At 42.5% G+C, this 132077-nt stretch overlaps 2 protein-coding genes across 6 annotated transcripts; one reads left to right on the forward strand and one right to left on the reverse strand.

Moving 5' to 3' along the window:
• Window positions 1–532: 532 nt before the first annotated feature.
• APOO (apolipoprotein O) lies at window positions 533–74397 on the reverse strand. 4 transcript variants are annotated; one of them, XM_055106808.2, is made up of 9 exons: window positions 74130–74397; window positions 47272–47379; window positions 45359–45478; window positions 40819–40873; window positions 35033–35128; window positions 25096–25187; window positions 22758–22838; window positions 6759–6823; window positions 533–689 (listed from the first exon to the last, which is right to left on the reverse strand). In XM_055106808.2, the coding sequence occupies exons 1-8, from the start codon at window positions 74136–74138 to the stop codon at window positions 6788–6790; spliced, it is 597 nt and encodes a 198-aa protein (XP_054962783.1). In that variant the 5' UTR covers window positions 74139–74397; the 3' UTR covers window positions 533–689; window positions 6759–6787. The 4 variants fall into 4 exon arrangements, with proteins under 4 accessions (XP_054962783.1, XP_003819624.1, XP_054962784.1 ...); XM_003819576.5 differs by having other exon boundaries at window positions 533–791; XM_055106809.2 differs by lacking the exon at window positions 74130–74397 and adding an exon at window positions 49773–49997.
• Window positions 74398–74422: 25 nt separating this feature from the next.
• CXHXorf58 (chromosome X CXorf58 homolog) lies at window positions 74423–106239 on the forward strand. 2 transcript variants are annotated; one of them, XM_055106807.1, is made up of 9 exons: window positions 74423–74764; window positions 76698–76833; window positions 78168–78267; window positions 82122–82216; window positions 82639–82750; window positions 93670–93801; window positions 101671–101900; window positions 105007–105154; window positions 105704–106239. In XM_055106807.1, the coding sequence occupies exons 2-9, from the start codon at window positions 76718–76720 to the stop codon at window positions 105761–105763; spliced, it is 993 nt and encodes a 330-aa protein (XP_054962782.1). In that variant the 5' UTR covers window positions 74423–74764; window positions 76698–76717; the 3' UTR covers window positions 105764–106239. The 2 variants fall into 2 exon arrangements, with proteins under 2 accessions (XP_054962782.1, XP_003819625.1); XM_003819577.5 differs by having other exon boundaries at window positions 105007–105160; window positions 105704–105969.
• Window positions 106240–132077: the final 25838 nt, after the last annotated feature.

Raw genomic sequence — 132077 nt, forward strand, 5'->3', positions numbered from 1 at the left:
CAAGTCAAAAGAGGCTCCTGCAGTGGGAATACAGAGTTCAATGAGCTGTGCATTCAGGGCCACAGAGGAGGAGAATACAAGCCATACACATACAGAGAACCCAAACACACACCACATCCCCATTCATCCACTGGCAGAGGACAGAGACTTCTTCATTCTGAATCTCCCACTGGCATTCAAGAATTGCAAGTTCTGTACAAACTAGGAGGTGACAGCCACAACAAGGGGTCACTGTTACTGTTTCCTTTTATATGTCTTCTAATCATCGTCAGGGAAACTGTATTACTTACAAGTTTTGTTCCTTGTGCTAGTTATTGAAGCATCTCTCGGACTCCAGAGCTACTCTTCTATACTATGTGTTGTGGGGCCCAGACTCAGCAGGCTGTGAGCTGATACTTCCCTAAGAGTTACCTGTTGTCTTTAACTCACATACACCATCCATACCACACACACACACAAACATGCACCACACACACAAACCATGCATACACACACACCATACACACTTAGACCATCACTCAATGATATCGGATTTTTTTTTTAACTTGGGTTTTAATTAGGTACATAAATAGCAACATGAGAATGAGGAGTTCTAAGGCTTGTACATTATCTCTAGGTGAAGGGATTCCAGGTTAGTTTGCTTGTAGGATGATTTCACAGAAGATAACAGAGGTCTGGTCTAGTTTTTCCTGAAGAAGAAAGCCAATTTAATACATTCAATACTGACTTCTATGCCATTTTTCTGTAGAAATACTGATTTATTCTATGGAGTTTCCAATGTTTACCTATAACTAAAAGAAAGAAAAGAAAAACATAAGTAACTGTGCCAGAAAAAATTTTGCATTATGAAAATTCTTCAGATTTAAATAGAGAAACCAGGCCGGGCGCGGTGGCCCATGCCTGTAATCCCAGCACTTTGGGAAGCCGAGGCGGGTGGATCACCTGAGGTCAGAAGTTCGAGACCAGCCTGCCCAACATGGTGAAATCCCGTCTCTACTAAAAATACAAAAAGATTGGCTGGGCATGGTGGCAAGTGCCTGTAATCCCAGCTACGCAGGAGGCTGAGGCAGGAGAATCACTTGAACCTAGGAGACAGAAGCTACAGTGAGCTGAGATCATGCCGTTGCACTCCAGCCTGGGCGACAAGAATGAAACTCCATCTCAAAATAAATAAATAAATAGAGAAACCATAGAAAATATTTACATCACCATTATATGACCATAAGAAACATGAGCCAGAGAAAACTGTAATTATTCCCATTTTAAAGACAGTTAAACTAAGAATCAGAAAGGTCGAGTGTGGTGGCTCATGCCTGTAATCCCAGCACTTTAGGAGGCCGAGGCAGGTGGATCATCTGTGGTCAGGAGTTCGAGACCAGCCTGGCTAACATGGTGAAATCCCATCTCTACTAAAAATACAAAAAATTAGCCGGGCATGGTGGCGGGCGCCTGTAATCCCAGCTAATCGGGAGGCTGAGGCAGGAGAATTGCTTGAACCCGGGAGGCAGAGGACGCAGCGAACCAAGACTGAGCCACTGCACTCCAGCCTGGGCAACAGAGCAAAACTCTGTCTCAAAAAAAAAAAAAAAAAAAAAGATTTTGTGTTCCATCAACATTACATATACACTACATTCAGATCCTCAATTGGCTGTGTATCTGAGTGTAATTAACCAACTAGATGGATGAATAAATAAAAAACAAATGTCTAAATGGCACAGTACACATCACATCTGAAGATTAAACAACTACATTTCCATCTATCTGCTGGAAAGCATGATTACATCACCCTCAGTTTGATGTGTAATTTTCCTCGCATCACCCCCATCATACTTTCCTGGAATAAAATACACATATAGTCAAAGACATGTCAAAGACAAACTGAGTCTTCTCCAGATTGCTTTTTTCATAATTTTTTTTTTTTTTGAGATGGAGTCTTGCTCTGTCACCCAAGCTGGAGTGCAGTGGCGTGGTCTCGGCTCACTGTAACCTCTGCCTCCCAGGTTCAAGCAATTCTCCTGCCTCAGCCTCCCAAGTAGCTGGGATTACAGGTGCCCGCCACCACACCCAGCTAATTTTTTATATTTTTGGTAGAGACAGGGTTTCACCATGTTGGCCAGGCTGGTCTCGAACTCCTGACCTCAAGTGATCTGCTTGCCTCAGCTTCCCAAAGTGCTGGGATTACAGCCGTGAGCCACCACGCCTGGCTTTTTTTCATAATTTGTAATGAATATACTCAGCAATTAGAGATTTTTTTTTTTTTTTTTTTGAGACGGAGTTTCACTCTTGTTGCCCAGCCTGGAGTACAGTGGCGCCCTCTCGGTTCACCGCAACCTCCATCTCCCGGGTTCAAGCAATTCTCCTGTCTCAGCCTCCTGAGTAGCTGGGATTACAGGCAGGCGCCACCACGTCCGGCTAATTTTTTGTATTTTTAGTAGAGATGTGGTTTCACCATGTTGGGCAGGCTGGTCTCGAACTCCTGACCTGAGGTGATTCACCCGCCTCAGCCTCCCAAAGTGCTGGGATTACAGGTATGAGCCACCGTGCCCGGCACAATTGGAGATTTCTAAATATTTCAGAGGCCAGTGACTATTCACTTGATCTTTTAATATACAACCAAAAATTCTTAAACATGTAAACTACTAGCTTATTTTTTCTATCTCAGTTTATTAATCTGCTTTTGTCTTCCCCAGGAATTTGATAGATTTATTGCATTGTTAAAAACTAAAAACTGGAAACAACCTATGTTGGTAAGGATTAAGTAGATCATGGTAGTCCATACTAGGAAATCATTAAGCAACTAGAGAAGGAATGCGTAGCTCTATTAAGTACTGACAGGGAAATACTTACACAATATGTTATGTAAAACAAGTTCATTCATTCATCAGCATAGATTAATATAGTACTGTCTATGGCATTCTTAGCAAAAAAAAAAAATGAACCTAAGTCTAATTAAGCCTTCGGATCCAACTATAAGTTTATGGGAAATATAGAGAAGAAAGAAACCAAGAGATAAACAGAATGATACTAAATGGATACATTCGGCCACAGCCAGAACATGAGAAATTCTTTTTTTCCCCTCCCAGCTCAATCCTTGTAGAAAACAGGAATTCTAAAGGACAAATAAGCCAGGTTTTTCAACAGATAAATAGCAAGGGACAATGAGGGAGCGGAAACTATTACAGTTCTAAGAGACCTATCAGTCAAACACAACAGGCAGATCTTGTTTGGATCCTGGTTCAAACGAACCAACTGTAAAAAGTTATTCATGAAACAACCAGGAAAATGTGTACATTGAACTGGATATTAGATGATGTTAAGGAATTAGTGCAATTTCTTTCTTTCTTTGAGACGGAGTCTCTCTCTGTTGCCCAGGCTGGGAGTGTGCAGTGGCACGATCTTGGCTCACTGCAACCTCTACCTCCCGGGTTCAAGCAATTCTCCTGCCTCAGCCTCCTGAGTAGTTTGAACTACAGGCATGGGCCACCGTGCCCGGCCTTAATTTCCTTTTTTTCTTTTTTCTTTTTTTTTTGAGACAGAGTCTCACTCTGTCACCCAGGCTGGAATGCAGTGGCATGATCTCGGCTCACTGCAACCTCCGCCTTCCGGGTTCAAGCGATTCCCCTGCCTCGGCCTCCCGAGTAGCTGGGACTACAGGCGCATGCCACCATGTCTGGCTAATTTTTGTATTTTTAGTAGAGACAGGGTTTCACCATATTGGCCAGGCTAGTCTCAAACTCCTAACCTCATGATCCGCCCACCTCAGCTTCCCAAAGTGCTAGGACCACAGGCGTGAGCCACCACGCCCAGCCCCAGCCTAATTTCTTTATGTATGATAATATAATTACAATTATATGCCTTCAGTAAGTTTTCTGTGCAGCTACTCAGAAGGGTGAAGTGGGAGGATCACCTAAACCCAGGAGTTGAAGTCCAGCCTGGGTAACACAGCAAGATCCCATCCCCCCAGATAAATAACAGTAAAAAGAAAGTTTTCTGTGAACTTGTAAAACAATATGTGGAATATGATCCCATTTTGTCAAAAAACCAAAAACATGCATGTATGCATGAATATATTATAAATGTATAAATAAATTTATTTAATTTATAAATAAATTTTAAATATAAATAAATATATATATTTGTTTTTGAGACAGGGTATTACTCTGTTGCCCAGGCTGGAGTGCAGTGGAGTGATCATGGCTCACTGCAACCTCTTTCTCCCAGGCTCAGGAGATCCTCCCACCTCAGCCTCCAAGTAACTGGGACTACAGGTGTTCGTCATCACACTCAGCTAATTTTTTTAATTTTTTGTAGAGACAGGTTTTCGCCATATTGCCCAGGCTGTTCTCGAACTGCCAGACTCATATAATCCACCTACCTCAGCCTCCCAAAGTGCTAGGAGTACAGGTGTGAGCCACTGCACCCGGCCTATCTATCTATCTATCTATCTATATTTAAAAGTCTGGAATGATATACCAAACTATTAACAAAAATTACCTCTGGAAAAAAGAATAAAGGGGCCAGATGTGGTGGCTCACACCTGTAATCCCAGTACTTTGGGAGGCTGAGGCAGGTGGATCACCTGAGGTCAGGAGTTCGAGACCAGCCTGACCAATATGGTAAAACCCTGTCTCTACTAAAAAATACAAAATTAGCTGGGCATGGTGGTGCATGCCTGTAATACCAGCTACTTGGGAGGCTGAGGCAGGAGAATGACTTGAACCCGGGAGGCCTCAGAGGCTGCAGTGAGCAAGATTGCTCCACTGCACTCCAGCCTGGGCAACAAGAGTGAAACTCTATCTCAAAAAAAAAAAAAAAAAAAACAAGAAAGAAAGAAAAAGAAAAGAATAAAGGATAAGACAAGCTTTTTTGTTTTTGTTTTTGAGACAGAGTTTCACTCTTTTTGCCCAGGCTGGAGTGCAATGGCATGATCTCGGCTCACTGCAACCTCCGCCTCCCGGGTTCAAGCGATTCTCCTGCCTCAGCCTCCCAAGTAGCTGGGATTACAGGCAACTACCACCATGCCCGGCTTTTTTTTTTGTATTTTTAGTAGAGACGGGGTTTCACCATGTTGGCCAGGGTGGTCTCGATCTCTCGACCTCGTGATCTGCCCACCTTGGCCTCCCAAAGTGCTGGGATTACAGGCGTGAGCCACCACACCCGGCCAAGACAAGCTTTTAAAACAGTTAGCTAAAAACATTTTTTACAACCAACACGAATCACTTTTATAATTAAAAGCTACACCTCCTCCAATAAAGATCTAAAAACAATAAAGAATGAAATCAAGGTTGTGTATTTCAGCAAGCTGAACTCTGGTGCAGAGTATCTTTGAAAATTGAAATGGATATTTACCTAATTTCCCTTTATTCTATGTCTTTTTCATTGTCCCTGTACAGAAATATAACCATTCTGGCTGACAGGGATTTAAAAAAAGAGAGAAATATAACCATATTAAAAGTCAAGTCTCTAGAGGACATGTGTCACTCTGTGGCTGCTCACCCTCCAGTCATCCTTCTAATGGCACATCCCATGCATATCTGGCCCCATTCACCAGAGATACTGATTCTGGGGTGCCCTTTGCCTTTTACCAAGCTCCCCGGGTAATAGTTTGTATCTGAGAACATACTGATGTTGGGTTACTGTATGAACGGCTATGCTGTGAAAGAGGAACTGGATTTGTTTTCTGTGACCACTAAGGAGACATATTTTTGCTTAGCAGAGGAAACAGCTTCCAAAAACTCAGAATTGTCCCAGGATGGCTGCCCCATAGGGTGAGTTTCCCATCAGTGCTGGTGTAAAAGAAGGAACATACAGGGTTTCAGGGGAGTCTGCTTGAGGCTAGGGGTTGGGCCAGATAACCACTCTCAAATTCTCAGTTTATGTGACTCTTTGGGTCTCCAAAAATATAAAGAAAGCTTGAGGAAAAAAGACCCTTCAAACTCAGGGTTTTCATAAATTTTAAGTAGGGGCCATGATTTACAATAAATGTAACACCAATTTTCAAAAAATTTTCTGATTATAAAATGCATATTCATTGCAGAAAATTTTTAAAATACAGAAAGTCATAAAGAAGAAAAAAATATAAAAATCATCATGCCACTGAAAGATACACACTTTCTGTCGTATCTCCTGGCTTCATCCCCTCTATAAACATATCACACTACCTTTTTTTCATTTAACAATAATTGTGCACACGTTCCCAGGCAATTAAATACTGTAGAAACAGAATAATAATATTCTTCTTTATAGATATACCATAATTAAGCCATTTTCCTGTAGTTGAATATCTAGGTTGCTTCCAAATTCAATTACAGTCTTCTAATTACCAGGAAATCACAAGTGCTATTATACAATTTTTCATATATACACAAACAATATAACTAGTGTTTTGAGCCTCTCTGTAACAGTCATGCATTCCAGTGTTCACTGAGTATTAGATAAATACAAGTGTACTTACTATAATAAAGTGTTGTTTGAAAAAAACCTAAGGAATAATGACACTTTTCAATTGTTTGAAATACATTTGTAGACAAATCCCAACTGTCTGGTTCTAGCTTGTCTAAAAAACCCAGGTAACATTAGTGGAACAAACACAAATAAATAAGCCACAGCATTTAAGCCCAGAAACTAAAAGATGGAATAAAATATTTTCACATCAAATTGAAACTGTTATAATTAATTAAATTAAATTAATTAAAAACAAGTCATTTCAGCTGGCACTACAATGCTGAAAATAATCACAGAAATTTCTTGTTCTTTACCTGATTAAGATGGCAGAGCATGGAGTTTTCTACTTAGTTCCAGGTGAATTCTTCACATTTCCTGGCTTTTAAAACAAAAGAAAGAGCTTGAATGCAGTTTGAAAAGAAATAGTGCAACTCCTTAGTGTCCTGAGTATTTGGCTGAACGTGAACATTAAAAATTATTATGGGGGACAGGGTCAAACCATTTTATTGAGGACTTGGGGGGTTGTTGAAGAAAGGCTGAGGAGGACAATGAGATCCCACATTCTCGCAGTTGCCGACCATTAAATATTATTTTACTGCAAAGTGATCCATCTGTCAGTAAATTGAAGAAGTTACTAGGGCTCGCTCTCTGAGGGCCCTACTGTAGAGTGACTTGGGCAGAGAGAGCAGGAAATAAAGCTCCATTAATCCTCATTATGCAGATTCAGCCAAACAGTTGATTCTATTTAAAAAATCAATATATCTTCCTCTTTTATTTCCTGAAATAAAGGTTTTACACCTATGGGAAGGCTTCCTGTAGGTATTTACTCCATGCATTATTCACCATTATCCACCATAGGGGCCAATCCACAAAACATGTTTACTCTGAAAGAAGTTAGACCACACCCATTCTGCCCAGTGGCCCTCCGGGAACATATAATTAGGTCATGTAATCCATAAGAAGCAGTGTAGGAAAAGCTTCTAGTGGGAAAAGTTCACGTGCTAAACTTTTAAGGCCTTACTTTCTTTTCTATACGTTTTTTAGACTTTAATTCTGAAAACACATTAATAGTCAGAGATCAGATGGCAGTCTGAAAAACAGGAGGCTGCAGCTGGGCGGGCCATGGGGGCTAAGATTCTGTTGTATAGACTTGGAGCAGTTTCTCCTGGTGCCCCTCTTTCAGAGTTATTCATGGGTGAAGGAAGAGGCAAAGGTGAGAAAGCAGGAGCACGTGACTAACCCTGTCATTTCAGAGCATGGTTTCTAGGCAACTTTGGGGCTCCCTGGAGTGGCTGAGAACTGGTCTATAAGTACTGTTTTATACCCGTTGTCCCAACATAATTAATAGTGTCCCCTTTCACTCTCAAGAGTATCCTGGTTTGCCGGGCATGTTGGCTCACGCCTGTAATCCCAGCACTTTGGGAGGCCGAGGCGGGAGGATCCATTGAGCCTAGGAATTCAAGACCAGCTTGGGCAACATAGAAAAAGAAGTTAAAAAAAAAAAAAAGAGTATCCTGGTTTTGATGATAAAGTATATGGTCACCACATCCACTTGATGATGGAGTTCTGGGAAACAAGGCCATACGAACTGCTTGGCGGACCAATGATCAACATACAATTCTCAGGTCTACTTGATGCTCTGAACAAGAGTGCTACAGGACTGAGAATCTGTGCCCTTTTCCTCCTCCAGAGCCACTCCCCACCCCGCCTCCTCACATGCATGCACACAAGCGAACACACATACCCATATGTGAACACACACCCACCTACAACCCAGAGGCCTTTTTGCTGTTGCTCGAAATTGACAAACTCCCTACTGGGACAAGACCTTTGCAAAATATACCCCACTGACCGGGACCAGACAATCCCAATTTTTGCCTAGCTAAATGTTATTCATCCTTTACATCAAGGCTTTCTTTGTACCCTGTCCTTCAATTTAGCAGAACCTTCTATTCCCTTTCATACCACTCATGTACTTCCTGATTGTGTAATTATTTCTTTCATGTTTGAGTCTTTCATTAACCTGTAAGCTTCATGAGGGCACAATATCCCTAGGGCCTCCTAGCACACACTATTCATATATTTGTTGCATAAACAAATGGAAAGCCAGGGGCAGTGGCTCACACCTGTAATCCCAGCACTTCAGGAGGCCAAGGCAGGTGGATCACTTGAGCCCAGGAGTTCAAGATCAGCCTGGGCAACATGCTGAAATCCTGTCTCTAAAAAAAATACAAAAATTAGCCAGGTGGGATGACACATGCCTGTGGTCCCACCTACTCAGGAGGCTGAGGTGGGAGGATCACTTAAGCCAGGGAGGTTGAGGCTGCAGTAAGCTGTGACTGCACAACTGCACTACAGTTTGGGCAACAGAGTGAGACCCTGTCTCAAAACAAACAAACAAATGGAATGGGGTAGAACTTAGAGATCTGATGAATGTAAAAAAGCTTGGGTTTCTATTTTCTTAACACATCCATGAACACGAATAACAATTTCTGTTAGCAAAATTAAAACTTAAAAAAAAATCAAAACATTGATTTCTAATTAGTATGACTGCCATGTGAAGGCTGATTGCCAGCCAAACCTTTGAGGTATAGCAGCCTACTGAAATGTCTGGGTCCCTCACCAGACTAATGAAGAACAAGAAGAGAGAAAAAAAGGCTTATAAGGGCCAGTGAGATAATCATGTCCAACAATCGGGTCTGGCATAAAAACAAGGTGGTTCTCGGCAGGGTGTGGTGGCTCACGCCTGTAATCCCAGCACTTTGGGAGGCCAAGGTGGGTGGATCACCTGAGGTCAGGAGTTCGAGACCAGCCTGAACAACAGGGAGAAACCCCGTCTCTACTAAAAATACAAAATTAGCAGGGCATGGTGGCGCATGCCTGTAATCCCAGCTGCTCGGGAGGCTGAAGCAGGAGAATCGCTTGAACCCAGGAGGCGGAGGTTGCAGTGAGCCAAGATCGCGCCATTGCACTCCAGCCTGGGCAACAAGAGTGAAACTCCATCTCAAAAACAAACAAAAACAAACAAACAAAAAAAAAGTTAGTTCTCTACTTAAATACAGTTTAGGTCTGAATTAACATACTGCTTGCCAAATACTTCCAATGATATTCTTATATATTCTACTATCTATACTCGCCAGTACCTCAATCTCAAAAAAATAAGATGCTAAATTCACAAGCTTTTTTATCTTTTGGACAATAAGAAAATGAGCACACAAAAGCATTCTTCTGATTCAGGAAAACAACTTTGTTGCTAGGAAAATTTTCTTGTTTGGTTACATATCACTTATAGTATAACAAAACAGCACAGTCCAATATCTCATTAAAAAAATATTGAGCCCATCCACCACCCTGTCACAAATCAGATCTCTCTTGGCAGAGAACTCCAGGATCTCAGACAAAACAACATTCTGACTTCAAAAAACAGTTCGTGATTTAGCACAAGCCAGAAGTCTTTTTTTTTTTGCATTTTCAGACAGAGAAAGTTTTATCTAGAATATTTTGTAACTCAATCATTTTAATACATATCTGATTTCAGTTTTTATTTTCTTACCACGTCCATGAACACAAATGACAACTTCTTTTTTTTTTTTTTTTTTTTTTGAGACGGAGTTTCCCTCTGTCACCCAGGCTGGAGTGCAGTGGCGCAATCTCAGCTCACGTAACCTCTGCCTCCCGGGTTCAAACAATTCTCCTGCCTCAGCCTCCTGAGTAGCTGGGATTACAGGCGCCCACTACTACACCCAGCTAATTATTGTATTTTTAGTGAAGACAGGGTTTCACCATGTTGGCCAGGCTGGTCTCAAGCTCCCGACCACAGGTGATTTGCCTGCCTCGGCCTACAAAGTGCTGGGATTACAAGCATGAGCCACCGTGCCTGGGCACAAATGACAATTTCTGCTAGCAAAACCAAAACTTTTTAAGAAAATCAAGACACTGATTTCTAATTAGTATGCCTGCCATGTGAAGGCTGACTGCCAGCCAGCCAAACCTTTGAGGTACAGCAGCCTACTGAAATGTGTGACTCCCTCACCAGCTGAATTATTTTCAACAATTACTTAACTTCTCCAAAATGCAGTTTCCTCACTTATAAATGGGGATAATAATAGAACCCACCTCAAAGACTCTTCCTGAGCAAAGAGCTTAGCGCCAAGGGCCAAGCTCACAGCAAGTAAGTGCTCAATAAACATTATCTATCCTATATGGCAGGCCACTTTATTTTTTGGACGAAGAAAATAAAAGGTAAGGATAAATGACCTGTTAAAGACCCCAACACAATTCTAGTTCACTTGATGAGGTAGGCAGAATAATGGCCCCTCAAAGATGTCTTCTATTTCTGGAACCTGTGACTGTTACCTCACACGGCAAAGGGAAATTAAGGTTGCATTGGAATTAAGTTTACTAATCAGTTGCCCTTAAAATAGGGAGATGCTCTTGGATTATCTGGGTGGGCTTGATTCAAGCATAAGAGTGCCTGCAGTCTAAGAGGGAGGCAGAAGAAGAGGTCAGAAGGGGGATCTGCAAACGACTTGCTGCAGGCTTCGACAATAGAGGAAGGAAGCTGGAAACAGCCCTCAGCCAGCAAAACAGACCTTGGTCCTACAGCCTCGAGGAACTGAGTTCTGTCAACAATCTAAATGAGCAGGAAAGAAATTCTCCCCTAGGGCCTCTAGAAAGGAACGCAACCCTGCTGACACCTTGATTTAGAATTGGACTTCTGACCCACAGAACTAAGATAATCATTTGCACTACTTTCAACCTGTAAATTTGCAGTCATTTATTTTGGCAGCAATGGAAAACTAAAACAATGACATAAGGATTCCTGACTACAGGGTATGGTTCCATTTTCTATCAGTGGACATTATCTTCTCAGGCAGAAGTGAAAATGTGCAGTATCACATGAGTGGTGGTTGATGACTATCATGTGGCTAGAGTCCAGCCATTTCATATGTTCCTCACATGAGATAACCTTATTTAATCCTCAAAACAGCTCCAGGAGGTACTATGCCAGTTCCCACAGTGCTGGAGTAACTTCCCAAGGTTTCAGGGCTAGTAAGAGGCAGAGGTGGGGTAGGAGTCTGGTGCTCCCGCTCCTCTTAGTCCACTGGACAACGCTGTATCCTGCCCACTGATACCAAGAGTGTATTCCTTTCTAAAGAGGAGATGACATTATTCAGGATTTCTAACTTTTCATTTTGGTAAATAATGGTGTTTTTAAAAAGAAAGAAAAAATCATTTCAAAATCATTTCCTAATACCTGTAGTTCTTAGAATTTTAGACAGCAAAAAATTACAAAGCACAAATTCATAACTTTATGGAAAACCCATCAAGCTGTCATTTAAAAAAAATACAGTGGTAAGAATACTTAACATGACATCTGCCCTCTTGGCAGATTTTTAAGCGTACAATACGGTACTGTTATCTATAGGCACAGTGTTGTGCAAGGGGTCTCTAGAACTTATTCTCTTTGCTTGACTAAAACTTTGTTGATTACCAACTCCCTATCTCTCACTCCCCCAATCCCTGGCAATCGCCATTCTATTCTCTGCCTCTATGAGTTTGACTATTTTAAATACCTCATACAAGTAGAATCATGCAGTAATTGTCCTTCTGTGATTAGCTTACTTCAAAGATGAACATTTTAAAACTACATGACTTACTTTCAGCCAAACTTTGCCATGTTTAGAGAGCCGAGGAATTTCTAATGGAGGAAGAAAAAGCAGGGCATGTTTACTCAGGGTGGTGGCTGCTGCTTCCCTTTCATTTTCCTGCTGAGCCAGCAAGGGCCTGAATAAAACTATTAACAGCTCAGCTTTAGAAGTTCTGCTCAGTTTTCACGTTGGTAACAGGTTTATGCTTCTTTATTAATTTCCTGCCTTTTAAATAATTAGTGTTGGCCTTCAGCAGTCATTGTACAATTCTGTGATAGTAATTTGTTGCATTAAAAAAAAGCTAGTGAAAAACTAAAATATGATATTTACTGAGACATACTGCTGTGTTTAGCTAATTATAAGACAACTCTAAGCTGGGTGCGGTGGCTCACGCCTGTAATCCCAGCACTTTGGGAGGCCGAGGCAGGGGGATCACCTGAGGCCAGGAGTTCGAGACCAGCCTGGCCAACATGGCGAAACCCCGTCTCTACTAAAAATACAAAAAAAAAATTAGCCAGGCATAGTAGTGAAAGACTGTAATCCCAGCTACTTGGGAGGCTGAGGCGGAAGAATCGCTTGAACCCAGAAGGCGGAGGTTGTAGTGAACCAAGATGGCACCATTACACTCCAGCCTGGGCGACAGAGCAAGACTCCATCTCAAAAAAAAAAAAAAAAAAGACAACTCTAGTCGGGTGCAGTGGCTCACGCCTGTAGTCCCAGCACTTTGGGAGGCTGAGGCAGGTGGGTCACTTGAGGTCAGGAGTTCAGGACCAGCCTGGCCAAGATGGTGAAACCCTGTCTCTACTAAAAATACAAAAATTAGCCAGGCGTGGTGGCGCACGCCTGTAATCCCAGCTACTCAGGAGCCTGAGGTAGGAGAATTGCTTGAACCCAGGAGGTGGAGGTTGCAGTGAACGCGATCGCACCACTGCACCACTGCACTCCAGCCTGGGCTACAGAGCAAGACTCCATCTCAAAAAAAAAAAAAAAAGACAACTCTAAAAGAGCCATCTGTGACCCTGAGGACTGACACCCACAACTGACCTCCTGACACCCACAACTGGCCTTCATCTCTGATACTGAGACCTTGGGTTAGGACTATTCTGAAAGGGTTTCGGATTAGCAATGGACAATCAATAAATATTTCATGCTTTTATTAAGCTCCTAGAGTCAAAGAGTGAAAACCATAATGGAAAAGGTCAATAAATCAACTACATGAAGAACTTCTTCTGATCATCAAGACACCAAAACTGAAAAGACAAGCCATATTGAGAAAAGACATCTGCAAACATCTGGCCAAAACTATTAATATCTAGGAAAAAAATAAAGAACCCTTATAAATCAATAAGGGACAAATGACCCATATAAAAAGTGGCCAAAAGACATGAACAGGCATTTCAAGAAGAAGCCAATAAACCTGTGAAAAGATGCTCAATCAGGGCAATGTAAATGAAAACCACGATGGGAAATTCTGGGAACATCTTCACATGCTAGATAGTGAGGTAACTATCACAGACTACTTGGGTCATGTCAAGAGGACTCAGAGCCAACTTCCACTAGCAAAATGGGACAGTTTGAACTTTAATAAGACCAAGAATTACAAAGCATTCAAAACTATCAAATATGTTTAAATCTATAAACCCGTAATGATTTTTAATTTATTTATTATTTTAAGAAACAGGGTCTCGGCCAGGCGCAGCGGCTCACACCTGTAATCCCAGCACTTTGGGAGGCCGAGGCGGGCGGATCACGAGGTCAGGAGATCGAGATCATCCTGGCTAACACGGTGAAACCCCGTCTCTACTAAAAATACAAAAAATTAGCTGGGCGTGGTGACGCGTGCCTGTAGTCCCAGCTACTCGGGAGGCTGAGGCAGGAGAATGGTGTGAACCCGGGAGGCAGAGCTAGCAGTGAGCCGAGATCATGCCACTGCACTCCAGCCTGGGTGACAGTGCGAGACTCCATCTCAAAAAAAAAAAAAAAAAAAGAAAAGAAAAGAAACAGGGTCTCGCTCTGTCACCCAGGCTGGAGTGGAGTGGTACGAACACAGCGCTCACTGCAGCCTCAAACTCCTAGACTCAAGTGATCCTCCTGTCTCAGCCTCCCAAAGTGCTGGGATTACAGGTGTGAGCCATTGTGCCCAGCCTATAATTATATATATATATATATATATACACACACACACACACACACACACATATCCATCTCTATATAAATATATATATATATTTATTTATTTATATTATTTTTTTGAGATGGAGTTTCACTCTTGTTGCCCAGGCTGGAGTACAACGGCGGGATCTTGGCTCACTGCAACCTCCGCCTCCTGGGTTCAAGCGATTCTCCTGCCTCAGCTTCCCGAGTAGCTGGAACTACAGGCATGTGCCACCACGCCCAATTTTTTTGTATTTTTAGTAGAGACGGGGTTTCACCGTGTTAGCTAGGATGGTCTCGATCTCCTGACCTCGTGATCCGCCCACCTCAGCCCCCCAAAGTGCTGAGATTACAGGCATGAGCCACCGCGTCTGGCCCTATTTTTTTGAGACAAAATCTCACTCTGTTGCCCAGGCTGGAGTGCAGTGACGCGATCATGGCTCACTGCAACCTCTACCTCCCAGGTTCAGGTGATTCTCCAGTCTCAGCCTCCTGAGTAGCTGGGACTACAGGCGCGTGCCACCACACCTGGCTAATTTTTTATTTTTAGTAGAGATGGGGTTTCACCCTGTTGGCCAGGCTGGTCTCGAACTCCTGACCTCAGGTGATCCACCTGCCTCGGCCTGCCAAAGTGCTGGGATTACAGGCGTGAGCCACCGTGCCTGGCCGTTATTTTTAAAGAAAAACTAACAGGTGATCTTCTGAGGAAAGGGAATGAATTCATTATTTTGAAACTGGATAAATAAGAGAAAAAAATCAAGTAATTATCTTGTTTTTCCTATATAAACTATAACTGGGTAACTAGTAGATAAGAGAAGGGGTTCTTTATCAAAATATTTCAGCTAATTTGAGAAAATGAAACAACAAGTAAAATATCACCATTTTCTTTTCTTTTTTTTTTTTTTGAGACGGAGTCTTGTTCTGTCAACCAGGCTGGAGTGAGGTGGCATGATCTTGGCTCACTGCAACCTCTGCCTTGCAGCTTCAAGCAATTCTCCTGACTGAGTCTCCTGAGTAGCTGGGACTACAGGCACGTGCCACCATGCGCGGCTGATTTTTTTTTTTTTTTGAGATGGAGTCTCACTCTGTCGCCCAGGCTGGAGTGCAGTGGTAGGATCTCAGCTCACTGCAAGTTCCGCCTCCTGGGTTCACGCCATTCTCCTGCCTCAGCCTCCTGAGTAGCTGGGACTACAGGCGCCTGCCACCACGCCTGGCTAATTTTTTTGTATTTTTAGTAGAGACAGGGTTTCACCGTCTTAGCCAGGATGGTCTCGATCTCCTGACCATGTGCGGCTAATTTTTTTGTATTTTTAGTAGAGCTGGGGTTTCACCATGTTGGCCAGGCAGGTCTCGAACTCCTGATCTCAAGTGATCTACCCTCCTCGGCCTCCCAAAGTGTTGGGATTACAGGTGTGAGCCACTGCGCCCGGCCAATATCACCATTTCTATCCCCCAAAGATTCAACGGGTCTAGGCACTGAGCATCTACAGCTGCTAAAACCAATAAAAACAAAGCAAAAACCAGACTTATGTGCCTACGTGGATCTAGAGCATTGCCAAAAGGATCAAACAGGATCTGGTTCAAGTAGCCTGTGCATCCAGCTGCCAATGTGCAGGGAGTACAGAGAACACATTAAACTATAGCATAAATGTGTAATCAGCAAAACCCAAACCGTTGGAAACTCTATAGGTGAAATGTGCCAGACTGTTTTAACAGATAAACTGTAAGGAAGTCAACTCCAAAAGATGGAAGGGGAGCCTGTAGATTAAGAGAGACTTAAAAAAAAAAAAAAAAAAAAGGTCGGGCATGGTGGCTCACACCTGTAATCTCAGCACTTTGGGAGGCCGAGGCGGGTGGATTGCCTGAGGTCAGGAGTTTGAGACCAGCTTGTCCAATATGGTGAAACCCCATCTCTACTAAAAATACAAAAATTAGGCGGGGGCGGTGGCGTGCGCCTGCAGTCCCAGCTACTCGCGAGGCTGAGGCAGGAAAATTGCTTGAACCCAGGAGGCAGAGGTTGCAGTGAACCAACATCACGCCACTGCACTCCAGCCTGGGCGACAGAGTGACACTCCATCTCGAAAAAAAAAAAAAAAAAAAATCAAAAGTTGTTTAAGGCAAGTACATTATTGGGGCAACTAGGGAAATTTGAACATGGGCTATATATTAGATAACATTTGTGTAAATAATGAAATGCCAACTTTCCTGAGTACAATAACGGTATTGTGATTATATAAATGAATGTCCACGTTCTTTGGAAATACATGCTGAATTAGATACAGATGGAAAATGCAATGATATCTACAATTAACTCTCAAACGGTTCAGGAAAATAAAATATACTCATGTGTATGAACACCATGCATAGGTGAAAAGATAGATTATGCAAATGCAGCATATGTTAGTGAATCTAAGTGAAGGGTATATTCATTGTACTAGTCCTGCACCTGATCTGTAGTTTTGAAATTTTCTCAAAATGAAAATTGGGAAATAAAGTAAAGCCACATACACATATACTCCACAATGAAAAACTCTTTTAAAGCCATCACACTGGCAAAAATGGAAACAATTACTTGGCATCATCTAGTAAAACTGAAGATATGCAGACCCTATGAATCAGGAACCCTGGTCTAGAAAAATTCTTCACAAATTATGAAGCCATGCTGTGTTGTAATAGTAATATACTGAAACCCACCCAAGGAGCCACCAACATGGGTATTTTCCCATAAAGAAAATATGACCAGGCGCAGTGGCTCATGCCTGTAATCCCAACACTTTGGGAGGCTGAGGAGGGCGGATCACCTGAGGTCAGGAGTTTGAGACCAGCCTGACCAACATGGTGAAACCCTGTCTCTACTAAAAATACAAAAATTAGCCAGGGATGGTGGCGCATGCCTGTAGTCCTAGCTACTCCGGAGGCTGAGGCAGGAGAATTGCTTGAACCCAGCAGGCGGAAGTTGCAGTGAGTCATGATTGCACCACTACACTCCAGCCTGAGCAACAGAGTGAGACTCCATCTATTAAAACAACAACAACAACACAAAGAAAATAGTCTACAGCAGTGAAGATGAGTGCACTACTGCCATACATAACCCATAAACAAAATGTTAAGGGAACAAAACAAGTTGCAAAATAATATGTAGTAAGACTCATCTAGATAAACTTATATATATATAATATGTATATTTAGACTTAAATTTGGTATATTTTTATAAAGGCAAAAACAGGCAGGCTCAACTATAGTATTTCAGAATACATACATATATGGTTAAACTGGAAGAAAAGTTGAAAGAAAAACAAGGGAATGAAATAAAATTCCAGATAATGGTTCCCTCTGGGGAGACTTGGGGGTGAGGGGACCCATGGAAGACTTGAAAGGCATCGGTAATTTCCTTTTTTTTTTTTGAGATGGAGTCTTGTTCTGTCGCGCAGGCTGGAGTGCAGTGGCGCGATCTTGGCTCACTGTAACCTCCACCTCCCAAGTTCAAGCAATTCTCTGCCTCAGCCTCCCGAGTAGCTGGGATTACAGGCACCTGCCACCATGCCTGGCTAATTTTTTGGTATTTTTAGTAGAGACGGGTTTTCACCATCTTGGCCAGGCTGGTCTTGAACTCCTGACCTCGTCATCCACCTGCCTCGGCCTCCCACAGTGCTGGGATTACAGGCGTGAGCCACCGCGCCCGGCGGTAATTTCCTAGTTTTAAAGGTAGATAATTGGTTGGTATGTACATGGTCATTATAGTGTTGGATTTTAAACTATACATATGTTATATATTCTTGTAACTTAAAAGAAAGCCCTAGACTGTACCAAGATGACAATATTTCTGGATACACCTATCTTTGCTTCACAATTCTGACAAAAAGTTCATTTTAACTGAAGCAGATAAATTCCTCTTAAGTAACCAATGATGACAGACTGAAACACTACTTTATTGGTAGAAGACTCAGCACAAACATTTAGAATCATTTCGTAAGAGGGAAAAGGGATGTGGCAGAGCAGCAAAATGCCACAGACCTGTTTGGGATATTTCAGAGTAATATACCCCCATGGGAAATAATACCGTTAAGGATTGTGCCATCGTTCCTAATTTAAAAATTTTCAGTGCCCTGTTTTATGTATGTATGTATGTATTTAGAGACCGAGTCTCGCTGTTTCGCCCAGGCTGGAGTGCAGTGGCACGATCTCGGCTCACTGTAACCTCCGCCTCCCAGGTTCAAGTGATTCTTGTGCCTCCGCCTCCCAAGTAGGTGGGATTACAGGTGTGTGCCACCATGCCTGGCTAATTTTTGTGTTTTCAGTAGAGACGGGGTTGCGCCATGTTGTCCAGGCTGGTCTCAAACTTCTGGGCTCAAGTGATCCACCCATCTCCACATCCCAAAGTGCTGGGATTACAGGCGTGAGCCACCACACCTGGCCAGCACCCTGTTTTAAACATAGTGTCCACAGTTTCTCTGACTATGTACAACCAAAAGCCAGTACATCTGTTACATGATTAGAATACAAACAATTGGCCGGGCACGGTGGCTCACGCCTGTAATCCCAGCACTTTGGGAGGCCGAGGCGGGCAGATCACGAGGTCAGGAGATCAAGACCACCCTGCACAACATGGTGAAACCCCATCTCTACTGAAAATACTAAACCCCGTCTCTATTAAAAATTAGCCAGGCGTGGTGCTATGTACCTGTAATCCCAGCTACTCGTGAGGCTGAGGCAGGAGAATCGCTTGAACCCGGGAGGCGGAGGTTGCAGTGAGCCGAGATCGTGCCACTGCACTCCAGCCTGGGCCACAGAGCGAGACTCTGTCTCAAAAAAAAAAAAAATGAATTAGATGATACTTAATTGAGACTGGTAATTAAAGCTGGACTTGAAAACCAACTTCCTAACAAGCTAAGAAACAAAAAAGTCCCCTTCATGAAGTGTCCCTTAATTCCCTTCAATGAAGACAAGATATCTTCATCCAAAAATCATACATTTTTGTGTGTGCCTTTCTTCTGGCATTTATCACATTTTATCTTGTATTTTGGTCATATGCTTTCCTTATCTCCTTTACTAGATTTTGAATTATTTGATAGTCTATGAAGAGAATATACTCAGCTCCAGGGCCCCAGAAAGATTCATTTTCCAGGGTAGCTTAAATCTTAGCTCTCATTAAAAAAACAAAAACAAGGCCGGGCGTGGTGGCTCACGCCTGTAATCCCAGCACTTTGGGAGGCCGAGATGGGTGGAGCACCTGAGTTCAGGAGTTCGAGGCCAGCCTGACCAACATGGTGAAAACCCGTCTCTACTAAAAATACAAAAATTAGCTGGGTGTTGTGGTGTGCGCCTGTAGTCCCAGCTACTCAGGAGGTTGAGACAGGAGAATGGCTTGAACCCGGGAGGTGGAGGTTGCAGTAAGCCGAGATCGTGCCACTGCACTCCAGCCTGGGCAACAGAGCAAGATTCCATCTCAAAAATAAATAAATAAACAAAAAAATAAAAAACAAAAATCCCCCTGAAGCCCATGAAATCTAAAGTGGGGGGGTGAAGCAAGATCAACAAAAAACAATGCCACTTCATTATATCAAGTAATTCCTGAAATCTAAGAATATTGAATTTTGAATTAATAGGGCCTTCTGCTATTTTTCCTTTAAAACTTGTAATAAATATTTAATGCAGTCAACATTAATTTTTTGTATTTTTAGTAGAGATGAGGTTTCACCGTGTTAGCCAGGATGGTCTTGATCTCCTGACCTCGTGATCTGCCCACCTCGGCCTCCCAAAATTCTAGGATTACAGGCATGAGCCACCGAGCCCGACCGTTTTGTTTGTTTGTTTGTTTGTTTGTTTTTGATACAGGGTTTCACTCCCATTCACCAGGCTGGAGTGCAGTGGGGTGAACATGGCTCGCCACAAACTCTACCTCCTGGGCTCATGAGATTCTCCTGCCTCAGCCTCCCAAGTAGATGGGACTACAGGTGCATGCCACCACACCTGGTTATTATTATTATTTTTTTTTTGGTAGTTTTTGTAGAGACAGGGTTTTGCCACATTGCCCAAGCTGGTCTCGAACACCTAGGCTCAAAGCGATTTGCCTGCCTCAGCCTCCCAAAGTGCTGGGATTTCAGGCATGAGCCACTGTGCCTGGCCCTGATTTTATTACCTTCTATTGAGAACAGACAGCTGTCAATAAAATTATCCTTGGAGAGTAACAAACAGGAGAAAGCCTTAAGTTCTCAATGACTCTGAAGAAGGCAAGGGTATAAAGACAGAGAGAAATGCAAACCAGTCATGAGCCAATTAAAAATCTTTACCACCTCACTCTAAAAAGATCTGCATATAAATTTGGGTAGCTTTAATATCTAATGTTTTCAAATGACCAGAAAATGTTGGCCTGCTTAACTGGTATCCTAACCACAGTCCAGCTGCTTCTGCACTGGGCTGAATTCTTAGCGCAGTCAGAGAATGCTGTTTCCAAGCCAGAGGCTCCCGCAGCCCTCACTTTAGCTTTGGTGTGCGTGTGTGTCTGCACAGACACCACAGTGAGCACTCCGGGGAGGCTGGGGGACTCCCTCTGGCTTTGGTGTGCTTCAGTCTGCAGTCACACCACAATGAAGGCTCACAGTTGAGGCTTTTAGTCTCACTTTCCACATTTCTGTCTAGGGCTGTTTAGAGATTTCTTGATATTTTACTTCCTTTCCCATATAAAATTTAGTGTGCATTTGTTTTTTTGCTTGTTTGTTTTTGTTTTTTTGAGATGAAGTCTCGCTCTGTTGCCCAGGCTAGAGTGCAGTGGCGCAATCTTGGCTGACTGCAACCCCTGCCTCCTGGGTTCAAGCAATTCTCCTGCCTCAGCCTCCTGAGTAGCCGGGATTACAGACGTGCATCACCATGCCCAGCTAATTTTTGTATTTTTTTAGTAGAGACAGGGTTTCATCATGTTGGCCAGGCTGGTCTGGAACTCCCGACCTCAGGTGCTCCACCCGCCTTGGCCTCCCAAAGTGCTGGGATTACAGGCATGAGCCACCGCACCTGGCCGCATTTGTTAAGGAATTTTTTAAAAAGGAAAGGAAGCTTCCATAGAAAATATCAGAGAAATAAAACAAAAAACAATCAAAAAAACACCCATGAATGTTTCCTCTTTAAAAGGGATTGCCAAAAGACTCTTGATATTGGTATAGAATTTCCTATTCAAGAGCTAGTTTAAATAGGCTCGAGAAGGACTAATTCCTTTAGAAACCACCAGTATAAAAATTAGTGGGTTTTTTTCTTTTTCTTTTTTTTTGAGACAGGGCCTCACTGTGTTGCTCAAGCTGGAGTGCAGTGGCGCAATCATGGCTCACTCTATTTAGCCCTTACCTTCTGGGCTCAAGCAATCCTCCCACCTCAGCCTCCCAAAGTATGCCACCATGCCCAGCTAATTTTTTTATTTTTTGGAGAGATAGGGTCTCACTATGTTGCCTAGGCTGGTCTCAAACTCCTGAGCTCAAGTGATCCTCCCACCTTGGACTCCCAATGTGCTGGGCGTGAGTCACTGCACCTGGCCAAAAAATGAGTCTTAAGATTTCACTAGAAGATTATTTATGTAAATAATAAAGAGGGCTTATAATTTATTCTGTTACTTCCAAATCCCAGTTCAAAATTCTGGATTTTAATTCTGAGATAGTTATTTATATGTATTTTTTTTTAACTTGTCAATGATTTGAAGCTCAGTTATTTATTTTTTTTAAAAAGTATTTTCATTGAAAAATGAACTTCCTTCAATCTGTGATGTAGAAGGTATATTAATATAAGAAGTCTAATTCTTCCTTAGCTGGCTGTGCCTCTGAGTGCTTAGTAGAGACATGATACCTTATTCTCTACTCATTCTTCCTTATCAGTGGGAGGAAGGGAATGTTCCAAGCGAACATAGGCAACATTTAATCGGCTATGTGGCCACTAAAAGAGATGAAAGGTGACAAGTTCTTACAATTACACAACTTCTTCCCTCTGTTGCTCATGTACTAGACAGCACAGAGAACGTGGCCTTTAGCTGGTAGCTAGTCCCCAACATACGATGGCTCACACCCTCAGCTGAGCTGAGAAGCCTGGGGGATAAACAGAAACGGCAGTGCTAAGGAAAGAACAGAACTTATGATAAGTGAAAAACCAAGAGGAAGAGGCTCTCAATTATGTCTTTTTCCTGGGAGCATAGTACATTCCCTTTGAATTCAGTTTCAATAAGACTTTTAAATAATACGCTACACTTAGAGGAAACTAGGAATACAATATAATGGAAAATATGGTCTAAGACTACGGTGGAATGCATTGCATTTTATGGTCACCACTTATTTGGCCCTGCTGATAATAACCAAATACTCAGAAGTTCTACTGCTCTACCAAGAAGGGTCACCTGAAAAATCTGAGCTGGAGACAGAACTAGAAGCAAACAGAAAAAACAATAAATCAACAGGGTTATCAAATATTTTACAAAACCCTAGAGAAACCACATATTTAAACCAAAAGGAAGATAATGAAAAAGATGCTCCTCACCTTTTGAAAGTTCTCCTTCCACAAATCTTCTATGACTATATATCCTCGTAAACCCCAGTCATATAATCTCTCCCCACTGACCTTAAAACAAAATAGAAAAGATCTTACCATCTGACCCAGCAATCCCTATTATTGGGAATAATAATGGAATATAAATCATTTTACTATAAAGATATATGCATGCATATGTTCATCATAGCACTATGCATAATAGCAAAACATGGAATCAACCTAAATGCCCATCAATGGTAGATTTTTTTTTTTTTTTGAGATGGAGTTTTCGCTCTTGTTGCCCAGGCTGGAGTGGAATGGCGCAATCTTGGCTCACTGCAACCTCCGCCTCCTGGGTTCAAGCAATTTTCTTGCCTCAGCCTCCCAAGTAGCTGGGATTACAGGCATGTGCCACCACACCCAGCTAATTTTTTGTATTTAATAGAGACAGGGTTTCACCACGTTGGTCAGGCTGGTCTCGAACTCCTGGCCTCAGGTGATCCACCTACCTCGGCCTTCCAAAGTGCTGGGATTACAGGCGTGGGCCAACACGCCCAGCCAATGGTAGACTTGATAAAGAAAATGTGGTACTTATACACCACAGAATACTATGCAGCCAAAAAGAATGAGCTCATGTCCTTTGCAGGGACAGGGATGGAGCTGGGGGCCATTATCTTAAGTGAACTAACATAGGAACAGAAAACCAAATACCACATGTTCTTACTTGTAATTGGGAACTAAACCTTGACAACACATGGACACAAAGAAGGGAACAGAGACCGACGCCTACTTGAGGGTGGAGGGTGAGAAGAGGGCGAGGATCAAAAAACTACCCATCAGGTACTAGGCTTATTACCCGGGTAACAAAATAATCTGTACACCAAACCCTCATGACACACGATTTACAATAACAAACCTGCACATGTACCCCTAAAGCTAAAAGTTAAAAAAGAAAGAAATTAAAAAAAAAAAAAAAAAGACTCCTACTCTGGGGACAGCCACATATGCTTCTCAACGAGCAACCAAGTTCACCCTCTCCACTCTAGCTATTTACTGCTTAAACCATAACAGGCTGAAATAATGTTTAATTATTTTTATATCTAGGGCTGGAAGATGTTACTCACTGTTCCTGACCTGGGGCTGGAGCAGGGACAGAAGCATTAACTATCTGCCTCCAGGACTGTTACAAACAATGTTGAGCAAATGCTGGAAAGTACTGGTATTTGTCATCAAAGCCATCAAGCTCCCCAAGCTGGGGCCACTGGACTCTCACATACAACTGTAGCCCAATCGAGGAATCTGGATTCAATACTGTCATGAACAACCAAGGAAGCTCAGTCTCAGGTCAGTCTGGCTCAGAGTCCAATTTGGGTGACTGCACTGCTGTCTGCTCCTGGAACTGAGTTTCCATGTGATGTGGTAGTTCCAGCAGCTAAAGTCCCTGTGTCCACAATCTGCCCAGGACCTCAAAACCTAGAGCCTGTCTTGTTCTTGCCAGTTCCTGAGGGACACCATCTCTAGAGTCCCACTCACTCCAGATATCACCCTTTTCAGGCTACCTACTGGTCTCCATCAGTGGTTCTCAAACACCATAGGCATTAATAACAAACCACCGGAGGGCTTGCTAAAACACAGACTGCTGGCCCTTACTCCCAGAGCTTCTGATTCAGTCAGTCTGGGGTGGGGCCTGAGAGTTTGCATTTCTAACAAGTTCTCAGGTGATGCTGCTGCTTCTGGTCTGGAACACATTTTAAGAATCGGTGGTACAGCTTTATCCATGTTGCCTGCCACCGTGATAGATCTGCTTGCCAGGGTACCATAAGACTGAGGCTTCAAGGATAAGAAAGGAGCAGCCAACTGAAAGCCCCGAAAAGGGCACTCCAAGCAGAGGGGATTACAGTCCCCAAAGTCCCCAGCAAGGAAAGCAAGGGCACCAGTAATAGGGAGGAGTGGAAGTCAGAGTAGTCTGGGTCTACAATACCAACGAGAGCAGGTTGTGACCGGACATGCATAAACTGAGTGACCCATAATTATCAGCTTTGGAATTTGAGTCTCTAGACTTCCATGTAAGTATACAAAAAATGTATATTAAATTTTTGCTGATGAATATTCAAACAATCATGCAAATTCGTGTTCAAATTCTGTGAACACTGGCATTACTGGAAGAAGGGCCAGAACTGAGGCATATAGTGGAGAAAATCATTTAAATTTGCTGTATTCATCTATATGTACAAACAAATTTTAGTCTGGTGTTATAAGAACTGCAAAATAAAATAAAATTAAGCATCAGATTCATACACACACAAACAAGAATGAGGGACATCATGGATTACAGAGTTTCTCTTACCTGGGCAAACACGATGGCTTGTTGTGGATAATAGAGGGAGGCAGCTAATCCCATGAAACCAGGCGGATACACTAGCTTCTTTATTTTTGAACCTAATAAATAAAAGGTTGTACACGCCATCAGATGATTCATTATCCTCACCATCACAATTTACCTTATCCATTTAATACAGAACAAGGCCAGGCACAGTGGCTCACGCCTGTAATCCAAAAGCTCTGGGAGGCCGAGGCAGGAGGATCACTTGAGGCCAGGAGTTTGACACCAGCCTGGGCAACATAGTCAGATCCTGTCTCTACAAAGATTAAAATAAAAAAATTAGCCAGGCGTGGTAGTGTGTGCCTATAGTCCTAGCTACTTGGGAGGCTGAGGTGGGAGGATTCCTTGATCCCAGGAGTTCGAGGTTACAATGAGCTATGATCACACCTCTAAACTCCAGCCTGGGTGACAGAGCAAGACCGTGTCTCTTAAGAAACCCAAACAACAAAACCAAAATAACCCCACCACTGAATAAGATTTCTTTGGTCCTAAACTGAAAGAATGTGCCAAATAAAGTCATGTGCACCAAAACGCTTTTGCACTGCTTTATTGAGATAAAATTCATATTCACCCATTTAAAGTACAGTTCAATGGCTTTTAGTATATTGACAGAGGTGTGTAACCATCATTACAATTAACTTTAGAGCTTTTTCATAATCACTAAAAGAAACCCATTAGCAGTCATTCCTCAACCCCCCCGTACCGTCCAGCCCTAGGCAACCATTGATCTACTTTCTATCTCTATGTGTTTGCCTACTCTGGATATTTCTTTTTTTTTTTTTGAGACAGAGTTTTGCTCTTGTCACCCAGGCTGGAGTGCAATGGCGCAATCTTGGCTCACTGCAACCTCTGCCTCTCGGGTTCAGGCAATTCTCCTGCCTCAGCCTCTCGAGTAGCTGGGGTTACAGGCACACGCCACCATGCCCGGCTAATTTTGTATTTTTAGTAGGCATGGGGTTTCGCCATGCTGGCCAGGCTGGTCTCGAACTCCTGACCTCAGGTGATCCACCCGCCACGGCCTCCCAAAGTGCTGGGATTACAGGTGTAAGCCGCTGCGCCCGGCCCTCTGGATATTTCATATAAATGGAATCATGCAGTAAATATATGGTCCTTTGTGACTGGCTTCTTTCACTCAGGACCAAGTGTTTTCAAGAGAACACCTTTTTTTCCCTAAGAGAGCAGAAAAAAAGATTATTTTAAAAATAAACAAATGAGTATTTTGGTTTCTAGGGTTTATGTTCTTTTATAGCAATCTGGCTTCCTATATAAATACTAAACACAAGCGTTCTTCTTCTCCCCTTTCTGCAACCCCGTTAAAAAAACAGTAAGAAAAAACATTAATAAACCCACAATGAAGAGAAAATGTGTGGAAGGGCCACTGGCAGACAGGAAGTGTCAATCAATTTTCAGAAAATGGAGAGTGAACGGAAATAAGAGGACACACTGCCTTGAAATCTTGAAATCTTGAGGAGGAGTGCAGCCTCAGAGGGAGCAGATCTGTCCCACGCAGCCCCAGGGAGATTCCAGATCCAGAGATGGCAGGTACCGTGGGGAGTGGAGATGGCAACCAGGGAGCAAGACAAGGGCACAGGACAAATGCAAGTCCGATGCATGGACCAGCATGGCCTTTCCTTCCCCTATGCCATCCCAGTACAAAACTACCCCTGGCCAGGAAGTCACACCAGTTCAAAATGTTAAAAAACCCAGTAAACCAGGGTTACTGGGTGTGGTGGCTCACACCTGTAATCCTAGCACTTGGGGAGGTCGAGGCATAAGGATTGCTTGAGGCCAGGAATTGAGACCAGCTGAAGTAACATAGCGAGACTCCATCTCCATTTCTTTTTTTTCTGTTGAGAGAGGGCCTCACTCGGTCTCCCAGGCTGGAGTGCAGTGGCACAATCATGGCTCACTGCAGCCTCGACCTCCCAGGTTCAAACTATCTTCCTGCCTCAGCCCCTCAAGTAGGTGGGACAAGAGGTGCAAGCCATCATGCCTGGCTAATTTTTTTTTTTTTTTTGTAGTTTTTGTAGACACGGGGTTTCCTCATGTTGCCCAGATTGGTCTTGAACTCCTGAGCTCAAGCAATCCACCTGCCTCAGCCTCCCAAAGTGCTGGGATTACAGGCATGAGCCAGTACGCCCAGCCCCCCATCTCAATTCCTTTAAAAAAACAACAACAAAAAAAGTGAGCCTGATGCAGTGGCTCACACCTGTAATCCCAGCACTTTGGGAGGCTGAGGTGGGAGGACTGATTGAGCCTAGGAGTTTGAGACCAGCCTGGGCAACTTAGGGAGACCACATCTCTACAAAAAATTAAAAAATTAGTAAGGTGTGGTGGCGTGTGCCTGTGGTCCTAGCTACTCAGGAGGCTGAGGCTGGAGGATTGCTTGAGCCCAGGAGTTCAACGCTACTGTGAGCTGTGTCTATGCCACTGCACTCCAGCCTGGGTGATAATTTGGATGTTGTTCTCTCTGAATCTCATGTTAAATTGTAATCCCCAATGTTGGAGGTGGGGCCTGGTGGGACGTGACCGGATCATGAAGGTGGATTTCTCACAGATGGTTTAACACCATTCCCTTGGTGCTGTCCTTGTGCAACAGTGAGTTCTCTTGAGATCTGGCTGTTTAAAAATGTGTGACACCTCCCCCACCTCTTTCTCTTGCTCGCACTCTTGCCATGTGAGACATCAGCTCCCCCTTTGCCTTCCACCATGATTGCAAGCAGCCCAAGGCCTCACCAGAAGCCGAGGAGATGCTGGTGCCATGCTTCCTGTACAGCCTGCAGAACTGTGAGCCAACTAAACCTCTTTTCTTTATAAATTACCCAGTGTTAGGTTATAGCAATGCAAGAATGGCCTAACACACTGGGTGATAAAGCAAGATCCTGTCTCAAAAAAAAAAAAAAAAAAAAAAAAGAGTTAAAACAGTGGGGGCAGGGTATCACTAAAGAAACACCATGGATTTCCTGCTGAGAACCAAGAGAGCTGGAAGGGGTGAGTATGTCAGTGCCTGAGAGAAAAGCCCTCCTCACACTGGCCCTGGGTGCACCCTTGTATATGGTCACTTCCTGCCCAGCTCCCCTGAGGTAGAAACTGCCCGTCAGTGGGCCCCACGTACAGACAGGGAGTTCTTTTTTTTTTTTTCCGAGACGGAGTCTTGCTCTGTTGCTCAGGTTGGAGTGCAGTGGCGTGATCTCAGCTCACTGCAACCTCTGCCTCCTGGGTTCAAGTGATTCTCTAGCCTCAGCCTCCTGAGTAGCTGGGATTACAGACACCCTCCACCACACCCGGCTATTTTTTGTATTTTTAGTAGAGATGGGGTTTTCCCATGTTGGCCAGGCTGGTCTTGAACTCCTGACCTCAGGTGATCCGCCTGCCTCAGCCTCCCAAAGTGCTGGGATTACAGGTGAAAGAGTTCTTATTAGCATTTCAGCTGCCTCACTTTGAAACATGACTGGATAACCAAGAATCACCAGTCATTTGTGGAAAGCCTGAAACATAAAGGAGAAAAACCAAGACAAGCACAAAGAAAAAAAAAGACCAAGACAAGCACAAAGGAAACAGAAGAACTTCAAAACAAAACTAAACCTATTACTAAGTATCATCAAATAAATTTTAAAAGCCACTACATTAAAAGAAAAAAATAATTCTATGAAAAAAAGAACATTCAAAGAACAGGAAGGAGCTCTTGGAAATGACCAAAGCAAAAAAAATTCAAAAGGAACAAAATAAAATAATCAAGAAAATATAAGAGACACATAGGGTCCTTTTAAATAACTCAATTGCTAATTAATGAGTTGAGGAAGGAAAAAGAATGAGAGTAAATTTTCAAAGATACACAAGATAGGCTGGGCACAGTGGCTCATGCCTGTAATCCTAGCGCTTTGGGAGGCTGAAGAAGGAAGACTGCTTGAGCTCGGGAGTTTGAGACCAGCCTGGGCAACATGGTGACACCCGGTCTCCACAAAAAAAACAAAAATTAGTCAGGTGTGGTGGTGCATGCCTATAGTCGCAGCTACTCAGGAGGCTGAGATGGGAGGATTGCTTGAGCCTGAGGAGGTCAAGACTGCAGTGAGCCTTGATCATGCCACTGCACTACAACCTGGGTGACAGAGTGAGATCATCTCTCAGAAAGAAAAGAGAAGAGAAGAGAAGAGAAAGGGATGGGACGAGAAGGGAAGGAAGAAGGAGGGAAGGGAAGGGAGAAGGAGGGAGGGGAGGGAGGGAGGCAGGGGAGGGAAGGGGAGGGAGAAGGAGGGAAGGGGAGGGAGGGAGGGGAGGGCAGGGAAGGGAGAAGGAGGGAGGGAGGGAGGGAGGGAGGAAAAGAAGATATTTTCCTTCAGCTGGATGCTGCAAGCTGCCATATTGTTTGGGCAAGAATGAAAACACTATATCCAAGGCCAGGCATGGTGGCTCATGCCTGTAATCCCAGCACTTTGGGAGGCTGAGGCAGGTGGATCACTGGAGGTCAGGAGTTCAAGACCAGCCTGGCCAACATGGTGAAACCCCATCTCTACTAAAACCACAAAAATTAGCCAGGCGTGGTGGTGCACGCCTGTAATCCCAGCTAACCGGGAGGCTGAGGCGTGAGAATCACTTGAACCCAGAGGTGGAGGAGGTTGCAGTGAGCGGAGATTGTGACACTGCACTCCAGCCTGGGTGACAGAGTGAGACTCCGTCTCAAAAAAAAGAAAAGACCTCTATCTAGTCACAGCACCAAAGAAATTCAGAACACTAAAGATTCACAGAAGATCTTCAAAGCTTCCAGGAAGAAAAAAAAAAATGTATCACCTGTTCAGAAGCAGCAAATATCCAGAATGGCTACTGACTCTCACATCTACAACGCCAGATGCTAGAATACATGGCTTTGAAAGTTTTGATGGCAAACAAATTCAGTGCCCAACCAAACTGTCACATGGTATGAGGGCAGAAAGTGATTTTCAGACATGGAAGGTCTTGGGAAGTTTACCTCCAACATACGCTTTTTTGAAAGTGACTTAAGCATGTAGTTCAACAGCACGGCAGAGTAAACCAAGGAGAAGATGACATGGAACCCAGGAAAAGGGGGCTTAAACCCAAGAAAGTGTGAAGAAGACCAGTCCCAAAACAAGAACTGTGTTGAAGTCTCAGGCCAGATTGTAGGAGGATATAGAGCTGTGGAGCAAGGGAAATGGACAGAAGAGACAGCAGGACACAGAGCTTGGAGAAACCTGAGAATGAGGTTAAAAAAACCAGTAGAGGATGAAACTAGAGAATACACATGGCCTTGACTCCACTGAGAGGCATAGTGTTTTTTGCTGTGGGACCCATATAGATGCTAGCAGAATGTGTGTGTTATTGATTTTTTTTTTTTTTTTTTGAGATGGAGTTTTGCTCTTGCTGCCCAGGCTGGAGTGCAATGGTGCAATCTCGGCTCACTGCAATCTCCACCTCTTGGGTTCAAGTGATTCTCCTGCCTCAGCCTCCCAAGAATCTGGGATTACAGGCATGCGCCACCATGCCCAAATAATTTTGTATTTTTAGTAGAGACAGGATTTCACTATGTTGGTCAGTCTGGTCTCGAACTCCTGACCTCAGGTGATCCACCCACCTCAGCCTCCCAAAGTGCTGGGATTACAGGTGTTAGCCACCATACCCGGCTGATTTGTTTGTTTGTTTTGAGATGGGGTCTCGCTCTGTTGCTCAGGCTGGAGTGCAGTGGTGCGATCTCGGCTTGCTGCGACCTCTGCCTCCCGGGTTCAAGTGATTCTCCTGCTTTCGCCTCCCAAGTAGCTGGGATTACAGGCACCCGCCACCACGCCTGGCTAATGTTTGTATTTTTAGTAGAGACGGGTTTCACCATGTTGGCCAGGCTGGTCTTGAACTCCTGACCTCAGGTGATACATCCGCCTTGAACTTCTGAAGTGCTGGGATTACAGGTGTGAGCCACTGTACCCCGCCAGAATGTGTACATTAATCCTTAAACGGTTCTAATCATGTAAGTACTGTTTATTGGCTTTAAAACTTTAAACGGAGAAATCCCCAACGATGGAACTGGGACTGCTGAAGAGAATACAAATGTTATCAACCTAGACTATTAATGATTTACTGTTTCTCTCCTGATCCTGTTGCATGAATTGAAAGGGTATAATTATCCTAGAAGAGAAAAGCCTGTGATATCCCTGCATATGGCCCCTCCCCTGCCCCCATCCACTTGAAGCAGCTCACCCAAGTGAGGACCAGGGAAAGAGCAGCCAACCTGCCACCCAGTCATTTCTCACTCCTCCAGGGAGAGCCGAGAAGTGGCAGCTCTCGGGCCTCCAGCTCCTGCTGGTTCACACAATGAGCCAGAGACCCGAGAACTTCAGGAAGGAGGTGTAATCATACTCCCCTGCCCCCACCTCCATGCCCTATCTCCCAAGAGGCCAGTGGTACGGGTTGTCACTATCAGCACTGCCAGGGGCGGGGGGAACCACTGGTGGCCAATGCTGGGGAGAGCCACCAGAAGGCAACAATAGTGTCAACAACCACGTGTCATCTTGGAGTGGTCTGGCTGGGCCCACTTCCTCTGAATGGACATCCATTCACCTCTCTGAGAGCCTCTTGTCACCACCACAGTTGTGGCAATCCTCAACAACTGAAGCAGACTACCTTAGCAGATACGCTCAAGAAACCCCACCAGGCCAGGCACAGTGGCTCACAACTATGATCCCAGCACTTTGGGAGGCTGAGGCGGGAGGATCACTTGAGGTCAGGAGTTCGAGACAAGCCTGGTCAACATGGTGAAACCTCGTGTCTACTAAAAATACAAAAATGAGCTGGGCATGGTGGTGCACGCCTGTAGTCCCAGCTACTCGGGAGGCTGAGGCAGGAGAATCACCTGAACCCAGGAGGCAGGGTTGCAGTGAGGCTGAGATGGCACCACTGCACTCCAGTCTCAGCAACAGAGCAAGACTGTCTCAAAAAAAAAAAAAAGAAACTTCTATCAGGAGGGACCTTCTGCACCCACCCACCCTGCTGCTGCCCTCAAAGGGGCCCATTCACCTGGAGGGGTCTGCAAACCATTCTGGCTACCCACAGACATCCCTATCACCCCACTCATCTTGCTTGGTGAACCCCTCTGATGCTGCTCACCTCAGGTCTTTCTATACCCAACGCTCAGGAGAAAAGACCTGCTATTGCACATGTGTGTGTGCGTGCCTGTGTGAATATTTGTGAAAAAGAATTAAGGTGTCAAATTATTTTAATACTACCAAGCTCTCCCCAGGAAAAGGAAGAAAAGAGATAGAACGAACAAACAAAATCAGAGGACTAGGACCCACTGTAGCAGATGTCCTCATGCTGCTGCTCTGGCCAGGAGAGCACCATCTCCAATCCTCCTTAGGATGGTCACCCTAGTGGATGTTCCAGGGACAAGCTCTCGGCACTGTAGGAACGTACCCACAGCACAGAAAAAGTGCTTTCTTTGGACCTGGAAGATTTTCCCACATGCTCTAACCAGGAGAGGGAGGGGGAAGCTCCTCTCACTCACTTCTACATTCCTATCTCCCTAACGATAGCTGAAATCCCAACACCCTGGCCTTGGGATGTTCATCAATCTCAAATGCTATCTAAATAAGACCGAATGCTCTTCTGAACAGCTTTGCAAGAAATGAGGTGAAAGAAGTTTAGGGAAAAACGTTGGTTCATAAGTTGATTACAAAAATAAGCTGGAAATTTAATTCTGACATATTCTGCATGAGATGGGAGGAGGGCACAAAGACTGTGACATGAGTTGCTTCCACAGGTGAGCTGGTAGTGCCACCAGGGCAGTGTCTACCCTCCAGATTCAAAAATAACAGCCATTAGCCGGGTGCGGCAGCTCATGCCTATAATCCCAGCACTTTGGGGGACACCAAGGGAGGTGGATGGCTTGAGTTCAGGAGTTCAAGACCAGCCTGAGCAACATAGCGAAACTCCGTCTCTACTAAAAATACAAAAATTACCTGGGCATGGTGGCAGGCGCCTGTAATCTCAGCTACTTGAAAGGCTAAGGTGAGAGGATCACTTGAGCCCAGGAGGTCCAGGCTGCAGTGAGCTATGATCACACCACTTCACTCCAGCCTGGGTGATAGAGTGAGACCCTGTCTCAAAAAAGAAATCAATTAAAAAAAAAATAAGGCCAGGTGTAGTGGCTCACACCTGTAATCCCAGCACTTTGGGACACCGAGGCAGGCCGATCACTTGAGGTCAGGAGCTGGAGACCAGCCTGGCCAACATGGCGAAACCCCATCTCTACTAAAAATACAAAAATTAGTTGGGCGTGGTGGTGCACATCTATAATCCCAGCTATTTGGGAGGCTGAGGCAGGAGAATCACTTGAACCCAGGAGGCGGAGGGTGCAGTGAGCCGAGATTGTGCCACTGCACTCCAGCCTGGGCGACAGAGTGAGACTCTATCTCAAATTAAGCTAAACGAAACGAAACTAAACTAAACTAAACTAAACTAAACTAAAGTAACAGCTATTGCATGTAGAGGGAAGATTTTTTAAATTGGAGGAATAGGACTGATACAGTTTGAATGATTGTCCCCTTTAAATCTCATGTTGAAATGTGAACCCCCACGCTGGGAGGTGTCTGGGTCATGGGGGTGGATCCCTCATGAATGGCTTGGTGCCTTCCCTGTGGTAATGAGTAATTTCTCACTCTATTAGTTAACATGAGGGCTGGTTGTTTAAAAGAGCCTGGCATCTCTCTAGCTCCCTCTCTCACCATATGATGCGCCTGCTCCCCCTTTGCCTTCCACCACGATTGGAAGCTTTCTGAAACCCTCAACAGAAATAGATGCTGATGCCACGCTTCTTGTACGGCTTGCAGAACCATAAGCCAAATAAACCTCTTTTTTTTTTTCTTTTGAGACGGAGTCTCGCACTGTCGCCCAGGCTGAAGTGCAGTGGCTCGAACTCAGCTCACTGCAAGCCCCGTCTCCCGGGTTCACACCGTTCTCCTGCCTCAGCCTCCCGAGTAGCTGGGACTACAGACACCTGCCACCACGCCCGGCTAATTTTTTGCATTTTTAGTAGAGACGGGGTTTCACCGTGTTAGCCAGGATGGTCTCGATCTCCTGACCTTGTGATCCACCTGCCTCGGCCTCCCAAAGTGCTGGGATTACAGGCGTGAGCCACTGCGCCTGGCATCTCTTTTCTTTATAATTACCCAGCCTCAGATATTCCTTTATAGCAATGCAAAACAAACTAATACAGGGACCAGAGTAGTCTCTATGGTTCTCTTTTACGGGGGTCTGATTACAGGATTCATAAACTTTCTTCATTAGGAATGATGGTAATGTCAGAATTTTATATCATAAACATTTAGTTTCCAACTAGTAAAACTTCAAGTAGTTGATAACAAATTCATCTCATCATAGCAAAGTATTTTATTAGCCTTTATTTCCTATAGATATTTTATAATCTAGCAGTATAGTAATATTTTTAAGTTGGCATTTGTTAGCATTTAAAGCATTTTTAAAGTTTTTGTCATCACTGACTGAAGGCATGACAAATCAAGAAGGTAATAAAATCTCTATTAAATCACTGCTCTATCTACTGTGATTAATATAGCTTGATCTTAATAGTGAAACGTTTAGAAACAGTTGATTTCTCAGGTGTGAAAGACTTTAAAATTTCGCTCTTTCTGTACCAAAGAACAACAGAGATTTGATCAAGTAAATGTGCCTATAAAGGATAACTTCTTTTTTTTACCAAGAGTATACAATTTCTATTTATGTTTAAAATCAAATATGATAACCATATCAATTATACATTAAGAAAGCCGTATTTAGGAACCAACTCATTATTCTGAAACCTGGTAAATGAAGGGAAAGAATGAAACATATATTCTATCTCTGCTTTATGAGCTGACTGTTAAACCCATAAAATTGCACCTACCTCTAGCCAAAAGGAGTCCAATAAGGCCAGCAAAACCAATAACACCAAGTCTCGGAAAAAATCCAGGAGGTGCATTTTGGAGATAGTCATAGCTGTCTACAATAGAATTAGACCAGGAAGCAGTTCCATAAATTTCTCATTAAAAAACAAAACAAAAGTCTTATACAGTATATAATATGTATATATAGTATCAAGTGCTTTTCAAACCACATATTCTCTGCATCCTGCTACTACACTTCTCTTCAACATACTCTTTTTATGTGACATATAAACAAGATTTACTATTCACATAGCAAGTGTCCAATTTTCTTTTCTTTCTTTTTTTTTTTTTTTTGAGATGAAGTTTTGCTCTTGTCGCCCAGGCTGGTGTGCAATGGCGTGATCTCGGCTCACTGCAACCTCTGCCTCCCAGGTTCAAGCAATTCTCCTGCCTCAGCCTCCCAAGTAGCTGGGATTACAAGCGCCCGCCACCACGCCCAGCTAACTTTTTTATTTTTAGTAGAGATGGGGTTTCACCATGTTGGCCAGGCTGGTCTCGAACTCCTGACCTCAGGTGATCTACCCGCCTCAGCCTCCCAAAGTGCTGGGATTACAGGTGTGAGCCACTGCGCCCGGCTGCAAGTGTCCAATTTTCAAGTACCTTTGGTCCAACAACCTACTGACAATGAAGTAAATGTTAAATTACTTTCATATTCCTGAAAGCAACAGATCTGAATCAGCAATTTGCACAGGGAGGAATACAAATACAGGGATCCTTTGCTATTCAAACTCTTGTTATGGAAACACAAAAACAGAATAGATTTGGATAAATCTTTGGATAGATCTATTGCTATCTGAAGCTTTGCTGCTTGCTCTCTGAAACTCAGGAATCAAAAACAAGCTGTGAGTGGTGGCTCATTCCTATAAACTCAGCACTTTCCAAGGCTAAGGCAGAAGAATCATTTGAGCCCAGGAGTTCAAGGCTGCGGTGAGCTAGGATTGAGCCACTGCACTCCAGCCTGACAGCCTGAGCCACAGAGCAAGACACAGCCTCTTAAAAAAAAAAAAAAAAAGGAAGGCCAGGTGCGGTGGCTCACTCCTGTAATCCCAGCACTTTGGGAGGCCGAGGAGGGCGGATCACGAGGTCAGGAGTTCAAGACCAGCCTGACCAACATGGTAAAACCCCATCTCTACTAAAAATACAAAAAAATTAGCTGGGCGTGGTGGCACGCTCCTGTAATCCCAGCTACTCAGGAGGCTGAGGCAGGAGAATCATTTGAACCCGAGAGGTGGAGGTTGCAGTGAGCCAAGATCGCGCCACTGCACTCCAGCATGGGCGACAGAGCGAGACTCCTTCTCAAAAAAAAAAAAAGAAAGAAATCAAATACATTAGACTCAGAAAAATAAGCATCCTTTGCCATCTGAACTCATTATTCGAACCGAAGAACAGAATAAATTTGGATAATAAAGGAAACTTGTAATTTCACTCAGAAAATAGCCACTGTTGATCACTGTTGATGGTGATAGAATAAAAATAAATACAACATGTGACCTATTCATCATGCCTGAACATGCCTTCTGACTTCATTCACATAATGCCTTGTCTCCTCTCCACTGAGCCAATCCCACCTCATAAAAGCCAAGTTGAGTCCTACTTCCACACAAAAGCCTTTCCTAAGCTCATCAGTTCATACCTCTCTCCCTCCTCTAAAGTCCCATCATATTTATTCTCTGTACCATCACTTGGTACCTAATCCTATAGTACCCTGTGTTTAATTATTCAGGTGTGTATCTGGTGTCTCCCCAAGGAGAATGTAAGCTCCTTAATGATAGATTGCTTACACTTCTGTGTTATCTTCCCTCAGTGGTAATAATGGATGTTCATTCAATAGATATTTATTAAGAATGATGGCTGGGTGTGGTGGTTCACGCCTGTAATCCCAGCACTTTGGGAGGCCAAGGTGGGAGGATTGCTTGAGTCCAGGAGTTCAAGAACAGCCTGGGCAACATGGCGAAACCCTGTCTCTACAAAAAATTTAAAAAAAAATTAGCCAGGTGTGGTGATGCATGTCTGTGGTCCCAGCTACTTGGGAGGCTGAGGTGGGAGGATTGCTTGAGTCCAGGAAGTCAAGACTGCAATGAGCTATGATCATGCCACTACACTCCAGCCTAGGTGACTGAGTGAGACCCTGTCTCCAAACAAAAACAAAAACAGGCCAGGCGCAGTGGCTCACGCCTGTAATCCCAGCACTTTGGGAGGCCGATGCAGGCAGATCACAAGGTCAGGAGTTCGAGACCAGCTTGACCAACATGGTGAAACCCCGTCTCTACCAAAAATACAAAAATTAGCCAGGCGTGGTGGCGTGTGCCTGTAATCCCAGCTACTCAGGAGGCTGAGGCAGGAGAATCGCTTGAACCTGGGAGGCAGAGGTTGCAGTGAGCCGAGATCACACCATTGCACTCCAGCCTGGGCAACAGAGCGAGACTCTGTCTCAAAAAACAAAAAAACAAAAATCACACTGCCAGGAGTTGATAAATACTGGATGTATTCCATCCTGGCTAACATGGTGAAACCCCATCTCTACTAAAAATACCAAAAAAAAAAAAAAAAAATTAGCCAGGTGTGGTGGCAGGCGCCTGTAGTCCCAGCTACTCGGGAGGCTGAGGCAGGAGAATGGCGTAAACACAGGAGGCGGAGCTTGCAGTGAGCCGAGACCGCGCCACTGCACTCCAGCCTGTGCGACAGAGTAAGACTCCGTCTCAAAAAAAAAAAAAAAAATACTGGATGAATTAACAAATGAATTTTAGCTAGGTCATGACTTACACAAAGCCCTCATGTCTCCTTCTCAATCTCATCTTCAGCACTCCCTATCTACTTAGGGTTCCTCAAACATCCAATACCAAGTCACACCTCTAAGCCTGATCATGCTGGGCCCAGTGTGCAATGCCTGCTTCCAGCAGTCCCACCCCCACATTTTGGAGTGGCTAACACTGCTCCTTCAAGATTCACTTCAGAAGTCCTTCCCTGACTGCTCCCACCTCCTCGATTTCAATTAAACTAATCTCCTTCCTCTGTACCTTCAATAATGGTCTGTGATTACCTCTGTATTTGCATTAGTACTGAATAATATATTACATGCATCTCAGTGGTTGTGACCACTGTCTTAACCAATCTCAATTTTCGAGGCCTGGCAGAATGGTGACTTAAAAAATATATACAGAACTGAACTAATAAACTGGAAAACTCAGCAATTCTGTCCCCTAAGTAATACTAGATACATGCCAGTTTTCCTTTTCCTGGGTTCTTTGGGAAATGTGATCATTTTAAATACTACTATAGGACTTGTATTATGTTTGCATTAATTACTGTCTGGCCTGTTACTTATTTTGCCTTTAGCCTAGTTTTTACTTTCCATCCTCTAGTCTGGGTCATTTGAGGCAATTTTTTACTTCCCTTTATTTTTGCCTACTAGCCCAGTGTTGCTCAATTCTAGATGTGTACACAGAGCAGTTGACAGAGGGACACCCAGATGGCTCTGGTGAGCTGGGCCAAAGTGGGTAAATCACAAAGAAAGGGGAAAGAAGATATGTTTTAAGACTGTACGGAGTCTGGGCAAAAAAGTGAGACCCTGCCTCTACAAAAAGTGGAAAAAATGTGATGGCACATGCCTGTAATCCTAGCTACTCGGGAGGCTGAGCTGGAAGGATTGCTTGAGCCCAGGAGGTCGAGGCTGCAGTGAGCTATGATCACGCCACTGGATTCCAGCCTGGATGACAGAGAAAGATCCTGTCTCAGAAAAATTTAAACAAGAGACCTCTCAGCCACACATGGACACATAAAAGACTATATCAGGAGTTCTCTAGTTTCCTCGGATAAAAATGAAGATAATAAGGTATCTGTCAGCTTGTTATGAGAATTTATATATATATATATATATATATACCAAATTTTTGTGGGTACATAGTAGGTGTATATATTTACGGGGTAAATGAGGTATTTTGGTTCAGGCATACAATGCATAATAATCACATCAGGGTAAATGAAGTATCCTTTACCTCAAGCATTTATCATTTTTCTTTGTGTTACAAGCATCCCAATTATACTCTTTCAGTTTATTTACAATACCTAAAAGAGTATAGCTTTTTTAGTTATTTAAAATGTACAATAAGCTAGGCGCGGCGGCTCACACCTGTAATCCCAGCACTTTGGGGGGCTGAGGTGGGTGGATCGCCTGAGGTCAGGAGTTCGACACCAGCCTGACCAATATGGTGAAACCCGTCTCTACTAAAAATACAAAAAATAGGCTGGGTGTGGTGGCGTGTGCCTGCAGTCCCAGCTACTCGGGAGGCTGAGACAGGAGAATTGCTTGAACCTGGGAGGCGGAGGTTGCAGTGAGCCAAGATAGCACCACTGCACTCCAGCCTGGGCAACAGAGTGAGAATCTGTCTCAAAAAAATAAAAAATAAATAAAATAATAAAAAATAAAATGTACAATAAAGTATTATTGACTGCAGTCACCCTACTGTGCTATCAAATACTAGGTCTTATTCATTGTAACTATATTTTTGTACTCATTAACCATCCTCACTCCACCCCCAATAAATTGGTATTTGTAAAGCACTTAGAATAGTACCTGACATATAAGTCTTAAATAAGTGTTAATGAAATTAATAAAATTAAGATGTTACTTATTAACATGCCTTAATAATTTAAAGAACCAGTAGGGGGCCAGGTACGGTGGCTCACGCCTGTAATCCCAATATTTTGGGCCGAGGCGGGCAGATCACTTGAGGTCAGGAGTTTGAGACCAGCCCGGCTAACAAGGTGAAACCCTGTCTCTACTAAAAATACAAAAACTAGCTGGATGTGGTGGCACGCGCTTGTAATCCTAGCTACTCGGGAAGCTAAGGTGGGAGAATCGCTTGAACCTGAGAGACAAAGGTATCAGTGAGCTGAGACTATGCCACTGCACTCTAGCCTGGGTGACAGAGTGATATTTTGTCTCAAAAAAAAAAAAAAACAAAAAACCAGTAGGCAGCTATTGTTAATGTTTGTCTTCAAACGATAAATTTATCTGACAGTCTCAGAAATATCAGGACATCAATACACCATGATGATCTTAGCAAAGAAACTGTACTCATGTTTATTTTGTTCTATCATGGAAACAAACCCTTGTAAAAACAAGATTTTGTTTCCGAGATGTCCAATAAGGGGAATGAAATATGATCGGTATCTTTATTAATTTACCAGTTTCTGATTAAGATTAGTCAGAACATGGACTGTGAATCCAGTTTGTGAGTGTATGTGATAAGTGGCCCACAACTGAAAAATAATCAAGGAAAATAAAACCAAATGAAAAAAAATGTAAGAACACTATCAATTATGCAGTAAGACCTTTTATAGGAGTACCAACTCAGCTCCTTCCTGCTTCAAAACTTCTAGAGCATCTATTAATTGCAATGCAAATGAGCTATTCCGATTCAGAAAATCTATTGATGAATTAGTATGGTGTATTACGCTGCACCTAGAAATGAGTTTTTTTTTTTTTTAAAGCAGTATATCTGTACTTGCTAGCCCAAGAATCCTAACAATCTTGAAGAGACTTACCTGACTATTTGGGGACACTAGTTGCCTGAAATCTGATGAAAACAACAGCTCCTCTTCCCAGAAAAATCCACATAGCTCTAAAATTCTGCATATAATTTTAAGGAATACACAGATTTCTTGGAGCTCATTCATGGAACTCCGATTAAAGAGTTCAATGTTAATGAAGTAGCTGATTATGCCTAATTTAAAATCAACTTACCTAACCCCCATTGAACCAAACTTTGCATCTTGGGCTTAGTTTGGGAGTACGTTTCCTAAAAAGGTAAAAAGAAACTGAATGAAACTATTCACAGGATCTGCTGATCAGAAAGTTAACAGAATAAATATACTTGTTTTTACTGAATAAATTATCATGTTATTAACGCTTTTTGAACAAAGGGATACACTGTCTGTCTGGGTCTTTTTGTTTGTTTTTCCTATTATAATCTTCCCTTCCCTGCAAATTACTCAGCAGAATGGCTTACTACTGCCACAGGAAGCAGATTCCAAACAGAGTGGTTTCAACAATCCAGCCATTTCACTCTTCCATTAAAATGGAAAAAATAGACTAAAAATCAATCCCCTTGATATTTAAGTGGCAAGCTTTTCTCCATGAGATTAAATCTGTCTTTCATATTAACTACTTCCTGATCTGCCATTAATTAGAGCCTACATCTGGGAACTGCCCATTTGAAGCAAGAATGACCAGCTTTAATGAGACAAAGGCTATAGCCCAAAGCAAATGAGGTGTCAACATTCTCTTAAAAACAATAAAAAGGCTTTGTGGCCAGGCATGATGGCTCACTCCTGTAATCCCAGCACTTTGGGAGGCCGAGTGGGGCAGATCACCTGAGGTCAGGAGTTGGAGACCAGCCTGACCAACATGGTGAAACCCTGTCTCTACTAAAAATACAAAAATTAGCCGGGCGTGGTGGCACGCGCCTGTAGTCCCAGCTACTCGGGAGGCTGAGGCAGGAGAATCATTTCAATCCAGGAGGCGGAGGTTGCAGTGAGCCGAGATGGCGCCACTGCACTCCAGCCTGGGTGTGTCTCAAAAAAAAAAAAAAAGGCTTTGTACATGAATATCACATGATCCTAAAGGAAACGAGGGACCCGCTAGAAGGTACCCACCTTCAAGAAGTCTACAGTGAAGACAAGAAGAGATACATGGGTATCAGAAGGTATCAAAACTAGTTGCCATTTGGGAAAGGATTTGTTTTTTTATTTTTATTTTAATTAATTAATTTTTTTTTTTTTGAGATAGAGTTTCGCTTTTGTCGCCCAGGCTGGAGTGCAGTGGCGCGACCTCGGCTCACTGCAACCTCCGCCTCCTGGATTCAAGTGATTACTCCTGCCTCAGCCTCCCGAGTAGCTGGGATTACAGGTGCCCACCACCATGCCCAACTAATTTTTGTATTTTTGGTAGGGACAGGGTTTCGCTATGTTGGCCAGGCTGGTCTCAAACTCCTGACCTCAGGTGATCCACCTGCCTTGGCCTCCCAAACTGCTGGGATTACAGGCGTGAGCTACTGCGCCCGGCCTGGAAAAGGATTTGTTTTGTGTAATTCAGTTCAAGTCAGAACAAGCTATCCTCATTCTTTTAAATGACCTGAAATAATAAATGCCAAATTAGCCAGAAGATCTAAAGAACTGAGTATCACTTCATTAAAATCCATTATTTCACGCCTGTAATCCCAACACTTTGGAAGGCTAAGACAGGAGTATCTCGTGAGGTCAGGAATTTGAGAACCAGCTTGGGCAACACAGCAGAGACCCCATCTCTACAAAAAAATAAAAATATTAGGCTGGGCACGGTGGCTCACGGCTGTAATCCCAGCACTTTGGGAGGCCAAGGCAGGTGGATCACGAAGTCAGGAGATCGAGACCATCCTGGCTAACACAGTGAAACCTGGTCTCTACTAGAAATACAAAAAAATTAGCCGGGCGTGGTGGCAGGCACCTGTAGTCCCAGCTACTCGGGAGGCTGAGGCAGGAGAATGGCGTGAACCCAAGAGGCGGTGCTTGCGGTGAGCCGAGATCGCGCCACTGTACTCCAGCCTGGGGGACAGAGCGAGACCCTGTCTCAAAAAAATAAAAAAAAATAAAAATAAAAATAAAAATATTAGTTGGGCATGGTGGTATGTGTATGATGTCCGAGCTACTTGGGAGGCTGAGGTGGGCAGAGATCTTGAGCCCAGGAGTTTGAGATCAGCCTGGGCAACATGGTGAAACCTTGTCTCTACCAAAAAAAAAAAAAAAAAAGAAAAGAAAAGAAAAGAAAACTTCAGATCAATATCTAGAATGATTGCCCACTTCTTTTGCTAGCTTAATATTTTTACTATTAAAAAAAATTAAGGCCGGGCACAGTGGGTCATGCCTGTAATCCCAGCACCTTGGGAGGCCGAGGTGGACGGATCACAAGGTGAAGAGATCAAGACCATCCTGGCCAACATGGTGAAACCCCGTCTCTACTAAAAATACAAAAATTATCTGGGCTTGGTAGCACACGCCTGTAGTCCCAGCCACTCAGGAAGCTGAGGCAGGAGAATCACTTGAACCCGGGAGGCGGAGGTTGCAGTGAGCTGAGACTGCACCACTGCACTCCAGCCTGGCAACAGAGCGAGACTCCGTCTCAAAAAAAGAAAAACAAAAAACAAAAAAACAAAATTAAATTGGTTCTTCAAGAAAAGGGCTAGAAATTGCTGGTCTGAAAAAGGAACCAGGAATTAGAAATATTTCTACTCATAAAGGCTTTGTTCTACCCAGGAAAACAAAACCATTATAATTACAAAAACTATTATAATTACAAGCAAGCTTTTATATTTAGAAGTAGTGGAAATAAACATATAGATAACTAATCCATCATCCAGAGAGGTATTTTGCTGCACTGAGTATCACGCATGGAAGAAAAGGTAAAAAACAAAAAGCAACCTTAGGCTAAAAGGTACAAAGTACTTTTATTGCCAAAAAAACAAAACAAAACAAAACAAAAAACAGACAGACTACAAGTAACCGTAGTCATGCCTACATGATACAAAAATATCCACACAAATTTGCTGACTTTATCTTAACTACCAGAAGTTTAAAAATCTTCTACAACAAGAGAATAAAGTCTAATCATTTTACAACATGTTATGTTTAAAGTCTTTAGGTATTACTTAACTCAATAATATGGTTATGATACTTAAATATAATGGCCTAATTCTTATTGTTGATAGAGTCCATGCTTTACTATTTTCTTTCTAAATTGGTGAACAAAAGTTCAACAGCAGCATAGCCAATGGAAATTAAAAATTTTTAAACAAGCTCTGGATCAAAATTGAATTTAGGCCAGGCATGGTGGCTCACGCCTGTAATCCCAGCACTTTGGGAGGCCAAGGCGGACAGATCACTTGAGGTCAGGAGTTCGACATCAGCCTGGCCAACATGGCGAAACTCTGCCTCTACGATAAATACAAAAATGAGCCAGGCATGGTAGCTTGTGCCTGTAATCCCAGCTACTTGGGAGGCTGAGGCGGGAGAACTGCTTGAACCCGGGAGGTGGAGGTTGCAGTGAGCTGAGAGCACGCTACTGCACTCCAGCCTGGGCGACAGAGCAAGACTCCCTCTCAAAAAAAAAAAAACCAAAAAGACTAAATTTATAAATCTCAAGCAAGGTAAATCTAGACAATTTCCCACATATCTACATCTATTAGTTTTTATTAATTTCAATTTTCAAAATCAAGATCAAGTACAGCAAACATATGTATCAAAGCCTACAAAAGCATTCTATAGATTGTAAACGTTGGTTACTGATGTTAAAAATCACAGAAATACTTTTCATTTACGTAATGACAAATGCCTGACCTAAAACCCAGGCAAGGACAGAAACCAATCTGTATATGTAGTTCTTTGGTCACTAGAACAAATAGTTCAGTAATCCAGTATGGAATTCTACCCTATTTTAGTATCTACCCTATTTTAGTATAGCATTCAAAATGCCATATCCCCTCCTGGTTTAAGTGGCACTGATTTGTATAGTGGGGGGAGAAAAACTTCGCAATTTTTATGTAAGTGTTTACGTTGCATCTTTTTTCTTTGTTTAGAGTTCCAGCCCACAAGCCTCCCCTGGTAGACAACAATGTTTTCATAACTGCAAGCAACAAGGTAGTTCCTAGCCCCTCTGCTCTCTAGTTAAGGCGTTATGCACTGCCCAGGGAGAGGGAAATTCTCTCTGTAGCTGTGGCAACAGCTGTCACCAGGAAGCTAGGGCATCTCTGCAACCCCTCCTCAGATGGCACTGAAGAACATCTGTAAGTCAGGCACTTTTAACCTGGGGCCTTGTATTTAAACATTTTTTGTGGGTACGTAGTAGGTATATACATTTATGGGGCACATGAGATGTGTTGACACAGGCATGCAATGTGAAATAAGCACAATATGGAGAATGCGGAATCTATCCGCTCAAGCATTTATCCTTAGTGTTAAAAACAATCCAATTACACTCTTTAAGTTATTTTAAAATGTACAATTAAATTATTGTTGACTACAGTCATCCTGTTGTGCTATCAAATAGGTTTTATTCATTCTTGCTATTTTTTTTTTTTGCGCCCATTAGCCATCCCCACCTTCCCCCCAGACCCCCACTACCCTTCCCAGCCTCTGTCAACCATCTCGGGGCCCTTTATCATGCCTTTTTCCAAAAACATGCAGCCAATACAGACTTTCCTCTATGGACTCTAAACAGAAATGCGTTCACTCCGTTTTCAGAACAGTTGTACCTGACACCAGGTTGTGTATGGCTCGCAATAGTGTCGGAGCTGTGAGATGCTTTCTTCGAGCTGGCTCCTTGCCTCCTCCACATACTTCGATTGACCCTCAGGAACTGAGTAGAGTGAAAGCTGCGCACATTAAAACAAAACAAAGATTTAAAAGATGTACTGTCTACAGGATACATTTATCAAATTTGTAAGTATTTAATATAATATTTCTAGTAATTCATGAATTACAGTGACTCTGTGGTCGGGTGTGGTGGTTCACGCTTGTAATCCCAGCACTTTGAGAAGCCAGGGCAGGCGGATCACTTAAGGTCAGGAGTTCAAGACCAGCCTAGCCAACGTGGCGAAACCCAGTCTCTACTAAAAATACAAAACTTAGCCAGGTGTCGCGGTGGGCGCCTGTAATCCCAGCTACTTGGGAGGCTGAAGCGGGAGAATCTCTTGAACCTGGGAGGTGGAGGTAGCAGTAAGCCAAGATTGTGCCAGTGCACTCAAGCCTAGGCAAGAGTGAGACTCCATCTCAAAAATAATAATAATAATAATACTTCATGAATTCCAGTGACTCTAAGGGTTACAAGCAACCTGAACTTTATCTCAAACTATCTCTGCACCTTATTTCCATAATCAACGAGGCCAAGGCCAAAAGGGCAGGGCTATGAGGTGTCCTACCTTCTCCCCACCCACTGACTACAAACAAAGCAGCTCCTCTTTATCCATTTTATATACTGGTATTTGGTATTCCACCTTAGATTGAGCTTGGAAAAAAGATTCTATTACTCTAAAGGGTGGGTGAAGGGGTTAAAAAAGCTTGAGAGTAACCAAAGGGCATGTCATTCAGTTCAAATGATTGGTCTGATGTTAATCAAAGCAGGACAGCAGGTTTATTCTCCATCCAGAGAACTTCTTACAGCCACTGCTGGCTGCCTTCTTTACCCTCAAAAATGCCACTGTGCCAAGGCCTGAGAAGAGAGTAAAGGGCAAAAGATAAGCTAATTAGCTTTATGTAAACACCAATCTAGTAACCCTACCCAGGACTGAAGGTAGATCCTTACCTCACTTTATTCAAAGGCAACAGAAACTGAATATCCAAAATAATTAGTGGGAAGTACAGACCAAAAAGGAATGTAAACAGTAGAGAGAAGATTTCTTGTTTTTTTTTTTAATTTAGTATTTATTAAGTATATACTTATGAGCAGCTCCTCTAGCCAAGAAACAGAAAGGATCCAGATCTCTAATTTCTTAGAGAGGAAAAAATGTGAATATATTCTTGGCTCGATAAGAATCAAGATAAGCCAAGAATCAGGCAGACCACTTAGAAAAGTGAGTTGTGCTTATAACCTGTTGGGACACAGTGGATTCCCCAGTAAACATTTATAAAGTATTCCTTAATTGTGCCCTTACCTAAGTATCATTAAAGTTTATCTGTTGAAAAAGCCATAGTTTAATATTTCCCACAAATTAAACAAACTATAAGGAAATATATTTTCTCTGTTTAAATGTCTTCTGGCTGGGCGTGGTGGCTCACGCTTGTAATCCCAGCACTTTGGGAGGCCGAGGCAGGTGGATCACCTGAGGTCGGGAGTTCGAGACTAGCCTGGCCAACATGGTGAAACCTTGTCTCTACTAAAAATACAAAATTAGCCAGGCGTGGTGGCACATGCCTATAATCCCAGCTACTTGGGAGGCTGAGGCAGGAGAATGGCTTGAACCAGGAGGAGGAGGTTGCAATGAGCCGAGATCGCACCATTGCACTCCAGCCTGGGCAACAAGAGCAAAACTCCGTCTCAAAATAAATAAATAAATAAATAAATGTATTTTAAACAGTCACATCTTCCTGATATACAATTTGTAAAAAATTATCCTACAGTAACTAAATCAGACACTCAAAATATATCGCAACATGAACAACATGTTACCTCATCAACCTTCACGGAATTTTTGGGAGGTGAGTCCTTTTTTGGTGCTGCATAGACTTTGAAGGTGAGCAAGCTCAGGCTGGCTGGCCCCATGGATCTCTGAATTACCTGAAATGCAGAAGCAATCTTAAACCTCTCTATGTTACAGACCGAATGTGCAGAACATGAGCATATTCATAACCTCAGCCACTCCCCACCCTGAAAGGCTTACTGTGCTTTCTTTTATTTTTATTTATTTTTATGTTTTCAAGATGGAGTCTTGCTCTGTTACCCAGGCTGCGGTGTAGTGGCGTGATCTCAGCTCACTGCAACCTCCAACGCCCAGGTTCAAGCGATTCTTCTACCTCAGCCTCCCAAGTAGCTGGGATTACAGGCGTCTGCCACCACACCTGGCTAATTTTTGTATTTTTAGTAGAGATGGGGATTTGCCATGTTGGCCAGGCTGGTCTCGAACTCCCGACTTCAGGTAATTCGCCCGCCTCGGCCTCCCAAAGTGCTGGGATTACAGGTGTGAGCCAGTGCGCCTGGCCTACAAAATATATTTTTTAAAAAAATCAGCCAGGCATGGTGGTGTGTGCCTGTAGTCCCAGCTACTCAGGAGACTGAGGTGGGAGAACTCTTGAGTTTGAGGCTTCAGTGAGCCATGATCATGCCACTACACTCCAGCCTGGGCAATAGAGTGAGACTCTGTTTCACACACACAAAATAATCGCTCCACTAAAAAAAAAAAAAAAAAAAAGATGGGCTGAGAGGAGGAGAGTTATGGGTTTATTAATTTAATTGTGAATATAAAAAATGTGCTGGACGCGGTGGCTCACGCCTGTAATCCCAGCACTTTGGAAGGCAGAGGCGGGTGGGTGGATCACCAGGTCAGGCATTCGAGACCAGCCTGGCCAACATAGTGAAATCCCGTCTCTACTAAAAATACAAAAAAAAAAAAAAAAATTAGCTGGGCGTGGTGGCGGGCACCTGTAATCCCAGCTACACAGAAGGCTGAAGCAGGAGAATCACCTGCACCTGGGAGGTGGAGGTTGCAGTGAACCAAGATTGTGCCACCGCACTCCAGCCTGGGTGACAGTGCTAGACTCCACCTCAAAAAAAAAAAAAAAAAAAAAAAAATTCAGACCCCTCCTGCGAAGGCCGTGGCAGTTTTCTAGGAGGGACATTGATCTCCTTAGGTTGTATCCTGGTGCTGCTGGTTCTGCCTAATAATTGTGATGGGCACAAACCACATGAACTAATGTCAGCACTAGCTGGCTAATCTGTATCGTGGAAGCAAAAGAAATCTGTAGCAAAACTGCATTGAAATTAAGACCTCAAGATGCACACTTAATACTTCAAGATGTATCAATTGTTTTTAAACCAGTTAAAGTAACAACCACTCTTTTTTTTCTTAATGGCTTTCAGCTCTTCATTTGGTCTGAAATATGGGAATTTGCAGCCATACGTTTCAACAGACATTTTTGTTATATTTTAGCTGGCATTACGTTTTGTATTACAGAATAGCCTCATCTTTCACATTACAGGCACTGCAAATCTCAGTAATATGATTTCCAAGATGCTAAATCATGCCTAAATAGTTAGAGAGAAATCAATCTCTCATTTATTTTCCACCTCTCCTCCATCCATTTCCTTTTGTCTCATTTGAGCAGGAAATAAACAATTACTGAGCATGCCTTGTGTGTTAGGCACAGCCATAGAAATAGGAATATGGAGTAAGACATATCCTCACCCTGAAAGGGCTTCCATTCTGGTAGGAAGAACTTGATAGATGTAAATAAATGGACAAACTTTTTTTTTTTTTTTTTACACAGGGTCTCACACTGTTGCCTAGGTTGGAGTGCAGCAGCAGGATTTCTGCTGCACTGCAACCTTCCCATCCCAGGTTCAAGCACTCCTCCTGTCTTGTCTCCCAAATAGCTGGGACTACAGGCATGCACCACCATGTCCAGCTCATTTTTGTAATTTTTGTAGAGACAGGGTTTTGCCATGTTGCCCAGGCTGGTCTCAAACTCCTGGATTCAAATGATCCACCCACCTCGGCCTCCCAAAGTGCTGGGATTATAGGCGTGAACCACTGCACTTGGCCTGGGACAGATTAAAAAATAAAATAAGGGAGGCTGAGGCACAAGAATCGCTTGAACCCAGGAGGTGGAGATTGCAGTGAGCCAAGATACTGCCACTGCACTCCAGCCTGGGCAACAGAGCGAGACCCTGTCTCAAAAAGTAAATAAATAAAAGAAAAGTGATATGGGAGAGGCAGGCAGGGAAATGCTGGGTAGAGAAGGGCGTGGTCCCTGGCTAGGGCTCCACCCCTGGGCCTGTGCCCACCAACCTAGGTGAGGACAGGCATTTCTGTTTTTGTGCCCAAATATCGTATTTCCCAAGACCACCCTGGCCCACCACACTCCCATCTTGTGCCTATAAAAACCCCAAGACCCTAGCGGGCAGGCACACAAGTGGCTGGACGTCAAGAGAAGCAGAGGCGAGGAACAACATACCAGCAGAAGAACACAGTGACAGACTCCGGCAGGCCACCAACAGCAGAACGGCAGGACAACGCGGAGTTTGGCTGAGGGCGGTCAGAGGAGAGCCTGGCTGCTAAGCGGCCTGACTCCAGGGGAAAACCACCTTCCCACTCCATACCCCTTCTGGCTCCGTTTCCATCTGCTGAGTGCTACTTCCACCATTCAATAAAACCTTGCACTCATTCTCCAACTCCACGTGTGATCCGGTTTTTCTGGTATACTCAGGCAAGAACCCTAGGATACAGAAAGCCCTCTGTCCTTGCGATAAGGCAGAGGGTCTAACTGAGCTGATGAACACAAGCTGCCTACTGACAGCAAAACTAAAAGAGCACACGTAACACACGCCCACTGGGGCTGCAGAAGCTGTAAACATCCACCCCTAGACGCTGCCATGGGGTTGGAGCCCACACTCCCCACGACCTGCCCATCTGCCTGCTTTCCCTAGGGGTTTTGAGCAGTGGGGCACCTAAGAAGTGGGCCACACCCCCATCATATGCCCTGTAAGAGGGACAAGGGAAATTCCCCTTGTTTCAAAAGCATGAATTCTCCCGGCTCTTAGGCAGTTCTACAGAAAGACAAAACAAGTATAGGACATTAGAGGAATCAGCATGTGTGAAGCCACGAAGCTGGGAAACAGCATGGGAGAAGTGTAGGGAGTTCGAGTTTTGTGGGAGGGAGCAGAGTGACAGAGAGATGAGTCAGAGAAGTTGGTTGTAGCCAGATCATAATGGGACTCGTGTGGCTCACATAAAAGTCCTAGGTAATAAATACCAAAAGATCTCAAATAAGGATGGAATATAGAATCGAGTTTGCCATTTAGAAAGACCATTATTTCTCAGTGTGGCGCTTTAAGTCATTAAAGGGCCAGCTGACCAGTTATGGTGCTGCTAAAACAATGAAGGAAAGAAATAAGGGCCCAAGGAAAGATTGCACAGGAGAGGAGAAAGTAGAATTGAGATAGTTTAATAGGCAGAATTAGCAGGACTTAGTGACCAAAGGGAAAGGAGGAGTGACGATGACCTTGGTTTAATTTTTATTTTCATTTATTTTAATTTTTAAACTGACAAGAATCGTATATATTTATTGTGTACAACATGCTGTTTTGAAATATGTGTACATTGTGGAATGGCTAAATTGAGCTAATTAACATATGCACTACCTCACAAATTAATTTTTGTGGAATCTAAAAAGGTTGAACTAATGGAAGTAGAGAGCACAATGGTGGCTACCAGGGCAAGGGCTGGGGGGAGTTGGGGAGATATTGGTCAAAAGTACAAAGTTTCAGTTAGGAGGAGTAGTTCAAGAGATCTGTTGTACAACATAATGACTAGAGTTAACAACAATGTATTGTATTTTCGAAAATCAGAAAAAGAGTAGATTTTAAGTGACCTTGGGGTTTCCGATGGGTTTTTCTAGTTGGGTGGTGACACAGCATTCCTGAGAGAGGAAGTAGAAAAAGAGGGGCAAGTCTGAGGGAAAAATGATGAGTTGGTTTTGGACATGTTCCAGAGACCGACAGACAGCTAGAGGTCTAGTCATCTATCTACGTATCTTTTATTTTACTTGAAAAGCTAAAGTAGGCAAACTTAGAAACTGTTGTCTTTTGGAAATTAAGAAAAAGTTGACCTGAAATTTTAAGTCCATAAGAACATGTTTTTTGGGTCTGGACTTCCTCAGCACTTCAGGGGTGTATTTATTTCTCATAAAGCACAGTAAGGCCGGGTGCGGTGGCTCACGTCTGTAATCCCAGCACTCTGGGAGGCCGAGGTGGGTGGATCACCTGAGGTCGGGAGTTCGACACCAGCCTGGCCAACATGATGAAATCCAGTCTCTACAAAAAACACAAAAATTAGCCAGGCGTGGTGGCAGACGCCTGTAATCCCAGCTACTCGGGAGGCTGAGGCAGGAGAATGGCTTGAAACTGGGAGGCAGGGGTTGCAGTGAGCCGAGATCGTGCCACTGCACTCCAGCCTGGGCAAATATATATATTATATATATATAAATATATAACTATATCTATACATAACTATATATATATAGCAGAGACAGGGTCTCATCATGTTACTCAAGCTGGTCTCGAACTCCTGAGCTCAAGCAATCCTCCCGCCTTGGCCTCCCAAAGTGCTGGGATTACAGGTGTGAGCCAACACACTCAGCCTATCTTTGATTTTAAATCTCACCTCATTTCCTTTAACATTTTATTGGATTCTTAATTATTAATTTCTACTTTACCTTCCCCTCTTATCTTACTTGTTTTTCTAGTTTTAATATTATTCTAGGCCTGCCTCCCTTTACTGCCTAAACTGTTTTCTTCTTCTTCCTCTTCTCCTATTAGTTTTCCTCCCTAAGCCTACCCTGATACCCATTCCACAGCAAGAACTGTGGCCACAAGGGTGGTAGCACCAAAGAAAGCTGGCTCCTGCAGTGGCCTTTTCAGCTTCCAGCAGGCTCTCAACAGACAAGCAAACAAAACAAAGAAAAAGCAAACCTCACCCCAGGAGACCTGGGAGACCTACAAATGAACACTCCCCAGGACCATAATTCTTAGTTTGCAGAGAACACATGATTTACTCGAGGATTTCTCAAACTCAGCACTACTGACATTTGGGTTGGGTCCTTCTTTGTGGGGCTGTCCTGTGCACTGTAGGAAGTTTGGCAGCATCCCTAGCCTCTACCCACTAGATGCCAGTAGCACCTCCTCCCAGTCACGACAGTCAAAAACATCTCCAGACACTGCCAAATGTCTCCTGGGGAGCAACTCTCCCACTGAGAACCTCTAATCTACTTGAGTAAGTATTACTTTCTGACATCTCTCACCATCCAGACTTGAAGAAAATCTGTATGTTTTAAAACCCATGGCCTCAAACATAGTGAAAGAAACCAGAACAATCACTACTAGGCCGGGGAGGTGGGAGTTGGAAGGAAGTGGACTTACTGAGAAGTGGCACAAGTGAACTTTCTGGGGTGAAACAATCTTGATTGGGGTATGGGTTATTCAAGGTATATACATTTGTCAAAGCTCAAATTGTACAACTAAGACTGTACAACTTAAAAATCTATGTATTTCACTCTATGTAAATTAGACTTTTTAAAAAATCCATCAGCTCTAGCATACCTAATCCATGCCAAGCTCATTCCTAAGGAGCCAGCCACACACCTGACCATGGTAAGGAACTGGTATAGATCTGTGTGATGGAAACCCATGGGAGGAGCCTTGGTAAAAGGTCCCCAGGCAGACATGGCTGAAGCTGATGCACTCAACATCTTGGCTGATTCATCTTCCTTTTTAGCTTCAAAGGGGGCTCCTCCTGGTGTGAGATGACCCTACCCTGCCTCAGCATGCTCACCACCTTTCCCTCTTAACAGTAAAAAGGAAGCTGGCCAGACCAGATGTCATCATAAATGGCCATCTTCGACACTGTGTGCCTGCCAGGTGGTTATCATAATTTGTTAGGGCTCATATTGAGTATTCAGGCCAACCTATTCAAAACCAGGATTTAAGAAGGGAAAGGCTAAGATGGGTAGAATCACCCCAGGACAGTGTAAGGGCACAAAGAGGAGATGAACCTTCTTCAATCTTTTGTCTCCCCAAGGAAGAACAATCCAGTTCTTTGAAGAAACACAATCAACTTTCAGGGTCTGGGACATAATAAAAAAAAATCTCTAGCCTTATCAACTTTCCTCCTGTTCGCACTCTGGATGGGTTGCTTTGTGAGACATGAACACAAAGGTATTCTCTCTCCATGAGGAGTCCTGACCCATTATGATATAATCGGACTGAATATACCTCCCAAGAAGTGAAATCTCCCCCATAGTTTTTCTTTTTCCCTTTTTTTTTTTTTTTTTTTTTTTTTTTTGCGACAGAGTCTCCCTCTGTCGCCAGGCTGGAGTGCAGTGGCATGATCTTGGCTCACTGCAACCTCCGCCTCCTGGGTTCAAGCCATTCTCCTGCCTCAGCCTCCCAAGTAGCTGGGACTACAGGTGTGCGCCACCACATGCGGCTAATTTTTGTATTTTTAGCAGAGACGGGGTTTCACCATGTTGGCCAGGATGGTCTTGATCTCTTCACCTTGTGATCCGTCCGCCTCGGCCTCCTAAAGTGCTGGGATTACAGGCATGAGCCACTGTGCCCGGCCTCCCCCAAACTTTTTCTGATGCAGGGCTGTAATCTCTAGACTGCATGTACCCATGCCCTGAGCACTCCCTTTCCCAAGTGATAGTCCTTGAGAAGCCTTGTTGCCAGGTACACTCCCTGGTCAGGGCAGATGAGTTGGCTCAGAAAATGAGTACATATGCACCTGCCAAGAACTGATTAGATATGGTCTACTTTGCATTATATGAGTTAGGCTTGCTCAATCAAAGTCAAGCAAGCTCTGTTAAGGGCTGAATCTCCAATTAGTGCTAAGTTACAGGCTAGATCAAAGGTGGCATTTCTTTAGATCCAGCCCCTCGGGAGTATACCCTTCAGTTACTAAATGCCTTTCTTGGCATTCAGCTAGTTGGGGGTCTCAAAGTAAGGACTCTAATGTGTTGGCTTCTCTGAGGTTTTGAATACAGCTGTAAGACCCATAGTCACAGAGAAAATGAAAATTTGGCTTAAAGGTAAACTGGTGGCCCTTAGCTTTGCAAACCTCAGAGGGAGTGTCATTGAGTTTTCTCACTCTTGTGGCTAACTCTTCTTTCTTTCTGGTCTGATCCTACTCCCCAGCAAAGTATCAAGGTATACTCTATCTTGGACCTTGGACTCTCTATGTCTCAAAACTTTTGTTTCGCACAGCCCGCAAGGGGCTTGTCAATGGAAACAGAGCAACCAGTATTGGTGTTGGGTTAGATGAGGCCCTAACAAGAAGTGTAAAGGGGTAGGCTGTCATCATCTTAAAGACATTTGGTTCTTACTCTGTCTCCACTGAAGCTTGCGAAGGACTGATGTTGGCAAAACAAATCTGGTCAGGCAAGCAAGGTTATATATAACAATTAGAAGAGGTCAACCAGGGTTTTATTTCAAAAACAAATATTTACTGCACATCCACATCATGTCAGACATGGTACTAAACAGATAAAACACATAAGCAGACATGGTCCCTGCTCTTATAGAGCTTCCAGTGAGCTTATGAATTTAATCAAAGACTCAGGCCACAATTTAAAAAATAAATTAACATTCAAAAAAAGATTCAGGGCCCAGCACAGTGGCTCACGCCTGTAATCCCACCACTTTGGGAGGCCGAGGCAGGTGGATCACAAGGTCAGGAGTTCAAGACCAGCCTGGCCAACACAGTGAAACTCCATCTCTACTAAAATACAAAAATTAGCCAGGCATGGTGGCACGTGCCTGTAGTCCCAGCTACTCGGGAGGCTGAGGCAAGAGAATCGTTTGAACCTGGAAGGTGGAGGTTGCAGTGAGCCAAAATTATACCACTGCACTCCAGCTTGGGCAACAGAGTGAGACTTCATCTCAAAAAAAAAAAAAAAAAGATTCAGGCATAAGATTGAGTTTATTAGGAGGCTGAAGTGGGAGGATCACTTGAGGCCAGAAGTTTAAGACCAGCCTGGGCAACATAACAAGACTCCATCTCTACAAAAAAAAAAAAAAAAAAATTAGTCAGGTGTTTGGGGCATGCCTATGGTCTCAGCTACTTGGGAGGCTGAGGTGGGAGGATTACTTGAGCCCAGGAGGTCAAGGATGCAGTGAGCTATAATCGCGTCACTGCATTCCAGCCTGAGTGACTGAGCAAGACTCTGCCTCAAAAAATAAAATAAAATAAAAAGATTGAGTTTATCAGTCAGCTCCCTCAGCTTTAAAGGTAGATTCTTAGACACAGTTTACCAAGACATGAATCTGGTAAGGTCGTAAACAAACAAATCATAATGGGTGTCCAGAAGGCTAAACTGTTCTTGCTTTGCAAATAAAAGTACACTGACTGCCCAGAATTCCATAGCTCTGGGATCATGTTGTGATTATGTTCCAGTAAAACTGCCTTAAAGACAAATAAAAACCTTAAGCTAAATAAGTCACCCTCAGAATTATTCAGACTCTCATGAATGGTGGGGCTCAAATACCTAACAACTTGCTTTCTTTTTCAACTTTATAGAGAATCTAGTGAATACTCTCTCCCATTTAAAAAAAGGGTGACTCTTTTCTCCCACAATTACAGAACTATTATCTTATTAGACTTCCATTTATAATATATGCCAGCTTCATGATAGAAGGCTTTTGCAGGCCTGTGTACACAAGAGGTTTCAGAATCACCTGGGGAGTTTTTTGTTTTGTTTTGTTTTGTTTTTAAGACGGAGCCTCGCTCTGTCGCCCAGGCTGGAGTGCAGTGGTGCGATCTTGGCTCACTGCAAGCTCCGCCTCCTGGGTTAACGCCATTCTCCTGCCTCAGCCTCCTGGTAGCTGGGACTACAGGCACCGGCCACCACGCCTGGCTAATTTTTTGTATTTTTAGTAGAGACAGGGTTTCACTGTGTTAGCCAGGATGGTCTCAATCTTCTGACCTCGTGATCCGCCCACCTCGGCCTCCCAAAGTGCTGGGATTACAGGCGTCAGCCACCGCGCCTGGCCCACCTGGGGAGTTTTTTTAAAAGCATAGATTCTAACAGCTTCCCCCAGAGTGTCTGACTCTGAATCTAAGAGGGGCCCAAGAATCTATTCCCAAGATAAGCAAAGTTTTGAAAACCACCATTCCACAAACATATGCTTAGAGAACAGTTATTCAACTTAAGTTTGTATAAGCACTCAAACATACTTTTAAAAACATTTGAAAGTATAAAATGAAAACTGTCCTAAACATAAAAAGAAACAGAGTGACTGGCCACCCACTAGAGAAATTATGACATTTATTTACATTCAAGAAAATCTCTCCCATCTTAAACAAAATACAACAAATACCCTCCACCCCTAATTCCCTAACAACTACCTTACCCTTCTACCAACTTCCATTGACAAATTTATTTTAAAAGTCGACTATGGTTAGAAGGCAGAATAGTGGATACCCTTAGCAAGCTGGGTAGTGACTAGAAGGGCCACGAGAAGAGCTTCTAGAGTGCTAGTATGTTTAGTTTGTAAAAATTCACTTATGCCCCGTTTACTTTCCTATATGTATGTTATACAAATGGTCTCAGACTTACAAATGGTTCAACCTTACATGGTGCAGAAGCGATACGCATTCTGTAGAAACCGCACTTTGAGTACCCATATAACCATTCTGCTTTTCACTTTCAGTACGGTATTCAATAATGTACATGAAACATTCAATAGTTTATTATAAAATAGGCTTTGTGTTAGATGATTCTGCCCAACTGTGGGCTACTGGAAGTGTTCTGAGTACATTTAAGGGAGGGTAGGCTAAATTATGATGTTTGGTAGGCTAGGTGTGTTAATTTTTGACTTAATGATATTTTCAACTTATGATAGGTTTATCAGAATGCAACCCCACCACAAGCTGAGGAGCATCCGCATTTAAGCACAAAGTCAAAAAGGCAGATTCTGTTTGCTTTCTCAATTTTATCTCCTCCTCCCTTTACTACTAAATGCACCTAAAACCTTTCTTCCCAAGACCACCAATAGCCTCCCAGTTGCTAAACCCCACTGGACATCTGGCATCTTGGTTGCACCCTGAAACTGGTGACTACTCTACATCTTCAACCCCTTTCTTTGGCTTACAGGATTCTACCCTATCCCCATTCTAGAGGCTTTCTAGGTACTCTCTCCTCCCCTTTTGGGCCTTCTCTTCCTCTGCATAGCTCTTCAAGGTTGATGAGTCATGGAGTAGTCTTTAACTCTCTCCTCTTCTCACTCCAGGGCAATTTCATTAAAATCTAATTCTTTCTTTTTTTTTTCTTTCAGACAGAGTCTCGCTCTGTCACCCAGACTGGAGTCCAGTGGCCTGATCTCGGCTCACTACAATCTCCGCCTCCTGGGTTCAAGGGATTCTCATGCTTTAGCCTCCCAAGTAGCTGGGATTACAGGCGCCCGCCACCACGCTCAGCTAATTTTTGTGTTTTTAGTAGAGACAGGGTTTCGCCATGTTGGCCAGGCTGGTCTCAAACTCCTGGGCTCAAGGGATCCACCTGCCTCAGCCTCCCAAAGTGCTGGGATTATAGGCGTGAGCCACCACACCTGGCCAAAATCTAAGTCTTTAACTCCCACTCATATGCTACTGATGCTCAAATCAGTATCCCTAGCCTGGGCCTCTCCCTAAGCCTCAGGCTTGTGTGTTTCCTGTGTTTCTAACTCCCTGAGGGACATGTTACCAGGCTTTTCAACTGCTACTTCAAACAGGCTATATCCAAAGGTGACCTTTTTTTTGAAGTGATGGAATATATTATTTCTATTTTCCATGTAAATAATTTAAACTCTCTCTATGTAAGTATATATACACTTACAGTATCTTACCCTTCTACCAAGTTTATATATACGTATATAAACTATATGTCTATATATACTTATAGACTTATACATACTATATATACTTAAAAATATAGTTTATATAGTTTAAGTATATATAATACTTTATGTATTTCTATATATAGTTTACATTTATATATTTAAAATGTATGACATTATGCTTTCAACTATCTTTCTCCAAAACCTGTTTTTATGAGATTCTCTACCTTATTTAATGATCCTACAAGCCACACAAAGGACAACATAAAAGCAACTCTTTAATGATAAAGAATGAAAATAAATTTTTTTTTTTTTGAGACAGAGTTTTGCTCTTTCACCCAGGCTGGAGTGAAGTGGCGCAATCTCGGCTCAAGACAACCTCCGTGCCCCTGGGGTTCAAACGATTCTCCTGCCTCAGCCTCTCGAGTAGCTGGGATTACAGGCAGCCACCACCACACCCAGCTAATTATTTTTTTTTTTTTTGAGACGGAGTCTCGCACTGTCGCCCAGCCTGGAGTGCAGTGGCGCGATCTCCACTCACTGCAACCTCCGTCTCTTGGATTCAAGCGATTCTCCTGCCTCAGCCTCCCAAGTAGCTGGCATTACAGGCGCCCGCTACCATGCCCAGCTACTTTTTGGAATTTTAGTAGAGACAGGGTTTCACCATGTTGGCTAGGCTGGTGGTCTCAAACTCCTTACCTCAGGTGATCCACCTGCCTTGGCCTCTCATAGTGCTGGGATTGGCCAAGGTGGGCAGTTCACGAGGTCAGGAAATCGAGACCATCCTAGAAACACAGTGAAACCCCATCTCTACTAAAAATACAAAAAATTAGCAGGGCATGGTGGCGGGCGCCTATAGTCCCAGCTACTCAGGAGGCAGAGGCAGGAGAATGGCGTGAACCTGGGAGATGGAGCTTGCAGTGAGCCGAGATCGCGCCACTGCACTCCAACCTGGGTGACAGAGCGGGACTCCGTCACAAAAAAAAAAAAAAAAAGTGCTGGGATTACAAGCGTGAGCCACCGCGCCTGGCCTCAGTCAACCTTTTCTGCAATAATTTCCATTCTGACAGCATTTTTCACTCGAAACAAAACTATTTTAATCTGATTCTAATTATTTAGGAGGTAAAAATCTGAAATGGGTTTTTTACAAAAAAAAAAAAAAAAACTATGAACACTGACAATACTTTTGAGATTATTCTTATTCTAAGTAACTAACACAAAAAAAAGAACTATGTGAAAGAACTTAGAATACAACAAAATGATGAAGACAATAAAAAAATTTTGTCAAAATCAGGCTACACTGTTGTCCTCAGTGACGTGTTGTAAATTGAATGAAAAATCAAGAGAAAGGCCGGGCGCGGTGGCTCACGCCTGTAATCCCAGCACTTTGGGAGGCCGAGGAGGGCAGATCACGAGGTCAGGAGATCGAGACCATCTTGGCTAACATGGTGAAACCCCATCTCTACTAAAAATACAAAAAAAAAAAAAAAAAAAAAACATTAGCCAGGCATGGTGGCGGGAACCTGTAGTCCCAGCTACTTGGGAGGCTGAGGCAGGAGAAAACCTGGGAGGCGGAGCTTGCAGTGAGCCGACATCACGCCACTGCACTCCAGTCTGGGCGACAGGGCAAGACTCCGTCTGAAAAATAAATAAATAAATAAATAAAAATAAAAATCAAGAGAAATAAAATGAGTCCACAATTCTTGAAACGTCAAAAGAATACAGAATACTCTCCTCCATAAGGAGCATTCAGGACAGTATCTACATTTTATACAGCAATCTTTTATTTTTATATTTTTTATTTTTTGAGACAGAGTTTCACTCTTGCCACTCAGGCTGGAGTGCAGTGCCACAATCTCGGCTCACTGCAATCTCCGTCTCCTGGGTTCAAGTGATTCTCCAGCCTCAGCCTCCTGAGTAGCTGGAATAATAGGTGCCTGCCACCAGGCCCAGCTAATTTTTTTTGTATTTTCAGTAGAGATGGGGTTTCTCCATGTTGGCCAGGCTGGTCTTGAACTCCTGATCTCAGGTGATCTGCCTGCCTCGGCCTTCCAAAGTGCTGGGATTATAGGCATGAGCCACCATGCCTGGCCAGCAATCCTTTCTAACATGTAGGGCCACACACCAAACAGAACAGAGGCTTTCTCTGGGAAGGGGGCTGGGGGGAGGTGGACAATAGCAACCTGACCAACTGTACTATTTTGACTTTTTACAAGGAAAAGTATTTCAGTATTACTTACAACATTTTTTTTTAAATAGATGTTTTCTTTTCAAAGCAGTTACCTTGATAAATCATATATGGAGTCGGAATTTACTACAACTATTTATATAAATTTCATAAGTGAAATTTATTTTTTTAAATTTATTTTATTATTATTATTTTTTGAGACAGAGTCTCGCCCTGTCACCCAGGCTGGAGTGCAGTGGTGTGATCTCGGCTCACTGGAACCTCCGCCTCCCGGGTTTAAGCGATTCTCCTACCTCAGCCTCCCAAGTAGCCGGGATTACAGGCCCACACCACCACGCCTGGCTAATTTTTGTATTTTTAGTAGAGACGGGGTTTTGCCACGTTGGCCAGGCTGGTCTCAAACTCCTGACCTCAGGCCTCCCAAAGTGCTGGGATTACAGACATGAGCCACCGCACCCAACCAAAATTTACTTTTAATATGTAATCATATGGCTTCCATTTCTAAATGCCTTCAGATCACATTTTAAGCCTAAAAGAAAATCAGTCTCGGCCAGGCGCCGTGGCTCACGCCTGTAATCCAGCACTTTGGAAAGCCAAGTTGGTTAGATCACCTGAGGTCAGGAGTTCGAGAGCAGCCTGGCTAACATGGTGAAACTCTGTTTCTACTAAAAATAGAAAAAATTAGCCAGGCATGGTGGCGTGCGCCTGTAATCCCAGCTACTCAGGAAGCTGAGGCAAGAGAATTGCTTGAACCCTGGAGGCGGAGGTTGCAGTGAGCCGAGATCATGCCACTGCACTCCAGCTTAGGCAACAAGAGTGAAACTCCGCTTAAAAAAAAAAAAGTAAAGAAAATCAGTCTCGATATATTTTAAATAAGAGTGGTAAAGAACAGAAAATGGGCCGGATTCGGTGGCTCGAGCCTGTAATCCCAGCACTTTGGGAGGCTGAGGCGGGCAGATCACTTGAGGTCAGGAGTTCGAGACAAGCCTGGCCAACATAGTGTGAAACCCTGTCTCTACTAAAAATACAATAATTAGCTGGTGGGCACCTGTAGCCCCAGCTACTCAGGAGGCTGAGGCAGGAGAATCGCTTGAACCCAGGAGGCAAAAGGCTGCAGTGGGCCGAGATCGCACCACTGCATTCCAGCCTGGGTGACAGAGTGAGACTCCGCCTCAAAAAAAAAAAAAGATTCATTATCTCCACATACACACACACAAAGATGAGAAAATGGCATCTGTACACCTATGTTTATTGCAGCACTATTTACAATAGCAAAGACTTGGAAGCAACCCAAATGCCCATCAGTGATAGACTGGATAAAGAAAATGTGGCACATATACACCATGGAATGCTATGCAGCCATAAAATAGAATGAGTTCTTTACAGGGACATGGATGAAGCTGGAAACTATCATTCTCAGCAAACTAACACAGGAATAGAAAACCAAACATCACATGTTCTCACTCATAAGTGGGATTGAACAATGATAACACATGGAAGGGAACATCACACACTGGGGCCTATCAGGGGATGGAGGGCAAGGGGAGGGAGACCATTAGGACAAACACCTAATGCATGCAGGGCTTAAAACCTAGATGACAGGTTGATAGGTGCAGCAAACCAACATGGCATGTGTACCTATGTAACAAACCTTCATGTTCCGCACATGTATCCCAGGACTTAGAGTAAAATAGAAAAAAAAATTACAATATTAGTCTTCATTAAAACAATCTCTACTGGAACCTTTTCTACATCTCCTAATTAAACGTAGTGTCCAACATAAACTTTTCTTTCTGTTGTGGTGGTGGTGGCGGTAAAGAATCAAGCTTTATGTAAACTTGGTCAATAATAAGATTATCTCATTCTACTAAAAAAAAAAAAAAAAGAAGAAGAAAAGAAAATGGCATTTTTTTTTTTAAAAAAAAGAGGAAGGGGACTTGTAGTATGATTCCACCGAGTTTTTTGAAAATGTCATACCAAGGGTATATTTGAATATGTCCAGAACGGAGTCTAAAAAGATATTAGGGCTGGGCGCAGTGGCTCATGCCTGTAATCCCAGCACTTTGGGAGGCTGAGGTGGGCGGACCACGAGGTCAGTGGTTCGAGACCAGCATGACCAACACGGTGAAACCCTGTCTCTACTAAAAACACAAAAATTAGCCGGACGTGGTGGTGCACACCCGTAATCCCAGCTACTCAGGAGGCTGAGGCAGGAGAATTGCTTGAACCCGGGAGATGGAGGTTGCGGTGAACCAAGATGGCGCCACTGCACTCCAGCCTGGGCAACAGAGTAAGACTCTGTCTCAAAAAAAAAAAAATATGATGTTAAGAGTGGTTGTCTATAGGTGGTGATATTAAAAGTAATTCTTATCTCTATTTCCTGAAGTTTTTACAAAAAAACCATTGATTTGTTTTGTAACATGCAAAGAACAAAAATGGCTAGCTCCTGAGGATATTATAAAGGTTTGCCACAAAGTTTGAAGATAATTCCAAATGAGGAAGAGTAAAAATGTTTTGATCAGTGATAGAATTTTTGGAATAAATATAATGACAGTATAATTAAATCTATCCTCTCAAAACGACTGTTTTGATGCATTCATTTGAATGTAAAATTTGGGAGCACTCATACTTTAACAATAACAATAAAACCCACAATCATTTCGATCTGTTTCACAGCAAAGGAGGATATAAAGCCAAGAATTTATCTCCCTTTGTCACTCAGGCTGGAGTGCAGTGGTACAATCATAGCTCACTGTGGCCTTGAACTCCTGGGCTCACCTAATCCTTCTGCTTCAGCCTCCCAAGCACCTAGGACTATGGGTGTGACGGAGCACACTCAGCTATTTTTTTTTTTTTTTTTTTTGGTAGAGATGGAGTCTCACTATGTTTCCCAGGCTGGTCTCAAACTCCTGGTCTCAAGCAATCCTCCTGCCTTGGCCTCCCAAAGCGCTGGGATTACAGGTGTGAACCACCATGCCCAGTAAAGTTTAGACTTCAAACAACATTAAAAAAACTCTTCCTAATACAACAAACATAGAACTATTTTATGAGAAATTTTTAATTCTTTAGTTCTGTACTACAGTAATTGGTATTTCCTAGCTCTTTCTCATCCACTGTAAACAGACTACAATCTAAAGAGATAAGCAGAGAAAAAAATGAGGCTGTTTTCAAGACTAATATTATCTTTTTCTCACAGAAAACCAAGTTCTGTTTCATCTTTGGAGGGTAGAATTCACCACAAAATTAGGTCAGCAAAGCAAACAAAATGTCTCATCTGCAATTGTTTCATTTTCTACTCTTTAAAAATAGCGATTGGATTTTATAAAATTCATGTAGAAAAATAATAAACTTGTGTGATAAACAGGAAGAAAACCTCAGGGCCAAAGAGTGAGATAATTGTTCATTTAGGCAGGTTTTGAGTCATCCAGTTGGGCTATACTGGTTTTAAAGACTTGGAACACAGATAATATGTAATTTATCAAGTCCAGAATTTATTTTGAACTTCCTCATCCAGACAGAAATTTACTGCTACTTAAGACTCCTATATATATGTGTTTTTTTCTCTATTAGAATGGCATCCTGGGACCCACTCAATCTTTTCTGAATTAAGGAAATATAGGGAGGAAAAAATCGTTGGGGAACATTTACTTCAAGTTTAGCTTTTCAAATGCATCTGTGTTTCCAAGCAACTAATAAAATGTACATCATTTAATAGGAGAGCTAGTCTGTCAAGGTAAAATCTATCTGGGCAGGGCATGCTGGCTCATGCCTGTAATCCCAGCACTTTGGGAGGCCGAGGTGGGCGGATCCTTTGAGCCCAGGAGTTCAAGACCAGCCTGGGCAACAGGCTAAAGGTGAAACCCCCTCTCTACAAAAAATACAAAAAATTATCTGGGAATGGTGGCACGTGCCCATAGTCCCAGCTACCCAGGAGGGTGAGGCAGGAGGATCGCTTGAGCCTGGGAGGTGGAGGTTGCAGTGAGCTAAGATTGTGCCACTACACTGCAGCCTGGGAGACAGAGCATGATTCTGTCTCAAAAAAAAAAAAAAAAAAATCTATCTAGACACAGGTTTCTATCTAGACACATGGCTCTGTCTCAAAAAAAAAAAAAATCTACCTAGACACGGGTTTCATATCTCTTTTTTTGTTGTTGTTGTTTTTGACATAGGGTCTCATTCTGTCACTCAGGCTGGAATGCAGTGGCACAATCACAGCTCAATGCAGCCTCAACCTCCTGGGCTCAAGTGATCCTCCCATCTCAGCCTCTCAAGTAGCTGGGACTACAGGCAGGCGCCACCATACCTGGCTAATTTTTGCATTTTTTGTAGAGACGGGCGGGATTTCGCCATGTTGCCCAGACTGGTCTCAAACTCCTGGACTCAAGGAATTCTCCTGCCTCAGCCTCCCAAAGTGCTGGGATTACAGGTGTGAGCCACCACGTCGGGCCTAGACCCGGGTTTCATATCTTAACAGACCACCATGTGCACAGAGAACTCTAAACTCACTAATGAAAACTGCCTTTGACTTCATCTCAGTTATTCATGTGCGTTTTTCTTCTTTAAGGAAAACTGTAAGCCTTTTTTGAAAAAAAAAATCATGTACAAGACTCAATTCGGTTGATAACCATCTGACCTCATAATGAAAATCTGTGCAAAAATAAGGAACAAAAACAAGGAAAGTAAATGTTTGGACTATACCCAGCAACTTTAACAGGACTCCCAAATGGTGTGACTCCACAAACAGGCTCAGTTCTATCTGCCAAGTGAGGTAAACCATCAACAGACAATGTAGGAAACTTCTTGGAGCCCTCATAATCACTTTTTGCTTACTTACTCACTCACCAGTCTAACCCATGTCACATGAATCAGCATCTCTAATAGGAGAGGAGACTCATTTTCAGCAAGCACAAACAAAAACAGGCTAGTTCACAAGGACTGAAGTTTGTGGAATGGGGGAAAAGAAAAAAAGAACCTTTATTAGTTAGTTTCATATATTCCATTTTAAAAGACTGTTCAGAAGAAGGAATAGACTTCTTTTCAGGAATATCTGAAAAAAGAAACTACTGGGAATTCCTCCACACTAAGGCAATGAACATGCACTTGTGGATCTATCTCTAGCTCCCACAGAGGGGGCTCCTCATCCTCATGGAACCAAACAAAGAAGTCCTTAAGCGGGAGCCAGTGTGGGCTTTGAATAAAACACGCTGCATTGCTTCAAACAGCCAGAAATAGGAAGACAAAGGATAACTGTACTTAAAGTGCCTTTAAAACAATATTCACTTAAAATTCAACTATACTATCCATAATGCATAAAGCTGTATCAGGAAAATACAGCTTAACAATCAAAGTCATAGGCTTTCAGCATACTGAAAACTCTACGACCCTTGCCCTACATTCCTGCTTCTCCAAGTTTTAGTGAACACTGAAAATAAGTTTAAAAACCTACCACATTAAGAAATTGGCACTGATTAAATTTTCTAACAAAACTGGCATGAGGCTATGCAAAAATTAGGAAAAACTCAGCAAAAGTGAAAAATAAATAACTTCCAAATTCTAAAATATAACTTTAGACTAGGATTTTTTTGTCCCTGAAAATATATAAAGTTTCATGCTGTATGAACTAACTGTAAAATTCCACTTAAGCATTATTGGGGAAAATCAACTGATACACTCTTTCAATTCCTTTATTTTAAAGATCTCTTAGTACTTTCTTGTCATATTAAAAATAAGTCAAGTCTAAACTTTTTGAAACAGATATCTTTGCTATTGAGATTTATTACACACCTAATAACATGCATTTATATATCTAATTTTAAATGTACAATACAAACAAATATGCAAGTTCATTTCCTAGCCTCTAAGAAGTTCCAGTCTAGCCTAGAAAGGACATGGGTGTGGAACACATATACATATAGATTATAAATTAAACCTTTACGTCATAAAAGTCTACAAATATCAACAGGCCTCATGGGGTAATCAATTCATTTACCATAAATGTCTGGTACATCATCTACTTTTCTCCTCCACTGTGTCTCTAATCTCTCCATTCTTTTAATGTATCGTTTTACTTCTTCTTTCTCCTCTTCCAGTGTTAGTTACAACTGTGAGGCTATCTGCATTTCAGAAGTAGATAGAAGAATGCTACAGTGTCCTGAGCAGAATTCATTTCCAAATGAGAAGTGAAATAACCCAAGTTAATTCACGTTTTACAGTTGTTAAGTCCAGAGTGCTAACCTGCAAGCATAGATTACTTCAGTGGACAAATGTGATACAAGAGGAACAGAAAACACCTTACATTGATATAGTGCTTTGTAGTTCACGGTTCTTTCCGCATATTATCTCAATTGAATCTCCCAACAATCCTGTGAGATACAGAGGGACATACTACTATCCCCACAGGATCATGATCAGAGGACGCTGAGAGATTAAGAAATCTCAACTGGCCCGGCATGGTGACTCATGCCTGTAATCCCAGCACTTTGGGAGGCCGAGGAGGGCAGATCACTTAAGGTCAGGAGCTCAAGACCAGTCTGGCCAACATGGTGAAACCCCATCTCTAATAAAAATACAAAAACTAGGCCAGGCGTGCTGGTGCATGCCTGTAGTCCCAGCTACTTGGGAGGCTAAGGGAGGAGACCGGCTTGAACCCAGGAGGCGGAGGGTGCGGAGAGCCAAGACTGCGCCAGTGCACTCCAGCCTGGGTGACAGGGCAAGACTCCAGCTCAAAAAAAAAAAAAAAAAAAGAAAGAAATCTCAACAACGTCGCTCAGCCAGAAACACAACTAGAACCTGAGGCTGAAAAGATTGCATCCAGAGCTACAGAGCAGTTTTTTCTTCGTCTCTGTGATCCACTGTCTAACTTCTTTGAAAGGTAAGAAAGGAAAAAGAAACAACCAATTGATTCTGCACATAAAAAATGTATTTATGTGAGTAAAAATGTAGTTACTATAATTCCTCAAGAAGAATTCCCTTGAAGATGCTTAAACTGTTAGGGAAAAAAAACCTTCATTATCTTTCCAAATATGTGGCTTTTAAAATAATGCTCAAGTATAAAAGTTACATTACTCTTCCAATTTACAGATGATTTTCCTTTTCCACTTAGCATTGTAATTCTCCGCGCAGTTCTAGTAACATACTAGTAACATGGTAAGAAAATTAATTTCAGGAAGACAGGCAATGTAAGTATTACACTAAGCCACAAAGAATGTGTGAGGTAATAACACCTCATAGTCATGGACATGTTCACTCAGGCTCCTTGGTGTGGTGAGCTCTGAGTACAGGTCATGTTATTTGCCCTTGAGGAAGGAAGTGACACAGACCAGTTTTCACTAGGCCACCTTCTTGCCCTGGAGGCTTCAGTTAGCAGCTGATGATTTCCCAATTTCCAGCCCACTTCTGTGGCAGGAAAAGTCCATATCCTGGGGTTCTACATCAACTGATTTCCCCCTCCCAATGCCCAGATATTTCAGCAAGCCCAACCTGTTCAAAACCAAACCATCACCTCCCCCTCAAACCAAATTCAACCTTCTTCCACTTTCCCACCTCAATGAATAGTTCCCACCTCAATGAATAGTTCCCACAGTCAAAAGTCAAAAGCCTGGGCAGAATCCTTAATTTATCCTTCTCCCTCATCTACCACATCCAACTGACTACCAAGTTTTGAAATAAAAAATACTTTTGGAGAGCCCCAAGACCGTGCACCACCGTAACACAGGTAGTTACAAGATGCCATCTTACAAGATGCCAACTAAAAGTAACAGCTCACATTTCTTCAGCCCTTACTTTGGGCCAAGCACTGTTCTAAGCTTTGCGTAGGAATGAATTTAATCCACACAATAATTTGAGGTTGGTAAGCATCTCATCCTTGTTTTACAAATGAGGAAGCAGCTACAGAAAACTTTAGTATCTCTCACAAGGAACACAGTGAAGCCCAAGGTCTTAACACTGTTCTGAACACTCTCACACTTCTGTGTCCTTGCATGTGCTTTTCTTCTCTGTTTGGAAGGCCCTTTCAACCTTGTCTGCCTAGCTCCAAAGGTCAGCATAGGCATGTTCTTCTCTACAAAGCCTTCTGATGCCCCCTGCTGTTGCTCTTCCCTCTAAGTCAGTAGATCTCAAGGCTGGCTGCTTGCTCCAAAAACTAGATGCCTAATCCTATCCCTAGAGATTCTTGATGTCATTGGTATAGGTTCTAGACTGGGCATCGGGACTTTTAAAAGCTCCCCAGGTGGCTCTAACATGCAGTCAAGGTTGAGACCCACTGCATCGTTAACGGACCTTTAATGTCTGTGCTGGTAACTGCATTGTGAGCTTCTGAAATGAAAGTTTCATAATCACCTTGGGGGGCTTTTTCAAAACTAGCGGTTCCCGGACGCCAACTAAAAAGTCAGTCAGAACCATGGGCAGGGGCTTGGAAACTGTCTCCTTGAATAATTCTGATTTGTGGCCAGATTTGGGACCTCTCTCCTAGATAAGAACTGGGTCTTTTCACTTGTACCCACCAGGGTCCAGCATGATGCCCAGCCCATAGTTGGACTAGGATAAAATCTGTGTAATGAAGGAAATCTAATAACGTGAATCTGGGTATATGTATCCAATATTCAAACTTCCTGCAGCAGCACAAGGAAAAGCTGCTTCCTACAATGGAATGCAAATACTGGGCAGCTTTTCAAATGTGTTTTTTAATCCACCAATGCCCCCTAGTGACCTGAAGATGAATAACTATATCAAAACATCGCAGTATATATTTTAAGTACAATGTGTACTTAATATGCACATAACTAGTCAGACACACTGCACTTTTACTACCATTGTACTTTTACTACCAACACCTATACTATTAACTCCTTTGCCCTCCAGTTCTAGTTAACCCAAGCTGTTAACTCCCAAACCCCAATCAATCCTACCGTTCACTCCATCCCCACTCTGCACAAACATACAGGAGTTCTCTCAGCAGAGCCCTCAAAGGGTCTGGCCTATCTTTTTGTTCCTTGGTCAGTGCCTCTCCCAAATCCCACCACGTTCATAAGACCATCCATCTCGAAAACACAAGAACCATTCATCCACCGATTGGCTTCGATTCTTGCTAGTCAAAGGGGACCAACGAAAACTATAGAACTAGTTAAAAAATGGAGAATCTGGCCGGGTGCGGCGGCTCACGTCTGTAATCCCAGCACTTTGGGAGGCTGAGGCGGGGGGATCACAAGGTCAGGAGTTTGAGACCAGCCTGGCCAGCATGGTGAAGCCCCATCTCTACTAAAGATACAAAAAATTAGCTGGGCATGGTGGCGCGCACCTGTCAATCCCAGCTACTCAGGAGGCTGAGGCAGGGGAATTGCTTGAACCCGGGAGGCGGAGGTTGCAGTGAGCAGAAACTGCGCCACTGTACTCAAGCCTGCGTGATAGAGCGAGACTCCATCTAGAAAAAAAAAAAAAAAAATGGAGCATACGAGGCCGCATCCCAGACCTACTGAATTGGAATCCATTTTAACAAGAGTCACATGCCCATTAAAGTTTGACAAGCACTGGTTCTCAACTACTAGACCTAACATCACCATTTTATGACAAATATTTTGTGACACTCTTCTGGTATCCTGAAATAAAATTCATCACTAAGTTACACGCATAAGTCCAAAAAGTAAATCAGTATACTCTGATGGTAGCATAAAGGTGAATAAAAAGGAAAGATTTATGTGAATTATATTTCAGTATGTAAATGTTCAACACAACTAAAGACATAAAGAACAACCCCATTTTCAGTTATAATTTTTGCAAAGTTAAAAAAGAAAAAAGAAAAAAAGAACAACCCCACAAGTTTCCAAAACATACCATTCTGTCGAGTCGTACCATTCTATGGAGAACCACTGGTCTACAATCTCTCGCACCTTTCTTTTCCTTCCATCTCTCGGGTGGGAATATCTCTCCCTTGCACAGCTGAGGTATTCTCTCTAGAATCTTGACTGAACATATCCTTCTAGTTACCAAATTCTCTCTCCTTCCCTTGATAGTCAAGCTTATCAACCATCATAGTGTCCATTTACTTGGCCCTCAGTCACCAACCCAGGTTAATCTACCCTTCACTTCCATCAGTAAACCTAAAGTATAAGGATCATGAAAGCTTTCCAAAGTGCCCAAATCAGTGAACACGACTCATGATATGTAACTAACTCATTTCTCATCTAGCTTATATCTCCGTCATGGACATTGTTGGTTGCATATCCAGTCTCTATTCTCCCTCTTCCTTCCTAAAAGAACTCCATTGTGTTCATGAATGCATTCCTCTCCCCTGTGATTAAGTGACGCCACCCTGGGTTGATCCTGTTTAGTCTAAGCCAATCAGATCATGGCATTCCTCTGACGACTGTTACAGGGTCAGACAACTGACCTAAGTTGGTCCAATCAGACTGAAGGACCAAGTGTGGGAGTTTTTTCTCTCTCCTCCTCCTCTTGCTCTAGAGAATGAGAAAGTGTGTATGTTACTAGTAGTCATCTTGCAACCCTAAAGGAAACCAACCTGACTGTGGAAACCCAAGAAGAGATGGGTCCTTGATGACACTGGTTTTTTTTTTTTTTTTGGGACGAAGTCTCGCTGTCTCCCAGGCTGGAGTTCAGTGGTGTGATCTCAGCTCACTGCAACCTCCGCCTCCCGGGTTCTTGCCATTCTCCTGCCTCAGCCTCCCGAGTAGCTGAGACTACAGGCGCCCGCCACCACACCCGGCTAATTTTTTGTATTTTTAGTAGAGACAGGGTTTCACCATGTTAGCCAGGATGGTCTCGATCTCCTGACCTCGTGATCCGCCCGCCTCGGCCTCCCGAAGTGCTGGGATTACAGGCGTGAGCCACCGTGCCTGGCCTGACACTGTTGACCAACTGAATCAGAGCCTGGAATCCATTCTTCCTCTGGACTTTGTGAGAGAATTTTCCTTACTATTTAAGCAATTGGGTTTTCCCAGCTGAAAGCATCCTAACATAGCCATTTCTCCTTGAAACTTTTCTCCCTCGATTTTCTAAACATCACTCTTTTCTGCTCCTACTTCTGCTTCTCAAGTCTGGCCTCCCCCTTTCCTCTGCCTACTCCTACATTTTGGTGTCCTCCAAGGTTTGTTGTGATCTTTTCTACCCAAAGTACATGTTCACCTGAAATAATCTCAGTTCAGTCGGGCGCGGTGGGTCACACCTGTAATCCCAGCACTTTGGGAGGCCAAGGCGGGCGAATCACGAGGTCAGGAGTTCGAGACCAGCCTGGCCAACACATGGTGAAACTCCGTCTCTATTAAAAATACAAAAAAATTAGCCAGGTGTGGTGGCGGGCGCCTGTAATCCTAGCTACTCAGAGGCTGAGGCAGGAGAATCACTTGAACCCAGGAGGCGGAGGCTGCAGTGAGCCAAGATCGCACCACTGCACTCCAGCCCGGGCAACAGGGCCAGACTCTGCCTGAAAAAAATAATAATGATAACAAGAATAATAATAATAATAATAATAATAATAATAATCTCAGCTCACTATGTCTTTCCCTTGACACATCAAAACTGAGCTTCCAGCACTTCCCCCAATGGAATACCACTGATGTTCCCCACCCCTTTTACCTGAAGAACTCCTACCTGTCTCAAAACTAAATTTAAGTGTCCCGTCTGTGAAGCCTTCTCTGAAGTCCCCAGGGGTTCTTTACCTTTTTTTCTGCCGTGGACCTCTTTGGCCGTCAGTGAGTCCTATAGACTCCTTCTCAAAATAATGCTTCTAATTGCGTACAAAAAAGTCCCAACTATATTGAAATAATCTTATTTTTTAAACTCAAATATCTGATATAAGCAGTATGTGCTTCTTTACTAGCCCACTAAACAAAAAGATCTAGCAGTGAGTCTTATAACTACCATAGTTCTGAAGTAGTAATGAGCATAAGTGATATTTTGACATCTGCAACAACTGTAATGTAATATGAAAATGTCTGTGACTTGTGCTGGTACTGTGACTTCTACTGGTAACAGGTACTGCTAATACTACTGTGATTTGTTACAGTAGGAACTTGTAAAATGAATGGCCCCCAGCGAAGTGCACCAACTCATATCTATGACCTTGTGTGGTTCCCCACCGTATCAACTCTGGACTTGGCTACGTGACTTGTTTTGACATCAGCAAACATGATGCTGTGTTTGTGCCTTGGGACTTGCCCTCTTGGAAGTCAGTAACCAAGTGAGGAAGTCCAACCTAGGCACATGGAGGGGCACCAAGCCCCCAGACATGGGAGTGAAGCCAACTTTCAGTCAAGTCACCAGCAGAACTGCCCAGCCAACCCAGATTTTGAGAAACAATTCTTGTTTTAAGGCACTGGTTTGCAGTGATTTGTTACCCAACAATAGATAACTGAGACATTACCCATATGCGTAACTAAAGGAAGTGCTCAATTCCAATTGGAGATTGCTAAAAATAGTTATGTTTTTTCCCCATCAAAGTTTAGGGATCCTCTGAAATCTATGTGCAGATCCTTTGAGGAGCTGAGGGCCCCAGGTTAGGAACCCCTGGTTAAGCCAAGTGGATCCTGCTCTCCTTTTTACTACTTTACTACACTGTTGGTACACATATAGTTAAACTGGCCACAGCATATCTTTCCTTGTTGTAACCCTGAAATGGAGCTGAGCTCCTAGCACATAACAGGTGTTTAACACACAAATTTATCAAATGAATGTTGATTATAGGATCTGTCTTCCTGACTAAACTGTGAGCTGCCTGAAAACAGAGTAAGAGCAAATACTAGGCCTTTTCCAAGTGCTTTACACATACCAACTTACTCCTTATAACAACCCTATGAGGTAGACGTTATTACCCCAATTTCACCAAAGGAAGATAGGCACAGTGACTTGCCCAAGGTCACACAGCTAGAAAGTGGCAATGCCAGGACTAGAAGGCAGAATGCATGTTCTGATTTTACAGCCTTTATTAACGTACCCAAAGCACATTGCAGAGCTCAATAAAACTTTTAAATGAATAGTACAATTCTGAGATTTCATTAGCACTATTTTATGGGTACTATGCTTCTTGAAGACTCAATTTTGTAGATTAATTTCTGGTAGCCTGTGATTTTTTATGACAAAATACATATAATTTACTTTTTAAAAAGTAGAATAATGGCTTTATGCTAAAGTGCAGATTTTCGAAATTAAGTCTTCACCGTAAAAGTCGATTTTTTTCCAAAGGACACGAGTTCACAAAACGCAGGGAAGGGGGTCCACTGGCCCGTATTAAATAATGTTCCCTGAGGAGTGGAGCAAAGCTCCAGCTTCCCTCGTCACCCAGCCATCCCACCCCAGCCTCCCCCATACCCTGCACAGCTTCTCCTAAAATGACCCTCCCCCATCCACACATCAGGTTCTGAAACCTGACCCTGCCAGGCAACTAAAGCCGCGAACCCCACAGTGCCCTGAGCTGGCCTCACCCTACCCACGATCCCAAGAGGGTACTAGCCGAGGGGATGGGTACTTTGGGGGAAGGCACTTTAAATTTTCAAAGTGTTTAATTCACGAAAGCCCAACCCAAAGGGCCGCCCCCACCCACCCGGGGGTCTCCCGCCTCCACCCGACAGCCGCTCATCCCCGGTAGACCAGTGAATGAACCGCGGGGCCGGGACGCAGCCGGCCCAGTGGCGGGAAAAGCCTCGGGGTGAGCCAGGCCTGGCTGCAGAGAGGCCCCAAGAGAGCGCGGGGAGGGCTCGGGCGGCCGGGAGGGGGCGGTGACAGCTGTGACTCGACTCCACGCTCTCACCTTGAACATGTCGCTGGCAGCGGTGGCTCCGGCAGGGTCACCCCGGCCTCGGCCACACCCACTATAGAGAGGTGACTACGGAGGCCCGGTAGGGCCTTGATTTCTCCAACCGCAAGCAGGCAGCAGTGCGGGTGACGGCCGTACTGCAAACTCGGTGCGGCGAAGGTTTAGTTCAATCACCCGGTTCTAGAAGCCGCGTCGCTGAGCCGCAGCGCGTCGCGCCCGGGCAGCGGGTGAACGCAAACCCCGCCCTCCAGGAGGCTCCGCCCCTGCGCCGGCGGTTGCTAGGCGGCAAGAAAGCGCCGGCTCTGTGTGGACGGTACGCGGAGGCGCGAGGAGGGAGGCGCCTGGCGTTGCGCGGCGCTGGGAAACTGTCTTTGCAGCGGCGACTGGGCGCCCAGCGGCGTGTACTGGGATTTCTGTGAGCAGAGGCTGCCGGGAGGGGGCGCTTGGAGGGCCACCGGCGGCTTCGAAAGCCTCGCAGCCGGAAGCCGCCGGTTGGCGGCCTGGATTTACCTTACGAAAGGTTTTAACCAAGGACTGGAGGTTTCTCCGGTTTTAAATTTAAACTAATATGCTGTGTCCTTTAATCGGAAAAGGCTCTGACCTTATTTTTTCCCGTTAAGAAACAAGCGGTAAGCCTCCTCTTTGGAAATCAAATGTTTGTCCCTTAATACTTGTAGAAGTAACTGATAATGGCAATAATTATCTTATTAACAAGAGTAAACAAGCACTGATACAGCACTTTGATATGCGCAGCCCTGATCTAAGTTCTTTATTCACATTCATCTAATCTTTCCAACAACGGAAGTAGGTGGGCATGATTATTATTCCCAATACATAGATGAAGAAACTGAGGCACGTAGAAGTAATTTGTACAAGACCACACAGGAAGTGGGAAGCTAGGATCCAAACCCATTAGTCTGCCTTTGAAACCCGTGTTCTAGCCAAAACAATTGTTGCACTGTCTCATAATGAGGATGTATTTCCTATTTCATTCTGTATTTCTGCCCTAATCCTATAAAAAGTGTAAGCCCCATCCAGGCGAGCATCTGGAAAAATTTAGAATTTGTACAGTGACGTGCCACTGCCCTCCAGCCAAAGACCACTAGGGGCACACCTGTAGTTGAAGAAATTGGGTTTCTCATTGCTGCAAGGAGAACGCACACGTAGGAACACAGTGACATATTTCAGTAAAAGAGTTAGATTTATTATAGGATTTGGGCTTTGGTTCGGTGATTTTGGGGCGAGTTCAAGGAAGCAGGAGCTTTGCTCTGGATCGGGTGTTGTTAGGAAGCAGTGGTAACACCAAGGCCCAGCTGTGACTGCCAGCCAGCTCCCAGATGTTAAGGGCTGCTTTTCTCTTTCTTAAGAGGATTGTATATTCCAAGGCATCCCCAAGGAGAAATACTGAATAGACTCAGAAGGCTCTCTGCATCAGCAGTGTAACGTCACACATACATAAAAATGTGAAACATATTGATAAATTAGGGCAGAAGTTCTTAATTCAGGGGGTATGTGAACTTGTATGGGGGAAAAAATGACAACTTCATTTTCACTAACCTCTAACTGAACTTTGTTTCTTTCAATTATAGTGTAGATAACAAGCCACAGTAGTATTAACATTGATGACTTTGTCATCAATGGAAAGCACAGATATTTTCATGTTACATTGCAGTCATGTCAGGGATCTTGAAATATTTATGCTCGTTACTACTTCAAAAATACAGTAGTTATTAGAGCTCATTTAATGCATTAAGAAGACACATTAACTATAATTTTGTTTTAAAAAATATTTTGATGATTTCAATATAATTGGAGCACTTTGTAATCCTATGTATTTTATGTTATGCGTTTTAAAACCAATTCTTAGAAGAGATCTGTCCATAGGGGTCCATGGCACCAAAAGAAATGATAAAGAGCCCCTGGTTTAGTAACAGAGACCAAGCAGTGAGTAAGAATTTGGGAGCTGCATCCAAATTGGAGCGTTAGTGCATCCAAATTCGTTGCTTTAAAGAATAGAAAGTTGGAGGTGGAATCAGAAATTTAGTGTATACCCTCTCACTTTACCAAGGAGGGAACTGAACCACTGAGAGGTTAAGTGACTTGCCCAAAGTCTCACTGTTATTTGATGATACAACTGGGACAAAACGTTTTTAGACAAACATGTAAAAACTCTCCACTGTGCTAGGCACTGAGGACTCCGTAGTTAACAAGATGCCTCCTGCCCTCAGTGAGCTTGTTGGTAGACAGCTGGAGAGTGAGGAGATTGAATTATTGAGTTAAAAAGTTAACTCCAGGTGTAGTGTGGAAGATGAATAAGAGGAGAAAAAGACTGGAGACAGACCAGTTAGAAGGCTATGGATAGATTTACTTGTCTTTTCCATATACCATATAATATTTTTAGTACACAAAGAATGTAAACTGTAAGCAACTTTAAGAGATCCACAATGCCTTCCTTTTTAAAGGATTCAGAATTAGTACAACAATCATATGGCACTTGAGTCTTGTCCAAACAGTGTAATAGTATAAATTATGACCTCAAAGGGTTAATTTATGTACTTTCAGATTACTTCATTGGAAGGAAAATGAATCGTTCCTCAAATGTACCACGTAAAGGTATTCTGAAATCAGGTACAAGATCCTTACAAAAAGTTCACGGAGTACATTTCGCAGATGCACGAAATGCAAGATCATTACTATCGTAAGTACCTGTGTTTTGCCTTGTGTTATCTTCCACAACTGTACAGTTTCCAAACAGTACTTATTCAGATAACTTCAAATGCTTCTTGTTTTATAAATCAAAGATTTTGTGTTTTAAAATTACTTTCAAATTGAATAATTATAATTGCATTTTCTAATTTACAAAGCATATTAACACACATCTACTTGATCCTGATACAACCTTGTGAAACAATTTTTACATTTTATAAATGAAGTAGTAGCAACCGGGAGAAGGTAAGTGGCTTGCAGAAAGTTATCAGCTAATAAATGGCATCAGATAGGTTCAAAGGTTTGTTTCCACACTTCAGGCTTTTTCCTTTCTTTTTTTTTTTTTTTTTTTTCCAGACAGAGTCTCACTCTGCCACCCAGGCTGGAGTGCAGTGGTGCGATCTCGGCTCACTGCAACCTCTGTCTCCTGGGTTCAAGCGATTCTCCTGCCTCAGACTTCCGAGTAGCTGGGATTACAGGCATGCACCACCACGCCTGGCTAATTTTTATATTTTCAGTAGAGACGGGGTTTCACCATATTGGCCAGGCTGGTCTCGATCTCCTGGCCTCAGGTGATCCCACCCGCCTCGGCCTCCCAAACTGCTGGAATTACAGGCGTGAGTCACTGTGTCTGGCCTAGCCTTTTCTTCTTTATATCTTGTAGCCTGCATTTTGCCAGCCAATGGGTAGCATTATGCAGGAGTACCTGTCTTTGTACATAGCGCTGTAAGGGGTAATGATGGGGTGAGAAGGTATGAAGGAGGAGACCCCTACAATCTGCCAGTGCTGGGATATGATCAAAAGTAGAATAATTCCGACTTGACCTGGATGAGCCTGGTTCAAGCAAAGATCAGAGAAGGAAGTTTCTTTTTCTAGGGCATAGTCATCCACCCCCAGAAGAGAACTGGGCCTCCTGTAACTTTGACTATTCCCCATTCCATTTTCATAGCACTTGAACTAGTTGGACGTTTCATTTTAGGTCGTGAATGTTTTTGGGAAGTAAGCTTGTCTCCTCGTACTTTTTATTTATAATATACATGCCTCTTAATGATATATTTATATTTTATATGCCTTTTGATGACAAAGTTTTGGCCAGGACTTTTTTTTTAATCTCAAGGGAAATCTCCTCAAGTATTTCATATCCTCATTCTGAGTAGATTCTGCAAATGACCACTTCCAATTACCACATCCAAATGTTCCTCATTAGGTCAGTCTTAGAGTGGGGGATGGGGAGGTACAGGAGGAGGAAGCATAAATTGATAGTTCTCTAAGGTTTTAGGAAAATGAAAACTACTTTATAAATATTAACCTCTTTTTTTCTCTCAGAATGCTTAAAGACATTTCAGCTCAAATAATACAGAGGGCTTGGTTATCTCATACAAACAAAATGATATTTCGACTCCTAAAACACGCAATTTGTGCAGCGGTATGTATTTTGCTTATTTTTTTCTCTGAGGGATTTAATTATCAAGCTAAAAGATCTATTAATTAAAGATCGAATAGATAACCTTCTTTATCTCCTCTTTTTTTTTTTTTTTTTTTTTGAGAGGGAGTCTGGCTCTTTCATCCAGGCTGGAGTGCAGTGGCACAATCTCGGCTCACTGCAACCTCTGCCTCCCAGGTTCAAGCGATTCTTCTGCTTCAGCCTCCCAAGTAGCTGGGACTACAGGCACCTGTCACCATGCCTGGCTAATGTTTTGTATTTTTAGTAGCGATGGGGTTTCACCATGTTAGCCAGGATGATCTCGATCTCCTGACCTCGTGATCTGCCTGCCTTGGCCTCCCAAAGTGCTGGGATTACAGGCGTGAGCCACCACGCCCGGCCCTTTCTTTATCTCTTCTATTTGGATCTAATAATATCACGTGGAGTTCTGGAATTGTTTCTTCTGTTAGCCCTAGATGAGTATTTCTGGATTTTTTAAAATGTGGATGACTATTACTTTTTTCTGAAATTAATATACTGCTTGTTTTGTTTTGTTTTTAAATTTGATTCCTTATTTGAAAATGTGAGACAGTTCTCTTCCAACAATAAAAAGCTCCGAATCTGCAAGGTGCAGCATCTCACGCCTGTAATCCCAGCACTTTGGGAGGCCAAGGCAAGGAGGGCCAGGAGTTCGAGACCAGTTTGGCCAACATTGAGAAACCCTGTCTCTACTAAAATACAAAAAAATAGCCAGGCGTGGTGGCATGCGCCTGTAGTCACAGCTACTTGGGAGGCTGAGGCAGGAGAATTGCTTGAACCCAGGAGGTGGAGGTTATGGTGAGCGGAGATTGCGCCACTACATTCCAGCCTGGGCGACAGAGTGAGACTCTGTCCCCCTTCAAAAAGCTCTGAATTAAAAGTTCCCTTACCTTTTATCCAGCAATTTTACTTCTAAGAATCTATTCTACAATACATATACAATTTGATTGCACCGTTGTTTGTAACAGCAAAGGGAGTAAACTGTATAATATCTATTGATATGATGCTGGTTAAATAAGTGTTGCTGCTTTTATAGTGTTAAACTTTGCAGCTTTAACATGATTCTGCAATAGAAAGAAAATGAAGATAGCTCATCAGTTAAAAAAGCAAGCACCAGACAGTATGAAGAGCATGATCCTACTTGAGTGAAAAACAAAACCAAAAAAAAAAGGTGCATATCCCCCCTCCTCCAGAAAGCAACTCTGGCAACCCTAGCAGAGCCTTCCTTGGCATAGTACCAAATATTCTAATAAAACAACCTATAAATCCAGTAGTCTATTATTAGTGATACTCTTTTTTTTCTTTTCTTTTTTGAGATGAAGTCTCACTCTGTTGCCCAGGCTGGAGTGCAGTGGCATGATCTTGGCTCACTGCAACCTCCACCACCCAGGTTCAAGTGATTATCCTGCCTCCGCCTCCCTAGTAGCTGGGACTACAGGTGCGTGCCGCCATGCCCAGCTAATTTTTTTTTTTTTTTTGTAGTTTTAGTAGAGACAGGGTTTCACCATGTTAGCCAGGCTGGTCTCAAACTCCTGACCTCAGGTGATCCACCCTCCTTGGCCTCCCAAAGTGCTGGGATTACAGGCGTGAGCCACCACACCCGGCCAATTAGTGATACTCTTAAGGGAATTTTAGCAGCTCTGAAAAAAATAATAAAGTCTGAGCAATGTATACACCGTTCACCATCTGACCCACAGACCTATTTCTGATGTCAGTAAAAGCAGAATACGGCTGGGCACAGTGGCTCACGCCTGTAATCCCAGCGTGAGCTGGGATCTTTAGGAGGCCGAGGCAGGTGGATTGCCTGAGGTCAGGAGTTCGAGACCAGTCTGGCCAACATGGTGAAACCCCGTCTCTACTAAAAATACAAAAAAATTAGCCGGGCGTGGTGGTGTGCGCCTGTAATCCCAGCTACCTTGAACCGGGGAGGTGGAGGTTATAGTGAGCCGAGTTTGAGCCACTGCACTCCAGCCTGGGCGACAGAGCAAGACTCCGTCTGAATACTTCAGAGAAAACCCACCCAGGTAAACTCCTGGCATTTCAGGTCTATTATTCATTGTCTTTGAATATGGAACTTGTATTTAATTTTATAATGCTGGTTTCATAGTATTTTTAGACTTTTGTAACAGAAGGAAATTCTTTTTTATCTGTTATAGTAATACTTTAATACCTTAACTTAATAATGTTTTGTCCTTTTAAAAGCTATTTATTTATTTATTTTGAGACAGAGTCTTGCTCTGTCACCCAGGCTGGAGTGCAGTGGCATGATCTCGGCTCACTGCAACCTGTGCCTCCCGGGTTCAAGCGATTCTCCTGCTTCAGCCTCCCAAATAGCTTGGACTACAGGCGCCCGCCATCACGCCTGGCTAATTTTTGTATTTTTAGTAGAGATGGGGTTTCACCATGTTGACCAGGTTGGTCTCGAACTCTTGACCTCAGGTGATCCTCCCGCTTTGGCCCCCCAAAGTGCCAGGATTATAGGCGTGAGCCGCAGTGCCCAGCCTAAAAGCTCTTTAGTGTACATTTTTATGTGATTATCATAGGCATAACGGGGTTGGTTGAGGTTGTTTGGGGGAAAGAGTTGGGACTTTAGAGTCAAACAGAACTAAATGAATCCTGGCTTCCCCATTTGCTACCTGTATGCCTTTTTATAAATTACAAAAATTCCCTGAGCCTCAGCCTTCTCATCTGTAAAATAGGCGTGATAATATTCTCATAATGGGCCAGGTGCAGTGGCTCACGCCTGTAATCCCAGCACTTTGGGAGGCTGAGGCAGGCGGATCACCTGAAGTCGGGAGCTCGAGACCAGCCTGACCAACATGAAGAAACCCCATCTCTATTAAAAATACAAAATTAGCCAGGCATGGTGGTGCATGCCTGTAATTCCAGCTACTCAGGAGGCTGAGGCAGGAGAATCACTTGAACCCGGGAGGTGGAGGTTGCGGTGAGCTGAGATCATGCCATTGCACTGCAGCCTGAGTGGTGGCTCACACCTGTAATCCCAGCACTTTGGGAGGCTGAGGCGTGCGGCTCACAAGGTCAGGAGTTCGAGGCCAGCCTGGCCAATATGGTGAAACCCCGTCTCTACTGAAAAAATACAAAATTAGCCTGGCGTGGTGGCAGGTGCCTGTAGTCCCAGCTACTCGGGAGGCTGAGGCAGGAGAATCGCTTGAACCTGGGAGGCGGAGGTTGCAGTGAGCCGAGATCACGCCACCGCACTCCAGCCTGGGCGACGGAGCGAGACTCCGTCTCAAAACAAACAAAAAATTCTCATAGTGTTGCTGATGTAAGGATTAAATGAGCTAATGTATATAAGGCACCTAACATAGTAGTATATGGTACATAAAAGGTGCTTAAAAGCTAGTAACTTATTACTATTATCATCCTCATCTTACAGTGATTCATTCAACAAATACTTCTTAAGCATCTGCTGTGTTCCAGGCACTGTATTAGATGCTAGGAATATAGTGGTAAAGAGAAAAGCCACCATCCCTACCTTCATGAAGCTTACAGTCTAGTAGGAGGCACAGACAAGTTGATAAGTAATTATAATATATTGTGAAAAGTGCTGTCATAGGGAAATAATAGTGCCTTTGATCTCTAAAAGGGACAGATAACCAAAGTTGGAGGCCAAAATGATTAAGTAACTGGCTCAAGGCTACACAGATGGTAAGTGGAGGTGCCAAAACAAAAACCCACCCCTTCAGAACTCCAAGTCCAGCATACTGTTCACTTTACCACGTTGCCTCTGTTATAGTCCATAAATTGTGTCTGGGTGGGATACTGCTTTCCTTTTACAGCACTGTCCTTTATTTCAGGAATTCTATGTAACACATGAAATACTGAAGAAAGTGGCCCCCTTAGAGGCTAAGCTTATTAAGGATCCTACTATGCAGTGTAAAATTAGATTCAGGTAATGTATCTATGCTGATTTATTTCAAGAAGTACTTAGTTAATATGAGGAAATCTTAGATATGGATTTTTTTAATTCTCATAACTTCTCAGAACTTAATTACAAAGTAAATGTGTTATTCTTATTTACATTTGTTATGTGAAGAAACCGAGGCATGACTCTGTGGCTAAAAGTTGCCATGAGAGTAGCTCTCATCTCCCATTCTGTATTCAGTCTTACACAGGTATGAGAATAGTTGTGAGTACACCAAAGTGTGGGTCTTACATCCTATGTGATCCATTTCATTACCAATTCTTTACATGCTCTGACATAGCCTTTACCCTGTATACAAGAAACTGTATGAATTATCTTAAGTATAAGGGGGAAAAGCAACTGAGCCCAAAACCTGATGCCAAATAACTAAATTTTTATCTTTATTTCAGATTTAGAGGTGAAACGTTTCCACCTTTCATCGTGTTTAAAATTTTTCTTCATACTGATGGCCATGGTTACAAGTATTTTAGCGGAAAAAATGTATTAATGCCGTCAAGTAAGGTGACGTTTCATGATGTACATTTTATGTTAACTTAGCTTCTTAACATCTACATAGTATCTGAATTGCATTCAAATTATACAGAATAAGTTATTTCACCATGAAACAGCCCACCAGGTAGGTAGTGTGTTTTTTTTTAAGCACCATGTTTCAAAGTGTCTCCACTTACCAGCTAAAAAAAAAAAAAAAAAAGACATTTGGAGTGAATTACTTAATTAAGGCTCTAGAAAATATCCATCCATTTTTATGTATTAAAATTTTGATTTGTTAATAATAGACTAGGCCAGGCGCAGTGACTCATGCCTGTAATGCCAGCACTTTGGGAGGCCGAGGCGGGCAGATCACCTGAGGTCAAGAGTTTGAGACCAGCCTGGCCAACATGGTGAAACCCCATCTCTACTAAAGATATAAAAATTAGCCAGGTATGGTGGCACATGCCTGTAATCCCAGCTACTCGGGAGGTTGAGGCAGGAGAATCACTTGAACCCAGGAGGTGGAGGCTGCAGTGAGCCAAGATCGTACCACTGCACTCCAGCCTGGGCGACACAGTGAGACTCTGTCTCAAAAAAAAAAAAAAAGACTAAAATTGGTCAGGGCTCTTAAATTATGCAGAACATTTAATTTAATGCCATTTTATTTGTTTTAATGGAATGTTATTATTTCTTTGATTCTGGTAGCACATTTAGAAAAAAAATGGTCTGGACTATGCTATTGAAAATGAACTTTCAGCCAGGCACGGTGGCTCATGCCTGTAATCCCAGCACTTTGGGAGGCCAAGGCGGGCAAATCACCTGAGGTCAGGAGTTCAAGACCAGCCTGGCCAACATGGTGAAACCCCGTCTCTACTAAAAATACAAAAATTAGCCAAGCGTAGTGGTGCATGCCTGTAATCCCAGATACTCAGGAGGCTGAGGCAGGAGAATTGCTTGAACCCTGGAGGCAGAGGTTGTGGGGAGCTGAGATCGCACCACTGCACCCCAGCCTGGGCAACAGAGTGAGACTCTATCTCAAAAAAAAAAAAAAAAAGAAAGAAAGAAAATGAACTTTCAAATATTTATCCTTTTTTCACATGAATTCTCATCATACTTATTTATTTCTTTATTTATTTTGAGACAGAGTTTCACTCTTGTTGCCCAGGCTGGAGTGCAATGGTGCGATCTCAGCTCACCACAACCTCCACCTCCCAGGCTCAAGTGATTCTCCTGCCTCAGCCTCCCAGGTAGCTGGGATTACAGGCATGCGCCACCACACCTGGCCAATTTTTGTATTTTTAGTAGAGACGGGGTTTCAACATGTTGGCCAGGCTGGTCTCGAACTCCTGACCTCAGGTGATTTACCCGCCTCGGCATCCCAAAGTGCTGGGATTACAGGCGTGAGCCACCACGCCTGGCACTCTCATCATACTTTTAAGTTTCATGAATATTCACCACAAATTGTGTCTACAGTATAGGAATCACCTGGGAATCTTGTTAAAATGCTGCCGCTGCTGCTGGTCCATAAACCACACTTTATTTTATTTTATTTTATGTTTTTGAGACGGAGTCTCGCTCTGTCGCCCAGGCTGGAGTGCAGTGGCACGATCTTGGCTCACTACAAGCTCCGCCTCCCGGGTTCACGCCATTCTCCTGCCTCAACCTCCCGAGTAGCTGGGACTACAGGCTCCCGCCACCACGCCCGGCTAATTTTTTTTGTATTTTTAGTAGAGATGGAGTTTCACCGTGTTAGCCAGGATGGTCTCAATCTCCTGACCTCGAAACCACACTTTTTAAAAAATTCATTCAGCCACTCTATATCTTTTGATTGGAGAGTTTAGTCCATTTACATGAATGTTATTACTGAGAAGTACAGACTTAGTTTTGCCATTTTCATATTTGTTCTGGTTGTTTTGTGGTCTTCTCTTCCTTCTTTCTTTCCTTCCTGCCTTCCTTTTAGTGAAGGTGATTTTCTCTGGTGGTATGTTTTAATTTCTTGCTTTTTATTTTTTGTGCATCTGTTGTATGTTTTGGGATTTGAGGTTACCATGAGGCTTGCAAACAATATCTTATAACCCATTATTTTAAACTGGTGACAGATTAACACAGATTGCTTCAACAAACAAAAAAATAACAAACAAGCAAAGAGAAACCAAATAAAAACTCTGCACTTTAACTTCATCTCCCCACTTTTTAACTTTTTGTTGTTTCTATTAATATCTTATTGTATTGTCTATGTCTTGAAAAGTTATTGTAGTTATTATTTTTGATCAGTTCATCTTCTAGTCTTTCTATTCAAGATATGAGTAGTTTACACACCACAATTGCAATGTTATAATACTGTTTTTCTGTGTACTTACTATTACCAGTGAATTTTGTACTTTCAGATTTCTTATTGTTTATTAATGACCTTTTCTTTCAGATTGAAGAATTCCCTTTAGCATTTCTTGTAGGACAAGTCTGTTATTGACAAAATTCCTAAGCTTTTGTCTGAGAAAGTCTTTATTTCTCCTTCATGTTTGAAGGATATTTCCACTGCATATACTATTCTAGGATAAAAGTTTTTATTTTTCCTTCAGCACTTTAAATATGTTACATCACTCTCTCAGCCTGTAAGGCTTCCAATGAGAAGTCTGCTGCCAGACGTATTGGAACTCCTTTGTATGTTGTTTGTTTCTTTTCTCTTGCTGATTTTAGGATTCTTTCTTTATCCTTGACCTTTGGGAGTTTGATTATTAAATGCCTTGAGGTAGTCTTTGGGTTAAATCTGCTTGGTGTTCTGTAACCTTCTTTACTTGGATATTGATATCTTTCTCTGAATTTGGGAAGTTCTCTGCTGTTATCCCTTTGAATAAACTTTCTACCCTGATCTATCTCTCTACCTCCTTTTTAGGGCCAATAATTCTTAGATTCACCCTTTTGAGGCTATTTTCTAGATCTTGTAGGCGTGAGTCATTCTTTTTTATTTGTTTTCTTTTGTCTGCTCTAATTGTGTATTTTCAAATAGCCTATCTTCAAGTTCACTAATTCTTCTGCATGATCAGTTCCTCTGTTAGGAGACTCTGATGCATTCTTCAGTGTGTCCATTGCATTTTTCAGCTCCAGAATTTCTTTCTGCTCGATTATTTTTAATTATTTCATTCTCTTTGTTAAATTTATCTGATAGGTTTCTGAATTCCTTCTCTGTGTTATCTTGAATTTTGTTGAGCTTTCTCAAAACAGCTATTTTGTTTGTTTTTTGTTTTTTTACGTCAGAACATGAACACAAAAACAGCTATTTTGAATTCTCTATCTGAAAGGTTACATACCTCTGTCTCTCTAGGATTGATCACTGGTGCCTTATTTAGTTTCTTTGGTGAGGTCATGTTTTCCTGAATGGTCTTGATGCTTATGGATGTTTGCCAATGTCTGGGCATCGAAGAGTTAGGTATCGTAGTATTTATTGTAGTCTTTACAGTCTGCGCTTGTTTGTAACCTGTCCTTCGTGAAAAGGCTTTCCAAGTATTCAAAGGGACTCAGGTGTCGTGATCTAAATCTTTGGTCACTGCAGCCATATCTGCATTAGGGGGCACCCCAAGCCCAGTAACACTGTGGCTCTTGCAGACTTGTAGAGGTACTGCCTTGTTGTTCTTGGCTAAGATCCGGAAGAATTCCCTGGATTACCAGGCAGAGACTTTTGTTCTCTTTCCCTACTTTTCCCCCAATAAATGGAATCTCTCTCTTTCTGTACTGAGCAGCCTGGAGCTGGGGGACGGGTAAAACAAGCACCCTTGTGGCCACCACCACCACTGGGACTGCACTGGGTCGGACCTGAAGCAAGCATAGCACTGGGTCTCTCCCAAGGCCCACAGTGACCACTGCCTGGCTACCATTTACTCAAGGCCCAAGGGCTCTACAGTCAGCAGGTGGCAAATCCGGATAGGCTTGTGATGTAAACCACACTTTTAATAGCAAGGCTCTACAGTACAGGTTTTACTCCTTGGACCCTTATACATGACTATATTTAAGTTTTAAAAAGATGGACATTCTCATATTTTGCCTTTTATAAACCACATATCAAAGGTTATTTTTCTGTAACCCTGGCAAGATCCCCCTTCTGGAAATGTACACAAAAACTGTGGCCCATCTTAAATCATGAGTTCTAGCATGTATGCAGGAGAGAAGACCACACAGCCTGGCAGTTTCTGATCAGATCCTGCATGTGCGGCATTGACTCTGAAGAGTTTTAGAAAAGGAAAAGGGACCACTTTTCTCCATGTTCTCAGGTAGTATCAGAGAAAATTTAACTTTATTTCAGAAAATTATCAAATGAGGCCAGGCTCGGTGGCTCATGCCTGTAATCCCAGCACTTTGGGAGGCCGAGGCGGGAGGATAACCTGAGGTCAGGAGTTCGAGACCAGCCTGGCCAACATGGTGAAACCCCGTTTCTACCTAAAATACAAAATTAGCCAGGTGTGGTGGTGGGCGCCTGTAATCCCAGTTACTTGGGAGGCTGAGGCAAGAGAATCGCTTGAACCCAGGAGGCAGAGGTTGCAGTGAGCTGAGATCGCACCATTGCACTCCAGCCTGGGCAACAAGAGCAAAACTCCGTCCAAAAAAAAAAAAAAAAAACCTAGAAAATGAGCTACATGTTTTCATTATGGAATATGGTGTTTCAAGAACATTAATATTTACATAGATCGACTTCAAATGTGGAAGTATATGTTTATCCTACTTGAAGGATAAATTTATGCCACATTTATGTATAGAATAAGCTTGTAGTTACACCTATAAAATATCATCAATTGTTTCTTTCCTAGGATTATATAATGAGGCTTTTTCAAGAACTGAAATCCTCCTGGGTCTACTCCTGCCACCCCCTTGCTGTACACAGGCTTGAGCAAATGAGAACCTTAGAGGCAGTGATTGGAAATCACTGCTTATGCATTAAAACCCATCATAATGCTGTATAATAACTTAAATTTTTGTTTAAATTAGCCCGCAGATAGAAAAATATGCCTCCGTGCCTTTATCTTCTGTGCTACAACTTTCATTCTCCTGGGGTAGTCATTGTTAATGGTTTGCTGTGTATCCTTCATGTTTCCCATGAAAATACACACATAGAGATTTTTAAATTTTGTTCTTATTATAAAAATGTGGTCATATTATTGACCTTGAATTTTTCACTAAACATCATAACGGGTTTTAAATGATCAGAACATACCCAACTTGAAGAGAACAGTTTAAGGTTCCTTTTTCCCTTTAGTTCAGCTTCAAACTCTGGTAACACTTGGATTCATGGTTGATAGAAAACTTGTAAATATGGAATATTTCTCACTCTAAGCTTACTCAACTCTGTTGCTCTTTGTCTCTTTGTGTTTTTTGTTTGTTTGTTTTTGTTTTTTGTGTTTTTGTTTTTTGTTGTTGTTGTTGTTGTTGTTTTTTAGACAAGGTCTTAATCTGTTGCCAAAGCTGGAGTGCAGTGGCACCATCTCGCAATCTTGGCTCACTGCAACCTCCCCCTCCCAGGCTCAAGCAATTCTCATGTCTTAGCCAGCTGAGTAGCTGGGATTACAGACATGTGCCACCATGCCTGGCTAATTTTTGCATTTTTTTTAGTAGAAAGGAGGTTTTGCTATGTTGGCCAGGCTGATCTCGAACTCCTGGCCTCAAGCGATCTGCCCACTTCCGCCTCCCAAAGTGCTGAGCCTACTGAGCACTTTCTATCAAATATGATCTTAAACATTTTATGCACATTACTCTATTTAATTATCATAAACACTACAGTGTATTTTCTGTTATTATCCTCATTTTAAAAAAGACTGAGGGCCGGGTGCTGTGGCTCACGCTTGTAATCCTAATACTTTGGGAGGCCGAGGCAGACGGATCACTTGAGGTCAGGAGTTCGAGACCAGCCTGGCCAACATGGTGAAACCCATCTCTACTAAAAATACAAATATTAGCCAAGCGCGGTGGCACGTGCCTGTAATCCCAGCTACTCGGGAGGCTAAGGCAGGAGGATCGCTTGAACCCAGGAGGCGGAGGTTGCAGTGAGCCGAGATTGCACCACTGCACTCCAGCCTGAGTGACAGAGTGAGAGTCTGTCTCAAAAAAACAAAAACAAAAACAAACAAACAAAAAAGACTAACTTGCCTAAGGTCTCACACCTGGAAAATGAAGGAACCGAGATCAAGACCTAGTAGCCTGCCTCCAAAGTCCCAGTTCTTAACCACTCCTGAGAGTTAGGAACTATGCTAAACAGCAGCATACACATTCTCTTAGATGGCCCTGCAATAACTCTGGTTAGGGACACATTATTCCCATTTTCCCTATTAGGAAGCTAGAAGTTGGAAAGACTTGCCAGGAGCATAACTGAGACTTGAACACTTCTCTGTGTTTCCACTGTACTATGTACATTTTGAGGTTAAAACAACCATGCAGTTATGGTGGTTTTGTTTATTCTGAACCTGTATGTAATTGGACTGTTCCAAACCAAGAAACTGTTCCAATGCATGGATACCAGTTATTACCTCTTCCATGAGTGACAGTTCCCAGTAGAAACAGGAAAGTGTCTTGAGATACTAGAGTAGCTTTACAAGCCCAAGTGTGGATCTAGGCCAGCAAATAGCCACAGAGCTGTGGGGGCTTCTGGCCACAGAGATGCTGAGTATCAGGATAAGTGCCAGATTTAGAGATGGCCCGCTTTGACGCTTTGAGTCACCCACTAAGAACAGAACCTGCCTCTTGAATCCTACCCTGATTGGCTGGTATCCTGGAATCTTTGCCTAGTTTTTGCCCTTGCTTTTCTCCTGGCTCTAGGCTCTTCTTTCCCATTGCTTCCTATGGAGAAGGACTTTCTTGACTTTGGCCATACACTGCAGATGTCTGAGAAAGAACATCTTGGCCATTGGACAGCAAACATTTCTCAAACCCCTCTCACAGGTGGGCAGAGAGCTTGCCCTATGCTGCCAGGCATGTTTTTCTTTGGCTGAGGGACCAGAATGGGCCAGACACAGATGAGGCACACAACTGAGGCACTGCACACATAAGGAAACTGGGTCTTGGAGAGATTGGTGGTGGTGGCTGAGTGGGGCAGTGTAGGGAGGACCTGTCAATAAATACCTTTTTGGGGAGGCTAAGGTGGGCGGATCACTTGAGGTCATTTCAGGACCAGTGTGGCCAAAATGGCGAAACTGTCTCTACTAAAAATACAAAAAAAAAAAAAATTAGCCAGGCATGGTGGCACGCACCTGTAGTCCCAGCTACTCAGGAGGCTGAGGCAGGAGAATTGCTTGAACCCGGGAGGCAGCGGTTACAGTGAGTCAAGATGGCACCACTGCACTCCAGCCTGGGCGATAGAGGGAGACTCTGTCTCAGAAAAAAAAAAAAACCCTAAATAAATACCTTTTGTACTGTTGCTCACGCCTGTAATCCCAGCACTTTGGGAGGCCGAGGCAGGCAGATCACCTGAGGTCAGGAGTTTGAGACCAGCCTGGCCAACATGGTGAAACCCCATCTCTACTGAAAATACAGAAATTAGCTGGGCGTAACCCCAACACTTTGGGAGGCCGAGGAAGGTGGAACAGAAGGTCAGGAGTTCGAGACCAGCCTGGCCAACATGGTGAAACCCCGTCTCTATTGAAAACAAAAATTAGCTGGGCATGGTGGTGCACGCCTGTAGTCCCAGCTACTCAGGAGGCTGAGGCAGGAGAATCGCTCGAACCCAGAAGGCGGAGGTTGCCGTCTGCCGAAATGGCACCTCTGCACTCCAGCCTGGGTGACAGAGCAAGACTCCGTCTCAAAAAATAATAATAAAAATTTTAAAAACCCTTTTTTAGTAACTTCAGCTAAAGTAAATTATAGTTATGCCTACAGAAATTCCTAAAGCAGAAATTATATGGTCTTCATACCTGTTCAGTGTACAATTACTTGTTTTTACCTTTAGTGTCACTGTGGGGCTGGTTAATTAGAACCATAAAATGTTGGAAATTAATTACAAGAAAACATAATGGAGAGATTTGCCAATACTATCTTTATTTTATTTATTTATTTATTTATTTATTTATTTATTTATTTATGAGGTGGAGTCTCACTCTGTCGCCCAGGCTGGAGTGCAGTGGCACAATCTAGGCTCAGTGCAACCTCCACCTCCTGGGTTCAAGCGATTCTCCTGCCTCAGCCTCCCAAGTAGCTGGGATTACAGGTGCTCACCACCCTGCCTAGCTAATTTTTGTATGTTTTAGTAGAGACGGGGTTTCACCATGTTGGCCAGGCTGGAATCGAACCCCTGACCTCAGGTGATCCACCTGCTTTGGCCTCCCAGAGTGCTGGGATTACAGGTGTGAGCTACTACACCCGGCCTATCTTTTCTTTAGTTGTGTAATGTATAAAGAAATTTGTTGTGGGGATGAGGGAGGGGGGAGGGATAGCATTAGGAGATATACCTAATGTTAAATGACGAGTTGATGGGTGCAGCACACCAACATGACACATGTATACATATGTAACTAACCTGCACATTATGCACATGTACCCTAAAACTTAAAGTGTAATAATAAAAAAAGGGAAATATTTATGGTTATGGAAATGCTTGCCCTGATAAAAATCCTACATATTGTTTTTTTAAATTCACATTTTATGCTTATACAATCTCTAGAGCTCTTACTATGTTGCTATAAGACAGTAATATAGTGATAATTTACCAACTTTATTGAAAATGTTGTTACATCAATAAAATAGCATGCTGGAAAAAAAAGAAGAAATTAATGAAATATAAAGCAAAAATGATCTACCTAAAGGAAAGTTCCATATCACATTTTCACTAAACTGTTTGTCTCTTCAGTTCTATACGTTAGGAATAAAACTTCAACCATTCAACCATTTGAATGTTTTCTTCCTTTTTCATTTTCTACATGTGTCTGTGATATTCTAAGCTTTGGAATTTAAAAAAATAAATAAAGGAATAGTCTGAATAACAAAAGTGAGAATTGGAATAGAAAATGCATTATAGCTTGCTGTTGTGTGTTAAGAAAAAAGAACAGTGATTCTCAGTTTTGATCCTGTCTCAACCACTCTTTCTTTTCTCTTTTTTTTTTTTTTTTTTTGAGACAGCATCTCACTCTGTCACCCAGACTGGAGTGCAGTGGCATGATCTCAGCTCGCTGCAACCTCCACCTCTCAGGTTCAAGCGTTTCTCCTGCCTCAGCCTCCCGAGTAGCTGGGTTTACAGGCACATGCCACCATGCTAGGCTAATTTTTGCATTTTTAGTAGAAAAAGGGTTTTGCCATGTTTGCCAGGCTGATCTCGAACTCCTGACCTCAGGCGATCCACCTGCCTCGGCCTTCCAAAGTGCTGAGATTACAGGTGTGAACCACCGTGCCTGGCCTCAACCACTCTTTTAGGCCTTGTATCAACATTGTAACACAGAGTTCCCATACTTTCACAAATACCGCATTCTGACATACAAAGGAAGAAAGAAACTTATCTGGAATCAAAAGATGTTTGAATTTTCTTTTCTTTTCTTTTTTTTTTTTGAGACAGAGTCTTGCTGTGTCCCCTAGGCTGGAGTACAGTGGCATGATCTCGGCTCACTGCAACCTCCGCCTCCCGGGTTTAAGCGATTCTCCTGCCTCAGCCTCCCGAGCAGCTGAGATTACAGGCACCTGCCACCACGCCTGGCTAATTTTTGTATTTTTAGTAGAGACGAGGTTTCACCATGTTGACCAGGCTGGTCTCGAACTCCTGACCTCAGGTGATCCACCTGCCTCGGCCTCCCAAAGTGCTGGAATTACAGGAGTGAGCCACCACGCCCGCCCTGAATTTTCTTTTGTGCTATCCTTCCCTTCATATAAACATACCCTTTGTGGCCAGAAGTACAGATCTGTAATATAAATATGTGTTAGAAGAGTCAGCACATACTTATGGCGGGGGTGCAGAGTACTTAAGTCTCTACTCACAGTCTATGTATAGCTCTTAGCACAGGATACTTATATGTGGAAGGGTATGGTATAAGTAGGGCCCAACAGGATTTGAGCTTCCATATATTCTGTGATTCTTCTGTCTCTGACCTCTCAGGTGCTTTCCTTGAGCATAAAATGTTGACATTTGGGAGAGAAAAGAAAACCCCTCTATTTGCCACTTTTTAGCTGCTGAGAATGAAGTCTGAAGGGAGGGAGGCTTAAACAGTCTGAAATATACATGTTTCCACTTACCAGCAGTGTACTAACACATAAAAGAGAGGTGGTACTAGTGACACCTTTCATTGCAGTTCCTACGGTAACTTGTTGAATCACCAGATAAGTTTTCTCTGCATTGACCGCACGAATGATATTACAGGTTTGTTTTGCTTTTCAAAATAAAAGAATTAAAAGTCTTTTAAGGGGAAAAACCAGTTGTTTTAAAACTATGTTCTCTGAGGATTCTGGACTCAGCAATTCCTCTAGCTGCATTTAAAAACTATGTAGATGGCCTGGCGCGGTGGCTCACGCCTATAATCCCGCACTTTGGGAGGCCGAGGTGAGCGGATCACGAGGTCAGGAGATCGAGACCATCCTGGCTAACACGGCGAAAGCTGGTCTCTACTAAAAATACAAAAAATTAGCCAGGTGTGGTGGCATGTGCCTGTAGTCCCAGCTACTCAGGAGGCTAAGGCAGGAGAATCGCTTGAACCCAGGAGGTGGAGGTTGCAGTGAGCTGAGATGGCACCACTGTTCTCCAGCCTAGGTGACAGAGCAAGACTCCGTTTCAAAAAAAAAAAAAAACCTATGTAGATAAAGCTATGGAAACAATTTTAAGTGGTTTAATAATCCCTATATAATCTCTTTGCAAATGCAGCCTTTCTATTGAATAGCAAGCTGCTAGAAGAAAGGAACAATATTTGATGTATTTGTCAGAAGAAATATGTAAAGGGCGTGCTGATCATTAATGCTATTCTACTATTTTTAAAGTCTGTTTTCTATTCTCTTTACAGGCAGTGGTTGATGCTTGCAAACTAATGGGGGAAAGGAAATTTCACCGTATAATTATGGAAGATGAACGTATTTTCCCGAAGTCCAAAGTAACTGATATAATGGATGTTGTCACCATGCAAGATTATGTACAAGTAAGGAATTTAGATTTAGAAAAACAAACAAACCAAGCAAGTCTTCCTAACTCTGTCATCCAAGAAGATAGAATCATACTTTTTTATTACGGTAAAATATAACACAATATAAAATTTACTATTTTATTATATTTTATTTTATTTTTCAAATATATTCTATAGAATGAAACTTATTTTCGGATGCCCAAGCACTAGAACTTTCTTTTAAAATTTTTTTTTTAATTTAACTTTTATTTTAAGTTCAGGGGTACATGTGGAGGTTTGTTATTGTATATAGGTAAACTCGTGTCAAGGGGGTTTGTTGTTCAGATTATTTTGTCACCCAAGTATTAGGCCTAGTATCCATTAGTTATTGTTTCCTGATCCTCTCCCTCCTCCCACCTTCCACCCTCTGGTAAGCCCCAGTGTGTGTTGTTCCCCTCTATGTGTCCATGTGTTCTCATCATAAAATTGACCATTTTAAAGTGTACAATTCAGGGGCATTAAGTACATTCACAGGGTTGTGCAAGCATCACCACCATCTAGTTCCAGAACCTTTTCATTACCCCGCAAGGAAACCCTGCATCCAGTAAGCAGTCACTCTCCATTCCTGCATCATTCCAGCCCCATAAACCACCAGTCTGCATTGTCTCTACGGATTTGCCTAATCCGGATATTTCATATAAAGGAAATCATGTGATATATGGCTTTTTATATGTAGGGAGCTAAGGAATTTGGGGGTTCTTTTGGGGTGATGGAAATATTCTGAAATATTCATAGGCAGTGGTGATAGTTGCACAACATTGTAAATATACTAAAAACCATTGAGTTACATACTTTTTTTTTTTTGAGACAGAGTTTCGTTCTTGTCGCCCAGGCTGGAGTGCAATGGCGCAATCTCAGCTCACTGCAACCTCTGCCTCTTGGGTTCAAGCGATTCTCCTGCCTCAGCCTCCCGAGTAGCTGGGATTACAGGCATGTGCCACCACGCCCAGCTAATTTTTTTGTATTTTTAGTAGAGACGGGGTTTCACCATATTGGCCAGGCTGGTCTCAAACTCCTGACCTCAGGTGATCTGCCCGTCTCGGCCTCCCAAAGTACTGGGATTACAAGCGTGAGCCACCACGCCTGGCCGATGTTGTGTTTTCACAAATGGAAGGTTTGTGGCAAATCTGCATCAAGCAAATCTATCAGTGCCATTTTTCCAATAGCATGTGCTTGCTTTGTGTCTCTGTCACGTTTTGGTCATTCTTGCAATATTTCAAATATTTTCATTATTATTATATCTGTTATGGTGAACTGTGATCAGTGATCTTTGATGTTGCTATTGTAATTGTTTTGGAGCACCACAAACTGAGCCCATATAAGATGGCAAACTTAACCAATAAATGTATGTGTTCTGACTGCTCCACCAACCAGCCATTCCATTATCTCTCTCTTTCCCCTCTGGTCTCTCTATTTTCTGAGACACAACAATATTGAAATTAGGCCAATTAATAATCCTACAGTGGCCTCTAAGTGTTCGAGTGAAAGAGTCATGCGCCTCTCACTTTAAATCAAAAGCTAGAAATGACGAAGCTTAGTGAGGAAGGCATGTCAAAAGCTGAGATAGGCCAAAAGCTAGACCTTTGCACCAAAGAGTTAAACGTGTTGTGAATGCAAAGGAAAAATTTATGAAGGAAATTAAAAGTGCTACTCCAGCGAACACACAAATGATAAGAAAGCAAAATAGCCTCATTGCTGATATGGAGAAAGTGTTAGTGGTCTGGATAGAAAATTAAACCAGCCACTCACGCCTGTAATCCCAGCACTTTGGGAGGCCGAGGTGGGCGGATCACGAGGTCAGGAGATCGAGACCATCCTGGCTAACATGGTGAAACCCCGTCTCTACTAAAAATACAAAAAATTAGCTGGGCATGGTGGCGGGCACCTATAGTCCCAGCTACTAGGGAGGCTGAGGCGGGAGAATGGCATGAACCCAGGAGGCGGAGCTTGCAGTGAGCCGAAATTGCGCCACTGCACTCCAGTCTGGGCAATAGAGTGAGACTCTGTCTCAAAAAAAAAAAAAAAAAGAAAAAGAAAAAAAAAAGAAAAACCAGCCACAATATTCCCTTAAACCAAAGCCTAATCCAGAGCAAGGCCTTAACTCTCTTCATTTCTATGAAGGATCAGAGAGGTGAGAAAGCTGCAGAAGAAACTTTGGAAGCTAGCAGAGGTTGGTTCGTGAAGTTTAGGGAAAGAAGCCGTCTTTATAACATAAAAGTGCAAGGTGAAGCAGCAAGTGCTGATGGAGAAGCTGCAGCAAGTTATCCAGAAGATCTCACTAAGATAATTGTAGAAGGTGGCTGCACTAAACAACAGATTTTCAATGTAGACAAAATGGCCTTATACTGTTAGAAGATGCCCTCTAGGGCTTTCACAGCTAGAGAGGAGAAGTCAATGCCTGGCTTCAAAGGACAGGCTGAGTCTCTTGTTAGGGGCTAATGCAGCTGGTAACTTTAACTTAAAGCCAGTTCTCATTTACCATTCTGAAAATTTTAGGGCCCTTAAAAATTATGCTAAATCTATCCGGGCGGAGTGGCTCAGGCCTGTAATCCCAGCACTTTGGGAGACCAAGGCGGGTGGATCACAAGGTCAGGAGATCGAGACCATCCTGGCTAACACCGTGAAACCCCGTCTCTACTAAAAAATACAAAAATTAGCCGGGCGTGGTGGTGGGCGCCTGTAGTCCCAGCTACTTGGGAGGCTGAGCCAGGAGAATGGCGTGAACCCAGGAGGCGGAGCTTGCAGTGAGCCGAGATTGCACCACTGCACTCCAGCCTGGGTGACAGGGCAAGACTCTGTCTCAAAAAAAAAAAAAAACAAAAAGAAATATGTTTCATAAGGCTATAGCTGCCATAGACAATGATTCCCCTGATGGATCTGGGTAAAGTAAAATTTAAAAATCCAGAAATGATTCACCATTCTAGATGCTATTGAGAACATTCATGAGCTGGGCACAGTGGCTCATGGCTGTAATCCCAGTACTTTGGGAGGCTGAGATTGGAGGATCTCTTGAAGATGGAGTTTGAGACCAGCCTGGGCAATATAGGGAGACCCTGTCTCTACAAAAATTACCCCCCGCCCCAAAATTAGCCAGGTGTGATGGTATGCCCCTATGGTCCCAGCTACTCAGGAGACTGAGGTGGGAGGATTGCTTTAGCCATGATTGCACTCCAGCCTGGGCAACAGAGTGAGACCCTGTCTCAAAAAAAAAAAAAAAAAAAAGCCACAGCCACCCCAGCCTTCAGCAACCAGTACCCTGATCAGTCAGCAGTCATCCACATCAAGGTAAGACTCTCCACCAGCAAAAAGAATAGGACTCACTGAAGGCTCAGATGATCATTAGCAATTTTTAGCAATAAAGTATTTTTTTTCTTTTTGTGGAGATGGGATCTTGCTATGTTTCCCAGGCTGGTCTCGAACTTCTGGGCACAAGTGATCCTGTCAGCTCTTCCTCCGTAAGTTCTGGCATTGCAGGCATGAGCCATTGTGCCCAGCCATAACAAAGTATTTTTAAATTAAAGTATGTACATTTTTTTTTAAATAATGCTGTTGCACACTTAACAAACTACAGTATAATGTAAACATAACTTTTATATGCACTGGGAAACCAAAAATTAGCATGACTCTATTTGTGATATCCACTTTATTACCGTGGTCTGCAACTAGACCCACAATATCTCTGAGGTATGTCTGTATACAGCCTTAACTATTCACTCATTTGCTTCAGTGTGAAACATGAAATTAATGCAGTGCCTTAGAGACTCCCAATTATGTTTTCTTTCTTTTAGAGTCTTAGACTGTGAGTTTAGGGAAGTGAACCAGGAAATGCCAACTATCTTTGCTAAGGACAAAGACCACATACTTTCAGATTGTGAACATGTCAAGGATTAATGTCATAGAGAGGAGTCCCCAGATAGACATACTGGAAGAGAGAGATAAGATCATTGTTGACGTTTGAGTCCTTATACGGGTATGGCACTGTCTTTAGCACTTTACATGTGTGTTATCTTCTTTCATCTTCAAGTTTGTAAATTATGTGACCTTTTTTACAAATGAGAAAAATGAAGTTTAACAAGCCTCAAAAAAACTTGCCTGAGGTCACAGACAGATCTGATAAGTGGCAGAGCAGATGATTGACAGATCTATGATATTTACCCATTTTACTACTTCACTCAGGAAAAAAAATACCCAGCCTTACTTTGCATGGCAGTGCAGGACCATAAAAATGACCAGCAAATTGAAACCATGCAAAGCAAACTTAATAATTTGTGGGGAAAATTGTGATTGTCCTGTGACTTTTCAAACTTTTTGTCTGTAGTCCCAGCTACTTGGGAGGCTGAAGCAAGAGGATCACTTAAGCCCAGGAGTTTGAGGGTAGCCCAGGCAACATAGTGAGACCCCATCTCTGAAAACAAAACAAAACAAGCTTCTTTGTCAAAACATTAAAAACTCTTTTGCTGTCTGTTATAAATACATAGGAAAATGAAAGAAAAAAACCCAACACATTTAGAACACTTTTAGTACACTATAATTTAAAACATTAGAAACATAGACAAAGTGTTTTGTTTCTTCATAAAATATCTTACCAACTGTGAATATACTGGAAACTATTGAATTGTACACTTTAAATGGTGAATTGTATGGTATGTGAACCTCAATAAAGCTGTGAAAAAATAACTTACCAAGAGTACTTTAAACAGTGCTTGCCTTCTTGTTCTTCTAGTATAACTTATAAGCATCTTTTCTATGTCTTGATGTATTGTCATATTCCTTTTAAAATTTGGATCAGCTGCCAACATTTTATTCTTTGCACTTTAAATGTTGCAAAATATCTCAGAGTTCCTTCAGTATGAAGTTTTTTTTGGCCAGCATCACTTCCACTGGGAAAGCTTCATCTTTTTATCATAGCCACTTTCCTCATTTATGTTGATAAGTTCATCCTCACCAAGTTCCTCTAGCTGTAGATCTGCAACGTCTTGAATGATGGCAGTGTTAGCATTCCCACAGTCACCTATTTCTTCTAGAACTCCATGTATGATTGATTCCAATTTCACTTCAAGGGGTACCACTTTTTGTTTCTTTGACGGCGAATTCCCTCTTTTGATTTTCCATTTTTGTAAAATGTCACATGGGTTTATCATTGGGAGACAAAAATGCAACACAACTATATACGTTGCTGTTTGTGTGTGAAATGAATAACAGATTCACAGTGACCAGTCACTGACTTTGGAAGGTATGACATGATTTGTCACTAATCATGATGATCATCTGTCATTTATATTGTGATCTTTGAGCTGAAGAGCTAGCAACAGGAGGCCGGGCGTGGTGGCTCATGCCTGTAATCCCAGCACTTTGGGAGGCCGAGGTGGGTGGATCACTTGAGGTCAGGAGTTCGAGACCAGCCTGGCCAACATGATGAAACCCTGTCTCTACTAAAAATACAAAAATTAGCCGGGCCTGGTGGCACACGCCTATAATCCCAGCTACTTGGGAGGCTGAGGCAGGAGAATCGTTTGAACCCAGGAGGTGGAGGTTGCAGTGAGCCGAGATTGCGCCACTGCACTCCAGCCTGGGCGATAAAGCAAGACTCCATCTCAAAAAAAAAAGTTTGAAAAGGCCGGGTGCAGTGGCTCATGTCTGTAATCCTAACACTTGGTGAGGCAGAGGCCGGAGGATTGCTTGAGCCCAGGAGTTTGAGACCTGCCTGGGCAACATAGCGAGACCCCATTCTCCAGAAAAGGAAAAAAAAAAAGATGAAATGGTGCAAAGGTAGGATTGCCTGTGTGTGTGTATGTGTGTGAGTGTGTATGTGTATATGTGAGTGTGAGGGTGTGTGTTGAGAGTGTATGTGTATGTGCATCTGTGTGTGTGTGTTTGAAAGCATGAATGTGACTGTGTAATATACCCTAAAGGCCTTCTTGTTATTCTGTTTCCTAGCACTGTAGCTCCTCCTGCCCTATCCCTGGCTCTTAAATGCACGACTATAATGTTAAAGTGATGATATATATTTGTGTTTTTAATTCCTAATTTGATGTCATTTTAAATTGGAAAAAAAGAAAAGTGGGATTTCTACAAATACTCCAAAGGAAAATAGTGAAAATCTCCACTTCATACTAGAGATGAACTCATATTTCTAAAAAGGTTTGTGCAAAAGTCCTCTCAACAGCCTGGGCAACATAGTGAGACCCTATCTCTACAAAAATTAAAAAATTGGCCAGGCATGATGGCTCACGCCTGTAATCTCAGCACTTTGGGAGGCCGAGGTAAGTGGATTACCTGAGGTCAGGAGTTCGAGACCAGCTTGGCCAACATGGTGAAACCTCATCTCTACTAAAAATACAAAAAAAATTAGCCAGGCATGGTGGCATGCACCTGTAATCCCAGCTACTCGGGAAGCTGAGGCAGGAGAATCACTTGAACCCAGGAGGCGGAGGTTGCAGTGAGCCGAGATCGTGTCACTGAACTGCAGCCTGGGCAACAGGAGTGAAACTCTGTCCCCCCAAAAAAAAAAAAAAATAGCCAGACATGGTGGCATGTACCTGTAGTCCCAGCTACTAAGGAGGATCACTGGAGCCCAGGAGGTTGAAGCCGCTAGCCATGATCATGTCACTGCCCTCCAGCCTGGGTGACAGGATGAGACCCTGTCTCAAAAAAAAAAAAAGTCCTCTCAACCCAAGCATGTCATGAACAAGCTCTACTAGGTATGCAGAACACATAGCTATTATCATTAATTTTTAGGCCCATCTGAGTTTAACTTATCTGAGTTATATTTGCCATAAAAATGTTGATGCATTAAATAAATATTTAGTGAGTATGATACTGTGTGTATGATAATGTGTAGCATAGCTCCTGCCTTCCAATAAGGGAGCTAAGTCATACACAGATAACTAAAACATTGAGTAGTCAGTAAAAAGAGTCATAGAAGAGAGATCCCAATAAAATTCAGAGATGGGATCAAAGAATGCCTTTTGGATGAAGTGACATTTGAGTGGAACCATGAGAAATGTGTCTAAAAACATTTTAGAGCACCCACAACCAATCAATTTTTTTTTTGAGACAGAGTCCCACTCTGTCGCCCCAGCTGGAGTGCAGTGGTGCAGTCTTGGCTCACTGCAACTGCTGCCTCTTGGGCTCAGGTGATCCTCCTGCCTCAGCCTCCCAAGTAGCTGGGACTACAGGTGTGCGCCACCACGCCCAGCTAATTTTTGTATTTTTTTATTATTATACTTTAAGTTCTAGGGTACATGTGCACAACGTGCAGGTTTGTTACATATGTATACATGTGCCGTGTTGGTGTGCTGCACCCATTAACTCGTCATTTACATTAGGTATATCTCCTAATGCTATCAGGTTTCACCATGTTGGCCAGGCTGGTCTCGAACTCCCGACCTCAAGTGACCCACCTGCCTCAGGCTCCCAAAGTGCTGGGCTTACAGGTGTGAGCCACCGCACCTGGCCAACTAATCAGTCTTAATTGTTTTTTTTCTCTTTTTCTTTTCTTTTCTTTTCTTTTTTTTTTTTTTTTTTTTTTTTTGAGATGGAGTCACTCTGTCACCCAGGCTGGAGTGCAGTGGCGCGATCTTGGCTCACCGCAACCTCCGCCGCCCGAGTTCAAGCAATTCTCCTGCCTGAGCCTCCCGAGTAGCTGGAACCACAGGCACACGCCACCACGCCTGGCTAATTTTTGTATTTTTAGTAGAGATGGGTTTTCACCATGCTGGCCAGGCTGGTCTATGAACTCCTGACCTCAGGTGATCCACCCGCCTCAGCCTCCCAAAGTTCTGGGATTATAGGTATGAGCCACCGCACCTGGCCAACTTAATCATTCTTGTTTTTTCCCTACAGTATCGCAGTTTTTTCGATGAGGCCCCTGCATTTTCTGGCGGCAGAAATAACAGCTGGCGCAAATTAAATCTTGAAAATATTCCCAGGACAATGCTAATGTATGACATAGTTCATTATTCAGAGTCTGGAGTGATCTCAAACCGTCTACGAAATGAAATGAAGTTTCTGTTACAGAGACCAGTAACGCAAGAGATCCATAAGCACCAGCTACGGATTGTTTCTGAAATTAGGTAAAACAGATTCTTCACTGGGGTTACAATACTAGGGGCATATCTGAAAATGTTCACATTCTGCCAGATAGCTCACTAAAGATAATAGGATATATGGGGAAAATAGGGTTGGGGCAGATTGCTCAAAATGTATGCAATTTTGTAAACAGAGCACTAACGAAAAGGACAATTGGTACTTGGGGAGTTAACTTGTACCACCAGACAGGCAGCTCAGTGTAGCTGGAGGCTGCCACAGAAAATATAAAAAAATGAACAACCATAGAGTGGAGATGCTGGCAACTCTTTCATTAGAGCAGTTAGTGGGCATGGACATTAGAGCAGACAGTGCACATGGAAGTGGGACCCCAGGCCAGCGTGGTTGCCTTTTTTTTTTTTTTGAGACGGAGTCTCACTCTGTTGCCCAGGCTGGAGTGCAATGGCGCAATCTAGGCTCACTGCAACCTCCGCCTCCCGGGTTCAAGCGATTCTCCTGCCTCAGCCTCCTGAGTAGCTGGGATTACAGGTGCCCACCACCATGCCCGGCTAATTTTTGTATTTTTAGTAGAGAATGAGTTTCACCATATTGGCCAGGCTGGTCTCAAACTCCTGACCTTGTGATCCGGCCACCTCAGCCTCCCAAAGTGCTGGGATTACAAGTGTGAGCCACCATGCCCGGCCGCATGGTTGCCTTTTAAGTGGACATGAGAGGCAGTGCGATCTGCTGAGAACCAGGAGCCATCCAAGGCTGGAGTGGGGGTAGGGGAGGAGTAGGGTGGAGGGCAGCGAGGGTGAGTTGGGGGTGGGGTGTGCCTCTCTGGGAAGACAGCACTTGATGCAGGTGCTCATTTTTGTTTTCATGAATACAGTCAAAAGGGCTCCCCTTGCCCATGCAGCACAGAACTGAGGGCTTTTTCCTTTTTTGCTGAAGGTTATAATTCTATTCTTGCTACTCTGGCTCCCCTTGCCTAAGATAAATTGCATATAAATTAGAGTGACGTCATTCCCCTTTTTACCAATAGTATGTGAGCCAGTTCACATTGTAGAAATGGATGTTGTAGCAAAATAGATTTATTATGATCTGAAACAACATGGACAGAATATAACAACTCCAATTATATTCCTTTTCTCTTTCCATTACTAAGCCTCACTTAGCCCATCTTATTTACAAATTAAGCTGCTTTCTTAAAAGAAGAAAGAGATAATAATATGTAAGAGGACCTACTGGTAATCTATTTTCACACTCTTATAATTGAAATGAAAAATACTCCCTTTGTACATGAAGAAGACACTGATGACCCACTGTCAAGCAAACATACTGGGGATTTTTTTTCAGGAGTAGAGATGAGTGATTCTGACCCAATAACATAATTTAACCCATATATTTTATGATCAAGGCTATACATTTGCCAGACAGATGGCCTGGTTTAGGGCACAGTCTGTCATGAAATAGATTTTCTCTAACTCATCCATATGAGCACTGAATATAGAATTTAACCCTATTACCACCAAGGTCAAATAAATGATGTAATTTTCTCTGCCACCATATATAATCCTGATCTCCCTGCTATTTGGATTTATCCTACTGAGTATCCAAGAATAAGTAATTTAAGAGCCAAATAAGTAGCCAAATTATTAATCAATTCAAGAGAAAAAATACTTTCATAAAGCCATCTTTGAATGCAGTTGTAGTTTAGCATCTCCCAGAAGCAAACCCTGAGACAGAGATTTAGGAGGTGATCCCAGGAACAACTGAAGGGAGAGGGTAAAAAAGTGGAAGGCAGCCAAAATAGTGTGTGTTAGCAAGCAAGTTACCACTGTGGGTAACTGGAGCTTAATCTCCCCCCCGGAATGTCAGAGTCAATGTAGAACATGCAACTCAGAATTATCCCACAGGGGGCAGGGGAATTACAGTATTGATACATCAACACCCATCAGTCATTGGTTAAGGGTTGCTTAGGAAGGGACATATTAATTCTCGGGCACTTTTGACCTCCCCTGCACATGGGCTTGCTTTTCTTTTTTTTCTTTTCTTTTTTTTTTTTTGAGACCAAGTTTCACTCTTGTCACCCAGGCTGGAGTACAATGGCACAATCTCGGCTCCCCACAACCTCCACCTTCCTGGTTCAAGCGATTCTCCTGCCTCAGCCTTCCTGAGTAGCTGGGATTACAGGCATGTGCCACCACGCCTGGCTAATTTTGTATTTTTAGTAGAGACAGGGTTTCTCCATGCTGGTCAGGCTGGTCTCGAACTCCGGACCTCAGGTGATCCACCCGCCTTGGCCTCCCAAAGTGCTGGGATTACAGGTGTGAGCCACCGTGCTGGCAGGCTTTTCTTTTCAAAGAAAATTTTCAAACTGAGTGAGTCTATGTTCCTTATAATGGTAAGGACAAGGGGATTATGGACATAGCATCTGATCCCAGCACTGATTAAAAACAGCTTGTTTTTCCAACCATTATGACATGTAATTTTTTTTTTTTTTTGAGCTGGAGTCTCGCTCTGTCGCCCAGGCTGGAGTGCAGTGGCACAATCTTGGCTCACTGCAAAGTCTGCCTCCTGGGTTCAAGCAATTCTCCTGCCTCAGCCTCCCAAGTAGCTGGGATTACAGGCACCCACCACCACACCCAGCTAATTTTTGTATTTTTTTTTTAGTAGAGACAGGGTTTCACCATGTTGGCCAGGCTGGTCTGGAACTCCTGACCTCAGGTGATCCGCTTGCCTCGGCCTCCCAAAGTGCTGAGATTACGGGCATGAGCCACTGCGCCTGGACGAAATGTAATACTTTTTTGTGTTAGTATATGGTGTAAAAAAATAAGATTCAAATGGCTACTACACAGTATTTTCTAGGAAAGCTAATTTTAAATTGATAACAGGTTTTATAATTTTTATCATCTTTGCTGTCAATATCATCACCTGTACACCTTCGTAAGTGCCAGATAAAGAACTGTGCTATGTAAACTCAAGCAGAAATGATAACTTTAACCTAAAAGCTTACATGAAATGCTGCTCCAATGTTGCTAAGGTCTATGATATATTTGCTAGAGAAAGCTTTAATGAAATTTGGAACTTGCTTTGCATTTATATTTTATTCTGTGTGATTTTTCTGTTTTTAATACAAACATTTTCTAGGGGTCCATACTTAACTGTCCAACCTCTATATCGGCCCTACAAACAGCAAAATCAAGTTAAATTTCTGGGTCGTCGATCCAAGCAAGCTCAAATGAAAGTTGAAAAAATGAGAAAAGTTTATTTGGCTAAAGAAAAAAATACTTCTGAGGTGACTGTAAGTTTAACTTGTACTGAATTCATTGTTTTGGACAATATTCAAACTGTCTGTAAAGTAGCTGTACTTACGTAAATGAAATTTTCCTTATCTAAAGTTCAAGGCTGAAACACATTTGACACATTTATCATAGATAGTATAAAGTGAATTTCATCTTGGTAACATTTTTAAAAAAATTCTTAATATTGGTGGCAATTCTGATAAAAACCAGCTGTTTTGGATCCATATCAGCATGAGTTGGCAAAAAAATTATTTTCTCTGTATGTTGACACTGTTGATTCAGCACATCTCTGATGGTGGTTTTTTCAAAATGGAAGTCATTTCTATCTAAACTTATTAAGAACTATGCTTTATAAAGTCTGCCTCAGTATACTTTTACATCATAGGAATTTACAACAGACATGTATTCATGTTATTACTTTGTAATTTAAAAAATCGCTGTAAATATTTTGAGATGAGGATAAATATAGTCAAACATTAAAATATAAAGTAGTAAAAACCAAATATATAACACTTCCTACTTTTATTGATAATTCTGCCTAGGAACCAAAAACGGGCCCATCAGGTACAAAGGATAACTATCATCTCCACTCCATCTTTTGACATTGTGAAAACTAAGGAATCTATGTCAGAGTGTCAGCTGGGAAAAGAAAAAAGGACTCATTTTCCTGGTATCAAAACTTGGCAGCTGGTGATTCTCCATCATGATAATGAACAGTTAATTGACAGAAAACCAAAGTTGTTTAACAATCTGCTTGTCTGTCTATAAATAATGAGTATGTGTAATAAAGGAAAATAACATAGAATAAGTCCTGAGTATGCTCTCTTAACTAAATGTGTGACATATTTTAAGCCTTTTTGAATTGCCATAGGAACAAATTCTTTTACTGACAGAATTTTAATCTAAACAAATTTTTTCTATTAGATGCCCTTGAACTAGCAGTATACAGTTTTGTTTAAGAGATTAGTCCCTGGGACTTTTATTCGATTTTGATTTTCCTTCATTTAAACAAATATCTGAACAGGCCATACTTAGCATAAATATTAGAATTCACAGAATGAAAGGCTCCTTTTGAGTCAGCTTCTAGTGTCTTTTTTAAAGTTGAAATTCATTTTTACAGAACAGCTTGTGAATGACCTATTCTGAATGATAATAAAAGTAATAATGGATTTATTGCTACAGGAGGCATGACATGGCATAACTAATCACTATTGAGCATTGGAAGCACCTGAGACAGAATGTTGCGTCTGCTTTAATCTATTTTGGATATTTTTCAAGTATGAAGTCTATTTGGAGTAATATTTATCAATTTCATTTTCAATTGATAAATTGTCATTCCTAATATGGTATAAATTATTGATTTCTTTTGTGATCCAGGCTGTTGGATTATATCAGACTTTACACAGAGGCTATGATAATTAAACTGCAATAATTTATTGAACTTTAAAGATCCAATTTTTAATTTTACTTAACATTTAAAACGTGTAGGTTGATTGCTGATCTAATTCAGGCACGGCAACCTACAAAAGGATCTCATTCTCTGCTAAAATATTCTCTTACATGATGAAGAATATTGGAGTAAATGTGTATGATTCTCACTGGAATATATTTAACATAAATGTTCACTCTTTGATATTAATGCATTGTCATTTGATATTCAAAAATGGAATGATAAGCCCCTTGTTTTCAGAGCTTGTACTGGACACTGGTTGAATGGAAAAACAGCTATTTGTCCTCATGAGTCACACATGTTTTCATTCATTAATTTGGGATGTAGTCTCTCATCTGATCAAATGCATATCAGACTCTATCTATAGTGTGTGTAATAACAAAGGAAGATTTTAGGTAGCAAGATGGAGGGAAAAGACAAAGGAAGGACATACTCTTTATGTTTCAGGATTCCCATTTCTCATATTTCATTAGCTATAACTTTGTCTCATCGTAACACCTAGCTCCAAGAGAGGCTGGGAAATGTATTTTTGTTTGGGGCATTTATGTACCCAACTAAAATTCTGTTGTCATAAAAGAAATGGTAGTGGATATTAAGGCACAACTAGCTTCTGCTCCCAGAGATCATGTCTTCTATCAATTCTTTTAACTCACATTAAATAATATAACCACATCACCGAAAATCCTTTTAAAAGTAAAATTACGCATAATCCCATCACCATAATATAACAACTGTTTTCATTTGGTTATACCTTTCTAATCTGTCTAAATGCACACATATTTTTCACATAGTTGTAATAATAGCTAACATATAGATTTAAACTTTTCACATATGTTTTTTGTTTTTTTTTTTTTGAGACGGAGCTATGCTCTTGTTGCCCAGGCTGGAGTGCAATGGTGCGATCACAGCTCACTGCAACCTCCGCCTACTGAGTTCAAGCGATTCTCCTGCCTCAGCCTCCTGAGCAGCTGGGATTACAAGCATGCGCAACCCGCCTGGCTAATTTTGTATTTTTAGTAGAGACAGGGTTTCTCCATGTTGGTCAGGCTGGTCTCGAACTCCCGACCTCAGGTGATCACCCGCCTTGGCCTCCCAAAGTGCTTGGATTACAGGTGTGAGACACCATGCCTGGTCACTTTTCGCTTATATCTTAAACATGATCCACTTAAAAATAATTTAATGGGTATACAATAGCCCATTGAATTGATAAAGCATAATTTATCTAGCCATACTCATATCATTGGATATTTCAGTTGTTTCTAATTTTTTACTACTATAGGTAATTAACATTAGAATGAACATTTTCATACATAGTCTTCTTTTGGTTATTTTTCTGTTATTTATTTTTAGCCTAATTGCACTATAATCGGAGAGTATGATTTGTATGATACTGATTCTGGGAAACTTGTTGATACTTGCTTTATAGCCAAGTACATTGTCCATTTTCATAAATGTTTCTTGTACTCTTAAGAAAAAATGTGCATCCGGCTAGACGAGGTGGCTCAAGTGATCCTCCCACCTCAGCTTCCCAAAGTGCTGGAATTATAGGCATGAGCCACCACTCCTGGTCCCTTTATTCCTAATAATGCATTTTGCTTGGAAGACTTTTTTTTTTTTTTTTTTTGAGATGGAGTCTTGCTCTGTCACCCAGGCTGGAGAGCAGTGGCTCAATCTCAGCTCACTGCAACCTCCGCCTCCTGGGTTCGAGCGATTCTCCTTGCTAGCCTCCTGAGTAGCTGGGATCACAGGCATGTGCCACCATACCCAGCTAATTTTTCAAAATATTTTTAGTAGAGGCAGGGTTTCACCATTTTGGCCAGGCTGGTCTCGAACTCCTGACCTCAGGTGATCCACCTGCCTCAGCCTCCCAGAGTGCTGGGATTACAGGCGTGAGCCACCACGCCCGGCTGGAAGACTATTTTGTCTCATGTGAACAGAGCTACTCTAGCGTTCTTCTGGTTGGTGTCTGCCTGGCATATCCCTTCCCATCTTTTAAAATGTTCAACCTTTTCATGTGTCAGAGACTGGCTAGATGCTCACTGACTTCATTTTCTCTTCCTGAGAACACATTTCCCAACATTTTTTGCAGCTATGTTGGGACCCTGTGAACTGACTTCTGGCTAGAGGAATGTGAGCAGAAGTGATGTATACCACTTCTAGCCTTGGCCCCTAAAATAAACGTGGTCTTCTATTCTCCCTCTCCCCTCCCTCTCGTTCCTGTGGCTGGAGGCAAAGAACTCCATGGTGGTAGAAGCAGGATTGAAGGATTCCGGATTCCTGTCACTGAAGGAGAGACAGCCAGAGCAGCAGCCTGACTTGATGAACTGTAATGTGAGCGAGAAATAAACTTTGTGTGTTAAGCCCCAATAATCCTAGGAGTTATTTGCTACAACAGATAACATTAATCATTCTGATATAATGTCAAATACACTGTCTTTGTGTTTTAGGTTTTCTCTAGGATACTGCAAATATCTAGATTGTTTTTGTTTTAATTCAATCCCAGGACATCTTTAACTGGTGAGTTTAATTCATTTACACTTTATTGCAATTTTAATTAATTGCTAACATATTTGGAATTATTTTTACCATTTTATTTTGTGCTATCTCTCCTGCATTTTCTTTGTCTTTCCCCTCTCATTCCTGTTTTCTTTCAGATTTCAATTCTACATTTTTCCCCCTACTATTTTGGAAGTTATACACTCTGGGTTTGTTGTTGTTGTTTTTGAGACGGAGTCTCTCTTTGTCACCCAGGCTGGAGTGTAGTGGCTCGATCTCAGCTCACTGCAACCTCCGCCTCCCAGGTTCGAGCAATTCTCCTTCCTAGCCTCCGGAGTAGCTGGGATCACAGGCATGTGCCACCATGCACAGCTAATTTTTAAAAATATTTTTAGTGGAGGCAGGGTTTCACCATGTTGGCCAGGCTGGTCTCGATCTCCTGGCCTCAAGCGATCCTCCTGCCTCAACCTCCCAAAGTGCCAGGATTACAGGCATGAGCCATCGCGCCTGGCCGACTCTGTTTTTATTCTTACTGATTATGTGTAAATTTTGGCACGCGTACTTAAAATCTAAAGTTAATCAATAGCTCCACTCTCCTCCCAAACTAAGAATGCTAATCACCATCCTTTTGTCTTACAGGTTATTGCTATATCTAATATTTTAGCACTATCTTGTTTTTAACTTCCAACTTAGATATTATTATTGTTAATCTCAGACTTTCCTTCTGAGATCATTTTTCTTTATCCTGATGTATATTCTTAAAAGCTCCTTTAAGGAGCATCTTTTGGTAATAATTACTCTTTCAGTTTTTGATTTTCTGAAAATGTCCTCATTTTGCCCCTATTCTTAAATATGTAATTTAGGTAGGTATCAAATTCTACATTGGCTATGGTTTTCTCTTAGCAACGCAAAGTCTTGTTCCACTGTCTTCTGGCTGCTGCCTCCAGTCTAATTGTTATTCCTTTTAAATGATCTCTTTTTTTTCTCTGACAACTTTGAAGATGTTCTCTTTGTATTTTGTGTTTCTCAGTTATAGTGAAGAAGATTTACCCTCCCATGTGCTTTCTCTATTTCCATTGCTTTTTACCTTACTGTCCTTTGAGGGTCTGACTTTACGTAGAGGTCTCATTTTCAACCCCCTACCTTCCCTGAGCACAAGAGCTTGTCTTCTACACACCTGAGGTCATTAAAATCCAAAACTCGGCCGGGCGCAGTGGTGGCTCATGCCTGTAATCCCAGCACTTTGGGAGGCTGAGGCGGGTGGATCACCTGAGGTCAGGAGTTTGAGACCAGCCTAACCAACATGGTGAAACCCCGTCTCTACTAAAATACAAAAATTAGCCAGGCGTGGTGGCGAGCACCTGTAATCCCACCTACTCAGGAGGCTGAGGCGGGAGAATCGCTTGAACCCAGGAGGCAGAGTTTGCAGTGAGCCGAGATTGTGCCATTGCACAGCCTGGGCAACAGGAGAGAAACTGCATTAAAAAAAAAAAAAACCCGAAACTTTAGGTCCCTGGTGTTGATACACATGCTCAGGGCTTCAGTCATTTACCATGCTAGTGTGTAGCTTTCTCTTTATTTTTCACTCCTGAGGATTTTTCCTTCTTACAAGCTCAGTTATGCCTTTTAAAAGATGTTTTTGCATTTTATCTAGAATTTCTATGGTTTTTACAATGGGTTAGTTTTTTTCAGGATATTTGGTCTACTGATTTCTCATAAGCCAGAGTCCATGTTGTCACTTCATTATGTTGAATTATAGCCTTAGGCTAAAATCTTGAGAGTGGCACTACTTACATCAGAGACTTTAAACATTTTTATAGCTGTTTATATGCATTGTCATATTGCTTTTCAGCCGTTTGCTCTTTGAGTGGTATGATATTGATGTTTGTTTATACTTCATGGAGGCAGAGTGCTATGATAGAGTATGGGCTTTGAATCTGCCAAATTTGGTTCTCTTTCTCCCTATCGTCATCTCTCCCTCAACCCCTCCATTATTTACATATATAGAGATTAGAGAAAATTTTTTCCTTAAACGTTTTGTTGTGGTTTGAAATGTGAGAGAATTAAGAAAGAAGGTGCCATTTGAGAGGGAGAGAAGGAAGATACATGTAGGAGAACTTCTGGCTAAAAATGCTGGCTTGAGCATCGAAGTCTCTTTCCCCCTTCAAACCCCACTGCAATAACAGTAAGGAGATTTTTTTTAAGAGCCTAAACCTTGATGATAAAGAGAAATCAGAGAAAACAGTAGCAACATTTTGTCAGTTAGAAAGCTTACAAATGAGTGCTGGTTGAATAGCAGATCTGAGAAAACTGAGTTTTAAACTGGTGTTGAAAAAAAGCTAAGAAGCAAATCAGTTTACACTGGGGGAACCCCCTAGAAGACTCAGGAATTGGCAACAGCAGGTAACCTTTGGAAGTGAGGGGTGAAGTAGAAGGAGTTGGTTGAAAATCTGTTTAAGAAGCAGTTACAGCACCAAATCCCTTCCCCACTGTTATGGGTTGAATTGTGACTACCCCGCCACCTCTCATCCCTCCGACCCTCTTCTGAAAAAATCTGTTGAAGTCCTAACCCCCAGTACTTTAGAATGTGACCTTATTTGGAGATAGGGTTGTTGCAGATGTAATTCATTAAGATGAGGTCATACTAGAATACGTTGGGCCCCTAATCCAATATGACTGTTGTCCTTATAAGAAGACAGCCATGTAAAAACAAAGACCCACAGGGAGAACACCATGTAATGATGAAGAGACTGAAGTCATGCAGCTGCAAGCCAAGGGATGTCAAAGATTGCCAGCAAACCACCACAAACTACACAGAGGCAGGGAAAGAGTCTCCTTTGCAGGTTTCAGGGGGAGCATGGCCCTGCAGACACCTTGATCTTGGACTTCTAGCCTCCAGAACTGTGAGACAATGAATTTCTATTGTGTTAAGTCATCCACTTTGGAGTATTTTGTTACTGCAAATACCTAGGAGACTAATATAACCACCTTGCAGTCAGGCAACTGCTTCTCCTTCACTCGGGCCAAAACCGGAGACTTTTTTTTGTCTAGAGAGAGCAAAACAAAAGTTCTCTGAACTGGAAAACATAAGGGACAGCTAGGGGCCAAGGTACTGTCCTGAGAACAGGGGTTAAGCAAAAGTTGACATATTGAATGTTGAGACTCCTGCCTTCTTCTCCCACCAGGCACTCAAAATGCTGGCCGTTAGGGTTACACCCTCCATGAAATTTAGAAGAGACTTCTCTGGAGAGTCTGGCCAACAAGGGAAAAGACTTCAAAATACTGGTATGAAGGGAGTCTTACAACTAATGGCCCAACTAGGCAGGGAAGCTTATAGCCCCCTAGTTCCACCCAACTACACAGAGCCTCCAATCTTGTTTTTTTGGCGCCCCACTCATAAATAAGCACAGATGGCCAGGCATGGTGGCTCACACCAGTAATCCCAGCACTTTGGGAGGCCGAGGTGGGTGGATCACCTGAGGTCAGGAGTTCAAGACCAACCTGGCCAACATGGTAAAACCCCATCTCTACTAAAAATTCAAAAAATTAGCCAGATGTGGTGGCACGTGCCTGTAGTCCCAGCTACTCGGGAGGCTGAGGCACAAGAATCACTTGAACCCGGGAGATGGAGGTTGCAGTGAGCTGAGATCATGCCACTGCACTCCAGCCTGGGTGACAGAGTGAGACTCCATCTCAAAAAAATAAATAAAATAATAAGAAATAAATAAGCACAGACAACCACCCATCACTGGACATCTGAAGAAAGCTTGTAGCATGAAAGACAGAGGAGCAAACAGAGGAGAAAACTTGAAGGAAATAAATGATCCAAATATAGAAACCTCAAAAAAAAAAAAAAAACAGACCACTAATAAGATATAAGAAAAGATACTGCATTCATGAAATAAGAACAGCATGGTTGGCCAGGCGCGGTGGCTCACACTTGTAATCCCAGCACTTTGGGAGGCCAAGGCGGGTGGATCACCTGAGGTTGGGAGTTCGAGACCAGCCTGACGAACATGGAGAAACCCCGTCTCTACTAGAAACACAAAATTAGCTGGGCATGGTGGTGCATGCCTGTAATCCCAGCTACTCGGGAGGCTGAGGCAGGAGAATCACTTGAACCCGGGAGGTGGTGGTTGCGGTGAGCTGAGATCACTCCATTGCACTCCAGCCTGGTCAACCAGCAAAACTCCATCTCAAAAAAGAAAAGAAAAGAAAAGAAAAGAAAAAAGAACAGCATGGTTATGTGTATGTGTGAGTATGAAGATTCTAATCGTTTTGGATTTTAAAGCCTTAAAGGTTTGAATTTAAAGTTAAGGAAGTCAAGGCTGGGCACGGTGGCTCATACTTGTCATCCCAGCACTTTGGGAGGCCGAGGCAGGTGGATCACTTGAGCCCGGGTTTGAGACCAGCCTAGGCAACATGGCAAAACTGTGTTTAATTTAATTTTATATTTAATTTTTAATTATGAAAATTAGCCAGATGTGGTGGCACACACCTGTGGTCCCAGCAACTCAGGAGGCTGAGGTGGGAGGATTGCTTAAGCTCAGGAGGCGGAGGTTGCAGTGAGCTGAGATTGCACCACTGCACTCCAGCCTGGGCAACAGAGCAAGACCCTATCTCAAAAAAATATATAAAATAAAGTTAACAAACTCTTCCAGGAGTAAATCAAAACCACAAGGTTTCATTGTAATATTTTTAAATACTGGGGACAAAGACAAATAAATGGTCCCATAAATTTCCAGAGAGGAGAAACTGATTTTACATATAGAATCAAGATCAGACTTCTCAACAGCAACACTGAAGCAATCAATGTCTTTATAATTCTGAGGAAAATAATTTCCTACCCGGAATTCTAAAACCAGGCAAACTCTCAACTGAGTTTGAGGGCAGAATAAGGACATTTTCAGACATTCAAGATTACAGGAATTTTTACCTCCCATATGCATTTCTCAAGAAACTTTAAGGCCGGGCGCGGTGGCTCACGCCTGTAATCCCAGCACTTTGGGAGGCCGAGGCGGGTGGATCACGAGGTCAGGAGATTGAGACCATCCTGGCTAACACGGTGAAACCCCGTCTCCACTAAATATACAAAAAATTCTCTGGGTGTGGTAGCGGGCGCCTGTAGTCCCAGCTACTCCGGAGGCTGAGGCAGGAGAATGGCGTGAGCCTGGGAGGCAGAGCATGCAGCGAGCCGAGATCGAGCCACTGCACTCCAGCCTGGGCAACAGAGCAAGACTCCATCTCAAAAAAAAAAAAAGAAACTTTAGAGGATGTTATTTCACCAATACAAAAGTATAAGCAAGGAAAGAAGGTGAATATGGGATCCAAGAAACAGGGGATGCAACGTAAGAGAGGTAAAGGGAATCCCTGATGAGAAAGTCTCCAAACAGCAGCCATTGAGCAGACTTAGAGAAACAAATCCAGAGTGGAGCAGACCAGATGGTTCCAGAAGAGACTTTTTAGGTAGATGAACTCATAAACCTAGTATGTTTGAATATGAAAGATTTACCCAAGTGAGAGAAAGTCTGAGGATATGGACTTAGGAAACCAAACAAATGGGAAAAAATGAGAAAAAAAAAAAACCCAGAACAGTTATTAGCTTCAGGAAAAAACCAAAAAGTTGGAAAGGAAGAATAATCATAGTATATTACACATTTGAACAGTAAATAGCATTTTCCTTTACTGATCTAACTAAAATTAGAATATAACCACATGTGAAACCTGGAGGGATAGGAAATGTGTATGTGTGTAGCTGGGTAGGGAATGAGAGAGAATTTAATCCTTACGTCTCATAATGTAAAGTCAGTAAATGATGTCTGTCTTAGTCTGTTTAGGCTGCTATAACAGACTACCATAAACAGGGCAGTTTATAAACAACAGAAACTTCTCACAGTTCTGGAGGCTGAGAAGTCCAAAATCAAGGCACTGGCAGATTCAGAGTCTGGTGAGGGCTTGCTTCCTGGCTCATAGGTGGCTGTCTTTTCCCATGACAGAAAAGGGCAAGTGAGCTCTCTGGGGTCTCTTATGAGGGCACTAATCCCATTCATGAGAGCGCTACCCTAGTGACCTAAATCACCTCCCAAAGGTCCCATCTCTACCATCACACTGGAGGTTACAATTTCAACATATGAATTGGGGTGGGGGTGGGAACACAATCATTCAGTCTATAGCCATGTCCAAAACTGAAAAATCAAGAAGTATCTAATTTTGAGAGATGGAGGTCAATACCAAAAGAATCAGATAAAATATTTGAAACTGTTGCCTCTGAGGATCAGAAAATGGAGAACTATTTGATTTTTAAAACTGTAAGTATGCATTTGATTTTAAAAACTAAATTTAAAAACACAAGAAAGTTGGGGAATTGTTAGGATGAATACAAGAGTGTGCTAAAGTGGCTCATACTTAGCTTGCTGTTGTTAAATTTTTAACACTCATTGTTAAATTTTCAGGAATTTTGTGAGCTGGTTGGTAAGTATAGCCATTATTAAAAATTAAATTGTAGTCAGGCACAGTGGCTCATGCCTGTAATCCCAGTGCTTTGGGAGGCCGAGACAGGTGGATCACTTGAGCACAGGAGTTTGAGACCAGCCTGGGCAACATGGCAAAACTCCATCTCTACAAAAATTTTTTTAAAAATTAGCTGGGCATGGTGGCACATGCCTGTAGTCCCAGCTACTTGGGAGGCTGAAGTGGGAGGATCGTTTGAGCCTGGGAGGCAGAGGCTGCAGTAAGCTGAGATCGTGCCACTGCACTCCAGCTTGAGTGACAGAGCCAGACACTGTCTCAAAAAGAAAAAAAAATGAATTGTATAAACTTGTAATTGTATAGTTTACTTAGGTAACCTGTATTAAAATCACAGGTAAAACTTCTCAAAAAGTATCGCTTCTAAGTATTTTAATTATTATTTAAGGAGAATCATTCTAATGATTCTACATTTTACATTCTATGATATGAGTTCTTGATTCTATTTTTTTTTGAGATGGAGTTTCACTCTTGTTGCCCAGGCTGGAGTGCAATGGCGTGATCTCGGCTCACTGCAACCTCCCCTTCTCGGGTTCAAGCGATTCTCCTGCCTCAGCCTCCTGAAAAGCTAGGACTACAGGCACCCACCACCACGCCCGGCTAATTTTTGTATTTTTAGCAGAGACGGAGTTTCACTATATCGGCCAGGCTGGCCTCGAACTCCTGACCTTGTGATCTGCCTGCCTCGGCCTCCCAAAGTGCTGGAATTACAGGTGTGAGCCACTGTGCCCGGCCGATTCTATTTATATCTATTGTATCTGTATGGTGGAAATGCTGTAGAGTGATGTGCTACTAGACATCTCTTGCCAACTGTTGTGACGTCATGTTGGTAATTTGAAAACATATATATGTATATATTTCTTGTTGTGTATTAAACTTTTAAAAGTATAACACATCTATAGAAAATCATATAAAATGATTTTACAGTTGAATGCATTATTGTAAGGCAAGACACCTTTGTAACTACCATCCACGTCAGAAGAAAGAGTCATACCTGACCACCCCAGAAACCCTCTACCTGGCCCTGCACCTCGTCTCTTAAGAGTAACCATTCTCCTGGCTTTTATGGTAATCACCTCATTCTTTTATAGTTTCCTCACCTAAGCATGCACCCATACACAATGTAGTTTAATTTTGCCTCTTTTTTTATATGGTTTTTATTTCTTTTTAATCTGTAGGTTCCCTATCCACCTCTTTTTTTCTCCCCCATTACAATTTGTTAATTAAACTGGATCATTCATTCTGTAACATTTCCCGTGATCTAGACTTTGCTGATTGAATTCCTTGGTGTAGCTAACACGTAACTCTGTCCTCTGTATTTCCTGTAAATTGGATCTAGAGAATCATTCTTTTTCTTCTTCTTCTTCCTTTTTTTTTTTTTTTTGAGACAAGTTCTCACTCTGTCGCCCATACTGGAGTGCAGTGGCATGATCTCGGCTCACTGCAACCTCCACCTCTCAGGCTCAAGCAATCCTCCCACCTCAGCCTCCCGAGTAGCTGGAACTACAGGCTGTGCCACCATGCCCGGCTAATGTTTGTATTTTTTGTAGAGGCAGGGTTTCACCATGTTGCCCAGGCTGGTCTTGAACTCCTGAGCCCAAGTGATCGGGCCACCTTAGCCTCCCAAGGTATTGGGATTATAGGTGTGAGCCACCGTGCCTGGCCTTAAGAGACTAATTCTTTATTATTAAAAACAGTGACAACAACAAAAATACCAATTCAGTAAATATATGTTGAATATCTACTACATGCCTGAATAGGATAAAAATATGAAGTAATTATTAAGGACATTTATCATTTTAGGCAACTTGACAGGATCTTCTCGGGGGACAAATTGTTACGGTTTACTCTATGCCATTAGCTTGGTCCTCAACTCAGGAGACAGCTCAAAAAATGTGTGGGTGAAATACATATTAACTGACAAAGAGACTCCTCATAATAGCACAGAAATAGTGTAGCAGTGCCTTTCTGAAGAAATTATTAACTGCATAACCACTTGTATACAAAAGGTTGTCTATTTTTCAAGGCTGGTTTTAACAATGGTGCATTGACCAAACACCACTGACAATGATTACAAATTTTGTAGAACAATTTGCAGGAATTCAGCAATCAAGGATTTTTAAAAAGAAGAGGAATAAATTTTACTACATATTTCTAAATTATCAGAACCTTAAGTTTAAAAAGGACACAGAAGGCTGGGTGCAGTGTCTCAAGCCTGTAATCCCAACACTTTGGGAGGCCGAGGCGGATGGATCACCTGAGGTCAGCGGATCGAGACCAGCCTCGCCAACATGGTGAAACCTTGTCTCTACTAAAAATACAAAAAAAAAAAAAAAAAAAAATTAGCCAGGCATGGTGGCAGGTGCTTGTAATCCCAGCTACTTGGGAGGCTGAGGCAGGAAAATTGGTTGAACCCAGGAAGCAGAAGTTGCAGTGAGCCAAGATAGTGCCACTGCACTCCAGCCTGGGTGACAGGAGTGAGACTCTCTCAAAAAAATAAAATAAAATGAAAAGGACACAGAATAATAAGATTCTATAACCTGATACTCTCTATCACTTTTTCCTATGGTGGACCAATAACACAGTCTCCCTAACCAATGCTAATTATTTGTAGAATAATATTGACAACTTGAAGAAATGTTGATTTGCTTGAAAGCAAACATCAAGGCTTCCTTTTCATAAACAGTATTTGGCTAAAGTATTTTAAGTGTGGCTTAAGTTACAATTGTTTTGTAGCTTATTTTCATAATGTACTGGTGAATGTATATACTATTTATACAATTAATGAAGTTTTAGAAACATGAAAACTTACTACACCTCTATTAAATCTTTGTTTGTAAGTAAGGTGAGTTGCTCAGATTTCTGGACCAGGAAGATGTGAAAGAGCGAAGATCATCCAAAGTCCAAAAATTTTCAACCCTGATCTACAAATTTACAGTATTATATTGGCTATGATTCATAGAAATCACATTAAGTTTAAAATATTCATGCATATTATTTTTTAAAGTTCTCCAAGAGTAAGTCATTTCCTTCTATATTTTTGGAAAAGTGAATATTCATTTCTCCCTGGTAATATTAAATTATGACAATCTTTAGCATTCAAATTAACCTGTCAAATTATATTCTTCAAAATTCTCCAACATTTGCAGAGCTATGAGAAACTTCTAAAAGGGAAAAATATCAAGATATGGTGGTTATGGACCAGAGTGAAAAAAATAAATACCAAAAATTATACAGTTCCATCATAGGCTATTAAGAAAGAATCAAATACAACCTAAGCATATTTTGGATCAATAATTATTACAGATTTCTATGAATAAAAAACCTCCAGTATTAAAAGACGTTGGATTAGCATTTCCGGAAATCTATGACTAATGCCATTATACTATCTGTCCCAGGGATTTTATTATTACATCATCTCTTGAGAAACTTTAAATATTAATCCATAGGTTATTCTCAGCATGCAACCCATTACCTTTTTTTCTCATTGAGGGTACCTTCTCATTTAGCACAAATAAATTAATGTAATTCTTTTAACATGCTAAAATAAATAGAATAAAATGACGATATTTAAGTTTGCATGAATTTAAAGTGGATAGAAATACTCTATGCAAAGACTGTACCTTGCCACTCTCCTTTTGTCTTCACAGATTATTTCTGAAGGCACAACCTCAAAGGAATATTTTTGAGAAACACACCCCCAGAAATATTCTATAATTTAAGTAATCTTGAAATAAATCACAACATTCACATTTTCCTGCTAAAATCATACAAATCCTCCTTCGGAAGATAATTTCTCTCATGTGTTAACGTAATTCTCCTACCCTGCTGTGACACATACTGTGTGTAAGTGGGCTGCCTTTATCCTCTCACCTTTACCACTTCCGAGCACACAGCTTGACTTCTAACTTACCAGCTCATGGACTTCTTTGTTTAGGGCATTCTCCTGTTGCTGGAGCCCACTGCCACTGGTGCTTATGCAAGCAGGCCGGAAGTGCCAGGGAATGAATGCCCCTCTGGTTGCTCTCACTCAGTGCCTGAGAGAAGTTGATGTATAAATATCTCAGCTCTTTCTGCCCTGGGTGGAATAACCGAGGTGTATGTGTGTGTTTTGTACTGGTTCTCAGAATGTCCCCAGCACCAGTAAGTTCCAGGAACCCACAGCGGTAACTGACTTAGTAATACATCCTTTATTGGCTGCCTTGCCTTTCTTACTTCCCCGGTAACTTCCCCATTCTACTGTGGCGGTTTCTTTTTGGTTCGTTTTGGTTTTGCACCTTCTAAATAATTATTGTACTTACAGTGGAATGCTTGCCTCAGGATAGGCTTCTGGGGAGAACCAGAAGACCCTGTTTCTGGTTCATTCTTTCCTCAACATTTGAATTCATTTGTCGTTTCTTGTTTTTATAGTGCAGTGAAGACAGAAAATGTCAACTTTGTTAGGAAATGGCTTTTCAGCTATTTCTGAACAGACTGTCTTCTTTGTACACTGTGTTAAGAATAGTCATTTTATTCCTTTTTTAATCCTCCAACGTATAGAAATCTACCATTGATTTTGGCTACCTGGAGAGAAAAAATGGGGTCTCTGTTGTCTTTATAGTCAAATCCAGGTTCCAGTCAGTACTGGGTGATTTCGAGGGTGTCTTTCAGTTTTAAAATTCTATGAGTTTTAGCACCAATTTTACAGAAACTATTCCAGAAAATTGAAGAGGAGGGAATATTTCCCAACTTGTATTATGAGAAGGTTAAGAATGGTGAAGACTGAATGTCTATAGTATAGTTAACAGTAATTTACCAATATCAGTTTCCTGGTTTTGATATACTATGGCTATATAAGATCTCACCACTGGGGGAAACTGCGGGAAGGGCACATGGGGCACTTTGGACTATTTTTGCAACTTCCTGTAAGTCTATAGTTATTTCAAAGTAAATTTTTTTTTTTTTTTTTTTGGAGACGGAGCTTCACCCAGGCTGGAGTGCAGTGGCACGATCTCGGCTGCAGTGGCACGATCTCGGCTCACTGCAACCTCCACCTCCCAGGTTCAAGCACTTCTCCTGCCTCAGCCTCCTGAGTAGCTGGGACATGCCGCCACGCCCGGCTAATTTTTTGTATTTTAGTAGAGATGGGGTTTCACCGTGTTGCCCAGGCTGGTCTCAAACTCCTGAGCTCAGGCAATCCGCCTGCCTCAGCCTCCCAAAGTACTAGGATTACAGGCGTGAGCCACCGCACCGGGCCTCAAAGTAAATTTTTTTAAAATTCTGAGTTTATGTGATCATAACAGGAGAGGGAAAAGGCACGATAGGTATTGGTTTTAGATTCTTGGCTGCTGTCACTTTGCAGGTGATAAAAGTATATAGACTGATAAGAGGTGCCCAAGGGCGATAAAATTATTAAGGCCTGCCTGGGGCTAGAATAGTTACTTCTAGTCTACTGGTTTTTTTCACCACATCACAGTGCCTCATTATCATTCCTGCAAAGGAATGGGAGTGGGATGGGGAGGAAAAGAGGCCTGGCCCACGTACTTTGCTATCCTTTTTGATCTCGCCTCACTTGGCACACTAAAAAGACTGAAGCAGGTATACTTACAGGACAAACTGTATTCTTGCCCAGTGAGCCTTTCCCCAACTCACTAACGTGGGCAAAGCTCTCTAATTAGAGAAAAATATATTTAACTCAAAATTAGAAATGGTGTTCTTTAAAATATAATGTCCTAGGACAGTAAGCACGTTAGTGTGAGTTAAAATGTGAATTACACATCATTATAAAACAGTATTCTTGAAGCTTAAAGGAGAATATTTTGTTCTTCCTATTGGGGTGGAAATACTCTCACAGGGCACAACCTTTTCTGCCTTTTCTACTGTTCTTTGTGTTTCTACCTGCTCTTCTGTCTGTATTTTGCCACTATTGGGGGTACATAAAGGTTCATCAACTATGTATTATATAATTATAAAATATCCATCTTTGTCTTATCAAATGTTTGCTGCCATGAATTCTGCTTTGCCTATTATTAAAATTTGCACAACTCTTTCTTTTTCATCAGAATTTGTTTGGTATAACTTTGCCCAATTTTTTTTATTTTTAGACGGAGTCTTGCTCCGTCGCCCAGGCTGAAGTGCAATGGTGCGATCTCGGCTCACTGCAACCTCTGCCTCCCAGGTTCAAGCGATTCTCCTGCCTCAGCCTCCCAAGTAGCTAGGATTACAGGCTCCTGCCACGATGCCCGGCTAATTTTTGTATTTTTAGTAGAGACGGAGTTTCACCATGTTGGCCAGCCTGGTCTCAAACTCCTGACCTCAGGTGATCCACCTGCCTTGGCCTTCCAAAGTGCTGAGATTACAGGCGTGAGCCACCGTGCCCAGCCCCAAATTTTATTTTTAACATGTGCTTGTCATTTGTGTCTTTGATAAACAGCATATAGCTGTGTTTTTATTTCCTCAATATGAAAGTCTTTTGTCTTTTAAAGAAGAAATTTAACCTATTATGCTTACTGTGACAACTTACTTTTGGTCTTATTTATATTATTTTGTGCTTGCTGCTTCCTGTGTGTTCTTTTTTTTTTGCGGGTGATGGGCGGGGGTTGTTTTTTGAGACAGGGTCTTGTTCTGTTGCCCAGGCTGGAGTGCAGTGGCGCAATCACAGCTCAATGAAGCCCTGATCTCCCGGGCTCCAGTGATCCTCCCACCTCAGCCTCCAAAGTAACACCACCATGCCCAGCTAATTTTTTTGATATTTTGTAAAGCCAAGGTCTTGCTATGTTGCCCAGGCTGGTCTTGAACTCCTGAGCTCAAGCTATCCTTCTGCCTCGGCCTCCCAAAGTGCTGGGATTACAGGTGTGAGCCATTGCACCTGGCCCCTATGTGTTCTTGGTGTTTCACTTTTTTCCTTTTCTGACTTTTGCTAGGATTATTCAGTTTTCATTGATCTCTATTTTTCCTCTAGGATTTGTAAGACTTGTATATTATTTGTATTCTCCTGTTATTTTCCTTAATTTCTAATTTTAATTCCATATTTGAAACTATTTACTATTTAAATTAATCACAAGAAGTAAAAATTATCTACATCCACCCCCCCAATGCCCATAAGAAATTTAACACACTTTAACCCTACCCATATATCAAATATGTTGTTGAAATATCTGGGTTTTAATTTTTTTTTTTTTTTTTTTGAGACGGAGTCTCGCTCTTTCGCCCAGGCTGGAGTGCAGTGGCGCGATCTTGGCTCACTGCAAGCTCCACCTCCCGGGTTCACACCATTATTCTGCCTCAGCCTCCCAAGTAGCTGGGACTACAGGCGCCCGCCACCACGCCCAGCTAATTTTTCATATATTTTAGTAGAGACGGGGTTTCACCATGTTAGCAAGGATGGTCTCGATCTCCTGACCTCGTGATACGCCCACCTCGGCCTCCCAAAGTCCTAGGATTCCAGGCTTGAGCCACCGTGCCCAGCGAGTTTTAATTTTTATATCTTACTTTTTTTCCAAAATTGCTTTTTATCACAATCATATTAAATGGTATGTATATTTATTGCTTTTGTTGGATTCATTGCTTGCCAATGTTTCTCATATCTAGAGCTTCATTCTGATTATTTCTTATGGCATTATATTATTGCTTCCAATTATCTTTTTAGAAAGGGACATGACTCCTGAAATGTCTGAAAATGTTTGCCTTTACACATGAAAAATAGCTGGATCAGGGCGGGGCGTGGTGACTCACGCCTGTAATCCCAGCACTTTGGGAGGCCGAGGTGGGCGGATCACTTGAGCTCAGGAGTTCGAGACCAGCCTGGCCAACATGATGAAACCCCGTCTCTACTAAAAATACAAAAATTAGCCGGCTGTGATGGCAGGAGCCTGTAATCCCAGCTACTCTGGAGGCTGAAACAGGAGAATCGCTTGAACCCGGGAGGCAGAGGTTGCAGTGAGCCGAGATTGTGCCACTGCATTCCAGCCTAGGGCAAGAGAGTGAGCCTTGGTCTCAAAAAAAAAAAAAAAAAAAAAAAAAAAGGCCAGGTGCAGTGGCTCACGCCTGAAATCCCAGCACTTTGGGAGGCCGAGGCGGGCAGATCACGAGTTCAGGAGATCAAGACCATCCTGGCTAACACAGTGAAACCCTGTCTCTACTAAAACTACAAAAAATTAGGCGGGCATGGGTGGCACACACCTGTAGTCCCAGCTACTCGGGAGGCTGAGGCAGAAGAATTGCTTGAACACAGGGGCAGAGGTTGCAGTGAGCCAAGATCACACCACTGCACTCCAGCCTGGGCAACAGAGCAAGACTCCGTCTTAAAAAAAAAAAAAAAGCTGGATCAGGGGCTAAATTACAGAGTCACATTTCTTTTCTGACAGAACTCCATTTTTTCTATCATTTGGCTCCAGACTTGAAGTTCCACACTAGCGAAATTAATAATATTTAATAGTATTTTGGTCAGACTGAGGTAAGAGATCAACAATGATAATGAACAAAGCAGTATGGTAGTTATTTTAAATGTAATGTTTTCTTATCTTTCATTTATTTCCTTCCTGCCTTTACTAAAACACTCCACATTTCAGCCAAATGTTGAAGTGTATTGATTGAAGAAGCTGAATTATGCAAGTAAAAAGAATAATAATTTTCAAAGAGGAAAAAATAATTTAATCCTTTAATCCCTGTTTTTCTGTTTCTGATAATTGATAAATGGTGAGTGCCTAGTCAAGCGTGACTATGGATATCATCTTCCCTTGGAAAATTGGGCCAGGGAAAAATATTCTCAATGCAATGTGAAAATTATAAAATAATTTTTCAAAGTTAACTGCTATGTTAAGGTAGAATTGACATACAGTATATTATGCATATTGCATGAGGACAATTTGATAAGTTTTGACATATGAAACCATCACCACAGTCAAGATGATGATCCCCATACGTTTTCTCATGCCTCTTTAGTCCCTCCCTTCTGTCTTTCCCAGCCCCCATCTCCAAGTGACCACTCATCTTTCTGTCAGTATAGTTTGCATTTTCGAGAGTTCTATATAAGTGGAATCAACTAGCATATGCTTTTTTGGCAGGGGGGCCTGGCTTCTTTCATTCAATATAATTATTCTGAGACCCATCTATATCGTTGCATGTATCAAAAGTTCATCTAGGTTGCATTCCATTGTTTCAATATACCACAATTTGTTTATCCATTCACCTGTCAATGGACATTTGGGTTATTTCCAGTTTTTGGCTATTGCAAGTAAAACTATTTTGAGCATTTATGAGCAGTCTTTGTGTGGATGTAGACTTTCATTTCTCTTGATATTGTCAATCTTTTATATTTTAGCCATTCTAGTAGGTATGAAGTAGTATCTCACTGTGGTTTAATATTCATTTCCTTAATGACTAAGAATGATAAGCATCTTTTCATACGCTTATTTCCCATTTGTATATTTTATTTGGTGAAGTGTCTTTAAATATTTTGCACGTTTTTTTGGCTGAGTTGTTTGTGTTATTAATGACTTTTGAGAATTCTATATGTATTCTGCTTACAATTCCTTTATCAGAGATACGTTTTGCAAATATTTTTCTCCCAATGTGTTTTTTTTTCTTCCTTTTCTCAATAATGTTCTTTCAAAAAGCAGCAGTTCTTAGTTTTGGTGAAGTCCAACTTATCAGTTTTTTACAAATTGTCCTTTCAGTGTCAGAAATAAGAAGTCTTTGTCTAACCAGATCAAAAAGATTTTCTTCTGTGTCTTCTTCTAAAAGTTTTATTGTTTTAAATTTTATATTTAGGTTCATAATCCATTTTTAGTTCAGTTTTGTACATAATGTGAGGTATGCAAGAAGGTCCTTTGGCTTGCCTGTGATGTTCAGTGGCTCCAGAAACATTTGTTGAAGAGATTATCTTTTTAAAAATTGCCTTCTTGGGCCTGGCACGGTGGCTCATGCCTGTAATCCCAGCACTTTGGGAGGCAGAGGCAGGCGGATCACCTGAGGTTGGGGGTTCGAGACCAGCCTGACCAACATAGAGAAACCCCATCTCTACTAAAAATACAAAATTAGCCGAGCATGGTAGCACATGCCTGTAATCCCAGCTACTCGGGAAGCTGAGGCAGGAGAATCACTTGAACCCAGGAGGCAGAGGTTGCGGTGAGCCAAGATTGCGCCACTGCACTCCAGCCTGGGCAGCAAGAAACTCCGTCTCAAAAAAAAAAAAAAAAATTGCCTTTGCATTCTTGCCAAAAAATCAATTGACCATATATGTGTGGGTCTATGTCTGGACTCTGTTCCAGATCTATGGGTCTGTCCTTTTGCCAGTACCACACTGTCTTAATTACTCTAGTTTTATAGTACATCTTGAAATCACGTACTGTGAGTTCTCTAACTTTGCTCTTCTTTTTCAAAATTGTTTTGACTATTCTAGTTCCTTTGCTTTATCATGTAAATTTTAAAGCCAGCTTGACAATTTCTACAAAAAAATCTCTCTGGGATTTTGGTTAGGGTTGCATTGAATCTATTAATCAATTTGGGATGAATCAACATTGTATTATCTATCACTGCATTACCAATTAGCCCAAAATTTAGCAGCCTACAACATCAAATATTTATTATCTCACAGATCCTGTGCGTCAGGAATCTGGGTGCAGCTTAGCTCAGTGCCTCTGTCTCAAGGTTTCTCACAAGGTTGCAAGCAATCAAGTTGTCAGCCAGGGCTGAGATGAAGGCTCAACTGGGGGAGGTTCTGCTTCCAAACTCACTCGTGTGGTTGTTGGCAAGATTCAGTTCCTTGCTGACTATTGGCTGAAGGCCTCCCTCAGTTCCTTGACTTGTGGGCCTCTCTGTAAAGCACCTCACTACATGGCAGCTAGCTTTCCTCAGAACAAGAGAGTGAAAGAGTGCTCAAGGCAAAAGCCATAGACTCTTTGCAACCTAATCGAGGAAGTGACATTTCATCATTTTTGCCTATTCCGTTCGTTACAAGTGCATGACTAGGTCCAGCCCACCCTTATGGGGAGAGGATTACACAAGGGCATGAATATCAGAAGGCAGGGATCACTGGGGACCATTTTAAAGGCTGCCTGCTGCAGACATCTTAACAGTGAGTCTTCCACTTTAGGAGCACAATATATCATTTATTTAGGTCTTCTTTGATTTTTTCATTGATGTTTTGTAGTTTTCCGTGCACACACCTTGCACATATTTTATAGGAATTATGCCTAAAGATTTCATGTTTCTGGTGCTACTGTAAATGGCACTGCTTTAAAATTTCAATTTCTAATTGTTTATTGTGAGTATACAAAAATACAATTGATTTGTATATTGGCTTTATATCCTGTGACCTTGATTAGCCCACTTACTGGTTTGAGTAGCTTTTTTTGTAGACTCTTTGGGTTTTTCTACATAGACTGGTTGTTAATAGAAATGGTTTTGTTTCTTCTTTTCTGATTTGTATGCGCTTTGTTTCATTTTCTTGCCTATTTTACTGGCTAGGACTTCCAATACAATGTTGAATATTGATCACTTGTTTTTTTTTTTTTTTTTTTGAGATGGAGTCTCACTGTCACCCAGGCTGGAGTGCAGTGGCGCGATCTCAGCTCACTGCAACCTCTGCCTCCCAGGTTCAAGTGATTCTCCTGCCTCAGCCTCCTGAGTAGCTAGGATTACAAGCACCCACCACCACAGCTGGCTAATTTTTGTATTTTTAGTAGAGACGGGGTTTTGCCATGTTGGCCAGGCTGGTCTTGAACTCCTGACCTCAGGTGATCTGCCTGCCTTGGCCTCCCAAAGTCTTGGGATTACGGGCGTGAGCCGCCGCGCCTGGCCATGATCACTATTCTTTCATCCCAGAGGTACCACCTAGAATCATCTTTATCCTTTTGGGATATATTCTTTCTTTCTTTCTTTCTTTCTTTTGAGTCAGAGTTTTGCTGTTGTCGCCCAGGCTGGAGTGCAATGGCATGATCTCAGCTCACCGCAACCTCTGCCTCCCAGTTTCAAGCGATTCTCCTGCCTCAGCCCCCCGAGTAGCTGGGATTACAGGCATGCACCACCACGCCTGGCTAATTTTATATTTTTAGTAGAGATGGGGTTTCTCCATGTTGGTCAGGCTGGTCTCGAACTCCCAACCTCAGGTGAGCTGCCCATCTCGGCCTCCCAAAGTGCTGGGATTACAGGCTTGAGCCACCAGGCCTGGTGTTTTTTGTTTGTTTGTTTGTTTGTTTGTTTTTTCGATACAGAGTTTTGCTCTTGTTGCCCAGGTTAGAGTGCAATGGTGTGATCTCAGCTCACTGCAACCTCTGCCTCCCAGGTCCAGGCGATTCTCCTGTCTCAGCCTCCCAAGTAGCTGGGATTACAGGTGCATGCCACCATGCCTGGCTAATTTTTTGTAGTTTTAGTAGAGACGGGGTTTCACCATGTTGGCCAGGCTGGTCTTGAACTCCTTACCTCAGGTGATCTGCCTGCCTTGGCCTCCCAAAGTCTTGGGATTACGGGCGTGAGCCACCACGCCTGGCCTGGATATATTCTTTAAAAGTTATTTTAATGATGTCTGTTTATGGTTGAAAATATCTTTATTATACCCTCATTCATAAAAGTTTATTTGCTGGGTGTAAAATTCCAGGTTGACAGTTATTTCTCTTGCCACTTCAAAGGACCTATTTCATTGTCTTACAGCTACCATTATTGGAATGTCTTCTTGTCTTTGATATTCTGACATTTTATTACTATGTGTCTAAGTGTAAATTTATTTTTAATTATCCTGCTTGGAATTTCTTGGGTTTCTGCATCTGAAAATGGGTGTCTTTCACAATTTCTTTTTTCTGTTTTTTTTTTTGAGACAGGGTCTCAGTCTGTCACCCAGGTTGGAGTGCGGTAGCACAATCATAGCTCACTGCAGCCTCAACCTCCCTGGGTTCAGGTGATCCTCCCACCTCAGCCTCTGGAGTAGCTGGGACTACAGGCAGGTGCCACCATGCCCTGCTAATTTTTCTATTTTTGTAGAGACAGGGTTTTGCCATGTTGCCCAGCTGGTCTTGAGCTCCTGGACTCTTCCTGCCTTGGCCTCCCAAAGTGCTGGGATTACAGGTGTGAGCCACCGTGCCTGGCCCATAATTTCTGAAACATTATCTTTTTAATATTACCTTGTCCTCTATTATCTTTCTTCCTTCCTTCTGGAACTCTAGTTGTTACATATATTGGACCTTCTCACACTATGCTCCATTTCTCTTAACCCCTAATTAATATTTTTTATAATTCTGTCTTTTTTGTCCTATATTGATAATTTATTTACATCTATCTTCTAATTCTCTTATTTTCTCTTCAGTTCTATCTGCTGTTTATATCATCTTTTGAATTTCTAATTTAAATTTTTTTTTTTAGGGACAGAGTCTTGCTGTGTCACCCAGTCTGCAGTGCAGTGATGCACTCTCGTCTCACTGCAACCTCTGTCTCCCAGGCTCAAGCGATTCTCCTGCCTCAGCCTCCTAAGTAGCTGGGATTACAGGCATGTGCCACCATGCCCAGCTAAATTTTTGGACTTTTTAATAGAGACAGGGTTTTACCATGTTGGCCAAGCTGGTCTCGAACTCCTGGCCTCCTGTGATCCACCCACCTTGGACTCCCAAAGTTCTGAGATTACAGGCATGAGTTACTGCACCTGGCCCCTTTAATTCTTTATACACTATAAATATTATTTTATACTCTATATCTGAAAGTCTCACTATAGGTTTTTGTGTGTGCTTTTTTCTGAAATTGATATTTCGGCTTATTCTTACTAATGATGGCTTGTTTCCCCATGGGTTTAGTGATTTTTTTTTAATCCTGAATTTGTAACTTTACAGCAATTCTTTTAAGTCTGTAAAGTGCATTCCTCCAAAGAATTTGTTTGTTTTCTTCTGGTGGTTTTCTCTACCAAGGACCACTTTGAACCCTATGTTTGGCATAGTGTTTATTTGGGGCCACAGAAATTCAGGTTGAGGTCTGTCCGATGCTGGTGTGAGTTTGCTTGTGCTTGGCTATTCTCGGGGAGTTTATTTCCACCACTTCCATCAGCAGGATGGGCTCTTTCCAGTTGAACTTCTTTTTTTTTTTTTTTTTTTTGAGGCAGAGTCGCAATCTGTCGCCCAGGCTGGAGTGCAGTGGCGTGAGCTCGGCTGACTGCAACCTCCGCCTCCCAGCTTCAAGCCATTCTCTTGCCTCAGCCTGCCAAGTAGCTGGCCTAATTTTTGTATTTTTAGTAGAGACAGGATTTCCTCACGTTAGCCAGGCTGGTCTTGGACTCCAGATCTCAAGTGATCCGCCCGCCTTGCCCTCCCAAAGTGCTGGGATTACAGGCGTGAGCCACCGTGCCCGGCCCCAGTTGAACTTCTTGAGGGTGTTGCTCTTTGGCTCTCCTGCCTTCCTGCAAGGATCTCCAGTCTGACCTCGTACAGTGCTTGGACTCTAGGCTTTATCTCCTGTCCCCCATAGGAATGACTCATTAAAACCTGGGGCTAGAACCATAGGAATCAGCAGATAGCTCCCGAGTAAATATGGTCTGCATCTCTCATGGATTTGTGCTTTCCTATCATTTCTGGCCTCCCAGGAATGTCCATAGTTTCCTGCCACTACCTTACATATTAAAATATTAAAACTTTTTCTGTCTGGGCGCAGTGGCTCATGCCTGTAATCCCAGCACTTTGGTTGGCCGAAGCAGATGGATCACTTGAGGTCAGGAGTTTGAGACCAGCCTGGCCAACATGGTGAAACCTCGTCTCTACTAAAAATACAAAAATTAGCCAGGTGTGATGGTGCGTGCCTGTAATCCCAGCTACTCAGGAGGGTAAGGCCGGAGAATCACTTGAACCCCAGAACTGGAGGTTGCAGTGAGCCAAGATTGTGCCACTGTGCTCCAGCCTAGGCAACAGAGTGAGACTCTGTCTCAAAAACAAAACAAAACAAAACAGAAAAATTTTTTTTTTTTGGTATTTAATGTTCTGAACCAGAAGGAGTTTCTCTGAACATCTAGTCCAACAGTTTGTTGGAAACAGAAGTCCTGCTGTTAAGGTATTAGTGCATTCTTTTTCAGAAATTTTTTCTGTGCAGATATACAATCTGTATACTAAGAAAACACCATGCATACTACTTTGTAACCTATTGTTGTGTCCTTTAGCAATATATTTTGAACATCTTTTTACATTAATAAACATGTCACTGCTGTTGTGGGTGGGGTTGCCCAGGAAACAGACTCTGAGACAGAGATTTGTGTACACAAAATTTATTAGGGTGTGCTCTTGAGGTCAACACCTACCGGGGAAGGGAATAAAGTAGGATTAGGCAGAGGGGAAGTTAGACAATCGGTGCAGTAGCCACAAGGGCTCCAGCTCTGGAGCTGGGAGGGCCCTGCAGAGTTGTCTGGAATTGAAGAAAGAAGGCCCGGCCTTTATACTCCTGCTGGGATGCTCCCGGGAAGGGATTCGGGGTTACATTGGGCAAGGCAGCGGACTACAGCTGAGTGCAATTCCTAGAGGTAGCTCACGGAAGAAAATAGCCCACAGCACTCCAAGTGTCTGGCAGCCTTGAAGGGAGACCTGGGCAGCACGTCACAGAATCCACCACGGTTAGGGACACTTTTGGCTCCAAACAACAGAAAATACGACTGACCCCCTTTCCTAACAAATACTTAACTTTTCTCATTTAACATAAAGTGTGCGGTAGATGATTGCTGGCATCAACAACATCTGTCCCTTTTATTAGGAAAGTAAAAATCCTTCTCAAAAGCCCCCAGTAGACTTCTCTATACATCTCAATAACTAGAACTGGACCACATGGCCACTCCTAGCTGTAAGAGAAGCTGGGAAAGTGGGATCAGGATTGTCCTAATTTTGTGCCTGGAGCAGTGAACATTGCTGCCCTGAGCAATATCTGGGTGCTATTAGCATAGAAGAAGAGAGGAAAGGGGCCGGGTGCGGCGGCTCACGCCTGTAATCCCAGCACTTTGGGAGGCTGAGGCAGGCAGATCACCTGAGGTCGGGAGTTCGAGACCAGCCTGACCAACATGGAGAAACCCCGTCTCTACTAAAAATACAAAATTAGCCAGGCATGGTGGTGCATACCTGTAATCCCAGCTACTTGGGAGGCTGAGGCAGGAGAAGCTCTTGAACCCGGGAGGTAGAAGTTGCGGTGAGCTGAGATCGTGCCATTGCACTCTAGCCTGGGCAACAAGAGTGAACTCCGTCTCAAAAAAAAAAAAAAAAAAAGAGGAAAGGATAATAGACCTGCAATGAACAGAGTCTGCCATAAGACAGACCTCTACCAAATGTTTTTGAATAATTGAATACAGATATAAGTTACTAAAACAGTCCCCATATTGCTGGATGTATTAGTCTGTTCTCATGCTGCTGATAGAGACACATCGAAGACTGGGTAATTTATAAAGAAAAAGAGGTTTAATGGACTCACAGTTCTACATGGCTGGGGAGGCCGCACAATCATGGTGGAAGGCGAAAGGC

Source organism: Pan paniscus, chromosome X, assembly GCF_029289425.2.
Source record: "Pan paniscus chromosome X, NHGRI_mPanPan1-v2.0_pri, whole genome shotgun sequence".
Taxonomy (NCBI): Eukaryota; Metazoa; Chordata; class Mammalia; order Primates; family Hominidae; genus Pan; species Pan paniscus.

Excerpts from the sequence above, each read along its gene's own strand:
- APOO (XM_055106808.2), bottom strand. Across the intron at positions 40,874-45,358 it reads CATACACAACCTGGTGTCAG|GAAACGTACTCCCAAACTAA; the intron begins GTACAACTGTTC and ends TTACCTTTTTAG. Across the intron at positions 22,839-25,095 it reads AAGCCATCGTGTTTGCCCAG|GTCAGTGGGGAGAGATTATA; the intron begins GTAAGAGAAACT and ends TTTTGTTTTAAG.
- CXHXorf58 (XM_003819577.5), top strand. The coding sequence starts at position 76,718 with ATGAATCGTTCCTCAAATGTACCACGTAAAGGTATTCTGAAATCAGGT. Across the intron at positions 78,268-82,121 it reads AACACGCAATTTGTGCAGCG|GAATTCTATGTAACACATGA; the intron begins GTATGTATTTTG and ends CCTTTATTTCAG. Across the intron at positions 105,161-105,703 it reads AAAATACTTCTGAGGTGACT|GAACCAAAAACGGGCCCATC; the intron begins GTAAGTTTAACT and ends AATTCTGCCTAG.